The 142457-nt window shown below is 42.2% G+C and overlaps 1 protein-coding gene across 1 annotated transcript; it reads right to left on the reverse strand.

The window, feature by feature from the left end:
* Nucleotides 1-16143: 16143 nt before the first annotated feature.
* EFEMP1 (EGF containing fibulin extracellular matrix protein 1) lies at nt 16144-88328 on the reverse strand. The gene is made up of 11 exons (XM_075862985.1): nt 88108-88328; nt 68644-68722; nt 57332-57380; nt 52544-52831; nt 37226-37348; nt 34207-34326; nt 30961-31080; nt 21092-21211; nt 19523-19649; nt 17015-17210; nt 16144-16310 (listed from the first exon to the last, which is right to left on the reverse strand). The coding sequence occupies exons 2-11, from the start codon at nt 68719-68721 to the stop codon at nt 16149-16151; spliced, it is 1383 nt and encodes a 460-aa protein (XP_075719100.1). The 5' UTR covers nt 68722; nt 88108-88328; the 3' UTR covers nt 16144-16148.
* Between the last annotated feature and the right edge of the window lie 54129 nt (nt 88329-142457).

Consider the following 142457-nt stretch of genomic DNA (forward strand, 5'->3'; position numbering starts at 1 on the left):
ACCGTTTATTACCACATGTGGGGTACTGTTTTAATCGGGAGAAATTGCTTTACAAATGTAGTGGTGCATTTTCTCCTTTTAGTCCTTGTGGAAATTAGAAAAAATTAGCTAAACCTACATTTTCTTTGAAAGAATGTAGATTTTCATTTTCACGGCCTACTTCCAATAATTTCTCCAAAAAACCTGCGGGGTCAAAATGCTCACTATACCCCTAGATAATTTCCTCAAGGGGTATAGTTTCTGAAATGGGGTCACTTTTGGGGGATTTCCAATGTTTTGGCGCCGCAAGAGCCTTTCAGACCCGACATGGTGCCTAAAATATTTTCTAATAAAAAAGAAGGCCCCAAAATCCTCTAGGTGCTCCTTTGCTTCTGAGGCCAGTGCTTCAGTCAATAAGTGCACTAGGGCCACATGTGGGGTATTTCTAAAAACTGCAGAATCTGGGCAATAGATATTGAGTTGCGTTTCTCTGGTAAAACTTTCTGTGTTACAAAAAAAATAGATGAAAAATTAATTTCTGCAAAAAAAAAAAGAAATTTGAAAATTTCACATCTACATTGCCTTAATTCCTGTGAAACATCTAAAGGGTTAAGAAACTTTCTAAATGCTGTTTTGAATACTTTGAGGGGTGAAGTTTTTAAAATGGGGTGACTTATCGAGGGTTTCTAATATATAAGGCCCTAAAATCCACTTCACAACTGAACTGGCCCCTGTAAAAATAGCCTTTTGAAATTTTCTTGAAAATTTGAGAAATTGCTGCTAAAGTTCTAAGCCTTGTGATGTCATAGAAAAATAAAAGGATGTTCAAAAAACAATGCCAATCTAAAGTAGACATGTGGGGGATGTTAATTAGCAACAATTTTGTGTGGTATTACCATCTGTCTTACAAATATAAATTTACATATAAATTTAGAAAAATGCTAATTTTTGCAATTTTTCGCTAAATTTTGGTGTTTTTCACAGTTAAATACTTAATGTATCGAGCAAATTTTGCCAGTAACATAAAGTCCAATGTCTCACGAGAAAACAATCTCAGAATCGCTTGGATAGGTAAAAGCATTACGAAGTTATTACCACATAAAGTGAAACATGTCAGATTTGAAAAAATTGGCTGCGTCCTGAAGGCCAAAACAGGCTGTGTCCTGAAGGGGTTAAAGAGGTTTTCCAGTTTTACCTATATAAAGCTTATTCAATGGGTTAATTAATCGTTCTACAACTTTTTAATATACTTTGTGTTTCAATATTTGCTTTCTGTCAGTGAATGAGAACACTTTTGTTAACATTCAAAGACAACAACACCTACAAATCTAGTCCTGCTCTCAGAAGTGGGTAAACTTTGTATCTAGTCTAGGCAATGTTTCGTGAGCTAAATATATTGGCAGCTTCACAAATCTCTCTGGTAGTTTGCTACACTGTATCAGTCTGGTGTCCAGGCTGTTTAGCTCACAGAACATTGTCTAGACTAGATCCAATTTTATCCACTTCTCAGCAGAGAGCAGGACTTGGCATGTACAGGTACCCCCACCCATCATCAGAATGAAAGGACTGCTGACTGCTCAAGTGAATAGAGCTGAGTTGAAGTACCAGACACAGCCTTATGGATGAGAGAGGTACTGTGTTGGGTAATGCAGGAAAGAGACTGTGGCACTCACACAAGTGCCACAGTTCCTTCTTTCTGCTGATTGGTGGGATCCCAGGGTTTAGGCCCTCACCGACAACACTTTAAAGGCATATCCTATGGACAGGTCATCCATGCCATATTCTGGATACCCCCTTTAAATTTTGTTAATGGATAATAACCCTCACTTGGGGCAATGCTAAGTATGCAGGCATAAAAATAACGGTTAATGCTAATAGAAGGTCGTTGTGCGTTGTGGTCTGAGTGAAGGAATTGTGTCATGAATCCAACAGCTGTTGTAGATTTGTACGATTTTTTTTTAGAGCGGTAAACATTCACCATTAGTGAAAAGTGAACATTCCTAAGTGTTATAAAGAACAGAATTCAATAACATCCTCTTATATCTGAAGCCACAATTGTTAAATTATTCCTTGGTGACACGCAATATCCTTGTAGCTTATCAAACTTTGACAAGGTTCCAAACTGCTATTTTATTTAGTTCTTGTAAATCCCTTTTCGGAGTAAACAGAATACATAAATAGTCTTAGGAGACATTTAGTCTCCCGTGAAAATGACCTCCATGGCAGATTCACACCATTCTTCTGTCATTAAAAATGGAATTTACTACATCAGTAAGTGGTTTCATCTGGTTGGGATCTGTAGCAGGACTCACCCAAAAGATCAGATTATATATATGTTTAAATCATCACAAACATGTCACTTTTATTCAAGTGTTGAATGTTGCTGTTACATAATCACATTAGTAAATGTTTCCAACATATTCTAAAGAACATGCTTAGCCAATCTGTAATTCCACGCTTGCTGTGAGACTGGAGTATTGGCATGATACAATACTAGGGGCTAAGGCAAGTTAAAGAGGCTCTGTCACCAGATTTTGCAACCCCTATCTGCTATTGCAGCAGATAGGCGCTGCAATGTAGATTACAGTAACGTTTTTATTTTTAAAAAACGAGCATTCTTGGCCAAGTTATGACCATTTTTGTAGTTATGCAAATGAGGCTTGCAAAAGTCCAAGTGGGTGTGTTTAAAAGTAAAAGTCCAAGTGGGCGTGTATTATGTGCGTACATCGGGGCGTTTTTAATACTTTTACTAGCTGGCCGTTCTGATGAGAAGTATCATCCACTTCTCTTCAGAACGCCCAGCTTCTGGCAGTGCAGACACAGCGTGTTCTCGAGAGATCACGCTGTGTCGTCACTCACAGGTCCTGCATCGTGTCAGACGAGCGGGGACACATCGGCACCAGAGGCTACAGATGATTCTGCAGCAGCATCGGCGTTTGCAGGTAAGTAGCTACATCGACTTACCTGCTAACGCCGATGCTGCTGCAGAATCAACTGAAGCCTCTGGTGCCGATGTGTCCGACACGATGCAGGACCTGTGAGTGACGTCACAGATCTGCACTGCCAGAAGCTGGGCGTTCTGAAGAGAAGTGGATGATACTTCTCATCAGAACGCCCAGCTAGTAAAAGTATTAAAAACGCCCCGATGTACGCACATAATACACGCCCACTTGGACTTTTACTTTTAAACACACCCACTTGGACTTTTGCAAGCCTCATTTGCATAACTACAAAAATGGTCATAACTTGGCCAAAAATGCTCGTTTTTTAAAAATAAAAACGTTACTGTAATCTACATTGCAGCGCCTATCTGCTGCAATAGCAGATAGGGGCTGCAAAATCTGGTGACAGAGCCTCTTTAAAGAGAACCCGTCACTACCCCAGAACTGTGCAGCCGAGTGCACCTTCTTCAGAGGCGTAGCTAGGTTCTCCAGCACCCGGGGCAAAGATTCAGTTTGCCCCCCCCCCAACCTCTTTCCCGACATCTCCTTCCCCCTCGCCGTGTTTGTTTTCTCTACCAATCGACGTGTCATTTCTTTTTATGTAACGCGAGCATAAAATTATTTGTACATTTCACAAGCAATATGGTTCTATACACAACACCAGAACCAAGCTCGGTACATATATACAGCCCCAGAACAAATACAGCTCAATTTAGTGCAACCCCTGCCGTATAGGTGTGTACGGCGTAAAACTACAGCTCCCAGCATGGCCCGAACAATGGTAAGGATATGCTGGGAGATGCCGTTTCACAAAAAATAAATCCTATCATAATCCTACCACCCATCATCTCGCTGCAGATCATACAGTGACTACAGTGCTGATCAGAGGCAGAATAAACATTTACATTAAGTGACTCACTGGTGACGTCTCAGATTCTAGTTCTTTTTCTCCATTTGGTCCAGACCTCTATGATGACTTCTCCCGGTCACAGCCCATTTCTGCAGTTTGCCGCTCACATGTCTTCAGCTTCTCACTTTTCCAACATTTCTGCACCTATAAATATAAAGTTATCATTATACCACACACTAGGCCCCTAAATATAATAGCGCCATACACTGCACCTCTAATTATAATAGCACCATACACGGTGTCCCACACACACACACTGTGCCCCCTGTAGATAGTGCCTGCCATAGAGCCCCCTGTAGATAGTGCCTGCCATAGAGCCCCTGTAGATAGTGCCCCCATATAGACCACCCCTGTATATAGTGTCCCACAAATAACTCCCCCTATAGTGCTCTACAGATAGCCCACCCCTGTATATAGCCCCCTGTAGATATAGCCCACCCCTGTATATAGAGCTCTACAGATAGCCCAACCATGTATGTAGCCCCCCTGTAGATATAGCCCACCCCTGTATATAGTGCTCCACATATAGTCCACCCCTGTGTATAGTGTTTCACAGATAGCCCACCCCTGTATATAGCCCCCCCTTGTACATATAGTCCACCCCTGTATATAGTGCTCCACTAGATAGTCCACCCCTGTATATAGTGCTCCACAGATAGCCCACCCTTGTATATAGTATATACAGGGGTGGGCTATCTGTGGAGCATTATATACAGGGGTGGACTATATGTACAAGGGGGCTATATACAGGGGTGGGCTTTCTGTGGAGCACTATAGGCGGGAGCTATTTGTGGGATACTATATAAAGGGGTGGGCTATATCTACAGGGGGACTATATACAGGGGTGGGCTATATCTACAGGGGGACTATATCTACAGGGGGACCATATCTACAGGGGGACCATATCTACAGGGGGACCATATATACAGGGGGACCATATCTACAAGGCTGGGCTATACACAGGGCTGGGATATACACAGGGGGGCTATATCTACAGGGGTGGGCTATATACAGGGGGGCTATATACAGGGGTGGGCTATATACAGGGGGAATATATCTACAGGGGGCTATATCTACAGGGCTGGGCTATATACAGGGCGACTATATCTACAGGGGGGCTATATACTGGGGTGGGCTATCTATGGGGCACCATATACAGGTGTGGGCTATATCTACAGGGGATTATAAACTATATAGCGCACCCCTGTATATGGTGCTCTATAGGCAGCCCACTCCAGTATATAGCCCCCCTGTAGATATAGTCCCCCTGTATATAGCCCAGCCCTGTAGATATAGTCCCCCTGTATATAGCCCCCCTGTAGATATAGTCCCCCTGTAGATATAGTCCCCCTGTATATAGCCCAGCAGATATAGTCCCCTGTATATAGCCCACCCCTGTAGATATAGTCCCCCTGTATATAGCCCCCTGTAGATATAGTCCCCCTGTATATAGCCCCCCTGTAGATATAGTCCCCCTGTATATAGCTCCCCTGTAGATATAGTCCCCCTGTATATAGCCCAGCAGATATAGTCCCCCTGTATATAGCCCAGCCCTGTAGATATAGTCCCCCTGTAGATAAACACCCCCCGTAGATAAAGTCCCCCGTGTAGACAAAGTCCCCCCCGCAGATACAGCCACGCACTTCTATTACAATTTAAAAAAAAAAAAATTTCAAACTCACCTTATTCCCACTCCCACGCCGTCCGGCAGCCATGGAGACCTGCTCTCTTCTGCGCAGGTCTCCTGGGGGTTGAACGCGGCGTCTATGAAAGGCGCTGATTGGCTGGGCAGGATGACTTTCCCTGCCAGTCATTCAGCGCCTTTCATCGATGGAAGCGTCACTGGTACAAAAGGTACCAGTCGCTTCATTCGTGGAGAGGCGCTGAATGGCCGGGCACGGAACGTGCCCGGTCATTCATTGCTTCTAATTGTACCTGTGTCCTTGCGACACAGGTACAATTATAGTGCAGGAGGAGGGGGCTCTGGCGCCCCACTCTGAACTACGCTCGGGGCACGTGCCCCGCTTGCCCCCCCCTAGCCTTCTTATAGGCGCTGCTGCACACACCTTGGTGCACTTTGAATTACCTGTGTAGTCTAGGCCGGTCTGGAGATACCGGTGCTGTTATGATTGGTGCCCAATATGTAAATTAGCTCCTGTACTGTCAGAAGGGCGTTTCTGTATATGGACAGTCAGCTGCGGACATTGTCAGAGCGGTTTCTGCTGTGTGATCTCTCTGCTGTGTGAAACTCATCTTCAAGTAGTCAACGTAGTCAACACCAGAGTCAGATGTAGTGTCACCAGTCTTGCTCCTGGCTCTATGGAGCCCACGCAGCGAAAAGCTGTGGTAGCAAGAATGAGACCATGTGGGGTAATGGTGCCCTTGTGCGTGTATTTCTGGTGTGATATTTTTCTCAGTTCACCAGACGGTCTGTTCTTGCTCATCCGCAGTATGTACGAACAACAAATTCTTTCTCCACAGTCCCAAAAAACAGTCCAGTTGTGGCTTTCAGGTCAATGGAGTCACTTTATTGTTGAACACCATCCAGATTTATGCTAGTCTGATGCAGAGTGATGAGACAGTTTCAGCAAAGGTAGCAGACGACACCCCATGTAAAGTTTTATTTTATGACATATGTAGACATTTACCAAAAAACAATAATAAATTAAATAAAAAAAACACAATTTCCTTCTTCGGAAAAAGTAATAATACCTTGTATTGCCGCCTTTGGCAGAAACAACCTCCAGCAGATGCTTCTGATAACTGTCTATCAGTTTCTAACATCTACTGGTTTTTTCTCACTACTCTATGGAGAACTTTTTCAGCTGTGCAATGTCTGAGGTTTTTTTTGCATGCACAGAACCATCTCTTTTGACTGAACTTGAATCTTCTCACTAACTAGAATATACCACTAACGTTTGATCATCAGGGGTCTGACTGCTCCCAACCTATGGTTAGAATGTAGGCGCTTTGTGCTAAGAAAATAGTGTGTCGCTTCTTCTACTTTTAGCTCCGCTTAGCTTTTTCCATGTGGGTGCTTGGATGGCCATTTATTAAAAAAGCCATCCATGGTAAAAGCTGAGCAGAGCTGACAGCATGCAGCAAGCTCCTACACCCCCTCTAGTGGTGGCTACCAACATGTTATCTTTCAAAAGGGTTATCCGGTTTTCAAGATTTGTGTGCAGACCAGACGGTGTAATTGCAGTAAGATAAGTCACTTACTCATCTACTTTCTTCAGATGAAAAGCCTCTGTGGGTCAGTCTCACATTCATTGTATACTATTGTGACTATGCTTCTGGTGTTTATCTCCTGCTTGTGTAACCTTTTGTTTTCTGAACACATGGTTATCTCCCCTCTCCCCTTTACATGTAGTACAGGGCATCACACATGACATGATTCTTATCTTCACTGCTCCCTACTGTCCCCCCTGTCCCTGGATGGATCATGTTTCACATGCTGGGCAGCAGATGGTGGAGAGTATAGCAGTAGAACAACAGAGCTCTGTCTCAGCAGCCAGAGAGGGAGTAATTGCACCACTACCTTATACCTTGTAATAGAGGGACATGCAGGCAGCAGTAAATAGAGGTAATGTCTGTGAGAGGAGAGACGAATCAGAGCAACTGTGAACTTTACATGGAGATCCCATCCACAGAAAGCCCTGCCAGCATCAAAACAGATATTCTACAGAGCTGGGCAAGATAATGAAAAGGAAAAATAATTATTACTGAACCATGGTACTTTTCTGTATTTTTCATCATCTCAGATAACCCCTTTAAATCTATGTCTATGCAGGGGGATTTGGAGTTGTTATGAGAAAATATGGCGCTCCGACATCTATAAAGATATATTAAGAAATTAATTAACACAAATTTTTTAACCTATTTATATTGGAAACAAACAAAATTGTATTTAAGAGGGGGCATTTACTTTAAGACTCTCGATAAACCAATAGGAAAAAAGCATCAAAATCCATATGTCTTATTTACGTTTTGCCTGTGTGTTTTTTTTTTTAGCAGCTAATGGCACTGGACACTGACACTTTCAAATTTCAAACTGTAGTCCCAGTCACTGGCGGACAGATCCTGGCACAGGTGCTCGACAGTCATGTGGATAGGAGTTACAGAAAGTTCAGAAGTTCCTTAAAGTTAATAAATACACGTTTTTAGTTTATCTCATAATTCTGTGCGGATTCATTTCTTAATATATCTTTATAGCAGTCTATATCTTTATTTGATACTGAGCTCCAAATGCTCTTCAAAGACATACATTTAAAACATAACTTTCTGGTTGCTTGCAGCTGCACTATAAGAAGCTTAGAAGCTTACTGCGTATGACAGCCAGCATGTAATATTTTAAATCTTTTAAATCCCACGGAGCTCCGACTGCTATAATGATATATTAATAAATTAATCAACATAGCATTTTGTACCTAAAAACAACATGACGATAAAAGGTGGAGATACCTTTTAAGTAAGGTAAAGAAGTTTTATTTACAAAAAATAAATAAAACTGCTTATTGTGTATGTGTGACCAATAGGCTGCTAGCATGCAAGGTGAAGTACACTTGTGACTGCACCTTATAGATGCCAAATCTGTGTGCAATTACAATGCTATGCAGCCACCTCCTGCCTGAATGGTAGATCGGAATGGCTTGTCTGCCATTCTGTTGGGAACTGGTATCAGTAAGCATGACCTTTTTTCAGTGATATGATGTTACATTATAGACATGTTACTACAACACATGGATTAGTGCTATACAGGGCCGGGCTTTGGGATGTGCAACCTGTGCCATCGCACAGGGCACATCTCTCCAGAAAGTGGAAGATGGCGCTGTGCTGGCTCACTGCCCCTGCTTTTGTTTGCGAAGCGTAACTACCACTGTAGCAGCCATAGCAGCTGCTAGCAGCGCCCTCAAGTTCGGTGGCGCAACTAGCAGCTGCTATGGCTACTACAGTGGTAGTTACGCCACTGAGCAGAGAAGGAGCGCCTGGGCGGAAAGGCAGATGCAGACTTGCCGGGCGCTCCTTCTCTGCTCAGTGCCGTAACTACCAATGTAGCAGTCATAGCAGTTGCTAGCAGCGCCACCATGCATGAGGGCGCCCGTGCAGCCCGTCGGGACAGGCCCCCCATGTACGGTGGCGCCGCTAGAAGCCGCTATGTCTGCTACAGTGGTAGCGACGATACATTCAATAGTATCTGCATCCTTAGGACGCAGATACCATTCAATCCTATGACAGAGCAGGGAGGTATCCCCCTGCTCTGCCATTTACTAGTTTACAGGCCGTTCAGCCTGCAGCCTATCAGACGCATGGACAGGATCCCTGTGCAGGCTGGCGTGATTATATCACTGGATCATACCGGCCTACGGAAGGATCCCGTCGGCGTTGTGGAGCAGTTTCGTTCGTTGCAGGAACGGGACCTAGGTGAGTACAATTTTTTGTTTTATTTGTTTGGGGGCACTGTTTACAAGAGGAATGTGGGGGGGCTACTGTTTACAAGGGGAAGGTGGGGGGCTGTATGGCACTATCTACAAAGGGGAGGTTTGGGGCTGTATGGCAGAATCTACAGGGGGCTGTATGGCAGAATCTACAGGGGGGCTTTATGGCACAATCTACCGGGGGGCTGTATGGCACAATCTACAGGGGGCTCTATCTACAAGGGGGGCTGTGTGTGGCACCCAGGGGAAGTGAGGGGGGACATTATACTGTGGGGGCCACTAAGGGAGCATTATACTGTGTGGGGGCCACTAGGGGTACTAGGGGTACATTATACTGTGTAGGGGCACTACAGGGGACAAAATACTGTGTGTGGCACTTAAGGGACATTATAATGTGTGTGGCACTTAGGGGACATTATACTGTGTGGAATTCACTAAAGTGGGCATTATATTGTGTGGAGTCACTATAAAAGGTATTATACTGTGTGTGGGCACTAAAAAGGGCATTATACTGTGGAGGGGCATTAGACTTTTGTATGGGGCATTTTTTTTACGATGGGGTGGGGCGCCAAAAGAAAATTTTACACGGGGCGCCATCTATCCTAAAGTTGGCCCTGGTGCTATATTTGTATACACATTTAAAACTTTGAAAAGATTAGCATATGACCTTTAAAGATCTACAGTTTGTAAATAGATATAATCTACATACAAAGTTTAGTAAGTAGAGTGGAGCTCTGTTTTTCTAATACAGAGCTCGAAATCCCCTGCTTTTGTTCACACATCTATAGTTATATGCTAAAATTCTGGCAGCTGCTATTAAAAGGAGCTCTCATTAAAATAAATAACCTATTTTCAGTTAGCTGCCCCTAGTGGTGATTGTAGGGAACCATAATTTTATTATTTAATTCTGAGCACCGACCATTGTATTAGGAAATGAATCCGCTCAGAATTTGGACTTATTTTGATAACGCTTTAAGACCCAATATTTCATTTTTATTGGGTAGATTATAAGGTCTATAGCTATATATCAGACTATGCGATAGAACTAGAACAAACAGTTGTTCCCATGATCGCTAACTCTCTTTGTTCATATTATTGTGGGAAAAATATAAGATATTTATAGAACTTGATTCCCCTCAGATCTCTCTAAATGCTGAGTCAACTTCATCCAATACTGGATAGAAAACCGAAGAATAAAAATGAAAGTTTGGTTTAAAATGAAAATAACCAGAGGACACATAGACATATTGATGGCATTCATCCAAGATAGTAGATTTGAAAAGCCTGTGCATCTGAGAGCAATCTTTCTTTCCCCATTTGGTCATTTTGGCTCATTCAAACACATTACTTGTATAATTCCCACTATTCATAACACAAATAAGTCCAGTATTATCCTTGTGGATTTTTCTGAAAACAAGCTCCGAGAACATAACTATCCTATAATCTAGCCTGCTATATTAAAAATTTCTGCTAAAAAATTCTGTACAGCATATAATAAAGCCCAACATATTCAAAAATGTTAGTGCCATATCATTTTAAGCTAAATTGTATTGAACATTCCATCCTGGGAGGTCTTGGCATGAAACATAGGGTTGCTGGGTGGTTTCTATTTATGTATCGGCTGTATTGTGTTTGATGCATGTTGACATTGTTTGTCTTGTAAGTGTAACCCCATGTACGTGGCTATTGACAAGGACTTTCCTACAAGTAACATCTGTTTTTTGTACAATCTTAAGACAGGCAGCAAATGCAAAATGGTATTATTCTACATTGGGTACAAAAAATGAAAGGGGATAGGTCATCAGTATATCATTATTGCGGTCCCGACACCCGAACCACGCAGCGATCAGCTGCTCTGGTGGCCTGCGGGCACCGGATGTTATGGCACATTATGCCGTGTACGGAGCCAGAAGTAGTTGTCTCCGTACATTGCATAGCAGCCGTGCTGCAGTATTGCAGTTTGGCCGATATTCCATAACTGGAGGTATCTGATTCCGGAATGGACGTCCGGTGCCCTGAGGCAGCCGGAGCGGCTTAACGGTGTGGGGTCCGGGTGTCGGACCCCCACAAATCATGTACTGATGACCTATCTGGTGGATAGATCATCAGTTGTCCGGTGTGGACAACCCTTTTAGGGCAAAGCCACACGTGGCGGAATTGCTCTTGAATTCCGCTGCGGACACTCCGCAGCGTTAATCCGCAGCGGAGCCGTTTCTCCATTGCCTTCCACTTTTTTGTAGTAGGCTTCGTTTAGACGAGGCTGAAAATTCCGCTGCGGAGCATAGGCTGCGGTGCGGAATTTGGTGTCCACAGCATACAATGGATGTTGCGGACCAGTGGCGGACTGGTTGCGGACTCATTGCGGAAGTTCTCCATTGACTTCAATGGAGATTCTAAATTCCGCAATGAAGTCCGCAGCTGTCATGCACATGTTATGTGTGCTGCGCATGCGTCTTGCTTTTTGACATGACATTTCTTCATTCTGGCTGGACCTATGTATTTCTAGGTCTACAGCCAGACTGAGGAAGTCAATGGGGCTCCCGTAATTACGGGAGCGTTGCTAGGAGACGTCAGTAAATAGTCACTGTCCAGGGTGCTGAAAGAGTTAAGCGATCGGCAGTAACTGTTTCTGCACCCTGGACAGTGACTACCGATCCCAATATACAGCAACCTGTAAAAAAAATAGAAGTTCATACTTACTGAGAACTCCCTGCTTCTGTCTCCAGTCCGGCTTCCCAGGATGACGTTTCAGTCTCAGTGACGGCTGCAGCCAATCACAGGCTGCAGCGGTCACATGGACTGCCGCGTCATCCAGGGAGGTCGGGCTGGATGCCGAAAGAGGGACGCGTCACCAAGACAACGGCCGGTAAGTATGAAATTCGTTTACTTTCACTAGGGAAAGTGCTGTCCCTTCTCTCTATCCTGCACTGATAGAGAGAAGGGAAGCACTTTTACCGCAGTACGCAGCAGCTAATCCGCATCAATTTACCGCACATTTTGGGCAGATCCGCCACAGAATCTGCAACGCAGATTCTGTGCGGCATTGATGCGGACAGCTGCGGAGGAAAACCGCTACGTGTGGGCATGCCCTTAAAGTTGTAAGGCCTCATGCCTTGGAGGCACACAGCGTATGTACTCTGTGTGTTGACAAACAATGCTGTGCACTGCGGTTTGTCAGATATATTTTCCCCTGGAAGCAATGCCACTGATACAGAACACAACAATTTTAAATCTGTAGGAATCAAACTGAAAAAACTCTGCTCTTTTCTCTATTTGAACAGTGTTTGGGCTCCATGTACAGCTTATTCACTGGAAAATGTTCCCACCATATACTATATGTCTAATGTGCCCATAGAGTTTTATTGGCAATATGCATGACAAAATTTTGCTTTTGGCTGTTATACGTCGGTATACCTTTTCTTCACTATATTACACAGGTTAGACCCTGCAAAGAAAAGTATTCCGTGCAGAATATATATATTTTTTTTTTACAATATGATTCAATGGCAGAGGTTTCCAACTGTATAGGCATACATATGATATACGCTATATGTTTGGCTGCATGTATCGTAATTATACATATAGTAAGTATGCTAATGTGTGCGAACCAATAAAGTGGGGCATTTCACCAAAACTCAAATCTGTATATATCTACAAAACCATGAGACTAGGCACCATCATAAATGAAAAATACCGAAAAGGTTTTATTATTGTACATATAAGACAAATAAAAGTCACACAATGGAAAAGGTGACATCACCGGAAATTAAACACATGGGATGTACCAGTGCCCATGTAAATGGGGGTATACATACGAATTAAAGTGCACAGTGCAAATGTAATTTACAATAATAGAAGGTAACCTCAGTACTGTGTAATTCTTATGTATACTCTCATTGTCCTGGACGCCAGTACATCCCATGTGTTTCATTCCGGCGATGTCGCCTTTTCCATTGTGTGACACTGTGCCTAGTCTCATAGTTTTGTAGGTGTATATATATATATTTCTATATACACATATGTGTATAGGCATACAGTTGCGTACATCTGGGGCATACCTTCGGTAACATTGTAATAGCCCAATTGTGATGTGAACAGGGACTGAATATGTAGCATGTAACCGTAAGATCACTTGCGAATTATCTTCGTACCATTGTGCTGTGAAGCAAAGAGCAATGATGGGATTCACCAATTGACACACCAGCATATGCTTTATCCTTACATGCAATGCATTCTATTACATTATTTTAACAGTTCATACAATATCTTTTCAAGTTAATCAATAAAATAATGACCATTTTAGTTTAATATTTATTTTAATAAAAACTTTGTACATTAAAGAAAAGAACTAAAAGCGGTAAGAATGCCCTGATAATACATGAATACAAAATAATGAAATCAATATGGAATCATAAAAATCACAAAAGATATAGACAAGTATTTCTGTTCACGTGTTTCGGACAAACACATAACACATGTTTTATCATTTGAGATTAAAAAAGCGACGTTTTGCAGTATCTGTTATTTCACAACGCAGTGCAGTCTTATTTCCTTTAAATCCCTTTATTCCACCACATTTATAGGTTGTATGTCTATGGTGTGTTTGCAGTTAAACTTGTGTATATAATTATTGTTAATACTACCCAATATGTTAATATAACTTCCATTAGTATTTTTAAAAATATATTTTAATTGGATATTTGTTGTTTGAGATGGTAAAATATTTGTGAGAAAGCGGATGATCAGATCATCATATACCATGCCTTATAGACAGCTACATTGCTGTGAACATCTGTCTGATTCACAAAATGGTCTGCTATACTATGAATGCACCAAATATAATTAAAAATGTTACTAAATTTGGCAACTAGTTCCGTTATAAATAGAAGCAGATTTTTAAAAAATTGTCAATTTTTTTTAACCAATTTGTAATGGCAATATTAACAGATTTTTTTTTTATAATGTCCATGTATTGACAGTTCTTCCTTCACAGTCTGCAGGTGTCGCTGACAGTCCCCATGTCAGTTCCTATAGGCTAAAACATGCCAACTGAAAGGGGCGCCAATGTTGTGGTACCCATGGACTTTGTCACTTCCCCTCTCTAAAACCTGTGATCGTGTCCTGATAGAAGAGCCACCAGACTAGAAGAATTTAGAATTTGGTGTTTTGTCTAATTAAAACATTAAAAGGGATTTTTCAGGAATTTATTTAAAATAAATCATCAATATGTGATTGGGGAGTCTTATCCTGGACCCCCCGATCAGCAGGACTAAGGAGCCAGATTGCTGTGCCTAGTACTGCAAATCACCCTCAGCTCAGCTCCATTTACTTGGATGGGACTGAGCAGCAGTAGTATAGAACTAGGCACAGCCACATGTATGGACACGATGTGGCCCCTTTGCTCTGTTGTTATTTTGGGGGTTAGATTCTTATTGATCATGATGGACATGTGTGTAAATTTCAGGCAAAACCCCTTTTAAAGAGGTATTCCCAAAATCATAAATTATCACCTATCCACAGGATAGGTGATCATTTTCTGATTGCTAGGGCCCCCACCACTGGGAACCCCACTGATCGTGAGAACGGGGGTCCCAAACTCCTGGATCCTCCTCACTGCACTCCCCGCAGTGAGGTGGAGCTTGAATGGAGTGGCGGTCGAGCATGCGGTCCAGCTCCATTTACTGTCTATGAAAATGACGGAAATAGCCGGGCACTGTACTCGGCTGTTTCCGTCATTCCCATACATTGTGGCTGGAGCGGCAGCGCACATGCTCGACTGTGGCTCCCTTCATTGACCTCACTGCGATGGAGCAGTGAGTAGAAAGAACGGGGGGTTTAGGACACCTGCTCCCCGGCCCCCAGTGATCAGAAAATAATCAGCCATCTTGTGAATAGATGATAATTTATGATTTTGGCAATACCCCTTTAAATTAGTATTTCAGGATATTTATTTCATAGCTTCTTCATACTGTATTTTTACAAGAATAATAAATTGCAGCCCTGTATAAATATCTTAACTGAAATACTCAATGTCAATGAAATTTCAATGACAGTAGACAATAAAGATCATTTAAGGCCTGCTTTTCCATGATGTAACACATTGTTGAATTGAATTGAATGTAATTCTATAGCCTATGTGTAAATAACGAAAGCAATGTAAACTAATTCAAAACTTTTCTATAGTATGATAAACAAAGCAACTGAAGGTGATATAGTTGAAGGTTATGCAGGCAGGAACAAAATTTCAAGAATACAAATAAATTGAACATATCTACTAGAAATATATTTACATGGTATGAACAAAATATAATTGTCGTAATGTTTGAAATTCTTGCATATGTGGATAATAGAAGGAATTCTTTAATGTGTTATCACTCACAGTGTAGACAGTCATTCTATTGGAGTGAGCTAAACTCTAAGAAATCAGTTTATTAAAGGGACCTCTCGTTTTTAGTAAATATTTGCATTCCATATGATCTAGCAATTCTAGAGTATTTTTTTAGAACGCTGTGTTGTGCCGATCCTCTGTTATTCCTCCTGGAAATGTATGAACAAATTGACAACTGGGTGTGCTTCCATACTTTGTATGGGAGCACGGGCCGAAAATGTGGGCAGCTGTCCAAGGCCGTTGGCGGCCGGCGATGTCCGCAATCACGGCCAGTGATTACGGGCACGGCCTTGTGCATGAGGCCTAACTATATACTATGAATTCAGGTTGACAGAAATGAAAATTGCATTTGAAATAAAATTACAAACAGATGTGAGTGGTCTATGTATACAATGTGATTGAAAGAAAAACCATCTATAAATAAAAGGTGATTTATGTAGAGTGGAATACGTTACTGCCTTCAGTAGGGAATGTTGTGATTTGTGAAGTTACTAGAATACGTATGGGCCAACGATTATAGTAAGTCGTAAAATGGAACTTGAGCGGTAGTTCATTAGGCTGTTGACAGTCACCATTTCCAGGTCAACAATGTATTCTCTTGGTCCAGTTAATGGTTTGATCAGGACAAGCATTGCACTTACTCCACTTGTATGCTAGAATGTAAATGACAATTATTGATACAGTCAGGAAGATATTTTCTTTTCTGTTGAAATATTTTTTTATTACCATTTCCAAAAAATAATGTGTTTGTTTTAAATATAGTTTAGAGGAGTTGGCTCATCAAACGAACCCTTTTTATTAACCAGAGCAGCGAGCTACTGCAAACAATGGCTCTCGCTCTGGCGCACCTGGACCGTCCATGTACCGAATGGAGAACCATTCATTTGGCCAGCTGGAACTTCCCCTATTGATTACAACTGATTCCTAGGGGTTTTCTAAAGTTGGACCTACAGTAGTCATCGGATCATGGGGCCAGCTTCAATATGAAAAGGTGTCGACGTGATGAGACAACCCCTTTAAGACACATTTATACTAAGTAAACAATAAACGGCTGTTTAAACTTCTTTATAATAATTACTTATATACAGTATGGGCCTTTACTGTCTTGCCATATAGAGCAAATTTCTATTTTTTGTAACAATTGTATCCAAACACATTCAGAAATGTATGACTTTGATTCAAATGATTTTGCTCATGCTTACATTCCTAAGAACACACAAAGAAAGGTATTGGCATAGATTATTCATTAGGAAGTCGGAATTTTCTTGGTAGTGCCACCATTAGAAACGCCACAAAACAGAACTAGAGAAACATTGGATTAAATAAATATATTAAGATTTTGATGTAATAAACTCACCCGTAAGTAGAAATCCCCATTCTCATTTCCAGATTTAATCCTAAAAGTGTTAATTGTATTAGAGTAGATTAATGTTGCCTGAATTTGGAAGATGTCAGAAGGTACGGCTCGGTTGGATCTAATGCTCATGTATTTGTAGACAATACTGTAGGGTTGATCTCGACAAAGAGGATTTGTAACGTGGCAGACGCAGCGGCTGCAAAAAAAATAAATGAAAAATAAACTATTTGCCATATGAGCAAATCGGTGGCAATTTTGATAACACATTTATGGCTGCAGTAGTTTATATTTACAACCAATGAGTTGATGTTCACCATAAATACTAAATAGGGGGATATAGCCTTTCACCAGAAGTGTCTGTTCAGAGCTCTGCTATTTTACATAACGTTTCACCCACTCTTGCCATGGGTCTCCTCAAGAAATTGTACAGGTTACTGCCCAGACCCAATAAGCTTACCCCAGGTGTCCTAAATCCAGATCTTGCATGTCTTAATGGTCTATGTACTAAGAACACTACTGCAGCCTACCAAGCATGGGTGTTATAGAAGCTGTTCATTCTCTTAGAAAGGGAACCAGGAACTATAGTTCATTGACTTCCAGTAGGCTCATCTATGATCCAATGTGCTACCATGCCCCAATTTGAGCATTCCATCAGATCCCACAAAGACATGCTTCCCAATTCACTACTTCCCACTCTAATGGGGACACCTTTTCCCATCTTTCCTGCTGGGCTACAGTATACGGGTATGTTCACACAGGGCGGATACGCTGCGTAAAAGCACACAGTGTATCCTCCCTGTGTGCCGCAATGAATTCCCGACTAAATACTGCACCAAATTGTGGTGCAGTTTTTCGACCGAAAAGTCTGCTGCGGAAAACTGCACCTAAAAAAAAAAGGATTCATACTTACGTAGCCATGGCAACGCATCCCTATGCCATCCTGCAGCCCGGCCTCCTGACGTTTCATCCCATGTCCTGTGGTTGACTGCAGTAGTCACATGGGATGAAACGTCATCCAAGGAGGCCAGCCTGGTTGAAGAAACACCAAATTCTGGGTAAGTATAAGATTTTTTTTTGTTTGAGTTGCGGTTTTTTGCGGCAGATTCACTGCTTTTCCGCTGCAAAAAACGCAACATCTTCTATTTGTTGCGGGTTTTACCTCCCATTGAATTCAATGAGGAAAACCCGCAACAAATAAGCAATGTTTACGCAAATACAATTGACATTTTGCGGACTAAAAAAAGCGCACTGCAGGTCAATTTGAGTGTTTTTTTCCGCTAAGCATTTATGCAGCATGTCGATGAGATTTGTTCATATCTCATCCACTTTGCTGGTACTATATTATGCTGCGGATTTTCCCACAAAGAAATCCGTTGTGGAAAATCTACAGTATTTACGCTACGCGTGAACTTACCCTAACACTTCCCCTTCCTGAGCTATGTGTGCCCTTATGGCGCCTTATACTGTATCTTTCTTTCGTGTTTTACTATGTGCCATTGAAGATTTTCACATTGGGCAAGGAAGTGAGGTGCTGCAAGTACCTTCTAAAAGAAATCTCCTTTTTCTGAGAAACTTGATTGTGCACAACTTAGCAATGTAGTGATTGCTACCCGCAAAACTATTGTTTATTCATTTGTTTTTAATAACTTTGCTTTAAAGTTAAGTGTAAAGATATAAGTCAGACTGATCATTTTATATCTACATGGTGTAGTGGTAGGTTGGACTGCTGAACAGACAGGTTCAAGTCATATTATTGATCCCTGGAAAAGGAGTCATCAGCATTTTTATTGAATGGAAATATTTTTAATGGTTCTCTGTTTAATGACAATCTTGATCAGATAAAAAATGTCAATGTTTTTGTGTCAAAATTACCATAATTGAAAAAGGTGAAAGTCAACCTATACTGTTTCATTCATGAAAATTATGAGAAAATAAAAAAGACATTAAGACCCCATGCACATGACAATAAAATCGCCCGTAATTACAGACCGCAATTACGGTCCATAATTACGGGCCCATTCAGTTCTATTGGCCGCGGATACCGTTCTGTATCGCTATGGATGGGTGTCCATGCCGTAGAACTGTGCCGGGAATTATGGAGCATGTGCGTTTTTTTCGTGTTTTACCAGCCGTGCTCCCATACTTAGAATGGGAGCACGGCCTGAAAATGCAAGCGGCCGTCAGCAGCCGGCCGTGTCCGCAATCGCGGACCGTGATTACGAGCACGGCCGTGTGCATGGGGCCTAATAGAAAAGGTACCAAACAGCTTAATTGTGAATGTGGCCATACACATAAGATAGCTGTTGACTGAAAACTTGTTCAGCTGGCAGCTATTTCTCATGAGGAGAGAGAATAAATCAAGGCGAGACACCTGTGGCAGTGACTTATCCAATATGTCTGATCTCTCTTTACCCAAAATCTGCTTTCGGGGGGTACAGTCTCATGTCTATGGCCAGGTTAAAAAAAATAATAAAAAGAAACAGAACATAATATGTTTAATGTACTTACTTATCTGACATACGAACATAAGGGTCTTGGCAGGGGTTTGCTGGGTAACATCGGAATCCCCCATAGTAATTCCAACACATGGCATCTTCATCACAGTCGTGAGTGTTACTTTCACATTCATTTATGTCTGAAAATATATTAAATTGGGAAAATATTTTTTAATAACTGGGACAAAAATTTTACTTCATACTTTTAATATCAATCCCATAAACTACAGACCTATTAGTGTATATGGACATTACAAAGGGAGGGTCCCCCATATTACCCCCCCCCCCTTTTGTGCCAGAACAGAGAGAAGCTCTGTTAGAGCCGTTTCCATTTTGGTGAGGCCCGTCCCATCATAGTACTACATTGACGGCCATTCTTTTTAATGTCTGCCATGTAATGCTGCATTTCCTTTGCCGTAAGTGCTAGAATGTATATCTAGACGTGGCTTCCCTTAGAGATAGCAGCTACTCGCTGGGGCTAAGAGGAGCCGGGGATCAGGTAAGATGAGCTAATTGCTGCATTGGCTTCTTTCCGACATCCAATTATACATGTATGCGCGAGGTCGGAAGTGGTAGTATGACTCTATGCACATATCATACCAGAAGTAATTTTATAGGTGCGTTTTAGATTGGATCACTTTAACTATCATATTTTCTATGTGACAGTAAAACATACAATAATAGTTTCCTTGTTTCATTGGTTTGCAAATATAATATATAGAGCATACACTACATCATAGCTGCGCACAAATTATTACATTGAGTTAGCAGCATAATATTATATTTAATGTATATATAATTTACATTACAATGCAAAATGAAATTCAAATTTCACTAGTGTTATATGATACAATAATTACTTACATTAATTACAATAATTACTTACATTAATTCATTAATTAATAATTAGGTCAAAAATATGCAGATTTATATTCTTCTTGTGAAAGTATTTTTATATAAATGTACTAAACATATCAACTAACTTTGTACTAATGTCACCAGCCTTGGTTGAGAATAATAATAATAATAATAATAATAATTAAAAACAACAACAACAACAACAACAACAACAACAACAACAACAACAACGGGTGAATTTAGTGTAATCTGGGCCCCTGGGGTTTAAAAGTCATAGAGACCCTTACCAACCACTATAACTCATTTTATTGCAGGCACTTTAAAGAGTTTGTCTAGGATTAGAAAAAAGGATTTATTTCTCCTAAAAACAGCGCAACTGCTGTCTAGAGGCTGTGTCTGGTATTGCAGTTGTGCCCCATTTACTTGAATGGGCAGATGTAGCACTGTTTCTGGGGGAAAAAAAGCTTTTTTTTTTTTTCTTATCCTGGACAACCCTTTTAAATATTGAGAAGTGTTGAAACTGACTAAAGGGGCATGGGCACTGGGGCACTGCCCTATTGCCCGAATGGTCAGTCAGACAATAAAGAATTTTCTGACATACCATTACCTATTTAAACCTATGTCTTAATGTGTTAAGAAAATATTTATAAATCAATCATAATTATCAATCTCAAAACAAAATATTTACAATTTGGAAGTGAAATTATATTAAAACTATAAATACCTTGACAGGATCGAGTTCCAACAAGTTGATATCCATCTGGGCATGCACAGGAGAATCTTCCAGGCTCATTAACACATTGATACTGGCAAAAATAGCTGGATGTTCTGCATTCATCGATATCTGTCAAACAAGATGTTTACATTGGGAACACTGACAATAAATGTGTCATGTGCATTTGTCTTTCAGAAAGTAATTAGAAACACAAATGCATAAGCCAGCCTAAAGTCTTCATTGAAAATTACTTACAAAAGCCGAAATCGCACAGCTAGCAACACCAGCTGTATTTTTTTTTCCTTAAAAGGAAGTCTCATGAATTACATTTTTGTTTTGTCAACTCATTTTGCAGTTTATAGAAAAAAAAGAGGGGAGAAGAAAAGATTAAAAAAAAAAATACATACTGGTCTCCTGTAGCGAGGTGAGATGACATAGCTGTCCAATGTGACTGCTGCAGCTAATCACTGGCTGCAGCAGTCACATTGGACAAAACTATGTTATGATGTAGCTGTCCCATGTGACCGGTGCAGTGGTCACATGGGACAACCATGTCATGACGTAGTTTTGTCTCATTTAATCGTTGCAGCCTGTGATTGGCTGCAGCGATCACATGGGACGGCTACGTCATCTCACCTGACGGCAAGGACGCGTCGCTACGAGAAACTAGGGGAGGTGGTGAGTATAGTATTTTTTTTTATTTTTGTAGAATCGCAAATGCCCCGATTGCCTTGTTTGACTCTCTGAAGTCATCTAGGAATGTATCTCAGTTTTATTCAGTCCTAGAAGACATTAGAGAGTCTGACAGGGCTATCAGGGGACTTGCAATTTGCAGTAAATTTATTTGGACCGAAATTAATTTGGGGGCTGATTTGATAGAATCGGCCCTGAAACGAATTTCAGGAAATTCGCGCATCACTAGTTGTCTCTATAGCCGTCAAATTGATTATTTTCTTTTGTTTGCTGGAATACTACTATGAATAAACTCGTATACAAAAACAATAGAAAATGGTTAGTTTGCTAGTGGTGCAATATACCTAAGTAGCCATGTTCCTTTTAGCCCCCCCCCCCCAAGTTATTTGTTTTATTATTTAGAGGTAATTTACAACTCTTCCTACATTTTCTTTAGACAAAGCTAATTTAATATGGCATCAAGCTTTGTACATAAAACAGAAATACTTATGGATTGTACAGATAAATCTGAATGTGAATATAATACAGATAAATCAGAATTGCTAGGCGTTGAAGGGACTGCCTCATGAATTCAACCCCTACCCACATGGCCTATTAGGGCATACAGACGTCGCTTGGGGTCCGCTTTTATTAGCCAGAGTGGAGAGCTGCTGCTCCGGTGGACTCAGCCCAGCCATGTATTACATGGTCACCCATTTACTAAAATGAGCACCGTGTAATACTACGTGGATCTGCTGAAGGGGAATTGTGTGGCTGCAGGAAATGTGCCTCAGTATATCAGCTGTTTGCTGGGGGTTCCAGGAGCCGGACTTCAGTTGATCGCTGGGATGACTTTTTTTTAGAGAATAGGTTGTTTTTGCAAATATTATTAAATGTTATCTTTTATAAAAAGAGTATGTAAAATCTTTGAAGGCAAAACATTTTTCCAACGCGTGACTTTTCTGACAGAATTTTTCTTTTTTTTTGCCCATCGATACACATGCCTTTAAAGTGTCACATGTGTTATCTGTTGAAATGAAATAAACTGGGATCATAAATGTGTTTATCTCGGAATCATTTTTGTTTATTTCCTACACAGATGCAGCATTAACTGAAACGCCTCGGCAGTTCACCATGATTCAACAACATTTTTTTCAAATGTGGAAATATTTACACATTAGGAAAATAATTTTCAACCTGCCAATTTTTGTTGTGCTTTGTGCTGATAAAAACATTTATTTTTCTGTTACATGGTAGTGAGCCACATTCCGTCAGCAGCTGATAAGCTCCACATCTCCTCCATTTCCATCACCCACCTTCAGGTGTATGTACATTGGGAACCTATAAGTTAAACTATACTAGGGAACGGTTTAAAGAGCCATACCCTAGTATAATACTTGTTAATGTAAATTATCCATTGACACGTGTCTAGAAAATCTGTATAATCTTCACAATCTGATGTGAGAACCGGATGATAATGCAGAGATGAGTGGCGCTAAATAGCTACTGTTGTAGTGCTTCCTCTCTATTAAAAAAGAGGTGCCGCAGCAGCTGCAGAGTGCATTATATAGTACTGTGCTCCAGATGGTGCAGGAAATCATAATACACACCTCACATGCTGCAAACTATTTGTGTTATTTTTATCTTTATAAAAGCAATGGGGTGTTTCATGTCAATCAAGCAATGGTGGTCAGGAATCTTCCCTTAGGGTATGTTCACACGGCTTATTTTCAGACGTTTTTTGGGCCGTAAAATGGCTCAAGATGAGGAGGCTGAACGCCTCCAAACAGCTGCACATTGATTTCAACGGGAAAAAATGGCGCCCCGTTCCCACGGGGTGTTTTTTAAGCAGCCGTTTTTAATAATGCCGCGTAAAAAAAAGGCCTGGTAAAAAAGAAATACATGTCACTTCTTGAGCCATCAAATGCATGTCACATCTTGAGCCATCAAATGCATGTCACTTCTTGAGACATTTTTGGAGCCGTTTTTCATTGGGTCGATAGAAAAAAATCTCCAAAGACGGCCGTTAAAAACGCATAAAAAATAAGCTTGATGCTTAAAAAACGGCTGAAAATCAGAGGCTGTTTTCCCTTGGAAACAGCTCTTTATTTAACAGCTGTTTTTGTTTGCCGTGTGAACATACCCCTACCCTTAAAAAAGTGGTTCTGAAGCAGCTGAGGAGTGTATTATAAAGAATAAAGTATCCCTAAATAAGATTAGTAGATTTACCTTAGAGTTCCATGACCTGTATTAAAGAGTCCGTAAGGCCTATTGAAGAATACGGACGTCGCCTGCTCGGGCCCACCCTCTATGAATCAGTGCGGAGAGCCGTTAAAAAGTTCTTGCTCTGGCAGACTCAGCCCATCCATGTATTACAACAGCCATTTATATACCAGTTGTTTTGCTGAGGGACTTGGGGTCAGTCCTTCTGCAATCGGCTGATCTTTGCAGCGGCTCTCATATTAAAGGGGTTGTCTGGGAGGAAAGAACTCCTTTGATGCACTCAAACTTTGGCCTCTTTCATTTATTTGGTCATGAAATTCCTCTGACTATTAGACTTTTAATAGTCACAAAATTTACAGTATATATACACTAGTATATATATACTGTTCTGCCCAGACAATCAGCTCCTTTCATAGACGCAAGGGGCGCGATGACATCATCGCGGTGCTTGCGTCTATGAAAGGCGCTGATTGGCAGGGCACTATGACTCAGCCTGTCAATCAGCGCCTTTCAACGACGCAAGCGGCGCAAAGAAGTAATCGCGTAACGTGCATAACATTAAAAACCAATGCGTAATATTGTGTAGGTCCCCCTCGTGCCACCAAAAGAGCTCTGACACTCTGGACTCCACAAGACCTATGAAGGTGTCCTGTTGTATGTGGCACCAAGACATTAACTGCGAGGTGAGGCCTCCATGGATCTGACTTGTTTTTCCAGCATATACCAGAGATGCTTGATCAGATTGAGACAAGTCTACTATAACGGTTCTCACCGGTTTGTTCGTGGATCCTCGGTGTCGTCTGGGAGTTGGTGCTTGGAACCCAGGCAACGCTTGGCACAGCGGGTAGAGGGCGGTCAGATGGATAGGCAGAAGTCAGGACAGGCAGCAGACGTCGTAACGGGTATGGCAGCAATAGGTCAAGGCAGGCGGCAGACAGGGATAGTCAAGTTCAGGCAGAGGTCAGTAACGGGAGATCCAGACAAAGGGCAGAAGGGACGGAAACAGGGAACCAGGGCACAGGGAAACTCACTGGGAACTTGGTTGAACAAGCAGGGATGCAAGGGAGGAGGAACCTTAAATAGGAAGTCTTAGGAATTAAGGCGCGCTCTGGCCCTTTAAGACAGGATGAGTCAGCGCGCGTGCCCTCTAGTGACTGCAGCCGCACATCGAGGATGACTGCCACCGAGGGAGGTAAGGGATGCACTTGCCTGACACCGTCCAGAGCCAGCAGAGGGTCCGGATCGGGTAAGTGGAGCTCGGGATGAGCAGCTGGTAATGGAGGAAGCCGGAACCAGAGCAGAGGCCGTGGGGATGGCGGGAACGGCGCGGCAGCCGTTACATCTACACTTTGAACTCTTTGTCACGTTGCTCAAATCATTCCAGAACAATTTTTTAAGTGTGGCAGGACGTATTATTTTGTTGAAAGAGGCCACTGCTATTAGAGAATACAGTACCGTTGCCATTAAGGGATGTACTTGGTCTGCAACAATGTTTAGGTAGCTGGTACATGTCAAAGTAACATCCACATGAACGCCAAGAGTTAAGGTTTCCCAGCATAACATTGCCCAGAGTATCACACTGCCTCCACCGTCTTTCCTTATTCCCATAGTAAGTCCTGATGTCATGTCTTCCCCAGGTAAGCGATGTGATTCATCAAACCAGGCCACCTTCTTTTATTGCTTCATGGCTATGTTCTGTTTCTTATGTGCCCATTGTAGACGATTTGGCAGAGGACAGGGCTACACAGAACCAAACATAGTAAGCTGCCATGCACTGTGTTCAGACACCTTTATATCATAACCAGCATTAACTCTTCAGCAATTTCTGCTACAGTGGCTTTTCTGTGGGATCGGACCAGACGGGCTATCCTTCTCTCCTCACACACAGCAATGAGCCTTGGACACTCATGACCCTGTTGCCAGTTCACCGGTTGTCCTTTATTAGACCAGTTTTTGTAGGTACTAACCCCGGCATACCGGGAGAACCCTACAAGACCTGCTGTTTTGAAGTTGCTCTGACCCAGTTGTCTAACCATCACAATTTGGGCTTTGTCGGTCACTCCTTGCGCTTGCCCATTTTTCCTGCTTTCAACACTTTCAAGAACTGATTGCTTCCCTTGCTTCCTACATTTTCCCACTCCTTGACATATCTCATTGCAACATGATAATCAATATTATACACTTCACCTGTCAGTGGATTCTACAGGGTGCGTTTGCTGCATTTTTTACCTGCGTTTGTTTATATGGAACTGCAGAAAAACAATGGCTGATGTTAACTGTGTAGTCTTCTAAGGCTGGGTTTTTACGTAGCTGTCACAATGCGTTTGTTCACAAAATATCGGCCAAATGACACGATTTTGACCACGATGTGTGAAACCAGCCTAAGTGTTATTTTCTTTGGCCGTTTTTACACAGGCAATCAGCACCTTAATTGGTTGACTGCCGTCCAAAGTTCATGTGGGATCTGCATGTTGTTTCACTGTCTGTTTTGCCATGCTGGGCATATACACAGTCGATTCAGATTATTATGAGCACCTCCTACTTTCAAAGTCGGCAGCGCGTAGCCCATGAAGGAAGTGATGTGTAGTGGGTGGGATTGGTGGGTATATAAGGTGTGCGATAGGCTGTCTGAACATATATGACTTGCTGTTGCCATTGGTAAAAGGGGCGATTTATCAGAGTTGCAAAAAGGGATGATTATTGGCCTTCGGACCAAGGATGGCAGTGTTTTTCCCACAGCGCAATTTGTGAACTCTTTGCGTGCTGCTGTGGTGAAAGTGCATCGTGAGTGGACAAATGACACCATAAGGAATAAGCAACAGGGAAACTGCGGAGCACCAGGTGCTATTGATGCGAGAGGTGAACGTCTGCTACGAAGGTGCGCGAGGGCCGAATGACACACTACAGTGGAGCAGCTCACCATGAAAATCAACCAGGGGACAACCAGACGTGTGTCTAAAACATCAGTTCAGCGAACTCTACTGCGTATGGGGCTCCTAAGCAGACGGATGGTCACTGCTCCTATGCTAACAAAGATTCATCGGAAAAAAAGGATTCAATTTGCACGGCAGTATCGGAATTGGAAATGGACCACTGATGATTGGCAAAGGGTTGCCTTCTCCGATGAGTCACGTTTTCTGCTTCATCGAACGGATAAACGTTGGCGTGTCAGATGAGAAGCATCAGAGCAACCCTCCAACCATTCCTGGAAGAACACAAGCTGGTGGCAGCAGCGTTATAGTCTTGGGATTTTTTTTATGGCATATTCTGGGCCCACTCATCCATGTGGAAGGCACTTTGAACCGATTTGGGTATGAATCCATCATTGCAGATCATGTCCACCCATACATGCTGTTTGTCTTCCCTGGGGCAGATGGAGTCTTCCAGCAAGACAATGCGACATGTCACATGGCTAGAAATATCTGATAGTGGTTGGAAGGGCACGACCAAGACTTCCAAATACTTCCCTGACCCTCTAATTTGCCAGACTTGAACCTAATTGAGCATCTGTGGGACCACCTCCATCGTCTTGTTCGCTCTATGGATCCTCCCCCATGCACCCTCCAGCAAATATGGGATGCACTGCCATCAGCACGGCTCCAGATACCTGAGACAACCGACCAGCACCTTATTGAGTCACTCCCAGCCCGTCTAGCTGCTGTCCGTGCTGCACACAGTGGTTACTCCGGATATTAGCTGGTGGTCATAATAATGTGACTCGACTGTGTAGTTTCTAATTTTGTACGAAGATATGAATTTCATTCTGAAACATGCAAATTTTACTAACGCAATTGAAAAATGCACATGGTTAAAAAACACAGCAAAAAAGATGCAAAAAATGCCCTTTGGTATCCCAGCCCATATAAATATATATATATATTCACTACCGTCCAAAAGTTTGGGGTCACCTAGACAATTTTGTGTTTTCCATGAAAACTCACACTTATATTTATCAAATGAGTTGCAAAATGACTAGAAAATATAGTCAAGACATTGACAAGGTTAGAAATAATGATTTTTATTTGAAATAATAATTTTCTCCTTCAAACTTTGCTTCATTTGCAGCAATTACAGCATTGCAGACCTTTGGCATTCTAGCTGTTAATTTGCTGTATTAATCGGGAGAAATTTCACCCCATGCTTCCAGAAGCCCCTCCCACAAGTTGGATTGGCTTGATGGGCACTTCTTGCGTACCATACGGTCAAGCTGCTCCCACAACAGCTCTATGGGGTTGAGATCTGGTGACTGCGCTGGCCACTCCATTACAGATAGAATACCAGCTGCCTTTTTCTTCCCTAAATAGTTCTTGCATAATTTGGAGGTGTGCTTTGGGTCATTGTCCTGTTGTAGGATGAAATTGGCTCCAATCAAGCGCTGTCCACAGGGTATGGCATGGCGTTGCAAAATGGAGTGATAGCCTTCCTTATTCAAAATCCCTTTTACCTTGTACAAATCTCCCACTTTACTAGCACCAAAGCAACACCAAACCATCACATTACCTCCACCATGCTTAACAGAGGGCGTCAGGCACTCTTCCAGCATCTTTTCAGTTGTTCTGCGTCTCACAAATGTTCTTCTGTGTGATCCAAACACCTCAAACTTCGATTTGTCTGTCCCTAACACTTTTTTCCAATCTTCCTCTGTCCAATGTCTGTGTGCTTTTGCCCATATTAATCTTTTCCTTTTATTAGCCAGTCTCAGCTATGGCTTTTTCTTTGCCACTCTGCCCTGAAGGCCAGCATCCCGGAGTCGCCTCTTCACTGTAGAAGTTGACACTGGCGTTTTGCGGGTACTATTTAATGAAGCTGCCAGTTGAGGACCTGTGAGGCGTCTATTTCTCAAACTAGAGACTCTAATGTACTTGTCTTGATGCTCAGTTGTGCAGCGGGGCCACCCACTTCTCTTTCTACTCTGGTTAGAGCCTGTTTGTGCTGTCCTCTGAAGGGAGTAGTACACACCGTTGTAGGAAATCTTCAGTTTCTTGGCAATTTCTCGCATGGAATAGCCTTCAATTCTAAGAACAAGAATAGACTGTCGAGTTTCACATGAAAGCTCTCTTTTTCTAGCCATTTTGAGAGTTTAATCGAACCCACAAATGTAATGCTCCAGATTCTCAACTAGCTCAAAGGAAGGTCAGTTTTATAGCTCCTCTAAACAGCAAAACTGTTTACAGCGGTGCTAACATAATTGCACAAGGGGTTTCAAGTGTGTTCTAATCATCCATTAGCCTTCTAACACAGTTAGCAAACACAATGTACCATTAGAGCACTGGAGTGATGGTTGCTGGAAATGGGCCTCTATACACCTATTGTAAAGGATCTGCCAGACACAGCTTCTGTGTCGACGCCCGTGGGTAATCAGTCTGCACCTGCTCCTAAGGCCTCATTTACACGAACGTATTATACGCGCGTGCGACGCGCGTGCTTTGCACGCATGTCGTACGCACCTATATTAGTCAATGGGGCAGTTTAGACGATGCGTGAATTGCGCTCAGCGCGTGTGCGCAGAAAAAAACTCACGACATGTTCTATAATCGTGCGTTTTTCGCGCACTCACGCACCCATTGAAGTCAATGGGTGCGTGAAAACCACGCATGCCGCACGGAAGCACTTCCGTGCGAACTGCGTGATTCGCGCAAGAGCTGTCAAACTCCTGAATGTAAACAGAAAAGCACCACGTGCTTTTCTGTTTACAAACATCCAAACGGAGTGTCAAATTCGAGATGAGCGCACCGAACTTCACCGGGTTCGGCCAAACTCGTTTTGACCGAAACCGGTAAAAAATGTTCGGGTACGCGACGTCAGGAGACAGTCACTGTCCACGGTGCTGAAAGCGTTAAACTGGTTCAGCACCATGGACAGTGACTTCCGCTCCGAAAATCCATGAACCTGTAAAAAAAAAAAGACGTTCTGACTTACCGATAACTCCGGTTCGACCTCCCGGGATGACAGTTCAGTCAAAGTGACAGCTGCAGCCAATCACAGGCCAAGCACAGGCTGCAGCCAATCACAGGCTGCAGCGGTCTCATGGACTGCGGCGTCATCCTGGGAGGTGGGGCTGAATGACGAGAGAGGGACGCGTCACCAAGGCAACGGCCGGGAGCCCGGACTGGGGGAAGCAGGAAGTTCTTGGTAAGTATGAAAGTCTTTTTTTATTCACAGGTTGGTGTATATTGTGTTCGGCATTCACTGTCGAGGGTGCTGAAAGAGTTACTGCCGATCAGTTAGCTCTTTCAGCACCTTGGACAGTGACGGGCGTCGACTAGCCTCATCTCTATGATGGCGGCTGCGCGAAAATCACGCAGCCGCGCATCATACACGGATGACACACGGAGCTGCCAAGTGCCTTTTGCGCGCGCAAAACGCAGCGTTTTTTGCGCGCGCAAAACGCACACGCTCGTGTAAATGAGGCCTAAGTCTGAGAGAGTGACACGATCTTCTATCAGTCAGGCTGGGAGGCTGAGGAGTGGGAGAGCCTATCACAGCCTGGCCCACGTTGCGTAATTTGATGCACAAAATCTGCAGGTAATTCTGCAGGTAAAATACGCACCCAATAGTGCGTTTTTTGATGCGTTGTGAGGTGCGTATTTTAAATTTTGATGCGGAAATGGGTGTGGTTTTATGCTGCAGATTTTGTTACGTTTTGTTTTTTTATAAACTTGGCATATACAATTCGCAAAAAAAGAAAAAATATATACAATTCGCAGGCAGAAACGCAAGATAAATTGACATGCTGCAGATTTTAAGATACGCACCCCAGGTCAATTTAAAAATTCTGCAATGTGTAGATGAGATTACTTGAAATGTGATTTAATTTGCTGATACTGTACTACGCTGCGTATCTGCCACAGGAAAATATGCGTCACAAATCCACACGTAATACGCATCGTGTTAATTTGTCCTAAAGTATACCAAAAAAAACAAAACAAACCCAAGCACACCAAATAAGAATTAGATGAAATGTACATATGGTGGATATTTACCTTCACAATTGACTCTGTCTCTGCTCAGTTCATAGCCCGGATTACACTGACACATGTACGAGCCGATCATATTATAGCATTCTTGTGCGCAAGGGCTGCTGGTGCTACATTCATCAACATCTGTAGATTTAAGTAAACATATCGTGTTATTTCATATATTATATACAATACCATAAAAATGTTCAACAAAAAGTTTAATAGGTAAATGAAGATATATTACAAAAACACTGGCTCTTACTTTCAGGCTGCGTATCCACCCTGTGTGCTGCAGGGAATTCCGGGCGAAAAACCGCACCAAACTGTGGTGCAATTTCTCGCCTGGAATGTCCGCTGCGAAAAACTGCAACAGGCCGGCCTCCTGGGATGACGACTCAACCCAGAAGACCGCTGCAACCCATAATTGGCTGCAGTGGCGGTGACATGAGATGAAGCATCATCCCAGGAGGCTGGCCCCCTGACGTCACCCAGGCCAGCCTCTTGGGATGACGTTTCATCCCATGTGACTGCCGCTACAGCCTGTGATTGGCTGCAGCGGTCACATGGGATGAAACGTCATCCCAGGAGGCCGGCCTGGAGGAAGAAACACAGACTCCTGGGTAAGTATAAGATTTTTTTTTTACTGAGTTGCATTTTTTGCAGCGGAAGCGCTGCGAACCTGTCACAAAAAATGCAACAACTGCTATTTATTGCGAATTTTACTTCCCGATTGAATTCAATGAGGAAACCCGCATCAAATAAGCAGCGTATACGCAAATACAATTGACATGCTGCGGAATAAAATTCCGCACTGCAGGTCAATTTCTGAGTGATTTTTCTGCTCAGTATTTACGCAGCCGTGCGGATGAGATTTGTTTTATCTCATCCACTTTGCTGCTACTGTATTTGCTGCGGATTTTCCGCAACAAATTCCATTGCGGAAAATCCGCAGTATTTACACAACATGTGAACTGACCCTTACTGGAACTTCACTTCAAGTAGAATTAATTTCTTTGACTAATCATATGCAATATATTTCAGAATTTTTAAGTACCTATTTCATAAATGTCAATGAATAAAATATTTCATGTCTCACTAAATGAAGGATAATGAGTATACTTGTCCTTCACATGCCTTTCTCTAGGTGACAGTCTTATCAAGATGAGGTCTATTTATTTGTATCTTTCCCGAAAGAACAAGGTCTGATCCTAGGTGGTTTTCCTACAATAGTGAAATTTGTCTCTTAGTGGCAGTCCTATGATTGTGAGGTCTTCCTCTAAGTGGATTTCCTAACATTTTCAAGTCCATGACTTTCTTACTGTTGTGAAGTCCATAATGAAGTGTTTCTAGGAAGCAAGAAACCATGAAGGAAAGTGGCTGCAAATGCAGAGCTTTATTTTGCTGCTTTCATAGAACATACAGTATATACACTACAAAATATGCAGAAAATTGAACATCTCATTCTTATGTGCTTGTTGAATATTTAATTAAAAAACCATGTACATTAACATGCGGATCACCACCCCCCTTGATGTTATCGTTCCATTATTTGGAGAAAAGCTTCCTCTAGACTTTGGTGATATGACTGAGGGTCTTCATGTCTACTCAGTCACAAGAGCATTAAACTGGCCATTCACCATTCTAATATAATTGTTATACAATTGTTCCACAATGTTATTAAACATGCCAAATTTTTTGTTCCCCTGGGGGATGAGCAATGTCTGCCAGATGTTACAGGAGATGACTGTTGTTTTGACCTGCAGCTATTTCATGTGAATGGCCAGTTTAAAGCGGATTTGTCAGCATACTATGCTGCCCTGTTAAAGGGCAGCAGAGTATGGCAACCAGTCTGCTTGCTGCTTGGCTAATATGAGCCATCAAACAATACACCAAACTCATAGTTATGAGTCTGGTGTATTCATTCGTGGAGCGTTCCCCCTGCCTCTCTTACCAGTGACTGACGGGCTGCGTATTTACATGCAGATACATACCAGTTGGACACTCACTGGTGAGAGGGGCAGGAGAAGGCAGGGGGTTTGTTCCCCTCATGAATACACCAGACATAATTATAAGTCCACTGCAATCTTTGATAACTCGTATTAGACAAACGGAACAATATTTTTTGTGCCGTTTGGGTTAAGGAGAGCGGACCTGTCTCTATACTATGTTGCCTTTAAACATGGCAGCAAAGTATGCTGAAAGATCGGCTTTAAGAGAGTTGGGGCACTAATGTTTTGCAGTTCATGAAAAGGCATTCAATAATGTCGAGATCATGGCTCTGTTGCCACAAAAGTTGGAATCACAAAATTCTCTAGAATGCCATAGAATGCTGTAGCTGTAGAATATTCCACTTCAATGTAAGCATGTGGCACAGCCCAAACCATGAAGAATGGTCCCAGAGATTGCATGGTTATATGTTTGGTAAAGGATTTTTCACATACTTATGACCACCATGTTACACAAGGCAATGATCAAGACGAGCGTTCGTTAGAGCGCTCGTTTGCCGAATGTTTGGCCCATGTAAAAAGGGCCTTAAAGGGTTATTCCGGTTGTAGCAAGTTATCACCTATCCATTGGATAGGTGATAAGTGTTACATCAATGGGAGTCAGACCGCTGAGACCCACCAGCTGCAAGAACGGGGGTCCTGTGTTCCTGTTCCCCCCAGTGGCAAGTCCGCTTGCCGGGAGGAGTTGAATGGAGTAGCGGCCAAGCATGTGCCCTGCCTGCCACTCCATTCAAACGCAGTGGCATTGATTGAAATTGCGCTGTGCGATCAGTGGGGGTCTCAGCAGTCAGACCCTCACCGATCTAACAGTTATTACCTATCCAGTGGATAGGTGATAACTTGTTGCAACTGGAATACACATTTAAAGGCATTTTCCCATAATCAATATTTATTACCTATCCACAGGATAGGTGATAAATATCTGATCATGGGGGTTGGACCGCTGGGACCCCCACCGATCACGAGAACTGGCTTACCTTGCCGTTCCTGTGAGCTCCTTATAAATAAAGTGGTACTACGCATGCTTGGCCACCGCTCCATTCATTTCTATGGAGCTGCCGAAGATAGCGCCCCATAATTAATTATAAGAAGCTCCTGTCTGTTCTATAAGGCGGTAACACAATCTTTTGTCCTTTTTTAAAGAGTTGGGAAAATAAATAATTTTAGACATGTAATATTTTGTTAGTCGGTGGCAAAAACAAGTGATTAGTCTTTTACAGGTTATTTTTTTAAAACATCGAGGATATAAAACTATATAACTTACCTATACAGCTGTAGTTATTAGAAGCAAACTGAAAGCCTGGGTTGCACTGGCAGTAATATGAACCAAGTGTGTTCACACAGCGATGGTGGCAAAAGGAAGATATTGAACATTCGTCGATGTCTACATTGTCAGATAAAGAAAAATGGGAATATATTCTTTATTCTAGCATTATTTGATGCAATGGTAAAACTGGTGGAACAAGCAAATGTGATTTATATAGGCAGGCTGTGCCACAAGTCATGAGGCTTTAATAAGGCCGTAATATGGCCACATTTTAGCCTCTTTATTATGCAACACCCCGAACCCCTGTGGCTCTACTGAACCAAACTTAAAAGGACCTGTCATGTCCCCAGAAAAGGTAATCTGCTACCATACCTGTATTGCTGCCTTTCCCCTGATTTCAGCCAGGGCACGGAGGCACCTAGCAACTTTAAATAAATGGCACTGGAATCAGGGGCAAGGCAGCAATACAGGTATGGCGGCTAATTACCTTTTCTGGGGACACAACAGATCCTATTTAAATTACCATACCATTTTTTTTACCCAATATAATCCTTAATACAGCATTCCCATATAAGGATACCCTTTACCTTATTCATGTTTCCGCCCCTGTATCTTTCCATATTTAGGAAATACTTGACTTCACCAATACATTTAATAGACATACAGTATTTCCAAAACATGACACAACAGAAAGGATAGAGAAAGCAAAAACCAAAAAAGGGTTCCGGCCATACTATAGACAGTAAAGTAAGGCCTTAGTATTACTGTAATCTGGAAGATTAAAAATGTTGTTTGATTTAGAGTAACACTAGGTGATATTGGTACACATATGACACCCAAGCGACATTAGCAGATTGAGTGTGTAAGAACATACAAAAACATGAGAAGGACAAACTGGGAGGTACAGGAGTGAAGAAGAAGCATGGAGTGGGATGAGTAACAATGAAAGTTAAAAAAAAAAAGAGTCTGCAAGGAGGAAGACGAGGGAAAGGCTGGGTTCACACGTGGCGGAATTTCACTTAAATTCCGCTGCGGACACTCCGCAGCGTTAATCCGCAGCGGAGCCGTTTCTGCATTGACTTCCACTTCTATTTAGAAGTGTTCGTTTAGACGATGCGTAACATTCCGCTGTGGAGCATAGGCTGCGGAGCGGAATTTGGTGTCCGCAGCATGCTCTGTCTGTTGCGGAGCAGTGGCGGACTCATGGCGGAATTTCTCCATTGACTTCAATGGAGATTCTAAGTTCCGCAATGAAGTCCGCAGCTGTCATGCACATGTCATGTGTGCTGCGGATGCGTCTTGCTTTTTTGCCATGACATTTCTTCATTCTGGCTGGACCTATGTATTTCTAGGTCTACAGCCAGACTGAGGAAGTCAATGGGGCTCCCGTAATGACGGGAGCGTTGCTAGGAGACGTCTGTAAATAGTCACTGTCCAGGGTGCTGAAAGAGTTAAGCGATCGGCAGTAACTGTTTCTGCACCCTGGACAGTGACTACCGATCCCAATATACAGCAACCTGTAAAAAAATATAAGTTCATACTTACCGAGAACTCCCTGCTTCTGTCTCCAGTCCGGCCTCCCAGGATGACGTTTCAGTCTAAGTGACGGCTGCAGCCAATCACAGGCCAAGCACAGGCTGCAGCGGTCACATGGACTGGCGCGTCATCCAGGGAGGTCGGGCTGGATGCCGAAAGAGGGACGCGTCACCAAGACAACGGCCGGTAAGTATGAAATTCTTTTACTTTCACTAGGGAAAGTGCTGTCCCTTCTCTCTATCCTGCACTGATAGGGAGAAGGGAAGCACTTTTCCCGCAGTCCGCAGCAGCTAGTCCGCATCAATTTACTGCACATTTTGTGCAGATCCGCAGCAGAATCTGCAACGCAGATTCTGTGCGGCATTGATGCGGACAGTTGCGGAGGAAATCCGCCACGTGTGGTCATGCCCAAAAACGGTGGCACACAAGGGAAGTTGGAGATGCAAGATTCAGGAAAAACAGGACAGCAATGTGCACAGAGTCTCTGTGGCTGCACAAAGAGTCTCTAGTAGCACTTCATGCACTGTTGTAGCCTTGGTACGGCACAGTATTACCGGGATATTCTCCACAACAAGCAATGCTTCTAGCTGCAAATACATACATTATACGGCATCTGATGTAACATTGTACAATTGTTTTCTGAAGAATTTCATATGAATTTGACATAAAAAAAACCTCTGTATGCCTCCATATGAAATTTAAGGCTATGTAAACCTTTTTTTGAATGCTATTGTTCAAAACTTAGATGTGATCAATAACGAGGATCCTGCGTGTCAGAGACATGCAGGACCTTTTTTCACCAAAGCCGTCAGTAATGCAGACTTGACGGATTCGGGTTTGAGCGTAAGATACATATTCTATGTATCCAGAATACATAGAAGCTGTAGCTCAAAAAGTAAAAAAATAAGTAAATAAAAACCAATTACGAAGTTGTTTAAAATAATATGGTACATTGTTTTATTTTTTATTTAAAAAAAAAAAGCATAAATACTTACATAGCTTTCGGCCCCCTGCACACGGCTGTGCCCGTAATTACGGCCGGTGATTACGGACACGGCCACCCACGGACTGGCACCCATTTGCGGGCCATGCTCCCATTATAAAGTATGGGAGCACGGTCCGTAAAATAAAAAATTAGGACATGTCTTCTTTTTTGTGTGTCATTTCTACAGCCCAGAGAATAGAAATTAATGGGTCCGTACTTTGATCTGCAATTACGGTCCGTATTCGCGGATCAAAATTACAGCCATGTGCATGTGGCCTTAAAGGCATACGGAAGTACAGAATGGGCTCATAGGCTTCAATGGAGGCTGAATTACAGCTACTTACAACACAGAGCTTGTAAAGCCACAACACAGCCGAGTGCACTCTAACAAATGTTGTAGACTTGTACTCCGGCTTTCTATGTGACTGTTCACATGTGTAAACCATTTATGCTGTGACTATGCATAGTATTTATCAATGAGGAAATTTTACTCACCAATACATTGCTCCCCTCTTTTCTGATATCCTGTGGGACACAGACATGTGAATGATCCTCTCACATTATTGCACACTTGATCTGGTCTGCAATTGTGGGTTCCAGTTAGGCATTCATCTATGTCTATTAGAAGAAACAAAAATATTTGCTAGCAGAATACTTTATAGGTAAAGCGATAAAATTGTCCTATATTTTTTAAAACTTTTTTGCAACTAAAGGACTTCAAATTATAACTAGAAACTAAGAATATTGAAAGACCTAAAAATTTGTTGAATAGTCTCAGTTTAATCATTTTAAAGTTTCAGCTCTTATAATTTTTAATAAAGACTAAGTATAAAGTTACACCAAACACACTAACTGACCTGTTTATTAAAAAAAGAAAAAAATGTCCATCAAAGGTTTACATGGAGGAAATTTACTAAACGAAATGCGCCAGAATTCTGGCACATATTGCACAAAAACTTGGCATACTTGGGGTGCGGCATATTTATTATGTACTTTAGACACTTTTTGCACCTTCCTCGACAGTTTTAAAATAAGTCTAGAAAGGGGAGAGTGACTAAGAGAACTTAGGAAATCCACCATATTTATTAATGGCATGTGCTGTTTTTATTTTTAATACTGTAGAGATGTAAATAAGTGGTGTAAAAAAAGAGAAAAGTGTATGACATGTCTAGCGAGTTGTGCAAAATTTAAAACACAGCGTGCACCATTGTGATATATTTCAGAGCAGCTTGTACCTGACTGGTCTAGTTAACCTGTCTAAATTTAGGACAAAAGTAATAAATCTAGCCCCACCGCTACTAAGCTATAGAAGGCTGTAGCAAATGCTCATTATTTTGTATTTTGGGTCGAGGAGATATTAAAGGCTATGTGCACTGGAACGAGTTGTCTGTAGGTCAGAACTAATCATATAGCCCCTCTGTATTAATAACTCCTGCATCAACATATTTTTTAACAGGATAAATCTCTGTGTTGACTTGTCTAGTTATGGGCAGAGTAGGCCCGAAATGTTGCTGTAAATTATTCCCTCTAAGTTCAGAATAATTTTCCCAGAATGAGAATTTATCACCTATCCACAGGATAGTTCATAATTTTCTAAACGCTGGGAGCCCCATCTCTGGGACACAAACCGTTCCTCCTTACTGCTTTGAGGAGGACATTTAATGGAGCGGCGGTCGAGCATGCACGTTGTCGCTTCTTTCAATGTCTAAGGGAATGGCGGAAACAGTTGAGCATCATTGCAGCATTGACATGTGTAAAAGCAACCACATTGCTTTATGCTGCAAAATTGGAGAAGACACACTAGCGCTAGGGTCCTCAAACAATTCCCCCTCCTTTATCCTGGCTAGTACCAGGAGAAAGGAGGGGGTTGAATGTTCAAACCTCCTACACTGTGTGCTGCCATTTTTTGAGCGAATGCACAGTGTAGGAGGATTAGACACAGTGGTAATCAGACAGTATAAGATGAACATACACACACATCACATACACAAACATAACTTACCTGCTCCTGCCACCGCCGCTGTCGCTGCCTCCGCTCCCTCCACTCCTAGTCCGTGCGTCTGAACATATGGCCGGAAGTAGTCATCTTACTGTCCGGCCGCGGCTTCCGGTGCCCATGAAAATGGCGCCAGATGTTGCTCTGCCGAAGACCTTCCTTTTGGACTGTGTGGGAGCGGCTCATGCGCCGTTCCCACACAGACGGCCTACGCTGTAGTGAATGGAACGGCTCCCGTTCGCATTCTCTATGGGGATGTATGTGCCGTATTCCATCTCTGCGTATGTCGTTAATTGACACATACAGAGATGAAAAAAAAAATGGCAGCCCCCATAGAGAAGTAAAAGAAAGAAAAAAGTGCAACACAAAAACACAAATAAATACAATGTATTTTAACCCCTTCCCCCTGCTGGCATTCTGGGCCCTAATGTCCAAGCCATTTTTTAGATTTTTCCATTGTCACATTCGAAGAGCTGTAACTTTTTTATTTTTGCGTCGGCATAGCTGTATAAGGTCTTGTTTTTTGCGGGACGACTTGCAGTTTTTATTGGTACCATTTGAGAGTAGATGCGACTTTTTGATCACTTTTTATCACATTTTTTTAAAGTCAGGATTAACAGAAAACAGCAATTTTTCCATTGTTTTTTATTTTATTTTTTACGGCGTTCACAGTGCGGGTTAAATAATGTAACAGCTTTATAGTCGGGGTCGTTACGGACGCGGCGATACCAAATATGTGTAACTTTTTTGCTTTATTGTAGTTTTTTTTAATAGTAAAGCATTTTGTAAGGGGAAAAGCTGGGTTTTTCATTTTTTTTTTTCACTTTTTTTTTAAATTAACTTTATTAAACTTTTTTTACTTTTTTACTAGTCCCACTAGGGGACTTCCCTATCCTCCGATCGCTATTATAATACACTGCAATACTTTTGTATTGCAGTGTATTACTGCCTGTCCGTTTAAAACGGACAGGCATCTGCTAGGTCATGCCTGCGGCATGATCTAGCAGGCATTCGCTGCAGGCAGACCTGGGGGTCTTTATTAGACCCCCGGCTGCCATAGAAGACACAGACACTCGGCGATTTTATCGCCGGGTGTCAGTGAGATGAGAGGGAGCTCCCTCCCTCTCTCCAAAACCATTCAGATGCGGTGCTCGCTATTGCGCACCGCATCTGAAGGGTTAAACAGGTGAGATCGATACTAATATCGATCTCACCCGGCAGAGCAGGGACGCCCCCAGCCCTCAGCTGCTTCTGGCAGCTGAGAGCAGGGAGATTTCACGGCTCCCTGCTCTGTTTACTTTATTCTACAGCAGCGACGTAGTTTGGCGGCGCTCTAGAATAAAGCCCACTAATGACCGCCGTAAAAAGACGTATCGGCGGTCATTAAGGGGTTAATGACATACTAAAAGCAATAACATATAAAGAAAAATTTTTCGTGACACCTTCCCTGATGATAAAATGGGTGATAAAATGTGCTACTTAAAGAGGCTCTGTCACCACATTATAAGTGCCCTATCTCCTACATACGGAGATGGGCGCTATAATGTAGGTGACAGTAATGCTTTTTATTTTAAAAAACGATCTGTTTTTACCACTTTATTAGTGATTTTAGATTTATGCCAATGAGTTGCTTAATGCCCAAGTGGGCGTGTTTTACTTTAGACCAAGTGGGCGTTGTACAGAGGAGTGTATGACGCTGACCAATCAGCGTCATGCACTCCTCTCCATTCATTTACTCAGCGCGTAGGGATCCTGCTAGATCCTTATGTGCTGTCTTATACTAACACATTAACAATACTGAAGTGTTTAGACAGTGAATAGACATTCCACGGGATGTCTATTCACAATCTGTGCACTTCGTTACTGTTTCTGTGCTAGTTACAGCAGAAGAAGCGTAATCTCCCAGTAACCTGTCATCTAGTGTAAACATGTGCAGTGATTGCACGATCAGCGAGAAATTGCTTGCTTGTTGTTTATTGAATCTTTAATGGCGACCTAAAAATGATCATTTGGTACATGCCCTCGTGTAAACAGGAGTCTGCTAGTCGTTAACATACGAGACAGGAGGTGTGGAATTATTGCCCACCAACACACGATCTCAAAAGCAATTGAATTAACCAAAAACCATACGATTACTGTTACTCATATTGTCTTTCGAACATTAATAATTCGCTATATCATCCATCCGTACTTATTTTTACAAATGTATCTTCATGTGTAAAAGGACTCTTACTAAAGGGAACACCTGTTATTGCCCACATAGGTTTGATAGGCCGTATCTCATTGTCTGTGGTAAGGGAAATCTGACAGGTTTGATTTTTACCCGTCCATACATTTGTTGCCTTTAGAGCACTGGTCTTCAGTTTGTGGCTGTCCAGCAGTTGCAAAACTACAACTCCCAGCATGCTCTGACAGCCTACAGCCTACATCTTCTTTTGTTTTTCTTTCCATTGTACATAGATTAGGTTATTGCATTAACCATTTCCATTTTATTCACCACACTTTTGAGCCTCGGAGCTTATTGTTTTCCTATCTCTTTAATGTGTTTATAAACCTGTTTATTTATACAGTTTTCATTCTTGTACATTTAATATGAAGAAAGTTTATATTTTCTCTGGAGATGGCTTATTCATAATAACTACATTCCTTTTTTTATTTTTTAAAGAAAAAAAATAATCTCATGCTCAGTCTTGCGAATGTGGAATGTCAATACATAGGGTTGTGCAATTCTGCAAAACAAGCCTGGGAAAATAGAACTTCAAGGAAGGAAAATGTTTGACTGCTTATAAATGATGCACCAGTAAAAAGCTTTCCTAGTGTTCATACTAACACTCTGTTAAAGGGACTGTTATAGCATTTTTATTTTTTTATTTTTGTATACATTTTGATTGCTAAATCAGGTAATATCTGACCATTCACCCCTTCTTTCTGATTGACTGGACTAGTACAGGATACAGCCCATAAGGCCGGTTTTACACATATGTATTATAGCTCTGTGGAATGGGAAAAACTAAGGATTGGATCACATCCAGTGCTGTGAGATCAGGAGAAGGAGATGCTTATAGGCTTTCTTGATCGCTCAGGAAAGGATCCGTGTGCTAAGAAACATGTGCATATGAGAAACCTCCGTATAAAATCACTGACATATTAAGAGTTTGCCAGGACTCATAGGAATTAGATTAAAAGGATTCACCAATAACAACTAATGGATAAAAACAAATTCCAAGCAAAACTACTGGGCACTCATTTCACCCCTAAAGGGCCTAGTGCACCTGCTTCCTCCGTTTCGATTATGCAAAAGGGGGACTTGTCAGGGATCCACTTCCCTCAGCACCTATCTCCTCTGTGCCTGGACAGGTATGAACTGATCGAGTGACACCTTATGCCCCATGTTATGCTCGTCATTCACAAGAGTTCACGTCTATTACATGGTGTGGGGTAGTAGGGATGGTACATAGCACAATCAGGTTTAGACCACGGAACAGAGAGGCTACCTTGTTAGGCAGATCACCCCTTTACATGATAAATACTTGGCCTAGTAGTGTTAGCACTTATGGGGTATAAGGAGCACTGATCACTCCAGGCAAATGTATTTATTTTTTTATTCACCTTCGAATGTCTCTAGGTTTTTTTATTGCTTTATTGTCAGCAAATTTATAGAAGACTTATTTAAAATTGTTCATGCTACCAAAACAATTTTTTTATAGCGGTATGATTTGGGCAGAAAAGCTTTGGAGCACATTTAATTTAGGAGAAAATGTTAATCGATGGTATGTGTTTTCTTTTGAAAGAAAATGTTTGACTTAGCAAGGATTATCCTGTCCACTTGCTGCAACAAGGTTCAGAAACTTCCTAGGTAAATATGCAGATTCTTGAGCCACTTCCAGCACAGAAAATTCTTTCAGCATTATTGTGTTGATCTTGTTTTGTGTAGCATGTCTGTGCTTATTTTCCTCAGTTTTAGGTTAATGGATCCTTCACACCTGCTGTTATGCTGAGATGTTATTACCAGATATACATACAACACAATCAGGTAAAGGTTCACATCAATTGACATGTCTGCCAATTGTGGTATTTGGGATGTAAACGAATTGTGAACAGGGCATAGCTATAGGGGGTGCAAAGGTAGAAGTCGCACGTGGGCCCAGGGGTCTGAGGCAGACCAGAAGCCCTTCTGCCACATTAGAAGATACCGGTATTATAAATGGCACATGATTGGTGGGGCACACGATTACAGATTTTGAATTGGTTTAAGAGGTGTTATACAGGTTCTAATTTATGGTGTTCATAATTCTCCCTTGAACTGATGTTCCTTTTTTTTTTTCCTGTAGCTACCCTTCTATTCTCCCTATGCACCTTTGATTAAATTGGGCTTCTGTAAGTCAGGGTCTAAAGCTGAACCGATAAAAACACAGGGACATATACAAAAACACCGACAAAGGCCATACTTGCAAATGGACACAGCCAGGCCAGAAATGCTGATGAAAGGGCGAGCAGGTGCTTTAAATAATAATAGCCACTCCCACTAGTCTTGAGGGGAGTGGTGTGTGGTGCATGGGATGTGTAGTAAGAAATAATAAATGAATAGTGTGTGTGCAAGTGTAATACTATAAGTGAAATATAGGGGGCAGTAATAAATGAAGTGCCTCAATAGAAATAAATGGATAATGGGGTGCAAGTGAGTGAAACATGGAGGGATAGTGTGTACGTCATGAGGCACAACGTGTGTAGCCAGGTAGAAGCCTATTTGTGACGCCTTGATAATTCATAGAGCGGGCTACCCTGCTTGCTATGCCAAACAACAACACACCATGCTCTCCCAGCATCAAAGACCCGGCTGTGTCCAAGAGAAGCGAATATACATAATAATGAAAAATACCTGGGGTATTGGTAATCATTTTGGCCAAAAGGACGCAAGCTCGCAATCCACGACAAGGATCCCCAGACTTGCGAGTCCCTAACTCCTAAACTGGAACAGAACGTTCCTGATGCACAAACAGAACCGATAAAAACAAGGGTCTAAAGCTGGCCAAACATATAAGATAAATGCGTCTGCAGATCTCGCAGACAACTTAACGGTGTTGTGCCGCTGGTGGTGCTCAAGACCACGGGTGAAGCACGCATCAACACTGACAGAAAAATAGAGGCACAAGTAACTCACCAGTAAACTATCGGAACCAAACACCAAAGGTAGTAGAAGATAGAGACGATGCACAAATGGGATGGAAGGCAGATGAATAGCATGCAGGCAGATAACAGACAGACAGTGGACAAGAGTTTACAGCATTGACTGACCCTATCTAAATACTATCCCACAGCAGGTTAAGACAGCAGCTTGGCAGCAGACCAAATGCACAGGAAAGGCAAACAAACCAGTGGAACTACTGATTCCAGGATAAACATCAAACTACTATACAAAAACTAGAACCCTCAGGGGACCAACAGGTCCCACAGAGCAAACAAACACACATACAGATACAGACAAACAAACAGACAAGGAACAAAGTCTCAAACAAGAATCTGTAAAGAGTCAGCACATGCCAGAAACAGTATAACCAGCAACTGAGTAATCCAACCCTGTATTATATATAGCCCAAGAACGGCACTCCGCTTTATTCAACCAGGCAAAGCTAAATGATGACCAAATCCAGATTCAGATCAGGCATTGCCTAGCAATGCCCAAACACAGAGAACAGAATCATTATTTAGAAGCAGTCCTGCTGCTAATTGTAACAATGAGGTCAGTCTGACTGTCCTCCATTGTGTGCTATATATGAAAATAAGGTTCAAGAATATTGGATTTCAACATGCATGATCCTTTGTTTCACCAGGTGATAAGTGCTGACAGAAGTGTCCAACACATTAGGGATTCAAGAAGACCATTTTTTTTAAATAACATCATTTAGGCCCCATGCACACGACAGCAAAAAACCTCCGTTTTTGCAGACCGCAATTGCGGTCCGCAAAAACTGAGCCATTCACTTTCATTGAACACTGACACCTTTCCGTAGCACTACGGAAGGGTGTCAGTGCCGTGGAAATGTTCCGGGAATTATGGAACATGCCCGTTCTCTCGCATTTTGCGTGCCGTGCTCCCATACTTTGTATGGGAGCACGGCCCGAAAATGCGGCTGTCAGTCAGCGGCCGGCCGTGCCCGCAATTGCCGTGATTGCGGGCACGGTCGTGTGCATGGGGCCTTACTGTTGGTCTGTGAATGCTATAAGTTAAATGACAAAACGCTGATCGATCTCGGTCTTGTGCCCTATTGATGGGATGCAGATCTGTCATTTGGCATGAACAGCTTTCCAAGACTGAACCCGACAACGACTGCAAAAAATCCAACCGGGCAGTTCATCTTTTACACAGATATCTGCCTTTGGTTGGAGTATGTCACGCTACTTGGGGTCACACAAAGGCGTCCTTTTTAGCCATCCGAAATCTCTAGTGTGTTGTCAATTTCTTTCCCCTCTCTGTATATCAATAAACATGCACACTTGGGGGAAATAGCTGCTGACCGAATAAGGATTTGGCCAACAGCCACTGTATGTGTTTGCCTGCCCAAGGCTAAGTGAGCCACATGACACACTTTCATGTGATTTCATCAAAGAGAGTTGCAATACAAAATGTAATTCATGCGATTTGGCTGCATGCAAGCTTACATTCAGCTCAGAGAAGAGGAACTTCCTCTGAGAATGTTTCTCTTCTCCTATGAGAATATTTTCCTTATCTTGCTAGCTAGGTTGCGTTTCCATTATTAGCAATATGAGGAGCGGACAGTAGAATTGTACTTCTAAATAAAAGTGTGCATACAAGTTTTTTTTCTCTTTACCTGAAGGATTTTGTTAGAAAACAATAGGATGCTCATGTGAGACATTGGATGTCATGCATGCACCTTCAATACTACAAAAGGTTATAAATGCAGCCTATCCAATAAAGTTACAGCAAGACACATCCCCAGATGAAAGTTTCTTGCCAATTCATATTGACTATCTAGCTAACTCCATCCAATCCATAATGATAAAAAGTTTTCTCAGGTGTAGTTGGAGGTTTCTCCATCCCCTTCTGAGTGACAGCTTTCTCCATATATTTATTGCTGGTGGGGGTGGGAAGCGCCTAATGAAGGCGCCAGGTCTGCCATCTCGCTGCTCCTATTAAAAAGGACAATACATTGCAATACATAGGTATTGCTGTGCATTGTACTTGGAACAAGTAATCGCTTGTCCAAGTCCCAAAGAAAAACAAAACAAAACTAAAAAACAGTTAAATAAAGTTTGTAGTAAAGTAAAAAATATTACAATTCTAACTGCCCTCATTCCCATATTTTAAGACATGAAAAAATATGTCACATGGAGGTTTAATAACTTTAAGAGATTTTTTTATAATACAAAATAAACAGAAACACACACACACACACACACAGACACACACACAGACACACACACAGACACACACACAGACACACACACACACACACACACGCACGCACGCACGCACACACACACACACACACACACACACATATAAACACAGGCAAGCACACTTATATACCTTTTAAATACCAGTTGCTTAACAAATACAAATTCTTAACATCTATATAATAACAGTTTAACTTTTGCCTCTCTTTGGACACCATTAAACAAACATACTCCCAAAAAAATACTAAGATATTCTCTTCCAAATAAAAACGTAAATAGAAAGTTCAAAGTCATTTTATGTGTGAGTCATGAGTAAGTATCCATTTATTTTAAGCCAAAAATCTGAGGAAAAACGTTCTGCTTACATTATCAGATTTAAACTGTGCAAAGCTCAGAAGGGAGTGGACAACTGTATCTAAACAGAAGGTCCTTTAGTGTTCAGCATGATGTCAGTAAGAGTATTACAGCTCACTTGAGTCAACTATTATTTTTAAAATGGGTCCCACAACATCACGTTGCTCGTAAAATATAATTTAGTGCCGCTGGAGTGGAAGAAAAAGGTCATACATCTGTGGGTAATTACACGAGGGTGCACATCATGTTTTCATTAACTCTACAATAAAGTCAACTTAACGTGTGACTCTTGATGCATGTATGTGTGCAGTTTATTCCCCACATGAATTAAACTTTTAGCAAGAAAAATTAAGAGATTTTAGTCTTGCTATGAGAGCCGAAAGATTTGTGTATTGTAAAATTTACGCCAGTCTTCTATGTTACATTGGATCAGAATATGTTAGTTTTACGCCTCATTCAACCGTATTGTGACTCTGTACACCCTCTGAATTGTACGGAGTCGTAATACGGCATTCATCTAAGTGTATGGGGCCATACTGTACCTCCATATGCCTCCAACTTCTTATAGAGGTTTAATCTGTCATATTCTACTTGAATTCCAGATGAATTACGGAGCTACTCTCCTCTTGAAGTATGGCTTCTAGGATGTCTTCCAAGAGAGGATATCTCAGAAATACTGATCTGTATAGAGCACCATACAGCGGCACATGGAGTGCCTGCGGCTCAGTAGTAAAGAACGTTAGGGACACCATGTGCATCCATACATTAAGCTTAACATCCAAAAAAGCCCATGCATTTTCCTACATCAATAGGTATAAAGTACAGTTAATAGGCAAATTGATCTACAACCCCTTAGCAACATCTGACATAACTGTACGTCCTAGTTGGTATGGGGCGAGTTAGCGAGTGTCAGCTGTATGTTACAATCAACACTTCACTGCAATGACTGGAATTGGAGATAACTCCGATCCCGGCCACAAACTACTTTGATGCCACGATCACTAATTAATGGGAGCCGGTAATTCAAATAATCGCTTATTCAAGTCCACTAGGATGACAAAAAAAAGAGTAAAACACAATTCAATAAAGTTTTAGCAATGTATAAAAAAATACAAAATGTTAAAAGTCCAAATTCCCCCTTTTCCCATTTTTCCCCTAAAGTAATGTAGAAATAAAAAAATAAACTTGGTGTTGCCGCGTTTGGAAAAGTCTGAATTATTACCAAATAACATTATTTAACGGCATGAATGCCGTAAATAAATAAAAACTGCTAGAACTGCTGTTTTTTTGGTCACCTTAGCTCTAAAAACATGAAATGAAAAAGTGTTCAAAACGTATGTAACAAAAATGTAACAAAAATTGTGCCAATAAAACTACAGCTCGCCCCGCAAAAAACAAGCCTTCACCACTTCATTGACAAAAACAAATAAAAAGTTACGGCGAAACAAAAACAATTTATTTTAACAAATAGTTTTTTCTTTGTAAAATATAATATAAAAATCAATACAAATTTGATATCGCCGTAATTGTATTACGACATAACCCAAAAAACAGTGGAGAAATCTTTACCCCCCCCCCCATTTCCCTCTACAGTAATTATTTTTTCAGTTTTCCAGCACATTATATAGTACATTAAATGGCTCCATTAAAAACGAAAACTCGTTCTGAAAAAAACAAGCCCTTTTACGGCTATGTTAATGAAAAAAATTAAATAATTATAGGAGGATTAAAAAGAAAATGAAAACAGAAAAATGGCTGCGTCTGCATGGAGCTAACCAATGACAATTTTGTATCTACTACTTATTGTGCACTTTTTTTTTTGACTATACGTTACCCAGGACTATTTCCATAACTTAAGATAAATGACATCACGCATTTTTAATTGTATGTTAATAAAGTCTAATTATTGCATAATAAAAAAAATCTGTAATTTTCAAATATACTTTGGGGAGATTACAATTTGTTTTAAACAAGTTTTCTGGCGTAGAAAAGTCGCAAAGTCCTCAAAGGTTTTGAGATTTTTATGACTCTTTACTAAAAAGTGGGTGGGCTTAGCAGAAGAGGTTGTGGCCCTCTGTAGGCTGCCAAATTTACTATAATTTATGCCGGCGACATCGGTAAGGGTATGTTCACACACACTATTTACGGACGTAATTCGGGCGTTTTTGCCCCGAATTACGTCCGAAATAGCGGCTCCAAAGCGTCGGCAAACAACTGCCCATACATTAGAATGGGTCTTATGATGTTCTGTGCAGACGGTCATTTTTTTTACGCCCTGCTGTCATAAGGCGGGGCGTAAAAAAGACACCCGCGTCAAAGAAGTGCCTGTCACTTCTTCAGACGTAAATGGAGCCGTTTTCCATTGACTCCATGGAAAAACAGCTCCATTTACGTCCGTAATGGACGCAGCGAAATAGCGCCTCAACATGCCATTACGGCTGAAATTACGGTGCTGTTTTCTCCTGAAAACAGCCCCGTAATTTCAGCTGTTACGAACGCTGCCATGTGAACGTACCCGAATACTCTGGCCTGGGAATCCGCTCCAGCTGGAGCCCCAGACGTCACTGTCTATATATGGACAGTGACGTCAGGGGGTCTCTCTAGAAATTGAATACCTGGCCAGAGCGTCGGTAACTCTCTGGCCAGGGATTACGCTCTTGGAGGAGCCCGACGTCACCGTCCATATATGGATAGTGATGCCAGGGGCTCCTGCAAGAGCGGAATCCCTGACCAGAGGGTCGGCAGCACTCTGGATGGAGATTCCGTACCAGGTGGAGTGAATTGCAGAGCAGCGTGCGGACAGTTTCCTGCTCTGCCATAGTATTTAATTGTATCTGCGTCCTGAGGATGCAGATACAACTGAATATGGCAGTTGCCTGGACACGTCCAGGACAGTAATTTGCCGGGACTGTCTCTATAAAATCGGGACAGTCCTGGCAACTGTGCTAAGAGCACCATGTGCAAAGAGTCAGCTGGAGTGGTATAAAGCCCACTGCCACTGCACGTCTGATGGACAAATCTGGGTAGTGTGGATGCCTGGAGAACATTACCTACCAGAATACATAGTGCCTACTGTAAAATTAGGTGGAAGAGGGCTGGGGCTGTTTTTCAGGCTGTGCCCATTATTTCCAGTGAGGGGTAATGTTAATAATACAGCATACAAAGACATTTTAGACAATTGTATGCTTTCAAATTTGTGCTAACGGTTTGGGGAAGGCACTTTCCTGTTCCAGCATGACTGTGCCCCTGGGATAATTAAAAACACTTATAGCGAGACAGATCGGTCTATCTTATTATAAATTGATTATATATGTGATCAAGATGCAGAAAAAAAGAAGTAAAATAATCTCACATCTGTGCAGTAATGTTAGGAGATTTTATTAACTGAACTGCGTCATTTTATTATACACTGAATGTAAACATTCAAGCTTATTAGTCAAGATGCTTAACAATCTAGACTATATAGTGGTTTAGATTGTGTAGTATGAAATTAGTTTTTGGGTGGAGGTATAACTTAATCTGGATAACAGTTAACCTCTACTTTCTGCAGCTTCTACTTTACTGAATTGATGCCAATTTGGGAGCTCCACTTTAAATGATTTCAAGTGTTAAAATGCCCCTAATGGGAGCCATCTGACTCTTCACTGATGACAGATGATAGGGGAAAGAAGGATCAAGTATGTTGGATGTCAACATGCCCGATCCTTTGTTTCCATGGGAGATAATCCGCTGGCAGTGCGGTCTGGCAGCAGCTTATTCCCCTTTCATATTTGAAATAGACATGCATGCTCAGTGGAGTGTACATGTCTATGGAGATCCGATTTCATGTGTATGACCATAACCATATAGTTAAAAATTAATAATAATAATAATAATAATAATAATTAAACAACACAGAATTTTGGACCTGAAAAAAGAAAATAACACTTAAAGAGGACCTGTCACTAGTTTATTAATGCCCTATCTCCTAACTGATCTAATAGGCGCTATGATGCTGATAACTACAGTGTAATGTCTTTTCCAAAATGTTTATTATTTGCAAAGTTATGAGCATTTTTCTAAATATGCTAATGTGGCTCTAATAGCCAAATGGGAGGTAACTCTTACTTTTCACTCTGGGCGGTGTAATGTTTTCTGTATGACAGTGTCCAATCAGCATACAGTTCTCCTTTTCCCAGCCCAGCAATACTGTAACGTCTATGGCTGGGGGCCATCGTTCAGACTTACCCTATGACGACCCCGGCCATGGACATCTGTCTTCGCGGCGTCAGCTCCCTCCAGGGAGATGCGGGCACTCACTTCCGTGTCTTCGAACTGTTTCCCGAAGGGCGCGCGCGCCCGCGCATGCACGGCCTTTGAGGGACAGTACGCGTCCAGCTGTCACCCATTAATAATTAGCCCAAATGGCTGCTGGACTATAAAAAGGGGCTCTGCCCACTTGTTCCTCGCCTGAGCATTGTTGTATACCTAAGTTTGTCTTGCAAATGGTCTCCCAGTGTTTTCCAGTTCCCAGTGTTACCCGTTCCTGCTGCCTGTACCCTGTATCCCGTGCTATCGTATCTACAGAGAAAGTCAAGTCGTGCCTTCCGCTGCTTCCACTGTGCCACCTGCTGAGAAAGTTAAGTCGTGTCTTACGCTGCATCCACGGTGCCACCTGCTGTGAAAGTCAAGTCGTGCCTCCGCCACTGTCTACATTGCCTCAGGTACCCGTTCCGAACTATAGACATTGTTTTGTACCTTGTTGGCCAGCTGCTACCCTGCTAGGCGGTACGGCCCAGTGGGTCCACACCCCGTGCCATGACAAATACAGCCTGATCTAATAGTATACAGCTTCCATTCCCGACTGTGTTCTCAACTTTTGATATCTCCGGTTGTGTTACAGCTGGAAAAGCGATCCTGGTGCCAAATGAAAGTTTAGAATTTCATCTTTCACATGCCACTGTTCTAGGTGGTCCACAGAGTTTTGGCTGTTTTAAGTGATCTTCCTTCCCTCCGGCCTCAGTCTCTCATACTGTGTGAAGCAGCTTCATGCTGATAGGGCAGCGTCAGAGGCTGTGAGGAGGCTCCACCTCAGGAGAATCGCTGGTGTTGACACCCACATGTCTAGTGTAGCCTCATTTGCATATTTAGAAAAAAAGCTCATAACTTTTAAAATAATAAAGTTTTGGGACTTCGTTTTCACTAGCCTTATCAGTGTGACAGCGCCTATTAGATTAGTTAGGAGATAGGGCATTACTAAACCAGCGACAGATCCTCTTTAAAGTTGGTGTTTCACTTTAAAGCTGTGCACTACTAGTAAAGAAATACTTCACTAAATGTATATATACAGGAGACTTAGGCTTTCATATTTCTTACCCATAAATAAAGAAAACATGAAAACTAACTGAAAATAAGATCTAAAGCAATGCTTCTAGAAGTTATATGACACTACCAGTACACAGTTTATGGTGACCAGCCTTCAAATGATTTTTTAGCAACAAAACATCGATTTCAAATAAATATCTGTTTAGTCTTTGAACAACTTTGCACAGTTGGTGTTTTCAGTTCAATGTATTTATCAATATATCTTAAGGAGAATCTGCCATCTCTCCTGACGTGTCTATTTTGGTAATTACTTGTATACCCCATAAAATAACAATTCTGGAGCATTTTTTCCTAGAATTTTACGTTGCACTGTTCCCCTGTTATTCCTAAAAATGTATGAATAAATTTAGAACTGTGTGTTACCAGTTGGGGGTGTCCCTATACAGACTGACAATGTCCAATCAGTGCTCACAATCTCAGACTATGTAGGGACACACCCTTTTTGACAAGGGGAATGGTAACACCCAATTGTCATTTTAATCAAATATTTCTTGTACGTAAGAATAACGGGGGAATGGCACAACACAGAGTTCTAAGAAGAGATATTTTAAAATTTTAATTTTATGTTTTTTTTTAAACTGAAACAGACATTTTAGGAGAACGGACAGATCTTCTTTAATTTATATTAATTATATTTTTATACAGATATACATATTTAGATAGAAAATAAATTCTGTTCTTACCTTGGCACATGTTTTGTGCATTTAGTTCATAGCCGGACGCACACTGCATTAACTGAACGGTACTGGGCAGATTGCGTTGGGTATCTGGAGGGCCATTTGATCTTTCTACATGAACATTTTGGCCAGTGCTTTGTTGGGATCCAGAATTCTGTGAGACAACTGTGTCTTCTTGACCATTATTTAACAAAATCTGTGCAGTTCTCGGTAAGCAAAGGTATCCTCCATAATGATTAACACATTTCATTCCTCCCTTGCAAGGTTCCTGCATTATTCCACACTCGTCAATATCTGTAAAAAGAAATAGAGGCTATTAGGAATGAGCCAAAGTATAAGGGAGTTAGATATTATATTTCAGCATTTTTTTTATACTGCACAGTATAAAACCTTTTACACAAGGTTTGAAAATATTATGTCATTATAATAAGAGGACAGATCATTATACAGTAATTTATAGGTTAATTTCCTGCTTCATATCACCTTTATGGGTTATGTATCTTTCCGCTGATGGGCAAAGAGCATATAATCGGCCCCCACAGCTTGCTATGTCAGGTTGGCCCCATCCTATTTTTCTATGAGTAGTCAAAAAAGCGTAGTCCCGGATTTAAAAAAAAATGTCTGATTTCTTCCAAAAACAAGACCATACCTGTCCATAGTTTTGTCTAGTATTGCAGCTCAGCTACATTAAAGCTATGGAGGCTGAGCTGCAATACTGCACACAACCTGTTGACAGGTGTGGCACTGTTCTTGGAAGAAAGCAACCTCAATTTTCTAATTCGGGACAACCCTTTAACCTTTATGGGTCTCTCAAAAAGTGCTGCAACATTAACAGGATTCAGTGAGATCAAAGTCACATTGTTCTTCTCTTGTTCAAGTGTAAGAAAGGTTACATAGTTACATAGTTAGTACGGTTGAAAAAAGTAAAATAAGGTTGTGAAGTAAAATAATATTGGAACCTGCTTTCTGGGGTTTGCGGGTGTTAAAAGTTGTTATCCAGAGACCAAAATCTGCTCACTGTTATTCCTAGAATAAGAATCCAAGCAACTTACCAAAATACTTGAATTTTCACGCCGATTGAAAGCCCGATCACGTGGTGCAGGAAATCTTGTAGATTCCTTCTACGTGATAACGCGCCGACACAGCCTCATGTGATTTCTGCCTGCCTCCTCCTCCCGTTGGTGTCGACGCATCATCAATCAAGTGACCTTAAAGGGGCTGGTGTAGTGACTTCTTTCCTAAGCCAGCCCCTTTTTTAATTCTGTCTCTGAATAGAGAAGCATAGCTCATGCACAGCCTAACAGAGGCTAAGGCCTCGTGCACACTTCCGACACCATTTTCACTGACGTTTTGGACGGATCCATATGCCCGTTTTAGTGGCCGTGTGCACTCCCGTGTGCACTCCGTGTTTCCGTTTCCGAGCGCCGAGCATGGTACTGTCCATGGTGCTGAAAGAGTTAATGGGCTGCACTGATCGGCGGTAACTCTTTCAGCACCCTGGACAGTACCATGCTCGGTGCTCGGAAAATACAATTTTAATGAAATAAAAAAAAAAAAAAATAAGTTCATACTTACTTTCCTCCTGTCCGGCCTCCAAGGATGACGTTTCATCCATGTCACCGCTGCAGCCAATCACAGGCTGTAGTGGCGGTCACGCACGTCAGGATGACGTCAGAAGGCCGGCCTCCAGGGATGACGCTTCATCCCACGTGACCGCCTCTGCAGCCAATCACAGGCTGCCGCGTCATACAGGAAGGTCGGACTGGAAGAAGAAGAGGGACTCGTCACCAAAACAACGACCGGGTACGTTTGAACTGCATTTTATTTTTAATCAGCAGCCTCTGTTCTCTATCAGTGATTGATAGAGACAAGTGGCTGCCAATTAGTGTAATATTTCTATAATGTATTTCTACCCGCCCGTTGCTAGACAACGGCTCCGTCACACACGGACGGAACACGGATGCCTTCCGTGTGCCTTCACTTTTTTTGACGGCCCCATTGACTTGCATGGGCCTCACGGTCACGGAATCTCGGACCAAAGTAGGACATGCTCTACTTTGGATCGGAACGGAGCAACGGGACCATCAAAAAAACTGAAGTGTGCATGGCCCCATTGAAATGAATGGGTCAGGGGGCTAGCCGTCAGAAAAAGGGGTAGCACCCTGAAGAAAAACACTGAAGTGGGCATGAGGCCTAAAGGTGGGTGAAGAATAGGCTGCAGAGAGGAAAGAAAAGAATGATGGAATATGTAGTTTATCTGCACAAGCTGTATCACTAAATGCCCTATTACACGTGCCAATGATTGGGCAAGCGAGCGTTAATAAGAACGCTCGCTCCCGATCATTGCCCTGTGTAATCAGGGCAACGATCAGCCGATGAACGAGCAAACGCTCATTCATCAGCTGATCTGCTCTTCTATGCTGAATTAAAAATGATTGTTATCGGCTGGACATCTCCCTGTGTAATCAGGGAAATGATAAAAATTTATAGGGTCGAGAGATCGTAGGAATGAGCACTCGTCCCTATACATATCCAATCATGTCTCCGTGTGATAGGAGAAAACGAGCGCTGATCAGCAAGCTGTCTCGTTGATCGGTGCTTAATTACACAACCCATGTCAGGCTGTGAAATAGTACCCTTAGTCTGCCTAAAAACCGAAAGTAGAGGATATTGTGGGTTGGTTAGTGACACTAAAATATTAATTTCTTTTAAAAAATAATGTAGTGCCATAAAGGAAGCAATATATTCGTATTTGGGGAGTTGTTTTTTTTCTTTTTGGGTTATTGGACAACCTCTTTAACTTGACACCATGATGAGGGCTCGCCTATCCTCTGCATATAAATCCTTGCTCCATCTATAACCTCCAATTTAAAGGCATATTCAAGGTGACGCAATGAAATGCTCAGTCAATCATCAACTACAAGTCCTACCTAACCTCCTATTCTTTTTTATGTCAGTTCTACCTTTTACATTTTCCATATTCAGGGCATTACTAGTAATATGGGCCTATAGAGTGATCTTTGTCATGCTCTTGGCACCATTAATATCACAGAACTTGTCCTGATATCAGGGGTATACCTACAGAGGGTGCATAGGTTGTGGTCACACCCATCCTGGAGATTGAGAGGGTTCAAAAGGTCCCTCTGCCTCATATGTAGAGACCAGCACTATAAATGACACAATAGTTGGGAGACCTAGTAGCTTCAAGTTACGCCTCAGCCTGGTATACTTGTCATGCTTCACCCCCTTGTGTCCCAAGTACTAAATAAAAGTCTCTCCTTCCCCTCTCTCTGCACAGACTCCTCTCAATTCCTTTACTACTCATATTGCTAGTGAAGTCATTAGAGAAATAAAAAGTATTTTTCCTTTTCAAACCTTGTATCAAAGAGGGGGTACAGTGACAGTGTGTGATTGAAGAGATCCCATTCATGTAACATTACAGCATGTACAAAGTTTTCTAGGGTTAGAGACAGGCAGATGAGCAAGCTTATCCTCCCATAGGCAGAGAAAAGTAGATGTAGATTTTAACATGAAAAAGCCCCAGAAAAGTGCTGAAGAGGTAAAGAAATGTAATAATGTATACATTATTGGTGATCATATGCCTAACTGAGAAATATTAGGGCTGTTTTGCTCAGTGTACCTGACAATCCTCTTTAAATATATCGCTATTTCTTTATTACATTGATAATAAAATACACCTCTCAACTATGGGGATCATATTAGAAATAAAAAGGAGGCAATTCAAATCTTCTTAAAGAGGCTCTGTCACCACATTATAAGTGGCCTATCTCCTACATAAGGAGATCGGCACTATAATGTAGCTGACCGTGCTTTTTATTTTTTGAAAAAAATATCTATTTTCACCATATTATTAGCGATTTTAGCTTTATGCTAATGAGTTTCTCAATGGACAACTGGGCGTGTTTTACTATTGACCAAGTGGGCGTTGTACAGAGGAGTGTATGATGCTGACCAATCAGTGACCAATCAGCATCATACACTTCTCTCCATTCATTTAGTCAGCGCATATGGATCCTTTGAGATCACTATGTGCTGTCTTATACTAACACATTAACGATACTGAAGTGTTTAGACAGTGAATAGATATTCCACGGGATGTCTATTCACAATCCTGACACTTCGTTAATGTTTCTGTGGTAGTTACAGCATGGCAAGTGTAATCTCGCGAGATCATGCTGTAAATGACAGGTTACAGCGAGATTACGCTTGCTCTGCTGTATCTACCACAGAAACATTAACGAAGTGTCGGGATTGTGAATAGACATGCCGTGGAATGTCTAGTCACTCTGTAAACACGTCAGTATCGTTAATGTGTTAGTGTAAGACAGCACATAAGGATCTAAAAGAATCCCTATGCGCTGACTAAATGAATGGAGAAAAGTGTATTACCCTGATTGGTCAGTGTCATACACTCCTCTGTACAACGCCCACTTGGTCAATAGCATAAAGCTAACATTTCTAATAACATGGTGAAAATTGATTGTTTTTTTTAAAATAAAAAGCACTGCTGTCACCTACATTATAGCGCCGATCTCCTTATGTAGAAGATAAGGGCATTTGGAATCCAAAAATGTAAGTAAATTGAATGCAGAGAAGCAGTCCTAAAAATAAATAATTTAGTAATTATGCAAATGCTAATCAAATATATTTTGTCCTGTTTGTTCTTAATGGTTGATCTATAATTATATTTCTATGTGTGCCTGTGTATATTGTAACAAAAATAAAGAATACAAAGCAATAATGTATAGGAATACAAAGCCCCAAATCTGTTACCTTTGCATTGCTGTCTTATCGGGTCCCACTCATAACCATCAGTGCATTGCTGTATGGGAACAGAACATTAATATAGTTAATATTTTTCTGGATTCACTATCATCAATTTCAGGCACTAAAATTGATTGTCAAGAAGAACTCTCATGGTATAAATCTTTTGGATCAAACCAATCTTATAATTAATTATTCTATGCCATCAGGTTACAAGAGTATGATGTTTTTCTCTGTGCAATGATTTATTTCATACACAGCTCGATTTATAAAGCTATTTTCCAAGCTCTTCCTAACTAGATGCACATTTTTCAAGTCCAAGTTAAAACTTCTGTTGCATTATAGTGTTTTCTTGTTGAAAAGTAATATCCACTGAATCTGGCACACAGATGTTGGTCACTGCTCAGTTTAAAGGTTCATTGCACTTAAGGGAGTAAAAGTAAGTTCACTAGATCAGCTGTTTTATTACTGCATGTTCATTTGTATGTTCTCCAGCTTTGGCGGTTCGAGTTATATTTTTTCTCTAAAAATAAAATATCTATCTATCTATCTATCTATCTATCTATCTATCTATCTATCTATCTATCTATCTATCTATCTATCTATCTATCTATCTATCTATCTATCTATCGTGAAATATTTTACTGATGTTACTGTTATATATTTCAGACTGCAATATGCTGACAAGACTAAAGGATTGTTGCCATGGGGGAAACAGAGGGCAAATACCCATTTTATTGACCTGAATCATATATGTTGGAATAATCAGGGGCACCTTCTGTTATGCAATTCTAAATGCTTATCTAGTACCTACTTATATATAATAATAATAATAATAATAATAATAATAATAATAATAATAGCCATGTGTGAGGATTGAAAAATTGCTAGCTATGCGCAAATTCATGTATAATATTTAATATACCAACTAAAAGCTTGGTGACTGGCCCATCTTTAACAATGACAAAAATTAGCAACTTAATTTGCTCGTTAATCTGAATCCACTTTAGAACTCACACATCCACACATACAATGTATGAACAAACATATTGGAACACCTACATGGGATTTTTTTTTTACATCCTATTCTAAATCCATAGTCATGGTTCCCACTTTGCAGCTAAAACAGTTTCCACTCCTCTGGGAAGGCTTTCTACAAGATTTTGGAGTGGGTCTGTGTACATTTTTGTCCATTCATCCAGAAGAGCATTTGTGAGGTCAAGCACTGATGTTGAATGAAAGGGCCTGTCTCACAATCTCCATTCTAGTTCAGATAGAGTTAGAGAAGCATGATTCGTCACGCTACAGACCACGTTTCCACTGCTACAGAGTCCAGTGGTGGTGTGCCTACGGCAATGAGACTTAATGAAACACCTGAATTCAATGACTAACTGGTTGCCAACACATGACGAGAATGCTCATCTTGAGCGGCGGGTACTTCGCGCATTAGGTTGAGCATTCCCGTCCTTTGTGAGAGCCAGTGTCCGCGCGCGATTGTGAGCGGGCAACGGCTGTAATACACAGCCACAGCCCCACTCTAACGGCAGAGAGAAGAGAAACATCTTCTCTCTGCCGTTAACCCCTTGAATGCCGCGATAAATCTGATTGCAGTGTTTAGGGAGGGGGGACTGCCCTTTGATCGCGTCACAGAAAATTCCTGTGACGCGATCAAAGCCCATAACTTGTATGGCCAGACAGCCCAGGGTCCACTGAAGGACACCCGGGCTGTCTGAACATATTTCCTGTTGTTAGGGCATACACATAGCACCCTGGTTTAAGCACCACTAAATAGCACCACTTAAACCAGGGTGCTATGTGGGGTTCCCTAAGCCGGAGAATATGCTAACGCATATTCCTGTTGCTGGTACCCCTCATTTTGGGGTGTGTACTGTGGTTATCCGACGATGACCATTGTTTTCACTCCCCTCTCCCTTACTCAGTGTCTCAGAGGCTTCCTTGGCGTTTTGGCACATGGTTCAATGTACCCATGTTACCCGACTATAAGTGCACACAATATTTGGACACATCCATAGTATCGTTTTCCCTAGCGCCCTAAATACTTTATATTTTCAGGATGACGAGAGGTATATTAATATTAAATACTTATGTTATATGCTTAAATACGCTCTCTGGCGTCTATACGATATTCCCCTCACCTCCATGGCCACCCTGGCTTCATTTTCTCTACGGCGCATGCGCCGTCTATATCCTATTACTCGCAACTAGACTAACTTCCAGACATGCGCAGTTGTGATGCACGGACGACGCTTTCGGCGATTAATACTTGTGACATAATGAGAGGTGATGTAATTATTTAAATTAACATAACACCTGTGTTTACACACCCTGTTTATATGTTTTACTTACATATACCTGCCTGTACGTACGTACGTACGTACGTACGTACGTACGTACGTACGAATACAGCCATTTTATATATTGTTTGCATTCTCTGCTACACACCAATACTATATCTGATGCCATATATTGGTTATTCTATATGATTTGTTAACTGTTTCACTGAGTACTGCTGTAACTTTGCTTGATTGATTTCCTGTTATATTGCGTGAACCTACACTCTGTCATGTGCTTGAGAAAGGCTCCAGTGGACGGAGCTGAAACGTTGCTCGGGCAATAAAGTACCCACTTTTTTCACCTAAATTATTGGAGTTGCTGCTCATTTTTCAATATATATATATATATATATATATATATATATATAGTACAACTTTCATAATCACAAATCATAAAACTGTGTAACAATAAATCGCCCATTATCAGAGAATGTTTCAAACTACTTTAGCATAAAAAATGCCCACTAATGGATGTCAAAGGAATATTCCAGTTTCAGCAAAGGAAGCTTATTAATTGCTTAATGAAATATTGTGCATTTTTCTAATTTACCTTTTATATCAATTCCTCTTTTTTCAACATTTCTGCTTACACTGTATAGTAACTTTAACGGGTCTTGCACCAGTGTGATCATCATCACATGACAAGACAGATTTCCATCCTCTGGAATTACCATTCAATGACTGTAAGAAGAGATCTTGAAAACCGTGGGGAACTGATACATTATATTAGAAAATTGCATTTCATTAATCAATATTTAAAGTGTTTCTCTGGGAGTTAAACATTGATGGCCTGTTCTTAGGATAGGCCAATATTATTTAATCGATGGGTGTCCTACCTCTGTGACCCCTGCCGATTAGCACAGACCCGCTTCATTGTTTACACATGCACGGCCGCTAAACCATATGGACGCCAATGCCTGGTACTGTAGCTTGTTCTATTTACTTACTTGTTTTTTATATTACTTTAGTCCTAATGGCTGAACCTGACCCAGATTGTGCTTGCTTAAAACAGCAGCCTATACAGAATTGGTGAATAAACACATGTTGCCCCCAGGTTACAAAACTAATTTAAACTACACAGCAAAAAACAAACCAAAAATGCTGAAAAATATACTACTAATTTACATAACGCATACAAAAAGATTAACATACTGACAGGAGATGAAGAAAATTGGTTAATCTAGCCTTTCAGGTTTACATGCTAATGGCTTCACTACACATCTGCATTTTTTTGGCAACTTTTCAATTTGTTTACTGCTTTTTTCCTACTAGTTCTTGCTCACAGAAAAAGCTAGAAGCAGCAAAGCAGCCGAATCAGCCTATTTGCTATCATTTGGGAATTCTCCAGAATCTAGCGATGAGCTTTCGGCTTTTTATTACTCATCTCTCTTTTGGGATACTAGGGTGAGGTCTGAGAAGAGATTAAAGGAGATTTTTTTAGATACATAATATAACAACCAACTTGAAAAAGTAACTGGATTAAGCCACCCTCAATATTCTTTATTTCATTACCATTGCCCTGACTTTACTATGACGTTGCATTTCAATGATATGGGAGAATAATTTATTTAAAGGTCGTAACACTGTACAGTTTCTTACTGTATTTCCAACCTGCCGTATTTGCTCAACTTATTCAGATGAAGACACCCATTTACGGTGAAGTCAAATTAGTCTTTAAGTGCATGTCCTCTTTTTAACATTGTGTCACATTTAGGTCCAATATTCTGTACAAATCTTCATAGGGTCAGAGTAATACAGAGCTCCAAGTCTTTTGCATAGACAGAGTTAAATGATAAAATCCTGGATGTTTGAAACCACTACTAGGAGGAGTAAACTCCATACTATTTTATTACTTAGTTCAATGTATAACTATTCTGAAGTAAGCTCATATGCTCCCCCTAGTGGTGGCTGAAGGCAGCCTGAAACTAAATTGTGTTCAAGGGTGGACATTCACTTTAAATACGAAGAAAATATTTTCCAATATCTTATTAGAAAATCAGACAGATTTCATTATCGATCATTCATTAAGACCAGTAAATTTGTTTATTTAAAGGGGTTTTACTATCAGGGACATTTATGACATATCCACAGGATATGTCATAAATGTCAGATAGATACAGGCCCCACCTCTGGGACCCGCACCTATCTATAGAACGGGGCCCCTAAACCCTGTTCTACTGCTTTGTGTTCCCGTTGAAGCATGTGATTTCCGACCATGTTAGATGGAAACAGCATAGATCGCATGCTACGCTGTTTCCGTAATGGGCATTCACAACTATGGGACTTACTACACATATATGTATAGTGATTGGCTGGGGAAACTACTGGATATATATATAGTGATTGGCTGGGGAAAGTACTGGAAGGGGTATGTTTCTCAACTGGTTGGTAAAGGTGGGTGAGATGAGAAATTCACAAAAGCTGCGTTTCTCAGCAAAACTTAGTTTTCCGGGCCTGCATTTCTATGTAATGTTTTGTAGTATTGGTAAAGGGATTTGCCATTCCCTCCCCCACACCAGTACAGAATTTCGACATAACCCAAATCACTACAGATGAAGCTACAGGGCTCATTACTGAGTTAAATGTTTTGCAGTTAGTGCAGAGTGTCAGAACCTGGGAATCCAAACAAGGATAGGGTGGAAAGCCTGATCCAAGGAAGACTGTTGTTTATAATAGGTGAAGAAAACTGCTGTTTAATTTGTGCCCATACGGACCAGCTGTTTGATTCGTTTACATGCAAGTCTCGTACGCTGGATAAGCACTTGTTAGTATTTGGACAGCAATAAAGCCAAGAGTGGACTTTAAATGTAAACAATTCCAACATGAACAGTCTAGAATTTTTAGGCTAGGTTAATTTTACCACTGAGAGATAGATTATATTTAAAAAAAAAAACAGAAAATCACATTGTCAAAATTATATATATTTATTTGCATTGTTCACAGAGAAATAAGTATTTGATCCCTTTGGCAAACAAGACTTAATACTTGGTGGCAAAACCCTTGTTGGCGAGCACAGCAGTCAGACATTTTTTGTAGTTGATGATGAGGTTTGCACACATGTTAGTTTGAATTTTGGCCCACTCCTCTTTGCAGATCATCTGTAAATCATTAAGATTTCGAGGCTGTCGCTTGGATTTTCAGCTCCCTCCATAAGTTTTAGATGGGATTAAGGTCTGGAGACTGGCTAGGCCACTCCATGACCTTAATGTGCTTCTTTTTGAGCCACTCCTTTGTTGCCTTGGCTGTATGTTTCGGGTCATTGTCTTGCTGGAAGACCCAGCCACGAGCCATTTTTAATGTCCTGGTGGAGGGAAGGAGGTTGTCACACAGGATTTGACGGTACATGGCTCCATCCATTCTCCCATTGATTTTGTGAAGTAGTCCTGTGCCCTTAGCAGAGAAACACCCCCAAAACATAATGTTTCCACCTCCATGCTTGACAGTGGGGACGGTGTTCTTTGGGTCATAGGTAGCATTTCTCTTCCTCCAAACACGGCGAGTTGAGTTAATGCCAAAGAGCTCAATTTTAGTCTCATCTGACCACAGCACCTTCTCCCAATCACTCTCAGAATCATCAAGATGTTCATTTGCAAACTTCAGACGGGCCTGTACATGTGCCTTCTTGAGCAGGGGGACCTTGCGGGCACTGCAGGATTTTAATCCATTACGGCGTAATGTGTTACCAATGGTTTTCTTGGTGACTGTGGTCCCAGCTGCCTTGAGATCATTAACAAGTTCCCCCCGTGTAGTTTTCGGCTGAGCTCTCACCTTCCTCAGGATCAAGGATACCCCACGAGGTGAGATTTTGCATGGAGCCCCAGATCGATGTTGATTGACAGTCATTTTGTATGTCTTCCATTTTCTTACTATTGCACCAACAGTTGTCTCCTTCTCACCCAGCATCTTACTTATGGTTTTGTAGCCCATTCCAGCCTTGTGCAGGTCTATGATCTTGTCCCTGACATCCTTAGAAAGCTCTTTGGTCTTGCCCATGTTGTAGAGGTTAGAGTCAGACTGATTAATTGAGTCTGTGGACAGGAGTCTTTTATACAGGTGACCATTTAAGACAGCTGTCTTTAATGCAGGCACCAAGTTGATTTGGAGCGTGTAACTGGTCTGGAGGAGGCTGAACTCTTAATGGTTGGTAGGGGATCAAATACTTATTTCTCTGTGCACAATGCAAATAAATATATATAATTTTGACAATGTGATTTTCAGTTTTTTTTTAAATATAATCTATCTCTCACTGGTGAAATTAACCTAGCCTAAAAATTCTAGACTGTTCATGTCTTTGATAGTGGGCAAACTTACAAAATCAGCAAGGGATCAAATAGTTATTTCCTTCACTGTATATATACACTACCATTCAAAAGTTTAGGGTCACTTAGAAATGTCCTTATTTTTGAAAGAAAAGCACAGTCTTTTTCAATGAAGATAACATTAAATTAATCAGAAATACACTCTATACATTGTTAATGTGCTAAATGACTATTATAGCTGCAAACGTCTGGTTTTTAATGCAATATCTACATAGGTGTATAGAGGCCCATTTCCAGCAACCATCACTCCAGTGTTCTAATGGTACATTGTGCTTGCTAACTGTGTTAGAAGGCTAATGGATGATTAGAAAACACTTGAAAACCCTTGTGCAATTATGTTAGCACCGCTGTAAACAGTTTTGCTGTTTAGAGGAGCTATAAAACTGACCTTCCTTTGAGCTAGTTGAGAATCTGGAGCATTACATTTGTGGGTTCGATTAACCTCTCAAAATGGCTAGAAAAAGAGAGCTTTCATGTGAAACTCGACAGTCTATTCTTGTTCTTAGAAATTAAGGCTATTCCATGCGAGAAATTGCCAAGAAACTGAAGATTTCCTACAACGGTGTGTACTACTCCCTTCAGAGGACAGCACACACATGCTCTAACCAGAGTAGAAAGAGAAGTGGGAGGCCCCGCTGCACAACTGAGCAAAAAGACAAGTACATTAGAGTCTCTAGTTTGAGAAATAGACGACTCACAGGTCCTCAAATGGCAGCTTCATTAAATAGTACCCGCAAAACGCCAGTGTCAACGTCTACAGTGAAGAGGCGACTCTGGGATGCTGGCCTTCAGGGCAGAGTGGCAAAGAAAAAGCCATATCTGAGACTGGCTAATAAAAGGAAAAGATTAATATGGGCAAAAGCACACAGACATTGGACAGAGGAAGATTGGAAAAAAGTGTTATGGACAGACGAATCGAAGTTTGAAGTGTTTGGATCACACAGAAGAACATTTGTGAGACGCAGAACAACTGAAAAGATGCTGGAAGAGTGCCTGACGCCATCTGTCAAGCATGGTGGAGGTAATGTGATGGTCTGGGGTTACTTTGGTGCTGGTAAAGTGGGAGATTTGTACAAGGTAAAAGGGATTTTGAATAAGGAAGGCTATCACTCCATTTTGCAACGCCATGCCATACCCTGTGGACAGCGCTTGATTGGAGCCAATTTCATCCTACAACAGGACAATGACACAAAGCACACCTCCAAATTATTAAGAAATATTAAGGGAAGAAGCAGGCAGCTGGTATTCTATCTGTAATGGAGTGGCCAGCGCAGTCACCAGATCTCAACCCCATAGAGCTGTTGTGGGAGCAGCTTGACTGTATGGTACGCAAGAAATGCCCATCAAGCAAATCCAACTTGTGGGAGGGGCTTCTGGAAGCATGGGGTGAAATTTCTCCCGATTACCTCAGCAAATTAACAGCTAGAATGCCGAAGGTCTGCAATGCTGTAATTGCTGCAAATGGAGCATTCTTTGACGAAAGCAAAGTTTGAAGGAGAAAATTATTATTTCAAATAAAAATCATTATTTCTAACCTTGTCAATGTCTTGACTATATTTTCTAGTCATTTTGCAACTCATTTGATAAATATAAGTGTGAGTTTTCATGGAAAACACAAAATTGTCTGGGTGACCCCAAACTTTTGAACGGTAGTGTATATATATATAAACACACACACACACACACACACACACACACACACACACACACACACACACACACACACACATTCATTGTTTATAGCATAGAAAGTTTCATTAAATCTGTGTTACTTGTGATTGTGATTAAGGTTGTGCACTGGGAAATTTCTGATGTACATTTCAATTTTCACTTTAAAGAGGTTGTCCCATCTGGACAACTGATTTACCTATGTTATACTAGGCGCTTACCTTGATGATAACAGTTAATTCCCGGAAGTTAGAAAAGTCAGACCAGCGGTGATCAATTGATCGCCAGGTCATCTTCATTGTCCAGATAGGACAACCTCTTAAATTTGTGCAATCAGCTTAGAACGGGTGATTGAAATGTGTTGCATAATTTTTTGGGGTTATATGAATAGGCTGTTATTTATAAAAAAATATGGAAAATGTGTAGTAAAGTTCAAACATTTAGATGGCCATGAAGATCAATAGCTCTTTTTTCGAATGTCTTGATCTTTGACCATTTACATAGATACTATTGTAGTTAAGAAAATAACATAATTGGGCTCCCATAATTGTCACTAGGGCACATATATGAAATAGATTTTTATGACATCCATCCTGTGCTCCTCCTGAATACCATTCTAACCATTTGTTCCTTATCGTTCTATTTCTGTCTTGTAAGAATTTGAACTGCACAATTTTTGGGTAGATTTTTAGAAATTATAAGAAAACTACAATAAAGAAAGTACGCAAATCTTAAGATTAAACCAATTCTAAGTTTAATTTACACGATGTAGGTGGCATAACCACACGAGCACACCCCTTCCATGATGCATTAATTAATCCACCATACTAAGTTGTGCATCAATCCTTCCAATGTTGGGCTTTACAGTCCCTCCATTGGCCAAATTCCGGTATCAATAACCAAATAAAGGAAAACAAATGGAAAGCGGAATTTATTTTAGTTAAAACTTGCCAGTCTCCTCAAAAAACGCCAAAAATTTGCTGGAAAGATTTCACCAAGGTCTAAGTTTAGCATAGACAGGCAGTGGCCTGGAAACACTGATGGTCATAAGATATCTGCACATCTCAGGGCGCGTATAGGATGGTATATGGTAGGATAGAATTATTTTTTAACATTTGTTTGAAATTAAGTGATTCAGATCATAAGAATAGCTCATTATCTTACATCAAGATGGTCCAATTTTGGACCTAATTGTAACATTGGGATGAAAAATTTAGCTTAAAGGGCTTTTGTAGGATTTGGTTAAAATTACTGGAGCACTAGACAAATAACACAGCTGATCGGGGGTTGGGGGGGCTATTACACATGAGAACACTATTTGTTAACATACAGGATGCTCGATGGATAGCATATGTGTGAGACTGACAGAAATATTCCTCAACTGTTTTTCCGCTAGATGATCAAATATTAATTTCTTGCTTCATCAAGAAAAAAATATTTGTTCTTTCCTGAACATGGATTATTACTAAACTTGATTATTATGTTTCTTTTTTTCACCTAACTTACTCCATCGAGCAAAGGAAATGTCGTTTTATACACAGAATTGTAGATTCAGATTTTATGTTCATAGATTTCACTTTTGCTTGCAAATTTTGTAATAACACAGGCAGAAAGCCACAGAATATTAATCACTCATTTAATTTATAGCAATTAGCCCCCTGGGACTAGTAAAGGAAAAAAATATGTGTGTGGATCGTTTTGGCAACTGTCGCTGAATATTAACATGGCCTTGCCAAATTAAATTAAAACATGTGTTCTTCAGAATATCGCTGCACTGAGTAAACTTTTTATTTTTATTTTATTATCGTATATTATTTGATTGCCTTTCTTTGCTTTTTTTTTTAATCATTGTGTAATCCGGAGGAATGTGATTAAAACAGCAACAAACAACAAAACTCCTACATGTTTATCCTTGATACATTTCCAGAACCTTCATTTCGTAATCAAAATAACTCATCACAAAATTTTGGAAGTTGCAATAACTTTTAATGTATGAATGATAGTTATAATTTCTTTAGGAATAACTGAGGTTCTGTAATAATATAGCTGCAATATATTTCTAAAACGGAACATTCACCTCATATACTGTAGCTGTAGGTCGAAAGTGTTTTTCCAACCTCTCCATTACCATGCATGATTGGTTCAGCCAAGGTACAAGATTCAGAGCTAAATTTTCCTAGCACTTCATGATGGCGGTGACTGCACATACCTTGCTCCAGAGATTTTGGGGACTGTACAGTAATCTGATGTAAGAAAAACGTCCCACTACATCGTAAGAGCCCAACAAACTTCAAATGTACAATTGCAGAATTGCGAATGCAGCTCTGGGCTGTAATACTTTAGTTCAAGTTTCTTAAAACAATGTAATTCTCAATATAATCTGAAAATGGGGTGGCTCAATGGACAGCACTGTTTTCTCACAGCACTAAGGTCCTGGGTTTCAATCTGACCAACATCTGTATAGAGTTTGTATGTTCTCCTTGTGTTTGCGTGGGTTTCCTCCGGATACTTCGGTTTTCTTCCACACTCCAAAAACATACCAATAGGTTAAGTGGTGTCATTTAAACGTGTTCCTAGTATCTATGTATGCGTTTGAGATAGGGAATTTATATTGTGAGCCTTATTGAGGACAGGAACTAATGTAGGTGTTGATGATCTCTGTACCGCGCTGCAGAATATATTAGCGCTATATAATCAACAGTAAATACATAAATAATGTTGCTCAAAGGCGGGTATATACTTTGAGATTTGCCTGTCACAGACATTCAGTGACAGGTTTGGGATTTTATGCAATATTGGAGATAGCCCTTTACACATTTCTAGCATACCTTACAATGCAATTTCAATAAAATGCTGGTTATATAAATGTATACATATGTATATTGGTCACAATATAGTAGAACAAGTTTTATTGCACAACTTAAAACATACATCACCTCTTCTATAAAAAGTGATCAAAATAATCGATCAAATGTCTTACCGTATATGTTATGGTCTCATCGGCCTCTTGTGTTGATATTGATGGAATCAATGTAGCAAAAAACAGAATGCCCAACATGCTGAAAATTTAAGACAAATATGTTAGCAAAATAAAAAAATTATCCTATTATAGTACTAGAGAGTCAGGGATGTCCCTGTTGCTGGATTTTCACCAATTATTGGTTTCTACATACACAAAGGGATATAATTGATGCAACAGAACAAATTGTGTGCTGTTTTTGCAGTGACAGATTTGGACTATACTATATTCAGCAACAATAATAATATACCAAATAATCTTTATTATCTTATTGTCACATATAATTGTATACTGTATATTTTTCTTTTAGGTAACATGATTCAATCAGTTCATACTTGATGCAAATGACCATGGTTTTTCAATGCCATTTTTGACCACGTGGCACATTAGTGATATGTTCTGACACATGTGAATTCACCATACACCATTTGTTAAATCAATCAATCAATCAATCAATCAATCAATCAATCAATCAATCAATCAATCAATCAATCAATCAATCAATCAATCAATCAATCAATCATTTAATTGTTCTTTTCATTTAAGCCATGTGCACTAGCAGCGGATTTTCTGCAGATTTATTGTCTCTGCACCAAAAATCCGTAACTTAAATGGACACAAATTTTTATACCTGATATAGATCAAATTTGTAATTTACTTACTGTTAAAATTTTGTTGTTTCATCCAGGAAAATGTTATGTGAAGTTACTGCCACTAGGTGTTTCCATACCCTGTTGTCAAGTCTTTGTCAAGTGATTTTTTTGGTTTTGTCATTACAGCTTTCATCCTTGCCGTAAAAACAACAACTTAACTTTATTTTGCGTCTCAATACGATTACGGTGATACTAAGTTTCTATAGTTTTTAAAAAAATATTTTACTACTTTTACAAAGAAAAAACTATTTGTTAACAAAAAAATTGTTCTGTTTCCCTGCATTCTGAGAGCCAATTTCTTTTTTATTTTTCTGTAAATTGAGCGGTGTCAGGGCTTATGTTTTGCAGGGCGAGCTGTAGTTTTTATTGGTAAAATTTTTTGGTACATACGATTTTTTGATCACTTTTTATATCATGTTTATTAGCGCTAAGGTGACCAAAAAACAATGTTTGGGTGTTTTAAGTTTTGATTTTTTACGCCTTTCACCGTGCGAGTTGAATAATAGTATATTGTAATAGTTCTGACTTTTACGGACCCGGCGATACCATTTTTTTTTTTTTACATGGTGCTTGGGAAAAAAATGGGATAAGGTTTTTCTTTGAATTTTTAAAATTGTTTTACACTTTTTAAAAATGTATTTACCTTTTTTTTTTTTACACATTTTATTAGTCCCCCTAGGAGACTTGAACCAGCGATCGTTTGATTGCAAATGTAGATTACAAATGTATTGCAGTATATTGTCATTTTTACAGGCTTCTGCTAAGCCATGCTAGGCATGGCTTAGCAGTGGCAAATAGAAGGCAGACCTGTGGGCCTCCATTAGGCCCCCGGGCTGCAATGACAACCATCGGTGCCTCCCAATCGCGCTGCGGGGGGGCTGTTGGGCTATCGGAGGGGGCCATCTCCTTCTCCTAACGCTTTAAATGCCACGGTCGCTACTGACCTTGGCATTTAACTAGTTAAACAGACAGGAACAGCACGATTTCTAAAAGAAAAACATCTCTTGCACCCCTTCCTAGCACAGGTATATTTCCGGTCATGTGGAACATATGGCTTTACTTTCTGTTGTTTGATGCCCGAAGAAAACTACAGTTTAAAGTATGATAAGAAGGAATCTGAAGTTTTATTTCAGTCACATAACAGCTCTTAACTTAAAATTGTGAACTGTCATATAAAGCAGTTATTTTTTACATTTTAGGGTTTGTTAAAGCTAGGAAAATCAGAGGCAGGTGTTTCCCATTCACCATTCGTGGAATGCTACAACTCAATAAAGAAAGAAGCAGATGTAAAGCCGCCTTTGGAAAAAGCTTCAGAATTTTATCTGATGTGTTCTAGCTGTAAAATTCCCTGTTGAATTGCTCATGAAAACCCCATTGGGACTTTTATCTGAGAATTCAGAGATATTTTTATAGTAGGAATAGTGGGACTGCTATGGATGCTACAAGATGAATTGCCAATCACTGAACGCACATCTGGCCATTGTGGTAAAACAGCGGCAAAACCAAACAAAAATGTGTTAATTATCCCAACATGTTTTACAGAAAAAAATGACACAGCACAAACATTTAACTTATTGTAGCTCGTCAATAGTGAAAATTTGTACATACAGCATTATGCTCTTTGTGATCCGGTGGCATGTCTAGTGGTTTAGTCATATATTTGACAAGTGAAAAAACTGAGTTCCTGAAGATTCGGTAATAAATACTATGTGCAGTTTCTCTGATATGTTCTATGCCCAGTATTATAGTCTTAACTGGAGCATTGCCCAGCCTCTGGTGAACCAGTTTAAGTTTCTGTGCCCAGTTTGCTTGCATGTTCTTGTTGAAACACTGCAGTATTATGTGTCCAATTACATATTTGGTACTGACACTTAATGACTGAAGGTATGTTAAGTATTTGGCTTCTGGTAAGGTGCCATGCACATGACCATAAAAATATCCGTAATTGCGGACTGTAATACGGTCCAAAATTGCGGACACACCTGGTTCTATTAGCCGCAGACACCTTTGCATATCGCTACGGATAGGTGTCCGTGCCGTAGGTAGAACTGTACCGCAAAAGATAGAACATGTTATATATTTTGCGTTTTATGGGCCGTGCTCCCATATTTAGTATGACAGAACGAGCTGAAAATGTGGGCTGCAGCCCGCGGCCGTCGGCGGCAGGCCCTGCCCGCAATCGCGGGCTGCGATAACAGGCATGGCCGTGTGCTTGAGGCCTGACACAGTGCCCAATTCTTGTATGTTTACAAGGTAAGGCCCCATGCACAAGACCGTAAAAAATACCCTGCTTAGGACACCCCATGATGAGCCAGAGTAAAGAAAAAATATCTAATACATTTTACCTATTGTGGCTGCTGTAGTGAAAATGAGCAGCCGACAGCAACTTCCCCTGGCAAAATCAGCTGTTTGCCAGGGGTCTCAGGAGCTAGACCTATGGAAGCTCTTATAACCAAGGGGTTGTCTGTGAATAGACAACCCCGTTAAAGGTACATTTACATGGAAATATTTTCTTACACCACCGATTAGTGATAGTTCACTTCTGATATTGTTATGACCATAATATAGATGGTTACACCAATTATATTATCATTATCATTATCATTATAATTATATTATATTATCATTAGGGCGTTTTGGGCGGTCGCCCGGGGCCCAAGGCTCCCAGGGGGCCCATGACCGCCCGAACCACCTCATGCCCAGTGGCGTCGCTAGCACCGGAGGGAGCCCCGGTGCCAGGACCGCACCTGTCAGGCGAGGGGAGCTTCGCTTCTACTTAGCAGCCGTGGTCTGTGCTGCTTTAGAAGCTCCCCCTCCAGCCCCCCTTCCCTGCTCTAAACATCTCTCCTCTGCTGCTAGCTGTCGGGACATGGGGGAGGGGAGACTGTCGGCGGGCTCTGTGCTGTGAGCAGGAGAAGAGCTGCAGTGAAGACATAAAAGGTAAGTGCATATGTGTTTAATGTCCATATTCATGTATGTTTAATGTCCATATTCATGTGTGTTTAATGTCCATATTCATGTATGTTTAATGTCCATATTCATGTATGTTTAATGTCCATATTCATGTATGTTTAATGTCCATATTCATGTATGTTTAATGTCCATATTCATGTGTGTTTAATGTCCATATTCATGTATGTTTAATGTCCATATTCATGTGTTTACAAGGTGTACTTTGTGTATAATGTGCATACTCGTGTGTACTTTGTGTACTATGCATACTTTGTGTATAATGTGCCTACTTTGTGTACTTTGTGCATAATCTGTGTACTTTGTGTACTGTGCATACTTTGTGCATAATGTGCGTACTTTGTACTGTGCGTACTTTGTGCGTACTTTGTGCATAATGTGTGTACTGTGCGTACTTTGTGCGTACTTTGTGCATAATGTGCGTACTTTGTGCATAATGTGGTACTTTGTGTACTGTGCGTACTTTGTGCATAATGTGCCTACTTTGTGTACTTTGTGCATAATGTGCGTACTCGTGTGTACTTTGTGTACTATGCATACTTTGTGTATAATGTGCCTACTTTGTGTACTTTGTGCATAATGTGTGTACTTTGTGTACTGTGCGTACTTTGTGCATAATGTGCGTACTTTGTACTGTGCATACTTTGTGCGTACTTTGTGCATAATGTGTGTACTGTGCGTACTTTGTGCGTACTTTGTGCATAATGTGCGTACTTTGTGCATAATGTGGTACTTTGTGTACTGTGCGTACTTTGTGCATAATGTGCCTACTTTGTGTACTTTGTGCATAATGTGCGTACTCGTGTGTACTTTGTGTACTATGCATACTTTGTGTATAATGTGCCTACTTTGTGTACTTTGTGCATAATGTGTGTACTTTGTGTACTGTGCGTACTTTGTGCATAATGTGCGTACTTTGTACTGTGCGTACTTTGTGCGTACTTTGTGCATAATGTGTGTACTGTGCGTACTTTGTGCGTACTTTGTGCATAATGTGCGTACTTTGTGCATAATGTGGTACTTTGTGTACTCTGCGTACTTTGTGCATAATGTGCCTACTTTGTGTACTTTGTGCATAATGTGCGTACTCGTGTGTACTTTGTGTACTATGCATACTTTGTGTATAATGTGCCTACTTTGTGTACTTTGTGCATAATGTGTGTACTTTGTGTACTGTGCGTACTTTGTGCATAATGTGCGTACTTTGTACTGTGCGTACTTTGTGCATAATGTGTGTACTGTGCGTACTTTGTGCGTACTTTGTGCATAATGTGCGTACTTTGTGCATAATGTGGTACTTTGTGTACTCTGCGCACTTTGTGCATAATGTGCCTACTTTGTGTACTTTGTGCATAATGTGCGTACTCGTGTGTACTTTGTGTACTATGCATACTTTGTGTATAATGTGCCTACTTTGTGTACTTTGTGCATAATGTGTGTACTTTGTGTACTGTGCGTACTTTGTGCACAATGTGCGTACTTTGTACTGTGCGTACTTTGTGCGTACTTTGTGCATAATGTGTGTACTGTGCGTACTTTGTGCGTACTTTGTGCATAATGTGCGTACTTTGTGCATAATGTGGTACTTTGTGTACTGTGCGTACTTTGTGCATAATGTGCCTACTTTGTGTACTTTGTGCATAATGTGCGTACTTTGTGCATGATGTGCGTACTTTGTGCATAATGTGGTACTTTGTGTACTGTGCGTACTTTGTGCATAATGTGCCTACTTTGTGTACTTTGTGCATAATGTGCGTACTTTGTGCATAATGTGCGTACTTTGTGCATAATGTGGTACTTTGTGTACTGTGCGTACTTTGTGCATAATGTGCCTACTTTGTGTACTTTGTGCATAATGTGCGTACTTTGTGCATAATGTGCGTACTTTGTGCATAATGTGGTACTTTGTGTACTGTGCGTACTTTGTGCATAATGTGCCTACTTTGTGTACTTTGTGCATAATGTGCGTACTTTGTGCATAATGTGGTACTTTGTGTACTGTGCGTACTTTGTGCATAATGAGCCTACTTTGTGTACTTTGTGCATAATGTGCGTACTTTGTGCATAATGTGCGTACTTTGTGCATAATGTGCGTACTTTGTGTACTGTGTGTACTTTGTGCATAATGTGCCTACTTTGTGTACTAGTGTTTAGGTAGTGTTAGCAATAGTTACGGCGCAGCAGGGTGGTGGTGGAGAAGGGGGGCCCAAGTTTGGGTAACAGCCCAGGGCACATGGTCTTCTTAATCCGCCACTGGTGACATGCATTGTTTATTTATGGATAAAAGTTGGTCAGGAGTGAATTAATAAGATATGAAGCTTCAAAGGGGTTGTCCATTAGGACAATTGGGGCATATGGACATCATTGAGGGATCCCTGCTCTTTACTCCTCTGTTAACAAGAGCAGAGAGACACATAAAGAGCTGCTTACAAGAAGGAAGACTTGGCTGCCCATTCATTTGAATTGGTCATGAACAATAGTATAAAAGAACATAAAGGTAAACCAAAGTTTTCTGTAGGCTTCTTCCTGTACCCCATAAAAAGGGTCCTAAACAGGACATTGTTAAAGCCTGACGAGATCAGTGCTATTTACCCCCTTGTTAAAAATATAATGATGGCAGCCCCTATGTTTCCCCATCTATCATTCTGCTCAATCTACTCAAACTTATATACAACAGTTACACAACAGTACATACACAGTGTATTGTGAAGTTCTCATAAACTCCATATGCAAATACCATTTCTTATTGACTAATTTCTTCTACTGTCTCTTGAGCCAAACTCACTCAAACCTTCAGTCCATATAGCTAATGTTTATCATTTTTTTTAGCAGGGCTTAGTGCCCTATCATATCAAAATAACTTGCATTTGAGCTCTAGCTGTATGGTTCTGAAAGTGTCCTAAAGTTAGTGACCTCTACGATATAAGATATACCTTAAAGAGGCTCTGTCACCAGATTATAAATGCCCTATCTCCTACATAATCTGATCGGCGCTGTAATGTAGATAACAACAGTTATCGCTGATTGGTCACTGATTGGTCAGCATCATACACTTCTCTTCACAACGCCCAGTTGGTAAAAAGTAAAAACATGCCCAGTTGGTCATTAAGAAACTAATTAGCATAAATCTAAAATTGTTCATAACTTGCTAAAAAAATGATAGTTTTTCAAAATAAAAAAACAGTGTTGTTATCTACATTACAGCGCCGATCAGATTATGTAGGAGATAGGGCACTTATAATCTGGTGACAGAGCCTCTTTAACTGCCTATATTATGTGTCAAGCTTTTTCAAGCTTTTCATCTGTTTACCTCCACTTACCGTATAAAGACGGTAGAGGTGACTGCGTTTTACATATACACTACATTTTAAGCAAAATAGTTATCCACAGTTCCCCAGATGGTAAAAATGTTAGTCTTGGTGCTCCACACGATAAAAGTGTCCCCTCAGTAACCAGGCCCCCATATTAATAGTGCCCCCATACAGTAATAATGCCCACTTTGTGCCCCAATACAGTAACAATACCTCCTTTAGTGCCCCAATGCAGTAATAATGCCCCCTTTGTGCCCCATATAGTAACTAAGCCTCCTTTAGTGTCCCCTTTATGCCCAAATACTGTAATAATAACCACTTTGTGCTCCCATATAGTAATAATACCTCCTTTAGTGCCCCCTTTGTACCCCAATACAGCAATAATACCTCCTTTATTGCCCCCACACAGTCATAATGACCCTTTTGTGCCCCATACAGTTAGGGTATGTGCACACACACTAATTACGTCCGTAATATACGGACGTATTTCGGCCGCAAGTTCCGGACCGAACTCAGTGCAGGGAGCCGGGCTCCTAGCATCATAGTTATGTACGATGCTAGGAGTCCCTGCCTCTCCGTGGAACTACTGTCCCGTACTGAAAACATGATTACAGTATGGGACAGTTGTCCTGCAGAGAGGCAGGGACTCCAAGCATCGTATATAACTATGATGCTAGGAGCCCGGCTCCCTGCACTGTGGTCGGTCCGGTACTTGCGGCCGAAATACGTCCGTCAATTACGGACGTAATTAGTGTGTGTGCACATACCCTAATAGCGCCCCCTTTAGAGCCCTTACACAGTAATAATGCCCCTTTGCTCCAAATAAACTACGTAAATATCAACCCATTGCCACCGGTGTGCACCCTTCTCCTTCGGCCCAGTTACGGTTTTAGGGGGTGCAATTGGCCCATAGGGGAAGGGGCCCACAGATGCCAGTGGGCTAATCTTTTTACACCTCTGACAGGGGTCCATATGGGACACTTGGCAACTGCCCAATTTGCCCCCCCCCCCCCCCCCTAACGCCGCACTTGTAGAACTCTGCTACTTGTTAATGGAAAAATCAGATTACTTTTCTGTTGACAGATACTGGAGTTACACGAAGGGGAATTATTTTTCATTGACCTCTAGTTTCTACTGCTGCACAGAGAACAAAGAAGATAGAAGACTGCTCTAGTTGAGGATACGTTTTTTCGTTTTCATACCGCTAACTTTTATTTGTAGGCTCTGCTAGACCGTTTGGCCTACGTCGTAGATTCGTTGGACTACTTAGATGATCTATGCTTTTTTTAAGAAAAAAAACAAACAAACGGTGAAAGAGGGTTGTGTAGGGAGTTTTTATTTCAATAGAAAGAAATTTCTTATGTCTGTGTTTTTTTAATGCTTTATTACCACCTTAGTAATGGCCGTTGTCTAAGAAGTAAAAGGCTGTAGTCTTTGTGTGCCCTACACATCCTATTTTTCATAGTCTTGTTCATTGGTTCTACCAAGTGAGAAGGATAGGAGGGGATGTAACTCTGTGGGTGACTTGGTGACAGACAGATTAGCTCCTTGAGTATTCATATCATAATCCAGCAGTTACTTCCTGTCCTAGAAGCTAATGGCGGAAGAATTCGGGAGCACGAGTGCCTGCACTTACAAGAGTAAGATTGCATGCACGTATTGCACATAAGAATTCAAGCATACAGTCAAGTGTTCACTTTTGCCTGGATGTCTTTATTAATGATCATTTAGCTTCAAGATGTCTTATATCTACTATAAGAAAGTAATCTCTTAAAACCGATTTGTCAGTTTTCTGTAGGGGTATTTTTTCTAAATAATATTTTTGAAGCACCAATAATTCCTACTATATCTATGTATAATATAAATTGTGCAGTAAGTGAATATTGACACTTTTCAACTTCACCTCCTCCCCATAAAAGCTATGTAAACCTTTGAAGACTTTTTTTTTTTTTTTTACTTAAACAATGTATTATAGTGTTTAAAGCAACTTTGTAATTGTTTTTTATTATTTTGTTTTTTTCTTTTTGAGATACAGCTTCTAAGTATCCTGGATTCATAAAAGCTATATCTTGCACTGAAATCCGAATCTGACAGGTTTGCGGAGCATTGGCGATAGCGGGTCCCACGTGTCTGACACACAGGATCCACTTGTTATTGATCACATTTGTTTTGAACAACAGCGTTACAAAAAAAAACTTTCAACGGTTTACATAGCCTTTAATTTCAAATGGTGACATACAGAGGTTTGCAGTATCCAAGGTACTGACACTGGGCAGTGTCAGGACCAGTGCCATAGCTATAGGGGTCGCAGCGGTCATAGCTGTGACCGGGCCCCTAAGCCAGTGGGGCCACAGTGCCTTATCACACTGTCCACTGTGTAGATCTGCCAACGTGACGTCCGCCGAGGGGTCCAACAGTGGAGGATTACAGGGCAGAACAACCGCAGGCTCTCCTGTCTCCCAGGAAGTGCAGAGGGGGGGGGGGCAAAGTCAGTGACGCTCGCCCAGACCATGGCCAGGCGAACGTCACTGACTCTGCCCCGTCACTGACTCCGCCCCTGTCCATCTCTTTCTTGGAGTCAGGAGTGCCTGTGCAAGTTCCTGAAAGCGCTGGGGGGTGGAGGAGGGATTATAAGATTATATGATTTATGCCTGCTGGGGCCCTGCATCTAAGCCTACCATGTGGTAGGCTTAGATACAGGGCCCAAATTACTGTCTATTGAGGCTCTGTATCTAAGATTACCATGCGGTAAAAATTAGATACAGGGCCCAGATTATTGTCTGCTGGGGTCCTGTATCTAAGCCTACCATTTGGCAGATTTAGATACAAGGCCTATGTGTGATATTGTCTGTTGGGCCCTGTATCTAAGCCTAGCACATGATAGGCTTAGATACAGGGCCTATGTGTGAAACTGTCTGCTGGGACCTGTATCTAAGGCTAGAACATGGTATGCTTAGATACAGGGTATATGTGTGATACTGTCATTTGGACCCTGTATCTAAGCCTACCATGTGCTAGGCTTAGATAAAGGTAATTTGAGAAGTTTGAGGGAAAAAAACTGATTTTCCCTGGTGCTGCTAACTGGTAAAACCCTTCTTGAAAAGTGAGGATTTAAAAACCTCTTTTAAATTTTTAAATCCTCACTACTCAAGAAGGGCTTTACCAGTTGGCAGTGCCAGGGAAAATCATTTTTTTTCCCTCAAACTTCTTAAATTACCATTTACCACTGGACCCTTTGGTTCCGGATCGGAACCCAGGCTGCAGCAATATTTTAAAACACGCTTTCAAGGATGTTGTGCTCCTAGCACAACCAACCAGGTCAGCATAACTGATCACCTATCTGTGGCTATTTTACTATATCATTTGATGCACTATGTGCGCTTGTGTTGTTTTTTCTCCTCTACTGTTTAGGCTTAGATAAAGGGCCCAGCAGACAGTATCACACATAGGCCCTGTATCTAAGCCTATCATGTGTGATACTGTCTGCTGGGCCCCGTAGCTAAGCCTATCAATATGTGATACAGTCTTCTAAGCCGCTGTATTTAATCCTATACATAGCTATAGGGGTCGTAGTGCTATAGATATGCTGTCTCTTTGGCCATGAATAGAAGTTGGGGGCCCATGAGGAACTTTTGCACTGGGGTCCATGAGCCTGAAGCTATGCCCCTGGTCAAGACATTATCTGTGATGCAGCACCCAGGACGTTGTATGTGAAGCAGTACTCAGGACGTTGTATGTGACGCAGTACTCAGGACATTTAGTGCTGCGTCGCATATAAGGCCCTGACGTTGCATATAAGCAGGGCCGCCATCAGGAATTTCAGGGCCCCATACAGCTACATTTTCTGGGCCCCCCTACCGTGGCACCGCCTCTTAACGGTACTCCGTCCAGCACTATATCATGGTACCCAGGGGGTATTAGGGGTACTGATGTGAGAGGCCCGGCCAAACCTAATTGAAAGGGGGGCCCGGCAACTGTCGCGACTTGCCTTTGGTAGAAAAAAAAACAGGCCCCTGCAATGGGGCCCGTTTTTTTCACCAAAAGAATGTCGTGAGCTGCGGGCCCCCCTTTCAATTAGGTTTGGCCGGGCCTCTCACATCAGTATCCCTAATACCCCCCCTGATGGCGGCCCTGGGTAGCATGGGGGTCGCCATGGGGGCCGTCAAACACCGCCTGCGCGACCGATCGCGCGCACCCGCAAACTACCGCGCGTGCGAACTCGCGAGCGCGCACCCACGACCGCACGCACCAGCGACTGCCCGCGCACCGAATTTTGAGGCAGATTTTGACTTGCCCACACTATCTTGCCGCGTTTTTTGCCCGCGGCGATTGAGGACAGCAGACAAAAAACGCACCGAAAAATGCATTTTCTGCCTCCCATTGATTTAGATGGGAGGTCAGAGGCGGAACCGCGGCAAGAAAGGACGTGCTGCTTTTTCTTTTCCCCGCGACTGGCTCCCACTGATTTCAGATTAAATCAATGGGAGGCGGTTTTGGAAGTTTTTTGGTGCTGATTCTCACAACATGTCCGATATTTGTGCATTGTTCGCGCATCACGCACCCATTGAAGTCAATGGGTGCGTGAAAATCACGCCCAGCACTTCCGCAGCAGTATAAACTATGAATGAAAACAGAAAAACACCACTTGCTTTTCTGTTTACAGAGTGTCGTAATGATGGTGGCTGCGCGAAAATGACGCAGCCACGCATCATACGCTGCTGCCACACGGAGCTGTTATGGACGTTTTTCATGCGCAAAACGCCACATTTTTTGCGCGCGCAAAAAGCACACGCTTGTGTGAATCCGGCCTTAGGGTAGGAACACACTAGGCATGAACACTGCGGATTTTATGCAACACATTTTATTGTGGAAAATCCGCAGCGTATCACAGTCGCAGCCGAGTGGATAAGATGTGAACAAATCTCATCCACACGCTGCAAAAAAATGGACCTGCAGTGTGGCTTTTGGCTTTTTAAGCCGCAGCATGTCAATTTATGCTGTGGAATCGCCGCTCCTCTGTTGCGGAAATGCTGCGGTTCTGCCGCAAAAATCACAAATGAGAAAAAAAAAAAGGCACTTTTTAAAATTTATAAAAAAGTTTAGACTTACCCCAGCCGTAGTTTAGGTGACGCGATCCTCTATTCTTAGCGCAGCCCGGCCTCCTGTCATGACGTTTCATCCCATGTGACTGCTGCAGCGGTCACATGGTCTACAGCGTCACCCCAGGAGGCGGGGCTACGTTCAGAAGAGAGAGAGTCGCGTCACCTAAACTACGGCCAGGGTAAGTCTAAACTTTTTTATAAATTTAAAAAAGTGCCTTTTTTTTTTCTCATTTGTGATTTTTGCGGCAGAACCGCAGCATTTCCGCAACAGAGGAGCGGTGATCCCACAGAATACATTGACATGCTGCGGCTTAAAAAGACACACGGCAGGTCCATTTTTTTTGCAGCGTGTGGATGAGATTTGTTTAAACCTCATCCACTCTGCTGCGACTGTAATACGCTGCGGATTTTCCACAATAAAATGTGTTGCATAAAATCCGCAGTATTCATGCCTAGTGTGTTCCTACCCTAAGGCCGGATTTACACGAGCGTGTGCTTTTTGCGCGTGCAAAAAACGTGGCATTTTGCGCATGCAAAAGGTCCATAACAGCTCTGTGTGTCAGCAGCGTATGATGCGTCGCTGTGATTTTCGCGCAGCCGCCATCATTATGACACTCTGTTTGTATGTTTGTAGCACGTGGTGCTTTTCTGTTTTCATTCATAGTTTATACTGCTGCGGAAGTGCTGGGCGTGATTTTCACGCACCCATTGACTTCAATGGGTGCGTGATGCTCGAACAATTCACAAATATCAGACATGTCGTGAGTTTTACGCAGCGGACACACGGACACACGCTGCATGAAACTCACGGACAGTCTGCACGGCCCCATAGAGTAACATAGGTCCGTGCGAGGCGCGTGAAAATCACGCACGTTGCACGGACGTATTACACGTTCGTCTGAATAAGCCCTAACAATAAGGCCCAGTTCACAGAGTTTTTGTGCCTTGATATTGACTCGGACACTGCGTCAGAATCAGCACCAAACAACTTCCAAAACCGCCTCCCATTGATTTAATCTGAAATCAATGGGAGCCAGTCGCAGAAAAAATAAAAAGCAGCATGTCCTTTCTTGCCGCGGTTCCGCCTCTGACCTCCCATCGAAATCAATGGGAGGCAGAAAATGCATTTTTCGCTGCGTTTTTTTTGTCTGCTGTCCTCAATCGCCGCGGACAAAAAACGCAGCAAAAAACGCGGCAAGATAGTGTGGGCAGGTCAAAATCGGTGTTTCGCGGCGGTGTTTGATGAGAGGGAGGCCCGCAGCTCACGGCATTGTTTTGGTGAAAAGAACAGGCCCCATTGCAGGGGCCTGTTTTTTTCTACCAAAGGCAAGTCGCGGCAGTTGCCGGACCCCCCTTTCAATTAAGTTTGGCCGGGCCCCCTACAGTAGTACCGCTAATACCCCCCTGATGGCGGCCCTGCATATAAGGCCATGGCGCCAGGACCTTGTATGTGCTGTGGCCTGCTGTGAGACCATGAGGGGATCTGGGGAGTAAAAGCAGAGCAGTGAAGTGAGTACATTCGAAAAAAAAAATTGATCGATGGGGCGAAAGTGTGGCACTCACGTTTGTACGTTATACGCATTAACTGATTTTGGTGCTGATGTCAATTACAGTGAACGAAACCATGGTGGCAGTGACCGGTTAATGCCCTGGATTTTGATCTATAATTGTATCCCACTATATGGCATACAGTGGGATACGCCGCCCGGGCAATGGCCGAGGGGAAACTCCTGAATTCACTGTTCATGAATGGCAATAACGTCTGGAGCTTTCCCAGGGCTGGAGCCTTCTACTAGCACTCTGCCCAGGGACTCTGACGCTGTTAATGATGTCCATGTAAGTAAAGTGACGTCAGAAGCTTTGCAAAGCCTAAGTACACGGCCGGAGCGTTGGCAACGCTCTTGCCAGGGATTCCGGCCCTGGAGAATCCCCTCACATCACTTTACCTATATGGACTGTGATGTCAGGAGCTTTCCCAGGGACAAAGTCCACGGGTAGAGCACTTGTGATGCTCTGCTTGGGGACTCCGGCATTGGGAAGCTCCTGACATCACTGTCCACATACTAATGTCAGGAGCGGTATACGTTTTTTTGTGGTTTCTCTCAGGATGGAATAGCAAAGTCTACTACGCTATTCCATCCTTCAAAAATAAGGTATACCGACGTCTACCAGCCCGACGTAGGCTAAAAGAACATAATGAAACCCTATGAGTTATTGACGTTGTTTATACTGTACGGTAGGAGATTTCCTGACATACACGATAAACTTAGGGCAACAGCATGATGTGAAGGGAGCCTTAAGGGAGGGGGAAGCACTTGTGAGAATGTAAGGAGCACTAATGCTCCGTTCATACGTTGCCATTAAAGTTCAATGAGTTTTCAACAGCGAAAATCTGAGGCTTTCCCTTTGATTTCTGACACAGATGTGCCACAAGCGTGTGGCAGATCCGCACAAGAATAAGGCCCTGTTCACACAGAGTTTTTTTGCTGCATTTTTTTGCCGTGGAAACCGCGTTGGAAACTGCGGCAAAAAATGGCCGAAATCGCCTATTATTGATTTCAATGGGAGGCAAAGGCGTTTTTTTTACCTCTCGCGGAAAAAAACGCTCGCGGGATAGAGAAGCTACATGCCTTTTCTTCGAGCATTTCCATCTCTGACCTCCCATTGACATCACTGGGAGGCAGAGAAAGCCTGAAGGAATTTCGAGGCAGATTTTTCTGCCTGCAAAAACTGTGTGAACAAGGCCTAAGTCCCAGTGTCATTCAAAGTTGCTTATCCTCGGCTTTTCCATGCAAAATAAGTAGCATGCTACTTATTGCTGTGGTGTATTTCTTTTCATGGTGTGGACAAAAATACACGTGGAAAATTTTTCATAGCATGTGAACTCAGTTGCAGAAACCTCATATATGCATGGGATGCAGAATAAACGGCATGTCATTGGAATCCGTATCAAATTCAACATGTCAACAAATTCCTTCAGGCTTTCTCTGCCTCCCAGTGATGTCAATGGGAGGTCAGAGATGGAAATGCTCGAAGAAAAGGCATGTAGCTTCTCTATCCCGCGAGCGTTTTTTTACGCGAGAGGTAAAAAAAACGCCTTTGCCTCCCATTGAAATCAATAATAGGCGATTTCGGCCATTTTTTGCCGCAGTTTCCAACGCGGTTTCCACGGCAAAAAAATGCAGCAAAAAAACTCTGTGTGGGCCTTATTCTTGTGCGGATCTGCCACACGCTTGTGGCACATCTGTGTCAGAAATCAAAGGGAAAGCCTCCGATTTTCGCTGTTGAAAACTCATTGAACTTTAATGGCAACGTATGAATGGGGCCTTAGGGAGAGTTAAAAAAAAGCCTCTGTTAGGCCAAATGCACACGATACTTATTACGTGCAAATTTGTCGTGGGTATTTTCGTGCGGGAAATTCACAGTGTAATACAGTACTAGCAAAGTAAATGAGATCAAGAAATCTCATCTACATGTCGCAGATTTTTTCTGCACAAAAATGTACCTGCGGTGCATAATTGAAAATTTGCTACATGTCAATTTATCTTGTGTTTCCGCTTGCGAATTGTTTCTGACTAGTTTAAAAAAATAAAAATCTGAAGCATAAAACCTGCACCTATTTCCACATCAAAATGTAAAAAACGCAACATAACAGGCATGCAGCTGATTTAAAAATCATCAGCACGTCCTAAATTCCATGGAGATTTTTTTTCTGCTGCACGTGCATGGGGTTTTTGAAAACCCCATTCACATGAGTTAGGGCTTATCCAAACTAACATGTTAATCATCCATGTGAAGGACGTTTTTTTTTAATGGCCGTCACGCGACTGCATGTATTTCTATGGGTCTAGTTACACGGTTGCTGCTTTAATGGACCGTGTGAAGAGCCTGTAAAAAAATAAGACATGTCCTATTTTTGTCCATTTTCACGGATCCCTCAATAGGCTCAAGTCTATGAGGGATCTGTGAAAACGAGTCCCGCATGGGTGCAAATCGTCCGTGAAAAACGGACGTCATTCAAGGCTGATTTCACACACGTTCGTCGGAATATAGCCTTATATTGTAATTTGTAGTGAATTTCAGTGCGCAATCTGCACAAAAATAGGAGACAAGTAAGTGGCCTTATTCAGACGTCCATGTTTGGTCTGTGATATACGGACCGTGTATCGGCCATATTTCCCATACCGACCACCGTTCAGGGAGCCACGTTTCTAGCATCACAGTTATCTATAATTATAGGAGTCCCTACCTTCCCGTGGGAATACTGTCCCTGGTCCGGTACTGAAAACATCCTTACAGTATGGGACAGTATTCCCTCGGAGAGGCAGTGAATCCCAGCAGCATTGATAACTATGATGCTAGGAGTCCGGCTCCCTGAATTGTGGTCGGCCTGGGAAATATGGCCGATACATGCTCCATATATCACGAACCAAACACGGCCTTCTCAATAAGGCCTTAGTCTACTTACACAGTGCGGTCAAATCCCATTTTTTTCCCACAATTTTTGCAAAATCGCAGCAAAAACTTGATTTGACCACACTGTGAGAATAAAGGCTAACTGCACTATTTTTTCATGTTTTGTATACTGTTTTTATGCAATTTTCGTAATCGCGGCACAAATCACGCCGTATTGCAGCGATTTTCATATAATCGCGGCAAAACTTTGCCATTTTTGCCGCAATTGCGCAAATCGCTGCAAAAAACGATAGGGAAACAAAAAACTGTTCTCTCCCCACAGAGCTTCTGCTTCTCATGCTGCATCTTCCTCTTCTGTTAGTCCTCTCAGGGCCCCAGCATTAGTTACTTCAGAGTAAGGAACGGGCCCTATTACGTTGCAGGATCCGTTCCTTTCTCCAAGTGACTAACGCTCGGGCCCCATTCAAATGTTTAAAGCAGCTGAGAAACGGGCGGGCTCCTATTTTTTCATCATTGTGGCCGGGCCTCTGACGGCAGTACCATCCGTACTGCCTTGATGGCGGGCCTGCACCTAATGATTGTTGGCTGATTTTGTAAGCTGACTATTCATCAGAGAGAGATTGTTAGAAAACGTTTTCCATATCTTATGTTATTCTATGAAACGTGACTTTTGATGCATGTTTTAAGGACTAAGCAATTTAGTTGATAGACTATACTTCTTACAAAAAATCGACCTATCTATCTATCTATCTATCTATCTATCTATCTATCTATCTATCTATCTATCTATCTATCTATCTATCTATCTATCTATCTAATCTATCTATTCCAAGAATCAGGCAGCACTCCAGAGATGTAGCAAAAATAGAAAAATGTGCTTTATTCATCAGTCAAAACAGCAAGGTTTCAGCTCTACCATTCAGGAGCCTTTCTCAAGCTCAGCTGCCTGATTCTTGGAATATATATATTTTGGGCGACTTTGGGCGTGTCCCTGGCGGGCTTGCACCCTCATCTGTATGAACTGACTGTGCGGTTAACATTTTTTTGTTTATCTATCTATCTATCTATCTATCTATCTATCTATCTATCTATCTATCTATCTATCTATCTATCTATCTATCTATCTATCTATCATCTATCCATCCATTTACTCTTTATCAATTATCTATATAAAAGATCTAATTTGTATTGAAGTACAAAAGCATAAAACAGTATATATGTTAAAATTCAGAGATGATTTCCACAGTGTGATAAGTCGACACCAGGCAGCAGCAAACATGGGTGGACTCAATAATTAAACAATGTAAGTCACAATATGTAACAATGTTTTCGATGGGGGGAGGGAGGGTGAACTAGCAAAATTCCAATCTTAAAAAAAAAAAACACACGAAGGCTTTCATCCGAAACGCGCGTCGGGGAGTGATGCCAGGTAGCCATTCATACCTTCACGTTTCAATGGATAAGCTATCACTATGTATTATCATTTTTTGAACTATATTGATGCATTGCTAACCTTCTAATGAGTTTGGTTGTTATACCTACTCCATGCATATACTGTTGTAGTGTTTTGTTTTTTGAAGATTAATTAATTATTGAGTCCACCCATGCTTGCTGCTGCCTGGTATCCACTTATCACACTGTGGAAATCATCTCTGAATTTTAACATATATACTGTTTTATGCTTTTGTATTTCAATACAATTTAAAACTTTTATATTGTATTGGTGTCCTATAGACTCCATTATTTCTGTCTAGAGAGTCGATGCCATTTATACCATGTAATAGCTAGGAATATGTATGCTTTCCCCCATATATGATAGGTTTACAATGCATTGTCCGATAATTTTGATGGGGATTATGGTCATCCTCTGTATCGGTTTATTATACTATCTATCGATTGATCTATCTATCTATCTATCTATCTATCTATCTATCTATCTATCTATCTATCTATCTATCTATCTATCTATCTATCTATCTATCTATTTCTATTAAAAGCAACATTAAAAAAATTCTTCACCCGTGGCCCCTTCTATCCATATGGCCAAAGATATACTATTTGGTAATTTCCCAATCATACCCTAATAGGGTAATATATGGCAATAGATGTGGAATACCTTTTACCTGCCGGGATACTAATCTACCTGTATAGGACATATCCTAAAATGACCAATTAGTTTAACCTAGGCTTCGTTCACATTTGGTGGCTTCAATAGGAACCGCTGTCGCAGATTCCGACAAAACTTTTGGACAAAAAAGTGCAGGCTGCTGTGCTATATTATGTGGATAAATGACTAATAACTTTCACCTTACACCACTTGTCTACTATTGTATTAGTTACCAACTACCCAATGATGAGAAATGCTGCATAGATATATAATCAACTGGTTTGCTTATACTATAGTTTCCATCAAAATATATTATTAATTACATTATAATAAATATGATTATTTTTTATCTGACTACAACTTCACTTCTATATATACTACTATGCAAAACATAGTAATAGTTATTTATCACTTGAGCATAAGTCTATTTATATAAAAAATTAAATAAAACACATAAAATCTCTCTCTCTCTCTCTCTATATATATATACATACACACACATATATATGTGTGTGTGTGTGTGTATATATATATATATATATTTATTTATTTATTTATTTATTTATGTGTATCTTATCAAGTGTGTAGATTGTCTGCTATTTGGATTGTAATAACTGTGAGTGAGCCATACCATGTTTTGCAAATTTCAATGCCTTTTGATATCATGAATAAAACATGAAAGTATGCAATGTTATAATGAACAGCTGAGCACAATGCACTGCCAAAAAAGTAAAAATACCATTATCAAAAAACTAACAAATAGTAAAGATTAATTTCTCAACTGGAAAGCTGTGTACATTTCCAGTATAAACTGTAACATAAAATATAAAGTTTGTGTATAAAAAATATACAGTTCATTTTCTTACTTTTAAAATAGGTCAGTGTTTGATCCGGTTGGAAATCATAAACAAGGTTTTCTTTGCAGGTGAGAGGATGAAAGCAGGAATGAGATTAAAGCATGCAACTATTTAGTCAATCTCAGGGAGTTGAGTAGCGAGGGAGCACATCAACGCTCTGCTGCTCCAGGCATGTGGATACAGTGTTGAAAGGAGGTATTCATTTCAGCCTGGCTCCAAAGACACTCCTCTTCTCTTCTCTTCTCTTCTCTCTCACACACATATCCGCCCATTATTTAAGCATATGTGAAGTGTTAACTGACGCTGCCAACTCACATGCAAACTGCAACCTCCAATGAAAACATCATGACCCACGTTTATAAGAAAAAGTGTAGGGTTTTATGATTTCACATTTCATATGCCACAGAATGTAGCATTTTTTATTGCTCTTAGTCATAAGTCACAAATCAAGCCTCGTATGTTCCCGTATACTCAATGCCTTTTAGCCACAATTTGGCTAATGAACACACAGGAGTTATACCGGGATTACTAATTATGACTAATAGCCTATTAGTATTTAAGTATGTGTTAAAATGACGCATTCGCCCCTGAGGCCTATGTTCTATAATACGAAGAAGCACTGGTGATATTTGTTGGCAAAGAATAAATATCAAATACTAGGGGTTTAGCTGTGACACCATTTTTTTTGCCTATATCTGTTACATTTTATCGTTGCTACGACACTTGTGTTTACTTTTTATGACTAAATGAAGTTGAGAGCGAACAATTCTATATTTATTAGGAATATCGTTTACCAAAGTTAGCATAAGGGAGACTTCACAACTGATCTCTCCAAAAAGATATAAAAAATGACAATATGCAGTATACATGGTAATGTGCATCTATCACCGGACAGGTGCACAACTACAACTTCAACTACTGAAAGATAACTTTAATTCCTAGACCTCCTCACCAACTACAGATTAAGGGATTACATATCTGGCAACTGAAACCTTTGGTCTCTCTCATATGTAAATTCCTTGACAGTCCGTAAAAACAGGGGACTGCTTGTAATTGAAAAAATAATTCATGCGTCCATGATTTTTTTGAAGTTGGAGGAGTTCGTACATATTTTCAGGATTATAATTATCAGCATAATATTAGTATTTTAAGCAGCAGACATCTATTACTTATAATCTTCATGATTTACTATGGTATGGTATTTCAATTTGTCTGTAAAAAAATGTTGGCTGTCAGTGTCTGTTAATTGCCCTGAAAAATGAAAAAATAATGTTGGCAATCTTGCTGAGAGGCTTCTAGCTCAGTAGTGTGTAACCTTGGATATGCAGGTTAGGCAGACTTTTTATTTGGCATACTTATCTCTTTTTGGCTCAAAAACCTTTCAGATGCCCACAGTTAAAGGTTCACCTGTTGGAGAACTCAGATACACTTCACCTAAATGGTCACTAAGGCTTCGTTCACATCTGCGCTAGGACTCCGTTCCGTCTGAGCTTTTCGTCGGAACGAAGCACTGACAGACACAAACAGAAACCATAGGTTTCCGTTTCTATCAACATTGATTTCAATGGTGACGGATCCGGTGCCAATGGTTTCCGCTTGTCTCCGTTGAGCAAGGGTTCCGTCGTTTTGACGGAATCAATAGCGTAGTCGACTACGCTCGACTATGGAGCCCTAGCGCAGATGTGAACGAAGCCTAACTTTTCAAACAACTTATGCTTACCTAATAGTATGCCTGATATATATCAACTTTGTAATTTAGTTACTGTTAAAATGGAGTTGTTTTATCCATGCAAATTCTTTGTGAAGTTACTGCCACTAGGCGTCTCCCTTCCTGTAATCTGCTGTCCATTACCTGTTGTCAAGCAGTGGCCATCTCTGGTTACAGAGCAGAATTGAGGGATTCAGAAAGTGGGGGTGTATCTCTTCACTGCCTGCCTATACTAGTCTATGGAGTGGGGAGGGGGAGCAGGAGGAGGTAGCAGAGAGAGAGAGTGTGAGTCAGCAACACATTCTGCATGTAAGTCTATGGAGTGGGGAGGGGTAAGCAGGATCAGAATGAGAAAGACACACAGACGCTGCAGCTTCCTGGTAAGTTATATCTCTCCCCAGTTCTGGATTCTCAGCTGCATTGCTCATTACTGCTGTATAATCCTCCATACTGCTTCAGCTTCTATGCATATGATAGAGATGGGAGAGCACGATTCTCCTCTCCTCTTTGTGCAGCATATAGAAGACATGATAGCAGTGATGCTGCACCCACAAGCTCAGACACAACTGAGCATTAGAGATAAAGCATGCAGCGGGGGAAACTGTTTCAAAATGTAGAATTCAAGTCATATAATGAACAGAAATAGTGTTATTCCTCATGTACACACATATGACAGCTTATTCTGAAAATCTGTTCAAAAGTTAGGTACGCCTTATTGTCCTTCAACTCCACTCATTAATTGTCTTCAACTCGCTATAAATCCCAAAAGTGATATCTTTTTTTAAGAATATAGAACTTTTCTGTTAAAATTCACTTAACCACAGTGTCGTACTAGGGTTCATTGGGCCCACCAGAGGAAATGATTATGCGGGTGAGCCCTCGAACTATACAGAACATGTGCATGGCCACTTTTAGTTGCATTGTAAACTTTATTGCTTTCATTACACACTCAGGACATGTCATCAATAAGATTTAATATGTTATTTGTGAATCAACCTATAAGTAATAGACATTAGTGGCAGTTGATTGGCTGCAAAGTCAACTCCAAATGGGGTTCTGTTCCACTGCACCTGCAGTCCCATTACTGTGTCAGAATCTGAGTCCACTGGAGGATCATCTGGTTCTTAGTCCAACCCTAATTAACCTTTAACCTATAACCGCATCCTCTCTTTTGGCATCCAACCACAATTACACTAAAGTATGTCTTTACTCCACAGTCGACCTGTAGGTCAAGTCATTATTGTAATCTGAGTTAAAATTCTGTAACAACTATTTCTCGAAAACAATATTGACATATTTTTAGGGTTTGTGAAATTTATTCCAGATGATACATATGTTTGTTAAAAGAAATAATAGATATATTTTGCAATGTTTAAGCATTTGCGTTGGAAGAAAGCATCCTCTATTGGCTTGCTACCCTTGTTGTTTGGAAAACATACATTGCATTTCCCCTTAGAAGTGTGAATCATGACAGCGCTTCCATCTATGTGTAATTAGTTTATGGAGCAGTAAAATCTGGATGATACTAGAATTTAGACAGAATAATGATTCAGCATCCTGCTCAAATTTAATGCCCTGGAACATTGAACATATTCTGTTTAATCCTGTTTGACTGGTATCATGGGGATGCTAGGAATTATTTATATTCAGTGGCGGATTATCATTAGGGCGTTTCGGGCGGTCGCCCGGGGCCCAAGACTGCCAGGGGGCCCAAGGCTCCCAGGGAGCATATGACAGCCAGAACCCCCTCATGCACAGTGTCGTCGCTAGCACCGGAGGGAGCCCCGGTGCCAGGACCGCACCTGTCAGGCGAGGGGAGCTTTGCTTCTACTTAGCAGCCGTGGTCTGTGCTGCTTTAGAAGCTCCCCCTCCAGCCCCCCTTCCCTGCTCTAAACATCTCTCCTCTGCTGCTAGCTGTCGGGACATGGGGGAGGGGAGACTGTCGGCGGGCTCTGTGCTGTGAGCAGGAGAAGAGCTGCAGTGAAGACATAAAAGGTAAGTGCATGTGTGTTTAATGTCCATATTAATGTATGTTTAATGTCCATATTCATGTATGTTTAATATCCATATTCATGTATGTTTAATATCCATATTCATGTATGTTTAATGTCCATATTAATGCATGTTTAATGTGTATATTCATGTGTTTACAAGGTGTACTTTGTGTATAATGTGCATACTCGTGTATAATGTGCCTACTTAGTACACAAAGTACACACGAGTATGCACATTATACACTATGCATACTTTGTGTATAATGTGCCTACTTTGTGTACTTTGTGCATAATGTGTGTACTTTGTGTACTTTGTGCATAATGTGTGTACTTTGTGTACTTTGTGCATAATGTGTGTACTTTGTGTACTGTGCGTACTTTGTGCATAATGTGCCTACTTTGTGTACTTTGTGCATAATGTGCCTACTTTGTGTACTTTGTGCATAATGTGGTACTTTGTGTACTTTGTGCATAATGTGCGTACTTTGTGCATAATGTGCCTACTTTGTGCATAATGTGGTACTTTGTGTACTTTGTGCATAATGTGCGTACTTTGTGCATAATGTGCATAATGTGCGTACTTTGTGCATAATGTGCGTACTTTGTGCATAATCTGCGTACTTTGTGTACTGTGTGTACTTTGTGCATAATGTGCGTACTTTGTGCATAATGTGCCTACTTTGTGCATAATGTGCCTACTTTGTGTATTTTGTGCATAATGTGCGTACTTTGTGCATAATGTGCGTACTTTGTGTACTGTGCGTACTTTGTGCATAATGTGCGTACTTTGTGTACTTTGTGCATAATGTGCGTACTTTGTGCATAATGTGGTACTTTGTGTACTGTGCGTACTTTGTGCATAATGTGCGTACTTTGTGTACTGTGTGTACTTTGTGCATAATGTGCGTACTTTGTGCATAATGTGCGTACTTTGTGCATAATGTGCGTACTTTGTGCATAATGTGCCTACTTTGTGCATAATGTGCGTACTTTGTGCATAATGTGGTACTTTGTGTACTGTGCGTACTTTGTGCATAATGTGCCTACTTTGTGTACTGTGTGTACTTTGTGCATAATGTGCGTACTTTGTGCATAATGTGCGTACTTTGTGCATAATGTGCCTACTTTGTGCATAATGTGCCTACTTTGTGCATAATGTGCCTACTTTGTGCATAATGTGCCTACTTTGTGTACTAGTGTTTAGGTAGTGTTAGCAATAGTTACGGCGCGGCAGGGTGGTGGTGGAGAAAGGGGGCCCAAGTTTGGGTAACAGCCCAGGGCCCATGGTCTTCTTAATCCGCCACTGTTTATATTTATTGATGGATGAACAGTTAGGGCAAAATGGACTCAACATGTAACTAGAATGTATATAACACTGCAATACAATGCATTCCTGATTATCGTCAGCTATATATTGACTCATTGTCATCCGTTCCAACCCCTTATGACCACTAATAAGCCTTAGATCGCAATGTTTTATGACATTGTAGAATAATGGATGCATGGAAGATCGTGGAGTAGTGGGTGCCCAGAGATAATTGGACTCCCACAAAAGAAGGCAAAAATTGTACTTCACTTTCAGCCTTCACAATAACCTATAACACAGCTAACCTATAACACAGCTCTCGAATGACATGATCACTGAAAGGGCTCGTTCACACATAATGGAATTGCTGCAGAAAATTTCTGCAGCAATTCTGCAGAAACCAGCAGTGCTGATTTAATCTGCGGAAAAACCGCACTATTTCCCGTGTTTTTTACTCCAGAAAATAATGCGGAATTTGCTGCATTTTTCTCAATGCTGGGAGGTGGTGACATCTCCTTTGAAAAACGCTGCAAGGGCGGGTTCACACGTGGCGGAATTTCACTGAAATTCCGCTGCGGACACTCCGCAGCGTTAATCCGCAGCGGTGCCGTTTGTCCATTGACTTACACTTTAATTTAGCAGTGTTCGTTTAGACGATGCGTAAAATTCCGCTGCGGAGCATAGGCTGCGGAGCGGAATTTGGTGTCCGCAGCATGCTCTGTCTGTTGCGGAGCAGTGGCGGACTGGTTGCGGACTCATGGCGGAATTTCTCCATTGACTTCAATGGAGAGTCAAAATTCCGCAATGAAGTCCGCAGATCTTATGTGTGCTGCGGAGCGTATTGTTTTTACTACCATGACATTTCTTCATTCTGGCTGGACCTATGTATTTCTAGGTCTACAGCCAGACTGAGGAAGTCAATGGGGCTCCCGTAATGACGGGAGCGTTGCTAGGAGACGTCTGTAAATAGTCACTGTCCAGGGTGCTGAAAGAGTTACGCGATCGGCAGTAACTGTTTCTGCACCCGGGACAGTGACTACCGATCTCAATATACATGTATCTGTAAAAAAATAGATAAGTTCATACTTACCGAGAACTCCCTGCGTCTGTCTCCAGTCCGGCCTCCCAGGATGACGCTTCAGTCTAAGTGACGGCTGCAGCCAATCACAGGCCAAGCACAGGCTGCAGCGGTCACATGGACTGGAGCGTCATCCAGGGAGGTCGGGCTGGATGCCGAAAGAGGGACGCGTCACCAAGACAACGGGCGGTAAGTATGAATTTCTTTGACTTTCACTAGGGAAAGTGCTGTCCCTTCTCTCTATCCTGCACTGAATAGGGAGAAGGGAAGCACTTTTCCTGCAGTCCGCAGCGGCCAGTCCGCATCAATTTTCTGCACATTTTGTGCAGATCCGCAGCAGAATCTGCAACGCAGATTCTGTGCGGCATTGATGCGGACAGTTGCGGAGGAAATCCGCCACGTGTGGTCATGCCCCAATTCAGTCCACTTTCCGCAGCAGGAATTGACATGCTGCGGTACGAAAAATCTACACAGCAGGTTAATATCTGGTCGGAAATTTTACGCCGCGTGTGGATGAGATGTATTAAATCCCACCCACTTTGCTGCTACTGTATTCTGCTGTGTATATTCCGTCTGCAATTCTGGACGGAAAATACACAGCAATTCCGCTACGTGTGGACAAGCCCAATGGCTGGTCCAAGCTGCCGGGTGTAACTAGACCCATAGCCCTGATTCTGACAGGTGTCACATTATTAGGGCTCTTATTCCCTGTGAGGGTGAATTAAAATGATGCGGTTTAGGCAAGTTTTTTGCTGCGCGGCCGAAAACAGCATGGAAAAAATGCATGCGTTTTTACAGCGATTTTATAAAATTGCTACAAATCACAGTAACAAAGCGTGCGTTTTTTCAGTGCGGTTTTCAGACTAGCAGGAAAAAACATGGCAAAACGAGGATAGGCCATCAGTTTTTTGGGACTGGAAAACCTCTGCAATTGCTATGTCTGTAAAACTGATAAAAAGAACAGCCATATTTCTCAAAAACATATGCAAAAATCCCTTTATTATATTTTAGGTTATTGACCCCTTCCCAACATCCACCGTATATATGGCAGAGACAAATAAGATATGGCTCATTTAAACCCTTAGATGCCGCGGTCAAAAGCGACCACGACACCTAAGCCGTTAAACAGGGGGCTGGCCTGACGTTGTATTCCCCCCACAACACGATCACTGGGTGCCATCATTGGGCCCCCAGGTCTGCCATCTTTGTACACCTATAACATTTAGTATTGCAGTATATCACGCAAATGATCCAACAATGAATAAAAAAAAGTTAAATACAGTTAATTAAAGCTTTTTTAATATATAAAAAAATGTAAATTAATTCAAAAAATTAAAATATTAAAAGTTCCAAAAAAAACCTTTCCCCATTTTTCCCCAAACGCAATGTAAAAATATATTTTTTTTACATAACTGGTTTTGCCACGTCTGTAAAAGTCCAAACTATTACAATATAATGTTATTTAACCTGCTCGGTGAACACTGTAAAAAACAAAACAAAAAAAAACACAGTTTTTTTCTCAAGTCCACCCCACAAAGAGCATTTTCTTAAGATTCCCAGTATCTTATATGGTTAATAGTGCTGGGAAGATCTACAACTCGCACCGAAAAAAAAACAAGCCCTCATACGGCTATATATCGACGCAAAAATAAAAAAAGTTATGGCTTTTGGAACGTGGGGAGGAAAAAACTAAAGTGAAAATCTGAAAAATGGTTGCGGCAGGAAGGGATAAAGTTATAGCCATTTGACCAGCACGTACATTGAACCCATAAATGAGTGACAGGGGGTTTCATAGTCCGTATAAATAAAAACTAGGTCCTGGGTTAAAATTTTACCAAGTGCAAAATCTGTATACATTTTGTATATTGTCACCATGGATTTCCTCCATGTACTCTGTATTTCTCCTGCTCTCCATAAATTTACTGATAGGTCTATGATATTGTGTATGAGATTAGATTGTGAGCCCTATTGGGACATGGACTGATGCAAATGTACAACACTGCAGAATATGTTGGAGTTATATAAGCAACAGGAAATAAAATAATTAAGTGTATATGATAATGCAAAGACTGCAAGCAGGGTGAACCAACCATGAACTGTGTGGGTAGCTTCCTTATAAACTAAAGTAAATAAAGACCAGGGCACCAAATATTATTATTTTGGAGGGTGATCGGCCACAGATTTTATTTAAAACTTAAAACCAAAAACCGCCTAGTGGTAAAAACCACTATAATATTAACCGTATCTACAAGGCGTTATGCCAACCGCCGGACTCCCGACGGGCAAGTCTGCCCTCTTAGCTCCTCCTCAAACCATAGAAGTCACAAAAGACCGCCAGCTGTGACTTGAATAAAATAGAATACAATACTTTTGGTAAAATACATTTGTAAAATAAATGGAAAACAATTTATATAATCATAAAAGTTGTTGCTTTATATTTGCATTTATTTTTATTGTTTTCTCTTTTTTTTTTTTGTATAAATTATAACAGAGGAAAGGGGAGGGAGGGTGGGAAAGGACACAGGACCTTTCACTATTGGCCCATATGTGGCCAGTACCAAATCTATCCTATACAGGGAAAAGGGGAGTTCACTAAGTGGTTGCATCCGAATGTTTAAACCATTTAAGAAAATAGAAGGGAACTATTAAACTGATTAACTCCTTGACAGCTACCCAAGACAAAAAACCCTATCTCCAACTACTGACCCCCTTACAGTCAGTGTGCCCCCTCACTACTTGGTTGGATGCACTTCAGACTGCAAGCAGGGTGAACCAACCGTGAACTGTGTGGGTAGCTTCCTTATAAACTAAAGTAAATAAAGACCAGGACAATAAATATTATTATTTTGCTGGAAGGTGATCGGCCACAGCTTTTATCCAAAACGTAAAAATAAAAACGGCCTATCCGGAAAAAAACTGTAATGACGGGGGGTGGGGAGACAGACAAGTGAGCCCTAATCTACCCGCCACTCAGTCCCTGCCTACATGCAACGACCCGCCCTAGGCGACGGGGTACAACTGGGCGACGGTCCCTACGCTCAATAAGTGCACGACAGACAAACAGACAAGGGTACACAGAGCTAGGGGGAGAAAAGGGCAGTTGCCCACGGCAACACCGTGAGCAACAAGAGAAGTAAACAAGCCGAGTCAAACCAGGAGAGTACGAGGTACCAAACGCAGAGCAGGAGAGTAGTCAGCAAGCCGGGGTCAATATGAAGCAAGGACAATAGTACAAGAAGCTGCAGCAGGGCCAGGAAACCAAACGAAAAGAATCACAAGCAAAGGAGGAACAGGAAAGGCAGGTATAAATAGACAGAGGGCGGGAGCTAGCTCCGTCTGGCCAGGCTGTGATAGGTTCTCCCACTCCTAAGCCTGCCACCCTGAGTGGTGGAAGATGGAGTCAGTCTCACAGACATAGAAGCAGGTGCAGACTGATTATCTATGGGCGTTAACCCCAAAGCTGTGCCTGGCAGATCCTTTACAAAAACGCTACAATATTATCGGTAGCTATGAGGCTTATGCCAAACTGTGGACTCCCGACGGGCAAGTCCACCCTCTGAGCTCCTCCTCAAACCATAGAAGTCTCAAAGGACCGCCATGAAGGAGCCCTTGTACCCCTACACAGGGTTCCGACCGCCACCCAGCAGAAATAGTGCCTGTTCAATTCCGTCTTGTCTGCCGGAGAGAAAAATATCAACCCCAATATCGTTGAGGTGAACCCCATCATTCCTAATCAGTTTGCTATTATCCCCTTCCAGTTGGCGATGCCGAACAACCACACCAGAATGGGCTCTAACAAATCCTAGCTCTTTCACCGCATAAGCATCTCATGCACCCTGCCATACCACACGTGGGGACAATCTCTGGCCAAACAAGTATTAGTTATGGAAAAAAGGATGATAAACACTCCATATGAGACCGCATTATAGTCATGAGCTCAGCCATTCTAAGGAAACAGATCATTGCCCCCAGCGTGAATAACTAGAATGACCAGGTCATTGACCCATTTGCTGATGTTTACCACTTCTGGAAGGACTTGGCACCACTTTAAACCACGTATTCCTCTACATGAGATGTTAATATCACGAAAGCCCAAAGCACGGCCACCAGGCCTGCATTCAGCCCGTTGAGCGGCCCAAAATATGTATGAAACTCTAGCAACCATAGGGTGGGCTTAAATTGATCTAAAAGTGTAAATGTCAGAGCTATAACATGTCCAGATAATTTTTGATATAGGCCGACGTGGACTGAGTCTCTGGCAAGGAGAGGGGGTATACACGACCACAGGGAGGTTAAGCATCAGGAACCGGTTCAATCGGGCAGTCGTACTCCTGGTGTGGGGGAAGCATCTCAGCCTCTGTACAAAATGAGTAGGTAGTCCTGTCAACGACTGAGACATAGGAGGCAGAACAGGACAAACCTGTAGCAGGCAGGAATTCCAATCCAGGGCTGGAGCATAAAGCCCAATTCAATTTTTCACTTTCAGTATCAGAAATGCAATTATTTGACATTATTTGGGCATTTTTGTTTTCATTGCTGTTTTGTAACAAAAGGACCTCCTTATCTTGTTGTCTAGTCCTCTCCCCACAGCCTATTTCTCCTCCCACCAATTCAGTCTGACTCTTCTCTAAACTAACTACCCCTTTATTTTCTACCTTGACCTCCCTCCTCAGCCCTAGGTTAAATACTCCGCCACACCAGCTAGAATTCTCTCTCCCAGCACAGCGGACCCCCTTTTTGCAAGAAAAGCACAGTTTTTTTCAATGAAGATAACATTAAATTAATCATAAATACACTCTATACATTGTTAATGTGCCAAATAACTCTTAGCTGCAAACGTCTGGTTTTTAATGCAATATCTACATAGGTGTAATGACGGGGTAGGGAGACAGACAGGTGAGCCCTAATCTACCCGCCACTCAGTCCCTGCCTACATGCAACGGCCCGTCCTAGGCAACGGGGTACAACTGGGCGACGGTCCCTACGCTCAATAGGTGCATGACAGACAAACAGACAAGGGTACACAGAAGCTAAGGGAAATGGGGCAGTTGCCCACGACAACACAGTGAGCAACAAGAGTAGTGAACGAGGCGAGTCAAACCAGGAGTGCACGAGGTACAAATTGCAGAGCAGGAGCGTAGTCAGTAAAGCCAGGGTCAAAAATGAAGCAAGGTCAATAATCATAGCAGGAGCAGCAGAGCCAGGAAACAGAAAAGAATCAAAGGCAAAGGAGGAGCAGGAAATGCAGGTATAAATAGACAGAGGGCGGGAGCTAGCTCCGTCTGGCCAGGCTGTGACAGGCTCTCCCACTCCTCAGCCTCCCAGCCTGACTGGTAGAAGATCGTGTCACTCTCTCAGACTTAGGAGCAGGTGCAGACTGATTACCCACGGGCGTCGACACAGAAGCTGTGTCTGGCAGATCCTTTACAGTACCCCCCTTTTAAGAGGGGCCACTGGACCCTTTCTAGGTGGACCTGGCTTATTGGGGAAGCGGAGATGGAACCTCCTGAGCAATACCCCAGCGTGAACATCCCGGGCGGGTACCCAAGTCCTCTCCTCAGGCCCGTATCCTCTCCAATGGACCAGGTACTGGAGGGAGCCTTGGACCATCCTGCTGTCCACAATCTTGGCCACCTCGAATTCTACCCCTTCAGGGGTGAGAACAGGGACCGGAGGTTTCCTCGAGGGAGCCAAGGACGGAGAGCAGCGTTTAAGGAGGGAAGCATGAAACACGTCGTGTACTCGAAAAGACGGGGGTAAATCCAGTCGGAAGGAGACAGGGTTAAAGACTTCAATAACCTTGTACGGCCCTATATATCGGGGAGCAAATTTTTATGACGGGACTTTAATGCGCAAATTTTTAGAAGATAGCCACACCAGATCCCCGACCACAAACAAGGGGTTAGCAGAACGTCTTTTATCTGCCTGAGTCTTTTGTATTCTCTGGGACGCCTCTAAGTTCTTCTGAACCTGGGCCCAGACTGTGCACAGTTCCTGATGAATGACATCTACCTCGGGATTGTTGGAACTACCAGGTGAAACGGAGGAAAACCGTGGATTAAACCCAAAATTACAGAAAAAGGGGGAGACCCCTGACAAGTTACTGAGCCGGTTATTAAGGGAAAATTCGGCAAGGGGAATGAAGGAGACCCAATCATATTGACAGTCAGAGATAAAACACCTTAAATATTGTTCTAGAGACTGATTAGTCCTCTCAGTTTGGCCATTAGTTTCAGGATGGAAGGCCGAGGAGAAGGACAGATCAATCTCCAACTTTTTACAGAAGGCTCTCCAAAACAATGAAACAAATTGTACCCCTCTGTCAGAAACAATATTGACAGGAACCCCATGGAGACGCAGGATGTGTTTGACAAACAAGGTAGCTAACGTCTTAGCATTGGGTAGTTTCTTGAGGGGCACAAAGTGGCAAATCTTACTGAAACGGTCTACTACAACCCACACCACCGACTTGCCTTGAGATGGAGGCAAATCGGTGATAAAATCCATGGAGATATGGGTCCAAGGTCTCTGTGGAATGGGCAAAGAACATAGTAAGCCCGCTGGTCGGGACCTGGGAGTCTTGGACCTAGCACAAATTTCACAAGCGGCGACGTAGGCCTTAACGTCTTTGGGCAACCCAGGCCACCAATAGTTTCTGGCAATGAGATGCTTGGTACCCAGGATGCCTGGATGGCCAGATAGTGCAGAGTCATGATTTTCCCTGAGTACCCTTAGCCGGAATTGCAGGGGAACAAACAGCTTGTTCTCAGGAAGGTTCCCGGGAGCTGAACCTTGATCAGCCGCAATTTTGGAGACTAAGTCAGAATCAACAGAGGAAATGATTATACCTGGAGGCAAAACACATGCAGGATCTTCCTCCGAAGGAGGGCTGGCCATGAAGCTACGTGACAGTGCATTAGCCTTAATATTTTTAGACCCAGCCCTATGACCAAAAAGTTGAATCTAGTAAAAAATAACGCCTATCGAGCTTGTCTCGGCTTTAGCCTCCGGGCAGATTCTAAGAAAATTAGATTCTTGTGGTCGGTAAGGACCGTTACATGGTGCCTAACCCCCTCCAGGAAGTGGCGCCACTCTTCAAGTGCCCATTTAATGGCTAAGAGTTCGCGGTTGCCAATATCATAGTTACTCTCAGTGGGTGAGAACTTCCTGGAGAAGTAGGCACAGGGACGGAGATGGGTGAGGGACCTGGTACCCTGGGACAAGACAGCACCCACTCCCACCTCGGAGGCGTCAATCTCCACGATGAATGGCTCCATTTGGTTAGGCCGAGATAAAGCACTTCTTAAGGACCTCAAAAGCCTGGACGGCCTCTGGAGGCCAGTGGAGGAGGTCAGCATCTTTGCGAGTAAGATCCATAAGAGGCTTAGCGATGACCGAGAAGTTAGCAATAAATCTCCTGTAATAGTTAGCAAACCCCAGGAAGCACTGTAACGCCTTCAGGGAGGCAGGTTGGACCCATTCAGCCACAGCCTGAACCTTGGCAGGGTCCATGCGGAATTCATGAGGAGTGAGTATTTGACCCAAAAATGTTATCTCCTGCACCCCAAACACACATTTTTCGGTTTTAGCAAACAGTTTGTTTTCCCGAAGGGCCTGGAGCACCTTCCTGACATGCTCAATGTGGGAGGACCAGTCCTTGGAAAACACAAGTATGTCATCAAGGTATACTACAAGAAATACCCCCAGGTAGTCTCTTAAAATCTCATTTATGAAATTCTGGAAGACCGCGGGAGCATTACACAACCCAAAGGGCATGACGAGCTATTCGAAATGACCTGCGGGCGTGTTAAACGCAGTCTTCCACTCATCCCCCTCTTTGATGCGGATAAGGTTATAAGCCCCCCGTAGATCAAACTTAGAGAACCATTGGGCCCCTGAACCTGATTGAAGAGATCAGGAATCAAAGGAAGGGGATACTGGTTCCTTACAGTGACCTTATTCAAGTTTTGGTAGTCAATGCACGGCCTAAAACCACCATCCTTCTTCCCTACGAAGAAGAAACAAGCACCTACCGGAGAAGTAGAGGGGCGAATGTAACCCTTGGCCAGGCATTCCTGGATATACTCTCTCATGGCTTCACGTTCGGGACAAGAGAGATTAAATATCCTAACCTTAGGGAGCTTACCTCCTGGTACCAAATCGATTGCGCAATCGAATTCTCTATGAGGAGGTAACACTTCGGAGGCCTTTTTAGAAAAAACATCAGCGAAGTCCTGAATAAACTCAGGTAGAGTGTTCACCTCCTCTAGGAGAGATATAAAATTAACAGAAAAACATGACGTCATGCATTCATTACCCCATTTGGTAAAATCCCCAGTATTCCAGTTAAACGTGGGATTATGCATCTGCAACCAGGGAAGGCCTAAAACCAAATCGGACGATAATCCCTGCATCACCAGTACAGAGAACTGCTCCAAATGCATGGAGCCAACAAGGAGTTCAAAAACAGGGGTATGCTGTGTAAAATAACCATTAGCAAGAGGAGTGTAGTCGATACCCACTACCGGGAATGGTTTAGGCAAGTCAATCAATGGCATAGCTAGAGACATAGCAAATTCCACGGACATAATATTAGCAGAAGACCCTGAATCCACGAAGGCACTGCCGGTGGCAGACCTACCCTCAAAAGAGACCTGAAAGGGAAGCAAGATTGTAAAGGATCTGCCAGGCACAGCTTCGGGGTTAACACCCATAGATAATCAGTCTGCACCTGCTTCTATGTCTGTGAAACTGACTCCATCTTCCACCACTCAGGGTGGCAGGCTTAGGAGTGGGAGAACCTATCACAGCCTGGCCAGACGGAGCTAGCTCCCGCCCTCTATTTATACCTGCCTTTCCTGTTCCTCCTTTGCTTGTGATTCTTCTCGTTTGGTTTCCTGGCCCTGCTGCAGCTTCTTGTACTATTGTCCTTGCTTCATAGTGACCCCGGTTTGCTGACTACTCTCCTGCTCTGCGTTTGGCACCTCGTACTCTTCTTGTTTGACTCGGCTTGTTCACTTCTCTTGTTGCTCACGGTGTTGCCGTGGGCAACTGCCCCTTTCTCCCCCTAGCTCTGTGTACCCTTGTTTGTTTGTCTGTCGTGCACTTATTGAGCGTAGGGACCGTCGCCCAGTTGTACCCCGTCACCTATGGCGGGTCGTTGCAAGTAGGCAGGGACTGAGTGGCGGGTAGATTAGGGCTCACTTGTCTGTCTCCCCACCCCCGTCATTACATAATCACAAGCCCATACCTAGTCTACCCTGGTCCCTGACACCACTATGGACCCCCTTGAGACCCTGGCTCAACAAATGCAGGGTCTCTCCCTACAGGTCCAGGCCCTGGCTCAGAGGGTCAACCAGCCTGATGCTACCATGGTAGTCCCCCTCACCTCACCTCTTGAACCCCACCTCAAGTTGCACGACCGGTTCTCAGGGGACCGGAAGACTTTTCTCTCCTTTCGGGAGAGTTGTAGGGTCTATTTTCGTTTAAAGCCCCACTCCTCAGGTTCTGAGAGCCAGCAGGTGGGTATAATTATGTCCCGGCTCCAGGAAGGGCCCGAAGAATGGGCCTTCTCCTTGGCTCCTGACGCCCCTGAACTTTCCTCCGTTGATCTTTTCTTTTCTGCTCTCGGACTCATCTATTACGAGACTGACAAGACTGCTTTTGCCGAGAGTCAGCTGGTGACCTTACGTCAGGGTAAGAGACCTGTTGAGGAGTATTGCTCTGACTTTAGGAAGTGGTGCGTAGCTTCTCGGTGGAATGACCCTGCCTTAAGGTTCCAGTTTAGGTTGGGTCTGTCGAACGCCCTGAAAGATCTGCTAGTTAGTTATCCCTCTTCTGACTCCCTAGACCAGGTTATGGCTTTAACGGTACGACTTGACCGACGTCTCAGGGAACGACGACTTGAACGTCTTGATGTTTTCTCCTCTGACTCCCCCATGATGCCTCCCGAGGTTCCGTTGCTTCGTTCCTCCCCGGAAGACTCGGAGGTACCTATGCAACTCGGGGCCTCCGTGTCCCCCCAACAACGTAGAGATTTCCGCAGGAAGAATGGTCTCTGCTTCTACTGTGAGGATGACAAGCATCAAGTGAACAACTGTCCTAAGCGTAAGAATGCAGCCGGAGAACTTCCGCGCCTAAGTGATCATCGGGGAGGTCACTTGGGCGCACAGGTATTTCCCGTAAATATGAAACGTAATAAAATCTTGCTTCCCTTTCAGGTCTCTTTCGGTGGTAGGTCTGCTACCGGCAGTGCCTTCGTGGATTCAGGGTCTTCTGCTAATATCATGTCTGTGGAATTTGCTATGTCTCTAGCTATGCCTTTGATTGATTTGCCTAAACCTGTCCCGGTAGTGGGTATCGACTCCACTCCTCTTGCTAATGGTTATTTTACACAGCATAGCCCTGTTTTTGAACTCCTTGTTGGCTCCATGCATTTGGAGCAGTGCTCTGTACTGTTAATGCAGGGATTATCGTCCGATTTGGTTTTAGGCCTTCCCTAGTTGCAGTTGCATAATCCCACGTTTGACTGGAATTCTGGGGACCTTACAAAGTGGGGTAATGAATGCTTGACGTCATGTTTTTCTGTTAATTCTATTTCTCCCCCTGAGGAGGTGAACACGCTACCTGAGTTTGGTCAGGACTTCGCCAATGTTTTCTCTAAGGAGGCCTCCGAAGTGTTACCTCCTCATAGAGAATATGATTGCACAATCAATTTGGTACCAGGGGCTAAGCTCCCTAAGGGTAGGATATTTAATCTCTCTTGTCCCGAACGTTAAGCCATGAGAGAGTATATCCAGGAATGCCTGGCCAAGGGTTACATTCGCCCCTCTACTTCTCCGGTAGGTGCTGACTTCTTCTTCGTAGGGAAGAAGGATGGTGGTCTTAGGCCATGCATTGACTACCGAAGCTTGAATAAGGTCACTGTAAGGAACCAGTATCCCCTTCCTCTGATTCCTGACCTCTTTAATCAGGTTCAGGGGGCCCAATGGTTCTCTAAGTTTGATCTACGGGGGGCGTATAACCTTATCCACATCAAAGAGGGGGATGAGTGGAAGACTGCGTTTAACATGCCCGAAGGTCATTTCGAATACCTCGTCATGCCCTTTGGGTTGTGTAATGCTCCCGCGGTCTTCCAGAATTTCATAAATGAGATTTTAAGAGACTACCTGGGGGTATTTCTTGTAGTGTACCCTGATGACATACTTCTGTTTTCCAAGGACTGGTCCTCCCACATTGAGCATGTCAGGAAGGTGCTCCAGGTCCTTCGAGAAAACAAACTGTTTGCGAAGACCGAAAAATGTGTGTTTGGGGTGCAGGAGATACCATTTTTGGGCCAAATCCTCACTCCTCATGAATTCCGCATGGACCCTGCCAAGGTCCAGGCTGTGGCGGAATAGGTCCAACCTGCCTCCCTGAAGGCGTTACAGTGCTTCCTGGGGTTCGCTAATTATTACAGGAGGTTTATTGCTAACTTCTCGGTCATCGCTAAGCCTCTTACGGATCCCACTCGCAAAGGTGCTGATCTCCTCCACTGGCCTCCTGAGGCTGTCCAGGCTTTTGAGGTCCTTAAGAAGTGCTTTATCTCGGCCCCGGTGCTGGTTCAGCCCAACCAAATGGAGCCATTTATCGTGGAGGTTGACGCGTCCGAGGTGGGAGTGGGGGCTGTCTTGTCCCAGGGTACCAGGTCCCTCACCCATCTCCGTCCCTGTGCCTACTTCTTCAGGAAGTTTTCACCCACTGAGAGTAACTATGATATTGGCAACCGCGAACTCTTAGCCATTAAATGGGCATTGAAGAGTGGCGTCACTTCCTGGAGGGGCTAGGCACCAGGTAACGGTCCTTACCGACCACAAGAATCTGGTTTTCCTAGAATCTGCCCGGAGGCTAAACCCGAGACAATCTCGTTGGGCGTTATTTTTTACCAGATTCAACTTTGTGGTTACCTATAGGGCTGGGTCTAAAAATTTTAAGGCTGATGCACTGTCACGTAGCTTCATGGCCAGCCCTCCTTCGGAGGAAGATCCTGCTTGTATTTTGCCTCCAGGTATAATCATTTCCGCTATTGATTCTGATTTAGTCTCTGAAATTGCGGCGGATCAAGGTTCAGCTCCCGGGAGCCTTCCTGAGAACAAGCTGTTTGTTCCCCTGCAATTCCGGCTAAGGGTACTCAGGGAAAATCATGACTCTGCACTATCTGGCCATCCAGGCATCCTGGGTACCAAGCACCTCATTGCCAGAAACTATTGGTGGCCTGGGTTGCCTAAAGACGTTAAGGCCTACGTCGCCGCTTGTGAAATTTGTGCTAGGTCCAAGACTCCCAGGTCCCGACCAGCGGGCTTACTATGTTCTTTGCCTATTCCCCAGAGACCTTGGACCCATATCTCCATGGATTTTATCACCGACTTGCCTCCATCTCAAGGCAAGTCGGTGGTGTGGGTTGTAGTAGACCGCTTCAGTAAGATGTGCCATTTTGTGCCCCTCAAGAAACTACCCAATGCTAAGACGTTGGCTACCTTGTTTGTCAAACACATCCTGCGTCTCCATGGGGTCCCTGTCAATATTGTTTCTGATAGAGGGGTACAATTTGTTTCATTGTTTTGGAGAGCCTTCTGTAAAAAGTTGGAGATTGATCTGTCCTTCTCCTCTGCCTTCCATCCTGAAACTAATGGCCAAACTGAGAGGACTAATCAGTCTCTAGAACAATATTTAAGGTGTTTTATCTCTGACTGTCAATATGATTGGGTCTCATTCATTCCCCTCGCCGAATTTTCCCTTAATAACCGGGTCAGTAACTCGTCAGGGGTTTCTCCCTTTTTCTGTAATTTTGGGTTTAATCCACGGTTCTCCTCCATTTCACCTGGTAGTTCCAACAATCCCGAGGTAGAGGTCGTTCATCGAGAACTGTGCACAGTCTGGGCTCAAGTTCAGAAGAACCTAGAGGCGTCCCAGAGCATACAAAAACTCAGGCAGATAGAAAACATTCTGCTAACCCCTTGTTTATGGTCGGGGATCTGGTGTGGCTATCGTCTAAAAATTTACGCCTTAAGGTCCCGTCCAAGAAGTTTGCTCCCCGGTTTATAGGGCCGTACAAGGTCATTGAAGTCCTCAATCCTGTCTCCTTCCGACTGGAGTTGCCCCCATCTTATCGAGTACACGACGTGTTCCATGCCTCCCTGCTTAAACGCTGCTCCCCGTCCTTGGCTCCTTCGAGGAAACCTCCGGTCCATGTTCTCACCCCTGAGGGGGCAGAATTCGAGGTGGCCAAGATTGTGGACAGCAGGATGGTCCAAGGATCCCTCCAGTACCTGGTCCATTGGAGAGGATACGGGCCTGAGGAGAGGACTTGGGTACCCGCTCGGGATGTTCACGCTGGGATATTGGTCAGGAGGTTTCACCTTCGTTTCCCCAGTAAACCAGGTCCACTTAGAAAGGGTCCGGTGGCCCCTCATAAAAGGGGGGGGGGGTACTGTAAAGGATCTGCCAGGCACAGCTTCGGGGTTAACGCCCATAGTTAATCAGTCTGCACCTGCTTCTATGTCTGTGAGACTGACTCCATCTTCCACCACTCAGGGTTGCAGGCTTAGAAGTGGGAGAACCTATCACAGCCTGGCCAGTCGGAGCTAGCTCCTGCCCTCTGTCTATTTATACCTGCCTTTCCTGTTCCTCCTTTGCTTGTGATTCTTCTCGTTTGGTTTCCTGGCCCTGCTGCAGCTTCTTGTACTATTGTCCTTGCTTCATATTGACCCCGGCTTGCTGACTACTCTCCTGCTCTGCGTTTGGTACCTCGTACTCTCCTGGTTTGACTCGGCTTGTTCACTACTCTCCTGCTCTGCGTTTGGCACCTCGTACTCTCCTGGTTTGACTCGGCTTGTTCACTTCTCTTGTTGCTCACGGTGTTGCCGTGGGCAACTGCCCCTTTCTCCCCCTAGCTCTGTGTACCCTTGTTTGTTTGTCTGTCGTGCACTTATTGAGCGTAGGGACCGTCACCCAGTTGTACCCCGTCACCTAGGGCGGGTCGTTGCAAGTAGGCAGGGACTGAGTGGCGGGTAGATTAGGGCTCACTTGTCTGTCTCCCCACCCCCGTCATTACAAAGATCCTATTAGGCTTCATATATACGGGAAATACCTGTGCGCCCAAATGACCTCCCCGATGGTCACTTAGGCGCGGAAGTTCTTCCGGCTGCTTATTCTTACGCCTAGGACAGTTGTTCACTTGATGCTTGTCATCCCCACAGTAGAAGCAGAGACCATTCTTCCTGCGGAACTCTCTACGTTGTTGGGGAGAGACGGAGGCCCCGAGTTGCATAGGTTCATCCAAGTTTTCTGTGGAAGAATGAAGCAACGGAACCTCGGGAGCCATCATGGGGGGTCCAGAGGAGAAGGCACAAAAACGTTAAAGTCGTTATTCCCTGAGACGTCGGTCAAGACGTACCGCTAAAGCCATAACCTGATCTAGGGAGTCAGAAGAGGGATAGCTAACTAACAGGTCTTTCAGGGCGTTCGACAGACCCAATCTAAACTGGCACCTCAAGGCAGGGTCATTCCACCGAGAAGCTACACAAAACTTCCTAAAGTCAGAACAGTACTCCTCAACGGGTCCTGACGTAAGGTCACCAGCTGACTCTCGGCAAAGGCAGTCTTGTCAGTCTCTTCATATATGAGTCCGAGAGCGGAAAAAAAAAAAATCAACAGAGGAAAGTTCAGGGGCGTCAGGAGCCAAGGAGAAGGCCCATTGTTGGGGCCCGTCCTGGAGCCGGGACATAATTATACCCACTCGCTGGCTCTCAGAACCTGAGGAGTGGGGCTTTAAATGGAAATAGAGCCTACAACTCTCCCGAAAGGAGAAAAAAGTCTTCCGGTCCTCTGAGAACCGGTCAGGCAACTTGAGGTGCGGTTCAAGAGGTGAGTTGTTGGGCACTACCAGGGTAGCATTATGCTGGTTGCCCTTCTGTGCCAGGGCTTGGACCTGTAGGGAGAGGCCCTGCATTTGCTGAACCACGGTCTCAAGGGGGTCCATAGTTGTGTCAGGGACCAGGGTAGAAAAGGTATATGGGCCTGTGATTAGGTAATGACGGGGTAGGGAGACAGACAGGTGAGCCCTAATCTACCCGCCACTCAGTCTCTGCCTGCTTGCAACGGCCCATCCTAGGCGACGGCATACAACTGGGTGACGGTCCCTACGCTCAATAAGTGCACGACAGACAAACAGACAAGGGTACACAGAAGCTAAGGGAAATGGGGCAGTTGCCCACGGCAACACAGTGAGCAACAAGAGTAGTGAACGAGCCGAGTCAAACCAGGAGTGCACGAGGTACAAATCGCAGAGCAGGAGCGTAGTCAGTAAAGCCAGGGTCAAAAATGAAGCAAGGTCAATAATCATAGCAGGAGCAGCAGAGCCAGGAAACAGAAAAGAATCACAGGCAAAGGAGGAGCAGGAAATGCAGGTATAAATAGACAGAGGGCGGGAGCTAGCTCCGTCTGGCCAGGCTGTGATAGGCTCTCCCACTCCTCAGCCTCCCAGCCTGACTGATAGAAGATCGTGTCACTCTCTCAGACTTATGAGCAGGTGCAGCTGTGTCTGGCAGATCCTTTACAATAGGTGTATAGAGGCCCATTTCCAGCAACCATCACTCCAGTGTTCTAATGGTACATTGTGTTTGCTAAGTGTGTTAGAAGGCTAATGGATGATTAGAAAACACTTGAAAACCCTTGTGCAATTATGTTAGCACCGCTGTAAACAGTTTTGCTGTTTAGAGGAGCTATAAAACTGACCTTCCTTTGAGCTAGTTGAGAATCTGGAGCATTACATTTGTGGCTTCGATTAAACTCTCAAAATGGCTAGAAAAAGAGAGCTTTCATGTGAAACTCGACAGTCTATTCTTGTTCTTAGGAATGAAGGCTATTCCATGTGAGAAATTGCCAAGAAACTGAAGATTTCCTACAACGGTGTGTACTACTCCCTTCAGAGGACAGCACAAACAGGCTATAACCAGAGTAGAAAGAGAAGTGGGAGGCCCCGCTGCACAACTGAGCAAAAAGACAAGTACATTAGAGTCTCTAAGTTTGAGAAATAGACGCCTCACAGGTCCTCAACTGGCAGCTTCATTAAATAGTACCCGCAAAACGCCTGTGTCAACGTCTACAGTGAAGAGGCGACTCCGGGATGCTGGCCTTCAGGGCAGAGTGGCAAAGAAAAATCCATATCTGAGACTGGCTAATAAAAGGAAAAGATTAATATGGGCAAAAGCACACAGACATTGGACAGAGGAAGATTGGAAAAAAGTGTTATGGACAGACAAATCGAAGTTTGAGGTGTTTGGATCACACAGAAGAACATTTGTGAGACGCAGAACAACTGCAAAGATGCTGGAAGAGTGCCTAACACCATCTGTCAAGCATGGTGGAGGTAATGTGATGGTCTGGGGTTGCTTTGATGCTGGTAAAGTGTGAGATTTGTACAAGGTAAAAGAGATTTTGAATAAGGAAGGCTATCACTCCATTTTGCAACGCCATGCCATACCCTGTGGACAGCGCTTGATTGGAGCCAATTTCATCCTACAACAGGACAATGACCCAAAGCACACCTCCAAATTATGCAAGAACTATTTAGGGAAGAAGCAGGCAGCTGGTATTCTATCTGTAATGGAGTGGCCAGTGCAGTCACCAGATCTCAACCCCATAGAGCTGTTGTGGGAGCAGCTTGACCGTATGGTACGCAAGAAGTGCCCATCAAGCCAATCCAACTTGTGGGAGGGGCTTCTGGAAGCATGGGGTGAAATTTCTCCCGATTACCTCAGCAAATTAACAGCTAGAATGCCAAAGGTCTGCAATGCTGTAATTGCTGAAAATGGAGCATTCTTTGACGAAAGCAAAGTTTGAAGGAGAAAATTATTATTTCAAATAAAAATCATTATTTCTAACCTTGTCAATGTCTTGACTATATTTTCTAGTCATTTTGCAACTCATTTGATAAATATAAGTGTGAGTTTTCATGGAAAACACAAAATTGTCTGGGTGACCCCAAACATTTGAACGGTAGTGTATGTTAACACCATTGTTATTTTTGATAGATAAATAACATGCCATGTACCCCCTAGACACTTCTCTGTGAATATAAGTGTTATTTTGTTGCCAGAACTAAACTTTCCATAAAGTTTCGATCTTTCAACAGCATATAATTCAAGTTCTAAACAGAGTTATTTTTGGCATAGATTGCAGATTGGACTTGTGTAATTGTGTAATAAATAGTTATTAATTAGATGATTGGAAATATAGAGACATATCCATATTATGAATAATTTATTGATTGTTGTAGCACATAAATGGCTTTAATTGCTGGGGCGCTGTCGCGGGACCCATGGAGATTTTGTCATGGCGCCAGCAGAGGGTGGTGTGAACCCACTTTGTAACCAAGCGATTTGATGTGAGGCTAATCCGGGGAGTGGAGTCTAAGAGAATCCCTGGTGTGCACCCTTTAAGCCCTATACAGGGATCTAAACTTTGCTGCAGGGGAACCCCAGATCATTACCCCCAGAGTCAGAGGCATAGCTAAAGGCTCATGGGCCCTGATGCAAAGGTTCTTCTTGGGCCCCCCCACACAAACTTCTCATGGCCGATGGCCCGCTGCTTTCATCTGCATCCCTGGGTCTCCTAAGTGATCCAACAATGCACTAGCTGCCAGCGGCTTCACTAAGGACTTAAAACATCAGGGGGGAATATCCCCAATACATATGTATCCCCCCCAAAAGAATGTGTGCGTGTTTGTATATGTGTGTATATATGTGTATGTATATGTGTGTATATATATATAAACATATGTGTATATGTATATATATATATATATATCTATACATATGAGACAGCATATCTATGGCAATACGACCCTATAGCTATGGATAGGATTAGATACAGTGGCTCAGCAGACAGTAACACACATTATAGGATTAGATACAGTGTCTCAGCAGACAGTATTACACATGATAGGATTAGATATAGGGCCCAACTTGCTTACATTGCGGCTCCAGTGCTGGACCCAGGAAAGGTAAGTATAAGAATTATTTTCCTTTTTTATGTGTTACTAATTATTTTTGTGTTTTTTTCCAAGTTCGGTTGTTGAACTACTTCAGATTCGAAGACTTCATCGATAACTGCGTTATTTTTATTCTCAATAAAATGGATAACGAGGGTTGTGTGTGGGATTTTTATTTCGATAAAATATTTTATCTATGTCTTTGTATTTTTTTAAACTGTATTACAACCACCTTAGTAATGGCCACTGGCTAATTGACAACGGCCATTACTAAGGCAAGGCTTAATGTTAGACATGAAGAGGCTAACACTAACCCCCATTATTACCCCGGTCCACACCGCCACCTGGGGTACCGTGAAGAGCCGGGTACGATCCAGTATCCGACCATCTGTAGTGACGGAGGGGCACTGGGGCAGCCGTGGGCTGGTATTATTAGGCTGGTAAAGCCCAAAAACATTGGTCCTTCCCACCCAGGTAATGCTAGGCTGCTGCTATGTTGTATCTGGCTGGTTATAAAAATGGGGGAACCCCACATCGTTCATTCCAATTATTAATTTTAAAAAATAATTATGTGGGCCCCCCCCCATTTTTCATAACTAGCCAGATACAACACAGCAGCAGCGGCCTTGCTTTACCAGGGTGGTGTTTTTGGCCTTTCCCAGCCTAATAATACCAGCCTACAGCTGCCCCAGTTCCCGACCATCACTACAGATGGTCGGGTACTGGATCGCACCCGGCTCTTCCCAGCACCCCTGGTGGCGGTGGGTACCAGGGTAATAATGGGGGTTAGTGTTAGCCTCTGCACCGGCTAACAATAAGCCCCGCCTTAGTAATGGGTGCTGTCAATCAATCAGCGGCCATTAGTAAGTCGGTAGCGATAAAGTTTAAAAAAAATACAGACAGAAAAAATAGACTTATTGAAATTTAAAAAAACACACAACCCTCATTAACCATTTTATTGAGAATAAAAAAAACGTCATCTAAGTAGTCCTCGAATCTGACGAAGTCCAACGACCGAACATCTAACAAAAACACAAAAAAAAAACATTAGTAAGGGCCTGTTCTCATCACCGCAGTCCTTCCGTTGAGTGGTTCCATCGGGTCGACCCCTCAACAGAAAGGCAAACTGAAATCTCAGCCACCATGAGATCAATGGTGATGCAAACAGAAACTAAGGTTTGTGTTTGCCTTTCCGTTGAGGGGTTAACCCGATGGAACTCCTCAGCTTAAGGGCAGCGGTGATGTGAACAGGGCCTTAGGCCTCGTTCACATCTGCGTTGGGGTCCCGTTCTGACGTTCCGTCGGAGCTTTCCGTCAGAACGGAACCCTGAACAGACACAAACTGACACAGACAGAACCCAGAGGTTTCTATTTCCATCACCGGACCCGTCGTTTTGCCGGAAGCAATAGCGAAGTCGACTACGCTATTGCTTCCGGCAAAACTACAGGTCCGGTGCACAACAGAGTCAAACGAAAACCATGGGCACCGGATCCGTCACTATTGAAATCAATGGTGATGGAAACGGAAACTTCTGAGATCTTTCTGTGTCAGTTTGTGTCTGTTCAGGGTACCGTTCTGACGGAAAGCTCAGACGGAACGTCAGAACGGGACCCCAACGCAGATGTGAATGAGGCCTTAGGTACAGGGCCCATGTGCATGTGTGACACTGTTTGTTGGACCCTGTATATAAGCTTAAGGTAGGCTTAGATACAGGGTCCAGCAGACAGTAATCTTATACAGTATAAGATTACTGTCTGCTGGGGCCCTGTATCTAAGTCTAACACACAGTAGGCTTAAAAGAGGTTGTCCAGTTCCTAAACATTGATGGCCTATCCTCAGTATAGGCTATCAATAGATGATGGGTCGGGGTCCGACTCCCGTAATCCCTGACAATCAGCTGTTTTGATGGGGGTGCAGAGCTCGTACGAGCGCTGCTTCCCCTTAATTATCATTACTTGCTCACACTGTGAATCGCTGGCACGTCCGTGTCGGCGATTCAGTGTGAGAAAGTGACCGGAATGAAGGGGAAGTATCGCTTGTGTGAGCAGCTGCACCCCCTTCAAAACAGTTGATTGGCGGGGATCCCAGGAGTGGGACCTTGAACCATCAGCTTCAGCAAGACACTTCAGCAAGACACAAGACACTAATATTAAACCTACCGTCCTCTTCGGCCAAAGCGGAGGTCCTCACTCCATCAAGTGTCAGGATGCTGTGCGCAGCGCATAGCGTCGTGACGTCATGTGCTGTGCACAGCGCTGTGTGACGTCAGAACCTCCGCTGCACTCTGGAAAGAGGGAGGTAAGTACTATCAGTAACAGGGGCCAATGTACAGGGTGGGCCATTTATATGGATACACCTAAATAAAATGGGAATGGTTGGTGATATTAACTTCCTGCTTGTGGCACATTAGTATATGGGAGGGGAGAAACTTTTCAAGCTGGGTGTTGACCATGGCGGCCATTTTGAAGTTGGCCATTTTGTATCCAACTTTAGTTTTTTCAATGGGAAGAGGGTCATGTGACAATGTGACACATCAAACTTATCGAGAATTTCACAAGAAAAACAATGGTGTGCTTGGTTTTAACGTTACTTTATTCTTTCATGAGTTATTTACAAGTTTCTGACCGCTTATAAAATGTGTTCAAAGTGCTGCCCATTGTGTTGGATTGTCAATGCAACCCTCTTCTCCCACTCTTCACACACTGATAGCAACACCGCAGAAGAAATGCTAGCACAGGCTTCCAGTATCCGTAGTTTCAGTTGCTGCACATCTCGTATCTTCACTGCATAGACAATTGCCTTCAGATGACCCCAAAGATAAAAGTCTAAGGGGGTCAGATCTGGAGGCATTTCTTCTGCGGTGTTGCTATCAGTGTGTGAATAGTGGGAGAAGAGGGTTGCATTGACAATCCAACACAATGGGCAGCACTTTGAACATATTTTATAAGTGGTCAGAAACTTGTAAATAACTCATGAAAGAATAAAGTAACGTTAAAACCAAGCACACCATTGTTTTTCTTGTGAAATTCTCGATAAGTTTGATGTGTCACATGACCCTCTTCCCATTGAAAAAACTAAAGTTGGATACAAAATGGCCGACTTCAAAATGGCCGCCATGGTCAACACCCAGCTTGAAAAGTTTCCCCCTTCCCATATACTAATGTTCCACAAACAGGAAGTTAATATCACCAACCATTCCCATTTTATTTAGGTGTATCCATATAAATGGCCCACCCTGTAGTTTATTACATGGGCCCCAGTTACTACAGTAACTTTTCATTGATGTGGTGCGGGGGGCCACAGGCCTCCCTGGTTTCGGGGCCCAGTCGCAATTGCGACCGCGGCGACCACTATAGTTACGCAATTGCCCAGAGTAGGCTCAATTAGTGGCGTCAAACATAACAGATGAAGTGCCAATAACCATGGTCTGGAATAGCAAATGGTCAGGGCAGACGGCAAGGTTCGTAACGGGTCATGTAGCAAATGGTCAGGGCAGGCGGCAGAGTTTCGTCACTCGTCACTTAACAAAAGGTTAGGGCAGACGGCAGGCAGGGATTTCATAGGTACACGCTGAGGTTTAAAAACGGAGATAGCTGAGAAACACTAGGAGCATAAGGAGCACTAATATGAACAAAATTGCTCTGGCAAGGAAGGAAGAAAGAGGAGGAACCTTTAAAGCCAAATTAAGCTGAGAATTGATTTAGGTGCGTGGTTACCCTTTAGGAAAGTGAGGGTCAGTGTTAGGAAACATCACTTTTAGGTTGTCATGACAACTGGCCAAGCTTCTGGGTGGCCCTGGTTTTTTCACTGTTGCTTGTGATTTTATTGTGAATGCATGTGTCTGATCAAGCTCCTGATTACACCCTGAATCACCTAGACTACTTGGACTCTTCGAACTTGACTTCGGCTTTGTCTTTGGATTTACCCTCTGCTCTATGATTTGGATATTCTGCAGGTGGTTTCGACCTCTGCCACTCCTGGTATTCTTCTGCTTTGCGATTTGGACTTTTAGACTCTCCTGGTTTGAACTCTGCTTGTTGACCACCACTCTGGCTTTCTGGTTATCCGTTCTGGTATTGCCTGCAAGTGCATCTCCTGTCCAACACCTTATTCTGTAAAAGCATCCTGGGTTCTAAGCGGCCAAATCCAGCCAGCCTTGCGGTGGGCTCGGGTGAAGACCATAGAATAGCCTTAGACTCTGCTGACCAGAGTGGTGACGGACTTGAGCTAGATGATTTACTTGTATGCTTGCTCCAGACAGTCTCCAGCTGCCTTTGGGGAATTGCTCCCATAGCAATTCCATAAACTGTCACTCTGGGGAATTGCTCAAGTAGTGATTCCTTGACATAATCAGAAGTCCTTTAAAATGGTCTTTTCCACTATGGAACCTATGCTCAGCCTTGTGGAGCAGATGAACGGTCTGATTCAGCTGGTACAAGATCTGGTTGAAAGGATTCAACACCATGAAACTGTGCACGTCCATGCAGTCATTCCAGCTGCAATTCCAGTTGGACCAAAACTGAACTTACCTTATCGTTTTTCCGGTGATCATAAGTCTTTCATTAACTTTCGTAAGAGTTGTAAATTGTATTTTCATCTAAGACCTTTTTCGTCTGGAACTGAGAAGTAACGAGTTTGTCTCGTTATTTCCCTATTGCAGGGAGATCCTCAAACCTGGGCCCTTTCGTTGAGACCTGATGCCCCGGAATTTTTCTCTGTTGAGACCTTCTTTGAAGTCCTAGGTTTATTTTATGGTGAACCAGATATCACTGCTGTGGCTGAGGCCAATCTGTTATCTATCCATCAGGGACGGCATCTTGTAGAGGATTACTGTTCGGAATTTAGATTGTGGTCTGTCCCTTCACAGTGGAATGATGCAGTGCTCAGTTGTCAATTTCACCGAGGCCTTTCTAAAACCTTAAAAGATCTTCTGGTAAATTACCCTCCACCCTCCACTTTACCATGACTCTCGTTGACCGATGTCTACGAGAACGCAAAAATTAACGTTCAGCAATGGTCTTTCTTCTTCCCTGCACTGGGATCCCTCCATCTGTCTCACAGCTCACAGGAGCCCATGCAGTTGGGGTCCACAATGTCTTCTTAAGAACGGAGACTTTTCCGGAACTGCAAAAGGCTGTGTTTCTAATGCAGGGATGCAGGTCATATACCATATTCCATACGTCCGGCTCTGGAAAAACTTCAGAGCCTAAATGACCCTCGGGAAGGCAACCTAGGCGGTCAGGAATTTCCAAAATTTTCTCAAAAGATACTTTTCCCTGCTAATATATTGTTTAACAATGTTCGTATCTTCAAAGGGGATGAGTGGAAGACAGCATTTAATACTCCAGATGGTCATTATGAGTATTTGGTCATGCCTTTTGGTTTAAGTAATAAGTAATTCTCCGGAAATTGGAAATTATATTTTCAGAAATTTTATTGGAAGCTTTGTTGTTGTGTATCTGGACGATATTCTTGTGTTTTCTTCGGATTGTTCCTCTCATGTTTACCATTTAAGATCCGTTCTTCGGGTGCTTAGAGAAAATTGTCTTTACGCAAAATTTTAAAAGTGTATTTTTGAAGTTCAGGATGTTAATTTCTTGGGGTATGTTCTATCTCTTAATGATTTGTGTATGGACTCCGCTAAGGTTCAGGCGGTCAGCATGTGCGCACTAGGACCCAGAAGCAAGCGTCTGCGGTGTTGGAGGCCGCCAAAAGAGGAGCAGCGCCTGCCAAGATGCTGGGAGCAGGTAATTATAACGTGGGGAGTGGCGGCCATTACATGTGTATCTAAGTATATCACTGAAGGCTCTTGATGCAGAAGATGGGCAATAACATAACACATATTTTCCAAGGTGACAATATATACTTTGTATTGTATAGCATATATAGAGATTATTACAATTTCACCTTATTAAACAGATTGTCAAAACATTGTAAAATGGACAGTTTTTAAGGTTTAACATGATTAAATAAATTGCTTTCAAAGACTAGTAAAGGGCTAAATTTACATTATTGGACTGCTGCCATGAGCAGCTGTATACTGTGCCTGTATCCTGCTGAAAAACACATGAGTAAGGAGCATAGGCAGTATCCTTGTCATCAGCATCCCCCTGAGCGTTGTCAAGAATGCTGATTGGTTTAGAACAAGTGACTAACAGGGTTCTCCTCTTATTGCTCCCTCCTGATGTCCTTTTCAGCTGGATGCAGGCATGATATACAGTTTTAGTCATGAACGTGGTGCAGTGACTTAAAGTGTACTTAACTTTTTAGGTGACTTTTCAGAATAAGCTGTCATATGTGTTTATATGAGGAATAATTATATTTCTGGCCATTATATGACTTGTATTCTGTATTATTTAGTAGTTTTCCCCTCTGCAGGCTCTATCTCTAATTCTCAGTTGTCTCTGAGCTCGTGAGTGGAGCCAAGTAGCTGTCATGCCTTCTATACACTGCACACAAAGAATAGGATAATCCTGCTCTCCTATCTCTATCTATCACATATATATATATATATATATATATATATATATATATATATATATATATATATATATATATATATATATATATATATATAAAAGCAGCAGCAGCAGCAGCATGGAGGAGATTATACAGCTGTAATGAGCAGTGTAGCTGAGAAGAGAATCCAACACTGGGGTAACATAGAAATCTTACCAGTAGCCTGTGTTTTTCTCACTTTGCTTCTACTTCCTCATCCTGCTCACCCCTTCCCTCTTCATAGACTTATATGTAGCATCTGTTGCTAACTCACTCTCTCTTCGCTCCCTCCTCCTGCTCGCCCCCCCCCTCTCGATAGACTTGTATAGGCAGGCAGCAAAGTGACACATCTCCACCTTCTGCAGCTCGTCAATTCTGCTCTGTAACCAGGGACGGACTTTGCTTGACAACAAGGGGGGGGACAGCAGATTACAGAAAGGGAGACACCTAGTGGCAGTAACTTCACACAGAGTTTGCATGATAAAACAACTGAATTTTAATATTAAGTAGATTGAAAAGTTGATCTATATCAGGTATACTATGAGATTAGCATAAGTTGCTTAAAAAGTTAGTGTCCACTTAAAGGACTATGTTTTCTGCAGGTGGTAAACATGAAAGTGAACACAAAAATATAGCCTGTTTTTATGTTCTTGTGAATAAAGGACTACTTTCTTTATAACAAAATAAAATATTAGTAAGCAAAGACTTCATACAAGATTTATTTCTCACTGACTAATATGTGAATTGATTTGGTAATTTCTTATCAAGATATAGGTTTGTAAATTGATCACTAACAGTATATGAATGTGACAATTTACTGACTCATTCTAACTTGTCCATATGTGGATAAAAAAAAGGGCTCATGAAAACAGATGTTATTCCCAATGTAATATTCTGTTTTCAAACTTTGTGCTGTTCACAGCAACTAAAGAATTATCTTGCATTGAAAATTGGACATAACGATGTCTTATGTGACTGTTCTTTTTAGAATTTCTTAAAGCGGATCTGTCTTATATTTAGTCTGCCATGTCTGAGGGCAGCATAAAGAAGTGACAGACATGCTGATTTCAGCTAACTAGGTAATGTGACGCAGTTTCTAAGAATTCAGTAGTTATACTTGCTGTGTGCGCAGTGTTAGACTGGAGTACCTTGGACACACCCGAGGAAATCATTCTTGGGACGCACCCGTCAGCTATATAGAAATGATGCAAGACCACTCTTAATTGTGTACTAAAGCATGTGTGGTAAAACAAAGGCCAATTTTACCACCATATAGTGGTAGATACCAGTCCTATACAGAAGCTCTGCAGACCATTAAAGTGAATAAAGTACAGTTAAATCCAGTAAATCAAATGTAACGTATTTTCTGATTGTAGTCGTTCACTTTCCCTTTTCTGTCTTTATCCGGCATGGACCACCATGATGACCTCTTCCAACGACGACTCGTTTATGTAGAATTTGCAAAACAAACATCTTTGGCTCCTTGCTTTTCCAGAACCCTCCCCACATATTCATCACCCTCTATACAAACTCACTATCCATTGTGCCCCTTATTTGTGTCCCACAAAGTAATAGTACCCCTTTTGTGCTCCACACAGCAATAGTTTACCCTTTAGACCCCCACAGTAATAATGCTTCTCTTAGTGCCTCACAGAATTATAGTACCCAAAACAGTAATAGGCCCCCTTATGCTCCCTACACAGTAATGCCTCTATATGTGCCGCCACACACTAGTAATGTCCTTCTTTGTGCCCCCATACAGTGGTTAAGTCCCCCTTTGTGTCCTCACATAATAGTAGCCCCCTTTTGAGCCCCCATAGAGTAGCTATCCACTTCTGTGCCCCCATATAGTAATTCAGTCCCCCTTTGTACCTGCATATAGTAGTTAGATCCTATTTGTGTCCCCATATAGTAATTAGGTCCCCCTTTAAGCCCCCATATAGTAGTTAGGTCCCCTTTGTGCCTTCAAATAGTAGTTAGGTCCACTTTTGTACCCTCATATAGTAGTGTGGTGCCTCTTTGTGCCCCAATATAGTAGTTGGGTTCACCTTTGTGCCTTCAAATAGTAGTTAGGTCCACTTTTGTGACCTCATATAGTAGTTAGGCACCTCTTTGTGCCCCCATATAATAGTTAGGTGACTCTTTGTGCCCTCATATAGTAGTAAGGTTCCCTTTGTGCTCCCATACTGTAGTTAGGTCCCCTTGGTGCCTCTATACAGTAGGTCCCCTTTGTGCTCCCATATAGAGGTTAGGTCCCCTTTGTCCCCCTATATAGTAGTTAGGTCCTCTTGGTGCCACCGATAGTAGTTAGGTCCCCCATTAATATTTCCTCTTTGCTCCAATGAAAATAAAAAAAACATACCTGACCCTGTTCCCACTACAAGCAGCTGGGTCTTCTTCCTGCTTTATGCAGCCTGCTGTCTGTGGCCTGGCAACGCAGCCACGCGCCATCTGTGCCAGGATTCTGACATCATCGGCATCCTCCTGTTGTCTAGTAGGTCACAGGGCTCCCCCCACCCTGCAGCTGCTGATTGACACTTATCTCCCTATTACTGTGCATAGGGAGAAAAGTATCAATCAGCAGCTGGAGGGACGTGGGCAGCATGAATATATGATAATACTAAGACCAAAGCCTGCAGATCTGGCCTAGCTCCAGAAGTACAGTATAACTACTAATTTCTCAGAAACTATGGCACATTACCTAATAAGTGACAGACTGCTGAAATCATTATGTCTGCTACTTCTTTATGCTGACCTCAGACAGGAAATCATAACTATATGACAGATCCACTTTAAAACTTCACATAGGTAAGAACTAGTGTTAGCTCTGTTGGCACTGTTGTCGTTAATCGACACATACAGAGATGCCAAAAAAAATGGCAGCCCCATAGAGAAGTAAAAGTAAGAAAAAAAAAATAAGTAGAACACAAGAACAGAAATAAATAAAATTTATTTTAATATCATACTAAAAGCAATATTATATAAAAAAAAAATTCCATGACACTTTCCCTTTAATGGAAATTTGTGGGTTTTCTCCATGTGCTTATTTTGACAATCCAGTTTTCCAGTTTAAGTGTCGCTAAATGCAGTCCGGCGGCTCAGTTGCCAGCGTTTGGCAGACATACTAATGTGAAGATTGGGCATCCCCTTTTTAGTGCCACAGAGCCCTCTGTAGATAATGCCACAGTGCCCTCTGTAGATAATGCCACACACCCACCCGTAGATAATGCCACAGTGCCCTTTGTAGATAATGCCACAGTGCCCTCTGTAGATAATGCCACATTTTCCTCTGTAGATAATGTCACACTCCCCTAGATAATGCCAAAGTGGCCTTTGTAGATAATGCTCCCCCCTAGACAATGCCACAGTGTCCACAGTAGATACCGCCACCCACCCACTGGTAGATAATGGCACAGTGCCCTCTGTAGATAATGCCACAGTGCCTGCTGTAGATAATGCCACAGTGCCCACTGTAGATAATGCCACAGTGCCCTCTGTAGATGCTGCCACAGTGCCCACTGTAGATGCTGCCACAGTACCCTCTGTAGATGCTGCCACAGTGCCCTCTTTAGATGCTGCCACAGTGGCCCTTGTAGATGGTGCCACACATACCCCTTGTAGATGGTGCCACACACCACTTGTAGATGATGCCACACCCCCCCTTATAGATGGTGCCGCATACCCCTTGTTGATTTTGCCACACACACCCCTTGTAGATGGTGCCACGCCCTCCCCCCAGTAGATAGCTCCATTGGGGCTCCCTCTAGGAGTGGAATCCCCAGCCAGAGACGATGCTTTGGCCAGGGATTCCTCTGCTGGAGGAGCCCCTGATGTCACTGTCCATAGACAGTGACGTCAGGGGATCCTCCTGGACCGGAATGTGATGTCAGGTGCAACCCCAGAACTCTGCTCTGGAACTCTGGGGAAGCCACTGATATCAGTGTCCATATATGTACAGTGACATCAGGGGCTAGCCCAGAGCTGGAGTCCCGGAGCAGAGCCGCTTCTAGCACTCTGCATGGGACTCCAGCTCTGCTCCTGACATCACTTTCCATATATGCACAGTGATGTCAGGGGCAACCCCAGAGCTGGAGTCCCGCTCTAATCTGGGACTCTGGAAAAGCCCCTGACATCACTGTATGACATCCATGTATGGACAGTGATGTCAGAGGCTTCCCCAGAGTCCCGGAGCAGAGCCTATACTAGTGCTCTGCCCGGGACTCCAGCTCTGGGGAAGACCCACACATCGCTGTCCATATATTCTCAGCACTGACCCCCATTCATCACATTTATTTTTTTACTACATTACCATACACAGTTCTGACACTTATGTACTACACACAGTTCTTTTATACTGTACATTTACACTTTGTACTACATTAATATTCACACCCATCTATCGTACACTTTTGTGCAATGATAGCACTTAGCTGCCACTCCCCTCAAGACTAGTGGAAGTGGCTATTACTACTTAATGCACCTGAGCACTCTCCTTCTGAAGCATTTTTGACCTATCTGCGTCCTGCTGGGAATGGGTGTTTACCTACCCACTTAGTAAGTATGACCTTTTCTGTGTTTTTTTAAGTTTATCTATGTCTAATTTTTCTGTTGGTGTCCATATATTGACAGCGATGTCAGGGGATTCCACTAAGTCCCGGAGCAGAGCCTATACTAGCGGCTCTATGTCCAGCGGGCTGCGGATGACAGCCTCAGGGGCCGCTTGCGGCCCACGGGCCGCGTGTTTGGGACCCCTGATCTAGAGTAACTCCAAATTTCTCCCTGGATCCTGACAGGTTGTTACTAAAAGACAAATTACTTTCTGAAAATGTAATCTCTACCCTTCAGGATAGCAGGAAAAAAGTTACCATCAAAAGTTGCCATCTCTATCAATCTCTGGAAGAAATTCTTTACTTGGTGCAGTGATGAAGTTCCAGATCAGCATGGTCTTGAAATAGGTCTCAAATATAGCAAGTCTCTGCACTGAGTATTTTCTTTGACACCCAGTTGACAGAACGAAGTTAGGTAAAAAGATTTATAAAGAGCAGCCTCTAGATTAAGACATGGTTAATCTGCAGATGGTGCCGTCATTGGGGGGCACCATGCAAAATGACAGTTTTATTTGTAATTCGATTTGCATAAATTCACATGATGGCACATCCATTCCCTCCCAGATTGTACTACTTTGTCTGTATGGGAAAGTAAAACTGAAAGCAAAACATACAAAATAATATGGAGTTGCAGTATTCTACTTGTGGAGTGATTTTTATGGCACTGGTGGAAGGTTGTGGTATAGGCCCTTTAACCACCCTTTTTTCCTATCCCTACAGAAGTTAAGGGTCAAACTCCAGACGGACTCATGGAAACTGAATTAGCAGTGAAACTAATTAAAAAATGTTTCCTGTTCTCCAAGTGACCTGTGTTCTATGTTTCATGATTCCCTTCCATTATTCATAGTCATTACTAACAGAATCTCACTTCAGAGTGGAGGTCTTACTTGATGGACGCCACAGCATCTACTATGCCTGCAGTGCTAGTAAGGAAATTGGCTTAAACAGCTGATATGTGAGACTGACTGCCCATAAGGACTTCAGAGCACAGTCAAAATTAAATTTTTTGTCTGGAGGGTCAATTTAAAATTTCAAATGCTGTTTTAGGCTACTCACTAAGGCATACAATAGGAATTCTGTCTTTAAGGTGCTTTATCGTCAAAATATTTATTTTTCAGATACTAAACATATATAGCACAATCACGTTATTCTATAATCTAATTGAGAAAAACGTAACATGATTATTTTTGGATATAATCTTGAACTCCTCTACTTATATTTTCCTTGCCATATGTTCTTTCATTAATGTGCAGTAGCTAACTCAGAATATGGAATTAATATACTTGTTTTCAGTGATTCCTAACAATGAATCATTGACCAAGAACTAGTTACTTATTTTATCTATTGAAAGATTTCAGATTCTGAATTAATCATCTTAATAAAAATGTTGACAAATAGAAGATGGAAAACGTTATGAAGGTATGAGATTATCCAAACCAGCCCTTAGGATCACTCACTGAAGTGCTATCAATCACAAGAAGCTTGTATATGACATAGAGATGATGATGTAAGAAGGTCAAGGCATACAAAGGAGGCCCATGAACATTGGAGATAATAGAGTGTGGAAAATATGACAAGGAAGTTGAAAAGGACAAGCTAAATATTTGCTGGCCACTTAAGAAAAAAATATTGTGTATGTGACATGAGCAAAGAATGCACTAAAACGAAAAATTATACATAGCTTAAAATCTTTTTTTATCTGAAGGTTGTTTATGCGATGAGCTCTTGAACATTTAGGACCTACACTGATCACTAGAATGGGGGTCTCGAGCCCCTGTTCCTTCTCACTGCACGACTGCAGTGAAGAGTTTGAATGGAGCAGGTGTCACGCATGCGCCCTGCCACTTCATTCAATGTCTATGTGTCTGATGGAAACAGCCGAGCACATAGACCTTGAACGTATCTGCAGAGCACAGACGTGACTCTTGCTCCATTCAACTCCTTTTTACTACGGTCATGCAGTGAGGAGGAACGGAGGGCTTGAGACCCAGATTCTAGTAATTGGTAGGGGTCCCAGCGGTGATTAGACATTTAGCCCCCTCTAAGCTGTGTGCTTTGGAAATGATAGAGTTAAAAATTCAAAAGCATTAGTATCTTGTTTTAACTCTTTCCTTTCTAGGGTGCACGGCTTAGAGGACTTAGGCTGGGTTCACACAGAGTTTTTTGCAGGAGGAAAATCTGCCCCAAAATTCCATTTGGAATTTTGAGGGAGATTTTGCTCTGCCTGCACGCGGATTTCCATAGCGTTTTTCACCCACGGCCATTTGGCGCCGCGTGCAAAAAACACAGCGAAATAGGCTTTTTCTACATCCCAGTGATGTCAATGGGAGGTCAGAGGCATAAACGCCCGAAAATAGGACATGTCCCTTCTTTTCCTGCGAGACGGTTTTTCCACTCGCGGGAAAAACCCGCCTCCGCCTCCCATTGAAATCAATGGGAGGCATTTTTGGCCATTTTTTGGCGCATTTTCCGACGTGGTTTCTACGTAAAAAAAACTAGTCAAAAAACTCACTGTGAACTCCCCCTTACTGTTTAGACTTTTTGTTGCAGCTTATAAGAAATGGAATTTACTTTGATTTATTGAGAAGTATAGGAGGTTATTATCGAATTATAGATAGCTCACTGGGTCCGGACGGTAATCAGCAGTATTAGGAGCCGGGTCCATATGGAAAAACATAGAAAAGTACCTATATGTGTCTGAATGCTCACCAGAGTATGTTCCCATATTTAAGAAGTGGTTATTTTTCAGTATGTTGCCCAGCTCTGATCAGCAGAGTTGTTTTTTAATTTTGCTAGACTTTGCTGTGGGCGGGATTACTATGTAAAAGAATATAGTTCCCATATTTCCTCTCCCCTATCGCAGACATTGTCTTTATTTAAAGCTGCTTGCATGCCCCTCTATTACAAGCTGCAATAGTATAGTGTTGTAATTACTCACTGTCTGCTACTGAGACACAGCTTTTTCTGTTCTGCTACTTGGCTGTGCGCTATCTGCTGCCCAGCATGTGAAACACAATCCGTCCAGAGACAGGCAGAGAGCGGGGAAAGCAGGGAGCAGTGGAAATGAGAGGCATGATGAACTGTTCTTTTCCATCCTGGGGAGCCCAGTAAAAAAAATTATGCGTTAAACATTTATGTTTTTTTAACATGACAGCCTGTATGGAATCTGTCACAGGCATCCGTTAAATATAAGCTTTTCCATTATAGCCTTTCTATGCATTAAACGAATGCCTAACAGTGGCATACCTCACCCAAAGGCTATGATCATATCCGTTTAATGGATACGACATGAAAAACGTCATGAGAGTTTATGATGTATCCATTAAATGGGTGACAGATGCCACTCTTGGGCATCTGTTTCATGCATCCATAGGCTATAATCGCATACATTTAACAATATGTAATGAAAGCTCACGATGCATCGATTTAACGGATGCCTTGGATGGATTCCAAATAGGGGCATCTGTCACCCCTAGGTTACCATGTTAAAAAAAAAGTATATATATTTAACAAATACGGTTTTTTTTCTGTACTCCGCAGGATGGAATAGCATTGTCTACTATGCTATTCCACACTTTTTTGCAGTACACTCACATGTATCGGCCAATTGGAGTCCAAAAGGACAGTCTTTTGGTCTTAGTTTCACAGTGGAGCTTTTCCTAAAGTATACGCTAGACATAGGCGTCTTCTACACCATTGTTTCTCAATGTTTCCAATTCAAGTTCCTCCTACTCAAATAAATGGTTCTAAGGCTGGGTTCACCCTGTGAATTGCTGTAGCCTGTTTAACATGTATTTTTTTTTATGATGAACTCCCGTTAAGAAATATGGGAGTTTATCTAAAAAAAAAACGTGCAACAAAAACGCACAGTGTAAACCCAGTCTAAAGAAAATCCAAGTCTATGATCCTGCATTGTGTTGTAACTAAAAGCATAGCATGAGGACCATGAGAGTACCCCAGTATACCCCCTGGGGTACACTGACTTCCTCTTAAATAGACATACGGTAGATTGTATTTTAACACTATACCTTCATTTATACTACAGACATGTATTAAAAACTCCTCTCATCGCAATCAATCATTAAAATCCTCGGTTAATAAGAAACAAAACTGTGTGTTTTATTTATTTTTTTACAGAAGATTGGAATGCACAATGTTTCTTGGCAAATTTTTATTCATCTAGTATTTTATTAATTGAGTATTATACAGTACGTTAAATGTTTTACTTTAATTTTCATACTCATTATGTGACACAAAAATATATTTTTTTCAATTTTCAATTCAAAATTCTGAATAAAAAAATAAATAGATGGTAGATGAATGCGTTGTTTGATTCGATGCTGAAGGCAATGCATTAGGAACTGATGGTAAATGATTATCATCCAATCAGTTCCTGATGCAGTATCTACGACATCAAAAAAAGAAAAAAAGTGATTTGTTACTTTTATATACATAATAAAAATGGTAAAAAAGAGAAAGAAAAACATTGCCAATGTAGTTTATTTAACATGTGAGTTCATAGACTAAATTACTTATCTTGACAATAATATTGTTCTCAAAATTAGGATGAAGGGTTTTTAGAAAGCCAAGGCATTAATGTTGTGTGCATGGACCTTGTACACTGGCACACTGAGTGTCTATGTCTCCATATAAACATGGTCTTAACTATAGGTGTATCCTCTGTAGCATCTGTTATGGGGCCCATTGACAAAGAGGACAACTCATGCAAGTCCCCCATGCATTTCTAGTGCACAGACACTAGTAGGTGAGCATGAGGGAACTCAAAGTCAGACCCTCTAGGACTAATGCACAGGACAGGAGGACGTACGGTTGGCACACACAATATGACTCCATGTCCAACTGTATGGTGTGTGGTGCCACTTATCAGAGATATTCTCCCCTAGACTCAATGCTTTTAGGAAGGAATACCTTCGTTATACGGTGTCTGATGTAACACTGCAGAATTGAGTTTATTTCGTATGCGTATAGAAAAAATATGCTACATGTAAACTGAGCCTTACTGCACTGACATAGCAAGCTGTAAAGTTTAAAGTGTAAAGGTTTTTTTTTTCTCCGGGTTTGGTACTCGTCATGAGATCTTGCATTCCCCATTACAGGAAAACATACCTCAATTGAGCATTATCCAATCATCTTGATAACTTAAATTTTTTTAATTTTCTATTTTCCATCGTTGCATTCCTTGAGCCATAAATTGTTTGATGGTACCATTTAGTGTACCATATGATGTACTGAGAAATTGTTAAAAAATATTTTGTGGCGTGGAAGTGAAAAAAAACGTTGCAATTTCTGCCATAGTCTTTAGGTTTCATTATTGCAGCGTTCACTGTACAGTTAAAATAACATGTTACATTTAATCTGCCGGTCAATACAATTATGGCGATACCAAATTTCTATTTTTTTTAAATTTTTTTTTGCTATGTATTCGTTTTGTGTCGCTATAATTGGAGACCCATAACTTTTTTCTTTTTCAATCAGAACATTTTTTTTACATTTTTTTTAATGTATTGCAGTGTATCGCCTTTATCTGTGCTCTTCTAGTGAGTCCTCCCTCTGATAAGGCTTAATAATAGAGCACTGATGGCAGACCTGGAGGCCTTCAAAAGGCATCTGGATGCGATGGTAACCGATCGGCACCCCACAATTTCATTGCAGGGGGGCCATTTACCCCCTATCTACTCGCTCCAATGAAATGGTCAATAATGACCTCGGCATCTGAACGGTTAGATGGAGGGAGGGAGCAAATGACCGGGATCAGAGTTATAGGCATGTGTCAGCCGTATGAAACAGCTGGCACCTGCCCTCCTGAGCCCACGCCTTATTGGGGTAGCGCACATCTGCCATTCTTGTACATTGAAGCGAGTGGGGTCCTGAGGACAGGTGTGTCGCTATTTTTTTAAGAAAGAAGCAGCCATGTTTTTCTAATCCTGTACAACTCCATATAATAACATTTTTGTAAAATACCATTACATAAAGTGGCCTATTTCACAACAGCAAAAATACAAGCATAAAACAAGCATGAATCTGTTAACATTTCTAAACAAGCCAGTAGATGAATAAACCTGACCAATTACTACAGGCAGTCATTAATCTGCATAACATTTAGCATTTTACGGCTCCGCAACCTTTGATTAAGGTGTCGCTTCAGACCTATTGATCCATAAAAGCCAGGGAACTGCAGTGTTTAGAATAATCCCAGAGACCACTGTGAGATAATTTATTAACTGCTCACAGTTGCCAGCTGAGATTAAGCCAATTCACAGCCACTTAGGTTATCCCTGCAAGTGCGTTCTTGTCAGAAGCGTTCCTCTTCTAAATTCCTCCTTTACTGGGGATGGCTCCATTCCATACATGAGAACACCTGGCGGCTGAGACGATATGCAAACCTTTTAAGTCTTTGTTATTTATGTGTTTCATTTATGAAAATGTAAGCAGGAAAAATATATTTTATGAAAAAATGTGCACTCATGCCTTCAACATTACAAAGTGACTGTCAAATATGCTGCTGTGGAAATGCAAATTATATTCATTTCAATACATATATCCAGATAATTGGGTGGTTAATATAAAGTAAATGTAAAGCTCTTTTCACATTACTGTTCTGAGCCTCCATCAGGGTTTCCCTTACTTTTGATAGTAACAATAGCACAGCATGCAACGCTATTTTTGTCCTCAAACATAATGGAAACCATGATCGAACCCATTAAGGTAAATTTGGTCCGTCGGAAGACATATCTGTCACAGCGTCATGGCTCTCGCTATAAACGCACGCAATGACGCTAGTGTAAACAGAGCCTAAGGACTCATGTACACCCTCACGGAGCATGTACGGCAGTGCACGTAGCCTTTACAGCTCCTTAGCACACTCCTTAGTCTCCGTTGGACTCCGTGTGTATGAAGATATTCTCCCCTAAAAGCAATTCAGCATCTTCAGCATATTCAGCTTCTTCTTTCAGCAGGAAATCGATTTCTTATAGCACGTACTGATTTTACTGTCCATGTTGTGTTTTCAGATTTTTTTATTTATGACATTGGTTAATTTGATGTTTTTACTATAATGACTAGAATAGGTTAAGAGATCGATTGGTTACTAAGTTTCTCTTTCCTGTTTTCAAGAAAAAGTTCAGTACAACTAAAACGACATATAAATGTTATATATATATATTTGTGTGCTCTATAAATTTGCAGTCACAGGCGTTCTTTCACCTGTATACACGTTTTGTTTCATTTTGGTGGAATGTGCTGTTCAAACTTTTGTGTTGTTTATGTGATCCATATATGTGGGGTTAATGACTGCCTCCATTTTTGATCTTGCACTCCTCCCATTCTGCCCTGGGTGATTTTAATTTGTTTAATGCTGGTTCCTACCATCCCCTGGTGTATGTAGGCTTAGTCCCAGTTCTGGGTGTATGTGCAGCGTAGGTACCCACCTCATAGAGGTTGCCTTGTCGTGACAGATGGGCTCACACAATTTGATCAAAATGTGCTCTAAGAACCTCACTATTTTAAGTAGATTTAGCAGTAATGCATATTTATTTATCTTCTGTGGCTTAGGTGGCATTAGTGGTCTCAGTGTGCTGTCACCATTTTTTCTGTGATATATATATATATATATTCTTACCCCATTGCTAGATTCTTACTCTTGCTCATTTTTGTGGCTTCCAACCCATCAACTTCAAGAACTGACTGTTCACTTGCTGCCTAATATATCCCACCGCTTGACAAGTGCCATTGCTTAGATGATCTATGCTATTCAGTTCATCTGCCAGAGGATTTAATGCCATGGCTGATCACTGTGTATATATGTATATTGAATTTGATGTATTGGAAGCCGGAAAAAGGGACAAGAGTAAGAATCTTAACGACTTTGATAAGGGACAAATTGTGACGGCTAGCTGACTGGGTCAGCGCATTTCCAGGATTGGAGATCTTGTGGGGTGTTCCTGGCATGCAATGGTTAGTACCTACCAAAAAGGGTCCAAGGAAGGTCAACCAGTGAACTTGGTCATGGGCGCCCAAGGCTCATTGATGTACGTGGGGAGAGAAGTCTAGCCTGTCTGGCCTGATCCCATGTAAGAGTTACTGTAGCACAAATTGCTAAAAAAAAGTTAATGCTTGCAATGATATAAGGTGCTAGAACACACAGTGCATGGCAGCTAGCTTCTGAGCCGCAGACTGGTCAGAGTGCCCATGCTGACCCCTGTCTATCGATGAAAGCACCAACAAGAGTTATGTAAGCATTCGAACTGGACCATGGAGCAATGGAATAACATGTCCTAGTAAATAATGTTTTCTTTTACATAATTTGGATGGCCGCATGCATCACTTACCTGGGGAAGAGATGGCACAAGGATGCAATATGGGAAGAAGGTAAGTCTGTGGCGGCAGTGTGATGCTCTGGAGTATGTTCTGCTGGGAAACTTTAGTCCTAGCATTCATGTCAATGTTACTTTGACATCTACCAGCTACCTAAAAAATTGGTGCAGACCAAGTATACCCCATCATAGCAATGGTATTCCCTAATGGCAGTGGCCACCTTTAGCAGGATAATGCGTTCTGCCAAACTGTAAAAAGTATTCAGGAATGGTTTGAGGAACATGTCAAAGAGTTCAAGGTGTTGACTTGTCCTCCAAATTACCCAGATCTCAATCCTATAGAGCATCTGTGAAATGTTTCTGGAAAAACAAGTCTTATCCGTGGAGGCCCCACCTCCCAACTTACAGGACTGAAAGGATGTGCTGTGCTGCTAATGTCTTGATACATGATACCACAGGAGACCTAGAGTTCTTGTGGAGTTCATGTCTTAACGGGTCAGAGCTGTTTTGGCAACACAAACGGAACCTACACAATATTGGGCAAGTGGTTTTAATGCTGTGGACGGGAGACATAGTCTTTCCTTTACACTTTTTCTTCTTTTGGCATCCACTCCTGACTTTGACTCAAAAAACTGCCACAAAAAGTGTGCGTAGAATTCCAGCCTAACAGTTTCCATTAATGCCGAATAATGCCAGGGCTTCACGGTGACTTGCGACATGGTTGAAATTTTGGTAATCACTGCAAGGTTACTTCGAAATTTTTGGGGGCGTGCCTGCAAGTTGCCATGTAGCCAAGACCATAAAGGAATTTACTGTATATGTAATTTTAAAAGAGTGTACCATGTCCTAATTATACATACATGGCACACTACAAAAAATATGTATTCAGATTTTTTAAAGGCAACAGAAGTTGTAACCTTTATTATGCTAGCAGTCAAGGAATTTTAGTATGGTTGCTAATTTTTCTGTGAATTATTATTATGTTTCAGCTATTATGTTCAGTTGTTGTAGGCCATATTTTAAATTCTTTAGAAAATGTGATGACTATTTTTAAGGCTTGCCACAACAAGCTTAAAATACAGTGATAAAACAAGCAAATGAATTCACAATTTAATTGAGCTAGCTGAGCAATCACAGTACGACTGGACTCAGCAGACTAATGTTATTTGCATGAGCATATGTAATATGATATGTATGTAAAAATGGATCTGTATTATGCATTCTTATTTTCAGGTTCAATATCCAGAGCGTATGCCGGATATTGATTATGGAAACTTTGTAAAAATATGGCCAGGTGGTGGAGAGTTTCAACAGCTAATACAAACAAATGTTATCGATAGACAATGCAATAGACTCCTATTGGTGTTGCTGTATTACACTGCACTTCCTACCGTATGTGATAGATTGCTGAATCTGGCGAAAATATGGTGCAGCCCCTTTGTCTGCAGTTTGAGGGAATGTAGCTGCGCTAAATGCCCACAGTCTTAACCTTATATTGACCATCTCCTGTTCTCAAGCAAAAACCATCCCTGGTTACAGAGCAGTATTGACGGGCTGCAGAAGGTGGGGGTGTGTTGCTACACTGCCTGCCCATAGAAATCTATGGAGAGGGGAGAGCAGGATAAGGAAGAGAGGAGAGAGCCCATTGAAGTCTGTGGAGAGGGGAGGCGGAACAGAAGTGAGATACAGGCGCACACACAGTTGTGCAACATCTTCCTGGTAAGTGTTGTTTTTACCACCAGTGCTGGATTCCCAGCTACACTGGTATGTACTGCTGTACAATGTCGATCATGTTGCTGCACCAGCTTTTATATATATATACATATATATATATATATACTTTTATATATATATATATATATATATATATATATATATTTATATATACACACACACACACATACATCCACTCAGAGACAACTGAGAATTAGAGATAGAGCCTGCAGAGGGGAGAACCGCTAAGTAATGCAGAGTACATGTCATATAATGGTATGAAATAGTGTTATTGCTCAATTACACACATATGAGCACTAATTCTGAAAAGTCATCTGAAAAGTTAGGTAGACTTTAAACATAAATAAATTGCCGCATCGAAATCATAGATCACATTGCTGTTATTTCACTTTTCACTTGTATTTGGTTTGATGATTCTCTGAATTGGGAAATGGATTAAAGCTGAGGAATGTAGGGAGATGCCACATTTTTGGCATAATTCCTTATGGGCAGATATCCACATGTTAGATTGAGATAGAAGCCAATTCAAGCAGTCTCACACTTGTTGGAAAGAAGTAAAACAAAAAGTGTGCAATACGAACTGTATGCTGTACACCAAATCTTACAAGTACTATCCCATAATGTATGAAAGTATTTAACTCTACTCTGCTGGTGTGCCCATTAAACGGACTTCAGATATTTCCATCACATTCCATGCTTAATTGTGCTTGGTAGAAGATAAGCAAAATATTTGCTGTGTGAAGAACAAGTATGTAAGAAATGCTGAGGATTTAATAAGAGTTTTGTTTCTGTGCCAGTAATAAGCATAAAACACAAAATGTAGAAATATAAGTGAAGAAAAGTAACTAGAATACTGCTTCAACATAAAAAATAAGCTCGGGCAAAACTGAAATTCGCTAAAGTTTGGGTGTTCCCCCAACCCCTAAAAAAACGAAAAACCTGTGTCTCTTTTTTTAAAAGTGATCTGACTGTAAGCAGCCGTCCTGTCACCTATTACTTGTTGCTCAGAGAAACATATTTCCCAGTGCATTGTATAATACTTATAATTACCCTGCACAAGCAAACATTTCTAAAGGAAAATTAAAGAAACTGTAGAATCTAATATGGAGCGGCCCTTCCCGCCGCAGACATTTTTGTTTTTTTCATTTTAGTTTTTTCTTTCCCGCCCTCCAAAAGCCATAACTTTTTATTTTTCTGTCAACATAGCTGTATGAAGGCATTTTTTTTAATCGGACAAGTTGTCGTTTTTAATGGCACCATTTCATGTACCATATAATGTACTGGGAAACTTTTGAAAAATATTTGGTGGGGTGGAATTGAATACAAACAGAAATTCCTTCATTTGTTTTGCAATATTCTGAGACCCATGACTTTTTCATTAATGGAGTTGTATAAGGGCTTGATCTCTGCAGGCCGAGCTGTTGTTTTTATTGCTACATATGATAAGCAATTATGGCATACGGGGTAAATAATGCTATATTGTAATAGTTTGGATCGTTATGGATGTGGGGATACCAATTATTTAACGAAGAATTTTTCATCCTCTAACAGCAAGTAGAGCTTTTTAAAATGTTTATTTTACTAATTGTCAACACAGGACGAGAATACTTGACATGAGCGGAGGGTGCTTGGCGCATTAGGATGAGCATTCTCATCCTGTGTGACAGCCAGTGTCCACGCGCGATCAGGAGTGGAGCAATGGCAGTAATACACAGCCGCAGCACCGCTCCAATGGCAGAGAGAAGAGAAACCTCTTCTTTCCACCGTTAACCCCTTGAATGCTGCGATCAGTGGTGTGACTACCGCTATAGCAGCTGTAGCGGCTGCTATGGGGCCCGCCGGCACGGGCCCCCTCCATGGCCGAAGGCTCTGCTAGCAGCTGCTATGGGTTCTACAGAGCGACGCCACTGAAGGGGTTGTTCCTACAAAAGACATGCATCCCCAGGAAATGGTGGATACATGTGTGATCGCTGGGACGCCCAGCCATAAGGAGAACGGGGGACCGAAAGTCTCCATGACAAACCTCGGACTTCCGGGGGCTGTCTGCAGCTCCATAGAAATGACTTGCGCACCAGTCGCGCTTGTGCGCATGCGTGCCCAGCGCTCCTTTCATTTCATTTTTATCGAACTGCGCAGATGCCGGAAGTCCAAGGTCTGTCACGGAGAACTTCGGGGGACTTTCGGTCCCCCATTCTCCTTATCGCTGCCAGCGATCACACATGTATCCCCTATCATAGGGGATACATCTCTTTTGTAGGACAAACTATAGGCCGTTTTTTTTTGGGGGGGGGGGGATATATGGTGTTATCTACAGAGGGGGTCTGTATGGCATTATCTACGGGGGGGGGGCTGTATGGCGTTATCTACAGGGGGGGTCTGTATGGCGTTATCTACAGGGGGGGTTCTGTATGGCGTTATCTACAGGGGGGGTTCTGTATGGTGTTATCTACAGGAGGGGTCTGTATGGCGTTATCTACAGGAGGGACTCTGTATGGCGTTATCTACAAGGGGGACTCTGTATGGCGTTATCTACAGGGGGGTCTGTATGGCGTTATCTACAGGGGGTGTCTGTATGGCGTTATCTACAGGGGGGTCTGTATGGCGTTATCTACAGGGGGGGTTTGGGGCTGTAAGATGTTATCTACAGGGGGGCTGTATGGCATTATCTACAGGGGGCTGTATGGCGTTATCTACAGGGGGGTCTGTATGGCGTTATCTACAGGGGGGTCTGTATGGTGTTATCTAAAGGGGGACTTTGTATGGCATTATCTACAGGGGGGTCTGTATGGCGTTATCTACAGGGGGTGTCTTTATGGCATTATCTACAGGGGGGTCTGTATGGCGTTATCTACAGGAGGGGGGCTGTATGGCATTATCTACAGGGGGGCTGTATGGCGTTATCTACAGGGGGGATTTGGGGCTGTAAAAGACGTTATCTACAGGGGGCTGTATGGCGCTATCTACAGGGGGGCTGTATGGCGTTATCTACAGGGGGGCTGTAAGGCATTATCTACAGGGGGGCTGTGTATGGCGCTATCTACAGGGGGCTGTGTATGGTGCTATCTATAGGGGGTGCTGTGTGGTGGAATCTATAGGGAGGCACTATCTACAAGGGGGGGGTTGTGTGATACCCAGTGGAGGGGGGGCCCCAGTCAAAAGTTTGCTATGGGGCCCAGTCTTTCCGAGTTACGCCCCTGACTGCGATCAAAGCTGATCGCGGCATTCAAAGTGAATAGAGGGGGGACTGCCCTTTGATCGTGTCACAGGAAATTCCTGTGACACGATCAAGGCCCATAACTTGTATGGCCAGACAGCCTAGGATCCATTGAAGGACTCCAGGGCTGTCTGACCATATTCCCTGTTGTTAGGGCATACTTAGTTATGCCCTAACAACTGTCTGTGTTCTATCAGTACACAGGCTAATGCACTGGCATATAGAAATATGCCAGTACATTACAGTTAAACAAATCAAAATAAAAAATCCCTCTATGGGATTAAAAAAAAAAGTAAAATTAATTTAAAAAAATTTATGTTAAATAGAAAAAAAATAGTAAGAAAATACACAGAAATACAAATTTTTTTACAATGAATAAACTTTTTAAACTATAAGTCCCAAAGCATGAAATAAATATAGACATATTTGGTATCATCACAATCGTAACAACCTGTACAACAAATGTATAATATTATTTATGATGATCGGTGTATGGTGCAAAAAATTTTTTTTAACTCCAACGGAACTGCTTTATTTCTGCATTTTCATAAAGTACAACTCTTCCTTAAAAAATAAAGTCTCATACAACTACGTCGTACGAAAAATAAAAAAGTTATGTGCGCCAAGATGCAAAGAGGGAAATATAAAAAATTGTTCTGTCCTCAATGCCAAAATTGAAGGGGTTAAGGTATTAATTGGGTATCAACAAGACAACCACTTTTTAAAAGTAAGTCACACTGGCAATCAGTTAATCTCCATGTTTCCATCTCCTGAAAACCCCTTGATCTGCTGATGTGTGAAATGTCTTGTAGTCTTACATGGTGCTCATCCAAATGAATGGGTAACTATGTAATTAATTGCTCTTTCTTAGCAGCTCTTTGCTACCCACCTTTAGCATACACTCCAATGCATACATTGTATGCAGGTACATCCATACTTGCATATGCAATAGATTAGCACTTCCACAGCATCTCTTTATTCTGTATTCAGGTTCAGTTAGGAGAAATGCTAATTAGGTTAGCGCCTTATACTATTTTTAAGGAAAGGTGCACTAATTGGAGGAGACCTAGGGAAGAGATTTCACGTACTTACCAGTCATTCTTTAATTTACGGTTAGGACTTACCTAGCTCCTAATCAGAATAAGGGATTTCACCATTACCCAGTAGTGAGATTATAATCTGTAGGAAATGATTTAACATTTTGTGCTAAAATAAAATACATCAATATAAACGTCCAAGTGTCCCCATTATTGCCTTTTCATCACACTGAACATTTTCTGATCTTGAGAATGTCTAAATATAGATTCATACAAAATGAACTAGAATTATATGAGGTACTACGCTATCCAATATCACTTGTGACTAGTAACTGCCCCTTAAAGGCAATGGACACCTTTGAACTAATTTTTTATATTGTTCATTTTCTTTCTTAATGCAAAATTAACCAGCTCTCTCAATAGTCTTCATAAAAAAAAAATCCTAACATTTTGCGGTTGCAAAGTCTAAACAACTCATGGCTGTGTCATGATTCTGACACAAATCCATCAGGAGCACTCTCCGTTCCCCCTCCCTCCTTTCAGTGTTAGAAATACCAGCAGGAAGGGGATGAGGCTGTATACAGCAGAAGAGTGGAGTGGTCTGACACACACACACACACACAGACACACACACACACACACACACACACACACACACACACACACACACACACACACACACACACACACACACACACACACACACACACACACACACACACACACACACACACACACACACACACACACACACACACACACACACACACACACACACACACACACACACACACACACACACACACACACCTCACATCCAGCAAGTATTACTAGGAGGGACATGCCTGCATGAGAAAAATCTGAAACTAGTAGCTTTCCTTAAATGGGAGAAGGCTGTCATGCTGTTAACAGCCACTACAAGTGTGTCAGCAATTCACAGTATGAGCAGTGACAGAAATGAAAGGGGAAGCAGCACTTGTATAACCGCAGCAGCCCCTCTAAAACAAATTTTCAGGACTAAACGAGAGCTGGACCCTGACTGATTAGATATTGATGGCCTATCCTGGGGATAGGCCACCATTTTCATATAACTGGAAAATCCCTTTAACCCAACCACATATCCACACGCTGCGTAAATACTGAGCAGAAAAACACCTCAGAAATTGACCTGCGATGCGGAGTTTTATTCTGCAGTATGTCAATTGTATTTGTGTAAACACTGCTTATTTTTTGTGGGTTTTCCCCATTGAATTCAATGAGGAGGTAAATCCCTCAACAAATAGCAGTTTTTGCGTTCTTATCCCAGGAGGGATAACGCTGATAAATTTGCTCTCCTGTTTAAGTTGTGCTGGGAACTATGTGAATAAAGACTTAAAACATCTGCCTCATTCCCTTTCAGTACTTGCAGTGGTACCATTATTTCAAATGTGCAGGTAAGTAGATACCTGTGAGATAGCTTAATGCAGGGGTCTCAAACTCGGCCGGGTAAGTGGGCCGCCTATAGAAAAAATGGGCCGCATTACTTTCAAATTTGATACAATACAAAATTATTGTTAATCAATTAGTTATTTGAACTACTATAACACTATATTACTATAATAATAGCGCTAGGTTTAAAATTTGAGATATTTCTCTACGTGCTTATTTCAACAATCCAGCTTTCCAGTTTAAGTGTCGCCAAATGCAGTCCGGCGGCTCAGTTAGCACACATGTCAAGATTGGGCAGCCCCTTTTTAGATAGTGCCGCAGTGCCCTCTGTGGATGCTGCTGCAGTGCCCTCTGTGGATAATGCAACACACCCCTAGATAACGCCACAGTGCCCTCTGTAGATAAGGCCACAGTGCCCTCTGTAGATAAGGCCACAGTGCCCTCTGTAGATAAGGCCACAGTGCCCTCTGTAGATAAGGCCACAGTGCCCTCTGTAGATAAGGCCACAGTGCCCTCTGTAGATAAGGCCACAGTGCCCTCTGTAGATAAGGTCACAGTGCCCTCTGTAGATAAGGCCACAGTGCCCTCTGTAGATAAGGCCACAGTGCCCTCTGTAGATAAGGCCACAGTGCCCTCTGTAGATAAGGCCACAGTGCCCTCTGTAGATAAGGCCACAGTGCCCTCTGTAGATAAGGTCACAGTGCCCTCTGTAGATAAGGCCACAGTGCCCTCTGTTGATAAGGCCACAGTGCCCTCTGTAGATAAGGCCACAGTGCCCTCTGTAGATAAGGCCACTGTGCCCTCTGTAGATAAGGCCACTGTGCCCTCTGTAGATAAGGCCACTGTGCCCTCTGTAGATAATGCAACACACCCCTAGATAATGCCAGTGTCCTCTTCAGATACTGTCACACACCCACTTGTAGATAACGCCACAGTGCCCTCTGTAGAGGCTGCCACAGTGCCCTCTGTAGAGGCTGCCACTGTGCCCTCTGTAGAGGCTGCCAAAGTGCCCTCTGTAGAGGCTGCCAAAGTGCCCTCTGTAGAGGCTGCCAAAGTGTCCTCTGTAGAGGCTGCCCCAGTGCCCTCTGTAGAGGCTGCCCCAGTGCCCTCTGTAATGGCTGCCCCAGTGCCCTCTGTAGAGGCTGCCCCAGTGCCCTCTGTAGAGGCTGCCCCAGTGATGTCAGGGGCTTGCCCAGAGCTGGAGTCCCAGGCAGAGCGCTAGTAGGCTCTTCCTGGGACTCCAGCTGTGCTCCTGACATCACTGGGACTCCTGCTCTGGGGAAGCCCCTGACATCATTGTCGATGTATGGACAGCGATGTCAGAGGCTTCTCCAGAGTCCCGGAGCAGAGCCGACACCAGCGCTCTGCTCGGGACTCCGGCTCTGGGGAAGCCCCAGACATCGCTGTTCATATGTGGACAGCGATGTCAGGGAATTCCACAGAGTCCAGGAGCAGAGCCGACATCAGCGCTCTGCTCCGCTCTGGGCAAGACCCTGACACACTGTCCATATATGGGCAGCGATGTCAGGGAATTCCACAGAGTCCCGGAGCAGAGCCGACACCAGCGCTCTGCTCGAGACTCCGGCTCTGGGGAAGCCCCAGACATCGCTGTTCATATGTGGACAGCGATGTCAGGGAATTCCAGAGTCTCGGAGCAGAGCCGGCTCTGTGTCCCGCGGGCCGCAGATGACAGCCCCAGGGGCCGCATGCGGCCCGCGGGCCGCATGCTTGAGAACCCTGGCTTAATGAATAGAATGCCTCGGGTGCTTATTTCAATCAGTGGTAGAGTCAGGATAGTCCATAATTTGCTTGGATCTTTACTTGGCACCTATAAATCAAAAAAGATCCACGCATATTATAGACTATCCTGATTCAAAGCAGAGATTCAAGTCATTCACTTTATTGAGATATCTCCTAGATATCTACTTTCCTGCACAAGCCATCCAGGAAGGGACAAAACAAGGAGATTTTTCATTACTCCACAATAAGAAAGAGACTGAGCAAAAATCTGAATCATGGGCGAGTATAGACATATGAACCATTGAAGCACCCCATGCAGTTGATTTGGGGCCTTTAGAGAGTGGGGGCCCTGCCCTGGTTGGTTCCATCTACTTTTCTATCGGGTGGCAAAAACGTATGCAGAAATAATATCTACAGAGAAACTGCTTTGTTAGCAAACAAGGAGGTAGGAAATTGGCCCAATGGTCATAGAAAGGGGGTGGCGAGTGTAACAAACACCAGACTCATTTGCCCTGGGTAGCAAAACCTGGCACCATAATGGGGGGGGGGGGGCTTATTTTAATTATTCACTATGGGGCCCCCTCTCTTAAATGTAGGACCCTTTGATAATTTTCTATGAATAAAAAGGTCAAAGGTACATCTCTTTGGGTAATGCAGGTCCTGCTATCTCTAGTATAAAATCAATACAGCATTCACTATAATAATAATAATAATAATAATAATAATAATAATAATAATAATAATAATAATATACCCAAAGGAAAAACATGGGAGAGCTTTAACTTTTTTTAGTTATTGTTAGAAGTTGAATTAATAATGTAATGTGTTTCTATGGGCATCTACTTCATCTTCAATAATTTTCATGCATAGGGCCTACAGTTCAATTTTTTGCTAAACTAAGTTAAATATTGAATATCAAATAGTCCGTGATCTGTTCAGTTACCTTCAACAATTAGCACAACTAACATACATTTTTCTGTTGAATTGGAGATGGGTAGTATTACTCAAAATGTCAATAAACATGTACAACTGTGCAATTTTTACTCCAACCAGCAGGTGGCGGTATTCTTATGCTTGCTTTCCTTTGATAATTAAAGTCAAACGCTTTTTAGTTGTATAGATACAAGTGCTTGTATTTCATGTAACCATCTAAAAGTATTGTACATTAGATATGTGTACTAATATAGTTTAGTTTCCTTAAAACTGTTCCTTTTATATCCGATAGTTTGAGCAGCCTCGATTTTTATAAACTTTCCAAAGATGATTAAAAGACGTAACAAAACATTTAATCAAAATGCCGTAAAATCCATCCTTACACACAAGTATCCTGTGAAAATACAGATACAATCCTCATGGTGAGAACTGTTGCTACATGTAAGGGAAGCATGACTGTGCAATATACTATGTACTATGCCATGCAGTATATGTAATAGGTTTGTGTAAGTGTTTAATTTCTATATGAGGTGTAGATAAACTACCAACCCATATGTGTGATTTAATCATACTCTTGTCTGGCAAAGATAGCTGTTCGCTGGTATGATAATGACTTGGGACGTGTGCCAAATTAAATTTTCTTACATTTTTATTATATTTTATCAGGTTTTTCTACTGGGCAAAGTGCCCAGAGTAAAAATAAAATATGGATATTTA

Source organism: Rhinoderma darwinii, chromosome 4, assembly GCF_050947455.1.
Source record: "Rhinoderma darwinii isolate aRhiDar2 chromosome 4, aRhiDar2.hap1, whole genome shotgun sequence".
Taxonomy (NCBI): Eukaryota; Metazoa; Chordata; class Amphibia; order Anura; family Rhinodermatidae; genus Rhinoderma; species Rhinoderma darwinii.

Coding starts and splice junctions, on each gene's coding strand:
- EFEMP1 (XM_075862985.1), bottom strand. CDS start 68,721: ATGTTGGGCATTCTGTTTTTTGCTACATTGATTCCATCAATATCAACA. Junction 34,327..37,225: donor AAGAGGGGAGCAATGTATTG/GTGAGTAAAATT, acceptor CTGACAATGTAG/ACATCGACGAATGTTCAATA. Junction 16,311..17,014: donor ATGGGGATTTCTACTTACGG/GTGAGTTTATTA, acceptor TTTACATTCTAG/CATACAAGTGGAGTAAGTGC.